Source organism: Macaca mulatta, chromosome 10 (assembly GCF_049350105.2).
Source record: "Macaca mulatta isolate MMU2019108-1 chromosome 10, T2T-MMU8v2.0, whole genome shotgun sequence".
Classification (NCBI taxonomy): domain Eukaryota; kingdom Metazoa; phylum Chordata; class Mammalia; order Primates; family Cercopithecidae; genus Macaca; species Macaca mulatta.
This window is the reverse complement of record NC_133415.1, coordinates 674,361-814,634: the sequence shown is the minus strand read 5'-3', so window position 1 is coordinate 814,634 and position 140,274 is coordinate 674,361. Positions and strand designations below refer to the sequence as shown.

The 140,274-nt window shown below is 51.9% G+C and overlaps 3 protein-coding genes and 1 non-coding gene across 27 annotated transcripts in view; 2 read left to right on the top strand and 2 right to left on the bottom strand.

Moving 5' to 3' along the window:
- The first annotated feature begins 41,887 nt into the window (after positions 1-41,887).
- Positions 41,888-100,041, top strand: SHANK3 (SH3 and multiple ankyrin repeat domains 3). Of its 6 annotated transcripts, XR_013398857.1 has the most exons (24): positions 43,532-43,843; positions 44,188-44,391; positions 46,426-46,497; positions 48,360-48,468; positions 48,541-48,692; positions 48,775-48,942; positions 49,068-49,184; positions 49,517-49,594; positions 50,593-50,659; positions 60,047-60,320; positions 63,089-63,282; positions 64,249-64,362; positions 69,717-69,792; positions 70,046-70,128; positions 70,618-70,742; positions 70,845-70,977; positions 71,947-72,027; positions 78,654-78,677; positions 81,917-82,047; positions 82,637-82,721; positions 87,126-89,379; positions 97,192-97,392; positions 97,555-97,636; positions 97,781-97,836. XR_013398857.1 is itself a non-coding variant. In XM_077949135.1 (23 exons), the coding sequence occupies exons 2-23, from the start codon at positions 43,556-43,558 to the stop codon at positions 98,144-98,146; spliced, it is 5,421 nt and encodes a 1,806-aa protein (XP_077805261.1). In that variant the 5' UTR covers positions 41,888-41,972; positions 43,196-43,555; the 3' UTR covers positions 98,147-100,041. The 6 variants fall into 6 exon arrangements, 5 of the variants coding, with proteins under 5 accessions (XP_077805261.1, XP_077805263.1, XP_077805265.1 ...); XM_077949135.1 differs by lacking the exon at positions 97,192-97,392 and adding an exon at positions 41,888-41,972 and having other exon boundaries at positions 43,196-43,843; positions 97,555-100,041; XM_077949137.1 differs by lacking the exon at positions 97,192-97,392 and having other exon boundaries at positions 97,781-100,041.
- On the bottom strand, positions 56,543-56,646 carry LOC114670736 (U6 spliceosomal RNA). The gene has a single exon (XR_003720425.1). It is a non-coding gene; the product is annotated as a U6 spliceosomal RNA (small nuclear RNA).
- Positions 100,042-105,312: 5,271 nt separating the features above from the next.
- Positions 105,313-114,744, top strand: ACR (acrosin). Its single transcript, XM_001113191.5, has 5 exons — positions 105,313-105,421; positions 106,446-106,649; positions 106,869-107,152; positions 113,469-113,614; positions 114,060-114,744. Exons 1-5 carry the CDS (start codon positions 105,345-105,347, stop codon positions 114,606-114,608), a joined length of 1,260 nt encoding a protein of 419 aa, XP_001113191.4. The 5' UTR covers positions 105,313-105,344; the 3' UTR covers positions 114,609-114,744.
- Positions 114,745-131,656: 16,912 nt separating this feature from the next.
- The window catches only part of RABL2B (RAB, member of RAS oncogene family like 2B), a 14,262-nt gene continuing 5,644 nt past the window's right edge, over positions 131,657-140,274 (bottom strand). For 7 of the 19 annotated variants that reach the window (XM_015150635.3, XM_077948873.1, XM_028827401.2 and 4 more), the window contains 6 exons: positions 139,342-139,421; positions 138,409-138,488; positions 133,160-133,271; positions 132,717-132,814; positions 132,259-132,342; positions 131,657-132,092 (listed from right to left, as the gene is read on the bottom strand). In XM_015150635.3, the coding sequence (XP_015006121.3) occupies positions 131,994-132,092; positions 132,259-132,342; positions 132,717-132,814; positions 133,160-133,271; positions 138,409-138,488; positions 139,342-139,421 (553 nt within the window). In that variant the 3' untranslated portion in view covers positions 131,657-131,993. The remainder of the gene's footprint in view (positions 132,093-132,258; positions 132,343-132,716; positions 132,815-133,159; positions 133,272-138,408; positions 138,489-139,341; positions 139,422-140,274) is intronic. The other 12 variants (XM_077948876.1, XM_077948877.1, XM_077948879.1 and 9 more) reach the window with 4 other exon arrangements.

The window sequence follows — 140,274 nt, the reverse complement described above, 5'->3', positions numbered from 1 at the left end:
TCGATCTCCTGACCTTGTGATCTGCCCGTCTCAGCCTCCCAAAGTGCTGGGATTACAGGCTTGAGCCACTGCGCCCGGCTTTGGCATCCATTTTAAATCTTCCTTTAACATACTAAATCAAAGCTTGAATTTTCTCCCTGTGGAATTGTTTGAACCAAGGAGGCAGAGTTGCAGTGAGTTAAGATTGTGCCACTGCACTCCAACCTGGGTGACAGAGCAAGACTCTGTCTCGGAAAAAATAAGTAAATAAAAATAATTTTTTTTTTTCTCTGTGCTTCAAGATGTAAATTTGGGCCGGGCGCGGTGGCTCAAGCCTGTAATCCCAGCACTTTGGGAGGCCGAGGCGGGCGGATCACAAGGTCAGGAGATCGAGACCACAGTGAAACCCCGTCTCTACTAAAAATACAAAAAATTAGCCGGGCGCGGTGGCGGGCGCCTGTAGTCCCAGCTACTCAGGAGGCTGAGGCAGGAGAATGGCGGGAACCCGGGAGGCGGAGCTTGCAGTGAGCCGAGATTGCACCACTGCACTCCAGCCTGGGCGACAGAGTGAGACTCCATCTCAAAAAAAAAAAAAATTGTTGCTAAAATTAGAATATCTTCAAAGTCGTCAGTCTTAAATATAATTGAGGCATCTTTGCCTGGGCCAATTGGTCAGACAGGTTTAGACAGGTTTAGACAGTCTCTGTTAGATGCTCTAAGGTCATAAAATTTGCTTCTGTCGTATTTTTGATACTTGCTTAATTTGTCTGTGAACTTATGTCTTTGGCTTTGAGCCTTTACATTCTGGGGTCAAGACAAGTGGACATGATGTGGCCTGGAGACATCTGTGTGTCTGCAGTGCCTGAGCCCCGTCCTCCCTGGCCCAGCTGTGCCCCCCGGCCATGCTGGGAGGGGTTGAGTCCTCCAGGCATTGTCTTTGTATTAGCCCATTCTCACACTGCTAATAAAGACATACTGAGACTGGGTAATTTGTAAAGGAAAGAGGTTTAATTGACTCACAGTTCAGCGTGGCTGAGAAGCCTTAGGAAACTTACAATCATGGTGGAAGAGGAGGCAAACACATTCTTCACATGCGGTCAGGAAAGAGACGTGCAGAACGAAGAGGGGAAAAGGCCCTCATGACACCATCAGACCTCGTGAGAACTCACTATCACAGGAACAACATGGGGGAACTGCCTCCATCATCTAATCACCTCCCACGGGGTCCCTCCCACAACACCTGGGGATTATGGGAACCACAATTCAAGATGAGATTTGGGTGGGGACACAGCCAAACCATATCGGTCTTTAAAGCTCTGTCCTTTGTCCTGGGCTCTGCATCTTTAATAACAATTAACATTGCTTACCTCCTATGTTTTTCACTGAAAATTAGGCTTCCTAAGAGTTAACATTGTAATTAATGTATGTGTTTAAAACTACTACATATAAGAGAAACACTTCTATATGCAAAGTTTATAAGGAAAGTAGGATGTGTTTTTGGTAAGGAAGGTTATAAAGAAGACATGAGAATGAGGCTTTTGTTAAAGGAAAAGTAATTTTTGTCTAGTTTTGATGTTTTTAAAGGTTGTTTTAAATTGAAGGAATAAAAAGAATGATAGATAAAACTGAATATATATAGAAAGTTTGAGAAACGAAGAATGGAACAAATTTTAAGAGGTTATTAAAGGTTTATGGAAATCTTATATGGTCAAAGCTGATTGAGATTGAATGGATCTGTTTATAAGTTTTTATTCAAATTAGCTTTAGTATTAATATGCTAATGTAAAGATAGAATTTGTTTTTCATTTTTGAATAAGATTTTCATATAGTATTAATAAGAGATAGTAAAAGATTTTGTTTACCTTTTGAGTAAACTGCAAAAAAAGGAGGAGTAGGTTGGGTGCGGTGGTTCATGCCTGTAATCCCAGCAATTTGGGAGGCCGAGGTGGGTGGATCACCTGAGATCAGGAGTTTGAGACTAGCCTGGCCAACATGGTGAAACCCCATCTCTACTAAAAATGCAAAACATTAGCCGGGCACGGTGATGGGCACCTGTAATTCCAGCTACTCAGGAGGCTGAGGCAGGAGAATCACTTGAACCCAGGAGGCGGAGGTTGCAGTGAGCTGAGATCACGCCACTGCACTCTAGCCTGGGGAACAGAGTGAGACTCCATCTCACGCAAAAAAAGGGAGGAGTGGAGAGTTTGCCTCATGCTGTCTTTATTTATTTATTTATTTATTATTTTGGAGACAGGATCTTGCTGTGTCACCCAGGCTGGTCTCGAACTCCTGAGCTCAAGCAGTCCTCCTGCCTTGGTCTCCCAAAGTGCAGAGATTACAGGTGTAAGCCACCGCACCTGGCCCAAACTTATAATTATTATGTTAAATTGTTGTATGTCACACAAAAACAAATCTCCTTGTGAATTGCGTCTTTAACCATCATTAGTCTAAGTCATCTGTCACCCACAGTCAATTATTGTTTTACTTTGATTCTTTTAAAAAAGCAGCTTAGAATTAGCTACAGTTCAAGACTTGCTTCTTCCTCAAGGAAACTCATGTAAAGTACCCTGACAAGTACTTTTGAATACAGGTTTCTGATAACTTTGGAGATCATACCATTGGACTAGGTAAAAAACTTTCCTGGACTCTAATAATAATAATAAAAAAACCACAAACACTGATGGGTTCATAAAGATTGATAACTGAACATCAAGAGGAACAAGAGTTAATTACATGGACAGAACTGGCAGAGCACTGAAATAATTTTTTTATGACTTTGTTGGGGTTTTTTTTGTTTTGTTTTTTTGTTTTTTTTTTGAGACGGAGTCTCGCTCTGTTGCGCAGGCTGGAGTGCAGTGGCCGGATCTCAGCTCACTGCAAGCTCCGCCTCCCGGGTTTATGCCATTCTCCTGCCTCAGCCTCCCGAGTAGCTGGGACCACAGGCGCCCGCCACCTCGCCCGGCTAGTTTTTTTGTACTTTTTAGTAGAGATGGGGTTTCACCGTGTTCGCCAGAATGGTCTCGATCTCCTGACCTCGTGATCCGCCCGTCTCGGCCTCCCAAAGTGCTGGGATTACAGGCTTGAGCCACCGCGCCCGGCCTTTGTTGGTTTTTTTTGTGTGTGTGTGTATGTGTTTTTTTTTTTTTGAGACGGAGTCTCACTCTGTTACCCAGGCTGGAGTGCAGTGGCGTGATCTTGGCTCACTGCAACCTGCACTTCCCAGGTTCAAGCAATTCTCCTGTCTCAGTCTCCCAAGTAGCTGGGACTACAGGTGCCCACCACCACGCCCGGCTAATTTTTGTATTTTTAGTAGAGACAGGGGTTCACTATGTTGGTCAGGCTGATCTCGAACTCCTGACCTCATGATCCGCCCACCTGGGCCTCCCGAAGTGCTGGGATTACAGGCGTGAGCCACCGTGCCTGGCCTGTTGATTCTATTTATGTTTTGCTTTCCAGATTCAAGAAAACATTTTTTTCTCTTAAGCTGTTACAGCAATTGGGTAAAGTGTACTTTTGTGAGCAAAACGGAAATATTTACCTTTCTCTTTTTTTTTTTTTTTTTTTTTTTTTTTTTTTTTTTTTGAGACGGAGTCTCGCTGTGTCGCCCAGGCTGGAGTGCAGTGGCCGGATCTCAGCTCACTGCAAGCTCTGCCTCCCGGGTTTTTACGCCATTCTCCTGCCTCAGCCTCCCGAGTAGCCAGGACTACAGGCGCCCACCACCTCGCCCAGCTAGTTTTTTGTATTTTTTAGTAGAGACGGGGTTTCACCGTGTTAGCCAGGATGGTCTCGAACTCCTGACCTCGTGATCCGCCCGTCTCGGCCTCCCAAAGTGCTGGGATTACAGGCTTGAGCCACCGCGCCCGGCCCTTTCTCTTTACCTGATTTCTCTAAATTCAGGAACTATTTGTGAGTTTTTCTATTTTGTGGCAATATAGTTATTTTCATAAGTTCAAAAAGAATCTGTTTTCTGGCTGGATGTGGGGGTTCATGCCTGTAATACTAGCACTTTGGGAGGCTGAGGTGGGAGTATTGCTTGAGCATGGGAGTTCAAGACCAGCCTGGGCAACATAGTGAGACCACATCTATATATATATATATATATATATATATTTTTTTTTTTTTTTTTTTTTTTTTTGAGACGGAGTCTCGCTCTGTCGCCCAGCCCAGGCTGGAGTGCAGTGGCGCGATCTCGGCTCACTGCAAGCTCCGCCTCCCGGGTTCACGCCATTCTCCTGCCTCAGCCTCCCGAGTAGCTGGGACTACAGGCGCCCACAACCGCGCCCGGCTAATTTTTGTAATTTTTAGTAGAGACGGGGTTTCACCGTGGTCTCGATCTCCTGACCTTGTGATCCGCCCGCCTCAGCCTCCCCAAGTGCTGGGATTACAGGCGTGAGCCACCGCGCCCGGCCCACATCTATATTTTTTAAAATTAAAAAAAAAATCCATGTTCTTCTTTAACAGGACACAATTGGAGACACTGGTTATTTTACAAATGCTTTGACTGGATATAATTAGACTGCTTTGAAGAACTGAGGTTGATTTATAGAGCCAATAAAAAGCCCCTTGGAAAGATTGGCCTGGTATCTTGTATACACGGTTCCCTTACAAGGTTCCTGCCCTTGCAGTAAGTAAAAAAATGTCACTTTATGATAGGCCCAGGAACCACAAGATATGCTGGAACCTGAAAGAGGAATTCACCCAGTTTGTACTGGTATTACAGGGATAGTCTGATGGCAAATATTTGGGTTGCCTTCCTAGACTCAAGATGCTTTTTTTTTTTGAGATGGGGTCTTGCTCTGTCGCCCAGGCTGAAATGTAGGGGCACGATCTCAGCTCTCTGCAAGCTCTGTCTCCCGGGTTCGCACCTTTCTCCTGCCTCAGCCTCCTGAGTAGCTGGAACTACAGGCGCCTGCCACCACACCTTGCTAATTTTTTTTGTATTTTTAATAGAGACGGGGTTTCACCATGTTAGCCAGGATGGTCTTGATCTCCTGACCTCATGATCCTCCCGCCTCGGCCTCCCAAAGTGCTGGGATTACAGGTATGAGCCACCGCGCCCGGCCTCAAGATGCTTTTAAAAGTCTAATCTGAGGCCGGGCGCGGTGGCTCAAGCCTGTAATCCCAGCACTTTGGGAGGCCGAGGCGGGCGGATCACAAGGTCAGGAGATCGAGACCACAGTGAAACCCCGTCTCTACTAAAAATACAAAAAATTAGCCGGGCGCGGTGGCGGGCGCCTGTAGTCCCAGCTACTCAGGAGGCTGAGGCAGGAGAATGGCGGGAACCCGGGAGGCGGAGCTTGCAGTGAGCGGAGATCGCGCCACTGCACTCCAGCCTGGGCAACAGCGTGAGACTCCGTCTCAAAAAAAAAAAAAAAAAAAAAAAAAAAAAAAAGTCTAATCTGAGATGCCTTATGAAAAAGTTCTGGCAAAGCCAACTTTAAAAGAGCTTGAATGGCCAGTCACTATTATTACTGTACTTTATGCAAATAATCAGGCCAATTCTAATAAGACTAAAACTTATTTTGCAAATCCGTTGTTCTTACTGTGATTTGTCTTTTGTAGAAAAGGGGGCTGGAGAGAGAAAAAATGTGTTTTAGAAGAAACTATAGTACCCTTGTTGTTAGATTCCGGACTGACTGTTGCTTTTGAGTTGTTACCATTTGCCTATAGTTTAAACTGAACCCTGCATTCTTTCCTTTCTCCAAGTCTCTAAACTAATGCTTTCAAGTTTTTTCCCCATTTTTCTGATTTAAAATCACTGGAAATTAAAATGGCTTTTCTTGAAGCCCTGCAATTGAAGCTAAATGACTTATAAACTTCAGGGGAAATCATCACAGCAACTTATATATAAACAGCCTCTGTGCCTGTCGATATATGATATATGGAGTACTCAGAGAGTTCACCTGAACACTCAGAACTACAATCCACAAAAACCTGTCAAATTGCCATTGTGATCTGAAGATGCTCCAGACGCTTCAGATTGAGGAGAGCTAGAAAAGCTAGTCTATGGATGACGCCAGACGTTCACCTTTTTTTTCTTCTGTTTCCATAGAATTGTTTCTTGTTAAAGATCTGTTTGTGCGAATTATGTACGAGGTCCCAGCCCATCTGCAATGCCACTTCTTGGAATAGGATACAGCTGTTTAGCTGAACTGATCTAGTCGCAGGACTAAGAGACTGAGTCAAGAAAATATGACGTGATACATATATATTTTTTAGAGACAGGGTCTTACTCAGTCACCCAGAAAGTGGTGCGATCACAGCCCTCTGCAGCCTTGACTTCCCAGGCTGAGGTCATCCTGCTGCATCAGCCTCCCAGGCACAAACTACCCTGCCTAATTTTTTATTTTTTGTAGCAGTGGGGTCTCCCTGTGTTGCCCAGGCTGGTCTGAACACCTGGGCTCAAGTGATCCTCCTGCCTCAGCTTCCCAAAGTGCTGAGATTACAGCCATGAGCCACTGTGCCCTGCTGGGATGACATTTAAATTTGTCCTTTTCTGCTTATCCCAATTTCTTTTTCCCTGCCTTTGCCTATCTCTTATCTAACAACCTCTAACTCAAATCTCTTCAAAGCTATCAATTTTCTTTTTATATGGGCAACTTTCTGAAAGTGTCAAAGTGGGGACAGAAGGAAACCAAAATATTTCGCCCCAAAATGTATTTCCATGGCTGGGCATGGTGGCTCACACCTGTAATCCCAGCACTTCATGAGGCCAAGGTGGGCGGATCACCTGAGGTCAGGAGTTTGAGACCAGCCTGGCCAACATGGCAAGACCCCATCTCTACTAAAAATACAAAATTTAGCTGGGCATGGTGGTGCATGCCTGTAATCCCAGCCACTTGGGAGGCTGAGGCAGGAGAATCGCTTGAACCCAGGAGGCGGAGGTTGCAGTGAGCTGAGATTGTGCCACTGCACTCCAGCCTGGGTGACAGAGTGAGACTCTGCCTCAAAACAAACAAACAAACAACAACAAAAATATTTCCTAGGGCCGGGCGCGGTGGTGGCTCACGCCTGTAATCCCAACACTTTGGGAGGCCGAGGTGGGTGGATCACAAGGTCAGGAGATCGAGACCATCCTGGCTAACACGGTGAAACCCCGTCTCTACTAAAAAAAAAAAATATATATATATATATATATATATATATATATATATTTCCTTGACATGGTTCAAGACAGTTACAGAAGAATAGCCGAAAAGCTGTCTTTTGTGGGGGAGATTTGCATTTGTGGAGAGAATCTACATTGATGCGGCCAGGCCTTCTCTGAGGCCCTCCCTTGCCTGATCTGGGAAGAGTAACAGAGTCTGACGCCTTTAAAGGGAACATTCACCATCTGTTCTCTCAGGGCTGCTACCTGTGAGGTTTATCTGTAGCACAAGGCCTCCTCTCCTCTCCCTCCCATAACCGGTCTTGCCACTGTCACCTGATTTTCCACCATAAACTGTTTATGGCCATGCTTTGAGCCCCTGTTCTTTCTGTACCCTCAGGATGGTATGTAAGCTTCCGAACCCCATTGGGAGGTAGGGGTCATCACCCTGGTTCTCCCTGTGTGCGTGAATAAATCTGTATGCCTTTTCTCTTACTAACCTGGCTTTCGTCAGTTGATTTTCTGGGAATCTCCAGAGGGCAGAGGGCAAGTTTTCCCTTGGCCTCTACAGTCTCCAGTTTGTTTAATGGTCAAATGGAAATGACAAACGCGTATCTGAATGTTGACCTAGAAGAAAGAAGCTGAGGCAAAATTAACATAAGCAGAGGGTTTATTTGGGCCAAGCTTGAGGATTGCAACCTGGGAGCAGAGATTCAAGTTGCCCTGAATATACACCCTGATTGGCAACAGTTACAGTTGTTTTTCAAAGGAAAAGAGGTGGCTGGGTGTGGTGGCTCATGCCTGTAATCCCAGCACTTTGGGAGGCCAAATCAGACTTGAGGTCAGGAGTTTGAGACCAGCTGGGCCAACATGGCGAAACCCTGTCTCTACTAAAAATACAAAAATTAGCCAGGCGAGGTGGCGGGTGCCTGTAATCTCAGCTACTTGGGAGGTTGAGGCAGGAGAATTGCTTGAATCTGGGAAGTGGAGGTTGCAGTGAGCCGAGAGTGTACCACTGCACTCCAGCCTGGGTACCAGAGCGAGACTGTCTCAAAAACAAAAACAAAAACAAAACAAAACAGATAACACTGGCTATACATTGTTCTTTCCTTTTGAGACATAGTCTCGCTCTGTTGCCCAGGCTGGCGTGCTCACTGTACCCTCTGCCTCCTGGGCTCAAGTGATTCCTGTGCCTCAGCCTCCTGAGTAGCTGGGATTTACAGGTGTGAGCCATCACACCCGGCCTACATTGTTCTGTGTGTCACAAATTCCAAGAACATGAAGATAATGGTGAGGCAGCTGGTCTGGAACAAAGCGTCCTGAAACAATTGTCCCCAGCCGTTTTTGCGGAAGTGCGGGATGACTGAGGCCCCACACTCATATCTCTTGGCCACACACCCCGCCTAGTTCAGACTCTGCTCTGATCTACCTCTTTTCTCATCAGTGTACGAGAGAGCTGCACAGGGGGCTTCGGTGGGGATTTCATTCTGTGTGGCTGAGGGCCCCGAGGTTGTGGTAGTAATTGGGCCCTGCCAGGGTGTACCTACCTCTCCATAGCCCCTGCCCTGCACAGTTTCCACTGCAGGTCTCCCCGGGACAGCCCCTCAGGGTGGCTCCTCCTAGGGTGGTTCCCGGGGGCAGCGCCTTGACGCTGGGTTCCCCCACAAGCTCAGATTGCCCCTCGGGACACCTGACCTCAGGAGGAGCAGGACCTGGTCTCCTGATGGGGAGCGCTTTCCCTGGTCACTGCCCCTGCAGCCAGTGGGAAGGTGGACAGAGCTCTGCAAGAGCCTCTGGGGACCAGGGTGAGGGTTCGGGACTCGACTTCCGCGGAGGCCCAGCCGTGTGTGGGGAGCTGGCATTTTCCCGAGGAAACGTGAAAGCTCCAAGACAAGAGGCCACGTGGGAGCAAAGTTGGAAGGGACTCCCGGAGACGGGGTGGGAAGGGGCTGGGCTTGAGGCTGCTGCTGACCTTGTGGGGTGCAGGCGGGGCCGGTCTCTGCCAGCGAGCCCCTTGATGTTCCTTTTCCAGTGCGGTTTCTGCGCCTGTGCGTGGCGGGGCTGGGGGCGGGGGTGCGCTGCCGGCGCGTCCATCTGGAGCCAGAACAGAAAGCTGCTCGGTGGCCCAGAAATCTTTGAACCTGTAATTGGAGCTATCACAGCTGGTCGGCGCTGTGAATTGGAGTTTAAAAGGAAACCATCAAAGGCCCTTTCTTCTCTTTCAACTGGAAGCTGGGAACTACCCCAGGACGGCTGCTTAGGGTTGTAGTGTTACGCAAAAGGTGGCACCTTCCCCCCGGGCTCTGGAGGCCGCTCAGGTGTGTGCCCACGTGACAGCTGCCTCGGCCCAGCCCTGACCTCCCGGCCTGGAGGAGGGGATGCGTGTGCTGCCAGCTATGTTTGTTCAAAGCCAAGCTCTGCAGGCCATCCTGCCTTTTGGAGATGTGAGCTCTTTTCCTGCATTGACAGAGCCCCAATTGGAGGCAGCCTGCTGGGGTTCGGGAAGTGGCTCTGGACGCCTGGGGCATTGCTAATTTGGGACTAACGCCCACAGTCAGGAGAGGGCCTTGAAATGAGGGGCGTGGGTCTTGTCGTTCTGCACCTTGGACAAGGGATGGAAGAAGCCTCGGCGTGGAGTGTAGGGAGTCGCGCTGCCTCAGCGGGAACACGAGGCCCAAGTGGAGGGATTCTGCAGCAGTTCATGAGACGTGGGGTCCACCTTAGGCCCCCTGGGTAGTCTTCTCCTTCCCCACTCTCGTGGGCCTGCTCCATCCTCATCCCTTCAGTAACCACCTTGAGGCCCTGTGGTTGGTCCCACCTCTGAAAGGGCTCTGCTGGTCCCAGCTGGGCAGATACATGACCTGGCCAAGGGGGCGGCAGGCACCGACTGGGAGGTTCTTGTGGAACCCACTGGAGGGAGAGGAAGGCAGGAGGTTCCCAGAAAGGGGGGCGCAGGCTTTTTTTTTTTTTTTTTTTTTTTTTTTGAGACGGAGTCTCACTCTGTTGCCCAGACTGGAGTGCAGGGCCCAATCTTGGCTCACGACAAGCTCCAGGTTCACTCCTCAGCCTCCTGAGTAGCTGGGACTACAGGCGCCCGCCACCACGCCCAGCTAATTTTTTTGTTTGTATTTTAGTAGAGACAGGGTTTCACCGTGTTAGCTAGGATGGTCTCGATCTCCTGACCTCGTGATCCGCCCGCCTGGGCCTCCCAAAGTGCTGGGATTACAGGCGTGAGCTACCGCACCCGGCTTGGGGGCACAGTCTTAAGCGGATGAGAGAGGCATCCATTGCCCACAAGAACCATGGCAGGTGTGAGGTGGCTGCTGTGTGGCACTGAAAGCTCCTGTGCTTGGGCAGACGGCAGCTCCTGAACCTTCTCCGAAGCCCATCTGTGCACTTCCTTGTAAAATCCAGTTTTAGCAAGGACCTGCCACCCTCAATACCTGATCACTCTTTATGTAACCACCCAGTGGGTTCACTTTGCCCACTGCCTGCACAGAGCCGATTTATCAAGACAGGGGAACTGCAATAGAGAAAGAGTAATTCACGCAGAGCCGGCCTTATGAGAGACCAGAGTTTTATTATTACTCAAATCAGTCTCCCTGAGCGTTCGGGGAGCAGAGTTTTGGAGGATACTTTGGTGAGTGGCGGAAGGCCAGTGAGTTGAGAATGCCGATTGGTTGGGTCGGAGATGAAATCATGGGAAGTTGAAGTTGTCTTCTTGTGCTGAGTCAGTTCCTGGGTGGGGGCCACAAATGAGATGAGCCAGTTTATGGACCTGGGTGGGGCTGGCTGATCTATTAAGTGCAGGGTCTGCAAAATCTCTCAAGCACTGATCTTAGGAGCAGTTTAGGGAGGGTCAGAATCTTGTAGCCTCCAGCTGCTTGACTCCTAAACCGTAATCTCTCTCCTGGCTAATTTGTTAGTCCTGTAAAGGCAGACTAGTCCCCAGGGAAGAAGGAGGTTTGTTTGGGGAAAAGGGCCGTTATCCTCTTTGTTTTAAACTGTAAACTAAGCTCCTCCCAAAGTTAGTTCAGCCTATGCCCAGGGAGGAACAAGGACGGCTTAAAGGTTAGAAGCAAGATGGAGTTGGTTAGGTTAGATCTCCTTCACTGCTTCAGTCATAGTTTTGCAAAGGCGGTTTCAGTCGTATCTGGTCAGGTTTCTCACCCTCCACCGCCTGGCAGGTGATGTTGGTCACCCTGGCCTGTCCTCAGCACGAATCTTGTTAGGTTGGTTTAGCCAGAATCCTCTTCACGCCTGATGTTTTCCCTTAGTACATTAACATCCCTGCCCCCACCCTGCTGACCCAGGCTGTATTTGGGGTTCAGTCCAGTCTCTCTCCCCGGCTGCTAAATCCCCTTCCAGTGGTCTCTATACCTCTGGCGATGGTCCTGAATGACGTGTGCCTGATGGTGCTTTAACAAGTGTCATTGGGCCACTTTTCTGTCTGATGTGCTGCCCTTAAGCTCTCTGCCCAGGCTGGCTGCAGGCATCCTCCAGCCTCTGGCCACTGAGCTTGCTGTTTCCCCAATCTGGAATCCTGTTCCCTGGACTCCTTCAGGCCCACCACTGTGGCACTCTCTCAGGAGGCCAGCCTGGCCCCCAAGCTCTCTCTCCCACTCCTCTGCCCAGGCATGAGCTTGTGAAAGGAAAATAAATCTTAGGGCCCCCAAATCACTAAGCTAAAAGGAAGAGTCAGCTGGGAACTGCTGAGGGCAAACCTGCCTCCCATTGTACCCAAAGTCACCTGTCTGCTCACTGAGATAGATGCATAGATGCGTATCTGATCTACTTATGACCTGGGAGTCCCCTCCCTGCTTCCAGTTGTCCTGCCTTTCTGAACCAAAGCAATGTTCATCTTATGTATGTTCATTGATGTCTTGTGTCTCCCTAAAATGTATAAAACGAAACTGTGCTCTGACCACCTTGGGGACATGTTGTCAGGACCCCCTGAGGCCGTGTCACGAACATGCGTCCTCAACCTTTGCAAAACAAACTTTCTAAATTAACTGAGACCGTCTCAAATATTCGGGGTTCACATTTTGGTAACCACGCAGGATTCTGAGTGGAGTGCCCCTGATTTGGACAAACCTCCTATCAGTGCTTGGTACCAGCGTGAGCTAACTTTACGGCTCAAACCCATAGGACAATTTGTTGAGGTCTGGGAGCATCCTCTCCAGAGAATCCCTGATCTTCCAAAATTTGGTTAAGATCTAAAGTTTATTTGCTGTACAACTCCCTTCTTTTTGGAGTTTTTCTTGCTTCCAACAAGGAAGGCAAGATTTCCTGCTTCCATGATGATGTAAGGGAGGTCACTGCTTTATGCAGTTTGACCTCGATCCCAGCAGGGAAGGCGAGCTCAAGTTTTTTCCTGCCTCTAGGATGGTAGAGAACCATCTTCAGCCTGAGACCCATCCCTAGGTAAGCAGCCAAACTGGGGTTTGTCTTGGCTCACGTTTAACCATCAGCTGGTCTTAATTTCCCCATTAGACCCTTCTGCGATCATATTGTTGGGTTTTTTGTTGTTGTTTGTTCTGGTCTTTCTCCCATCAGATTTGACCGACTGTACCTGACGTAGTCAAATCTCAGTGAGAATTCCAAATTATGGATAACAAAGCCTGTCTAATTTGGCTAAAATTCTGTGCAGCTGCAGAAGAGGAAAAAACAACAAAACAAAGAACACCAGAAAACCGCACACTTGGTCTCTGTGTTTGCTTCCTGTGTTTTTAAAAAAAGTTCTTTCATTTATTTTACTTCGCCCTGTACCTCCTTCCCCCATTTGCCATCTGTAGTGCCAGAGAATCTACAGAAGGATTCTAATGACTTGAACCCCTTTAAATAATTCAGAACAGGCTGGGCACCGTGTCTCATGCCTGTCATCCCAGCACTTTGGGAGGCCGAGGCGGGCGGATCACCTGAGGTCAGGACTTCGAGACCAGCCTGACCAACATGGGGAAACCCCGTCTCTACTAAAAACGTAAAAAAATCAGCCGGGCGCGGTGGTGGCGCCTGTAGTCCCAGCTACTCGGGAGGCTGAGGCAGGAGAATGGCGTGAACCCGGGAGGTGGAGGTTGCCGTGAGCCGAGACTGTGCCATTGCACTCCAGCCTGGGCAATAAGAGTCAGACTCTGTCTTAAAAAAAAAAAAAAAATTCAGAACAAAGGCATCACTCGCTCCTTTTGGGGTGCCCTGTTTTCTTTGTGGAGTTTCAAGTCATAGCCAGATTCTTCTTCAGTCTAAAGCTCTGTTTTCGTGTATTACATGACCTGACCTTTTTGGCTTTAGGGGTACCAGAGATGACCTTGTACTGTGAGAGGATTTGACCTTGGCATGTGTAATTGTGGACAACAGCTACAAAGTTAGGGGTGGCTGAGCACAGTTTACAGGAAGTAGCCTTGGCTGTTTTTTTGTTTTTTTTTCTCTCATAGAAAGTTGTTGTTTAATGATCCTAATTCTAGTTTAGAGATGCATTCTTTTTTTTTTTTTTTTTTTTTTTTTTGAGACAGAGTCTCACAATCTTGCCCAGGCTGGAGTGCAGTGGCGCGATCTCGGCTCACTGCAAGCTTCGCCTCCCAGGTTCACGCCATTCTCCTGCCTCAGCCTCCCGAGTAGCTGGGACCACAGACGCCCACCACCACACCCGGCTAATTTTTTGTATTTTTTTATAGAGACGGGGTTTCACCGTGATAGCCAGGATGGTCTCAATCTCCTGACCTCGTGATCCACCCGCCTTGGCCTCCCACAGTGCTGGGATTCCAGGCGTGAGCCACCGCGCCCGGCCAGAGATGCGTTCTAAAGGGCCTTCTCTATTGCTTTTTCTCCCAAAATTAATCCTGATTTTGCTCGTCTATGTGTATTTGAGGAACTGAACTGTTGTTTTCATAGGTAAATGAGAGACTAAGGTTTCTCAGCTCTGAAGAGAAAGGGCATTTTGCTCCTCCCAGCCGAAAGGCGCCCCTGGGTGACTGGTGGGGGCCTCATGGGAGTGTCTGGGAGGCTGATCCCCCACGATGTGCATCGGTCCTGCAGGGAATCTCCAAAAACAATTAACGTTAAAACAGGCTGGTCCAGGAAACACATATGAGGGCTGATGGCCCAGTGTTTTGAGCTCCCAGAGGTCATTGGCCTCTGGAGAGAGAAACTGAGACATGTAAGAGGGTAGAAATGACTCGGGGGTGACACACTGTGGAGTCCTGCCCGCAAGCAGCACGCTTTGATCCACCACACAAAAACCCTGGTCCACAGCTCAGTTCCTCCTTTTCAGAAAAATAATGGGGGCCAGGTGCAGTGGCTAACACCTATAATCCCAGCACGTCAGGAGGCTAAGGCTGCTGGAACACTTGAGGTCAGGAGTTTGAGGCCAGCCTGGACAACATGGTGAAACCCCATCTCTAAAACAAAACAAAACAAAACAAAACAAAACAAAACAAAACAACACAACCCCAAAAATTAGCTGGGTGTGGTGGCAGGCACCTGTAGTCCCAGCTACTCGGGAGGCCAAGGCAGGAGAATCACTTGAACCTGGGAGGCAGAGTCACATTGACCTGAGATCATGCCACTGCACTGCATTCTAGCCTGGGTGGCAGAGTAAGGCTCTGTCTCAAAAACAAAATAATAATTAATTAATTAATTTTTTAAAAAGTGGGAAACAGATAATCTAAGAATGAGAGAAGAAGAAAAATCCCCTTTTGAGCACTCCGTAGGTTTTAAAGCTCCTTTGCTTTGCAGAGTTTATGTAAAAATGGAAGAAATATGGTCTTTGTACACATTTACATTAAGGAAAAAGAGCTCTAAGGTCAACCTGCAAACTACAGAGTTCCTAAGTCGTCTTTTTCTCTATTTTCTTTTCTGCCTGTTTTAAATCTGCTGTTATTTATTTATTTATTTAATTTTGGAGACACAGTCTCACTCTGTCGCCCAGGCTGGAGTGTAGTGGTGCAATCTCGCCTCACTGCAAACTCTGCCTCGTAGGTCCAAGTGATTCTCCTGCCTCAACCGCCCAAATAGCTGGGATTACAAGCACCCACCATCATGCCTGGCTAATTTTTGTATTTCTAGTAGAGATGGGGTTTCATCATGTTGGCAAGCCTGGTCTTGAACTCCTGACCTCAGGTGATCCCCTGCCTTGGCCTCCCAAAGTGCTGGCATTGCAGGTGTGAGCCACCACACCCAGTCAATGTTTTTATTAAGATAAAAACCACTGTTTCTAACGAACAGATTTTTTTTTTTTTGCATGCAGATGAATTTGTGTTTATGTCATGGTTAAAGTTCTGAGGTAAAAGCTGTAAGATCTGTGTGTGTGTGTGTATGTGTGTGTATATATTTAAAAGACCTTTATAATTTCTAGAATTTTATGTTTAATTGGTAATTAAAATCCATTTTAATTTCCCTCTAGCACACCAGACTTTTTCTCTCTGTACTTTATGATGTAAATTTTGCTATTTGATTTTCACCTGAGTTGTTGCCTTTAATATGCAAATTTAAGGCTATTTAGCTGACAACTGCCTAGGGTAGTGAAACAGGTTATTAAGAATTTGAAAGTCAGCCGGGCACGGTGGCTGAAGCCTGTAATCCCAGCACTTTGGGGGGCTGAGGCGGGCAGATCACAAGGTCAGGAGATCGAGACCATCTTGGCTAACACGGTGAAACCCCGTCTCTACTAAAAATACAAAAAAAATTAGCCGGGCATGGTGGCATGCGCCTGTAGTCCCAGCTACTCGGGAGGCTGAGGCAGGAGAATGGCGTAAACCCGGGAGGCGGTAGTCCCAGCTACTCGGGAGGCTGAGGCAGGAGAATGGCATGAACCTAGGAGGCGGAACTTGCAGTGAGCCAAGATCACACCACTGAACTCCAGTCTGGACGACAGAGCGAGACTCCGTCTCAAAAAAAAAAAAAAAAGAATTTGAAAGTCTAAGATACGTAAGTAAAGATCTTTTTGAATCTATAAAATGTACTTCTACTGGCACGCCTAATACATCTGTGTATTTATGTGTTGTGTATACAATGTTTCACTACTGAATTTATTAAGAGCTCTAATTAATTGATTTAAGAAAATAGCCAGGTGCAGTGGCTCACGCCTGTAATCCCAGCACTTTGGGAGGCTGAGGTGGGCAGATCACGAGGTCAGGAGTTCGAGACCAGCCTGGTCAACACGGTGAAACCCCATCTCTATTAAAAATACAAAAAATTAACCACGTTTGCATCAAATACTTTATTAGGAAAAAAGAAAAGACGAGTCAAATGCTTTTTCAAGTTTACATAACTTATGTACAATCTTTAATAAATAAGCTAGCAAATTATTGGTAAAGTAATATTAGAAAATGTCTTAAGAATTGCCAGCATGCATTTTTGTTTGCATTTATTGGTCAAGCAATTTCATACTTATCCCTGCCAAATACTATAAGTTGTCAAAATTGGCATGGGGTTACATAGATTACCCTAACTCTAACCCTAACTATAAACCCAACCCTTGTGTAATTGTTCATGTAATTTTTAATAAATAAGACATTGATATTGGTTTAATGAAAATAGCTACATCTTGAATTTAGTAAGATTACCATAACTTGTAATCTTGTGGCTTTAGGTGATCTAGTCCACAGGCCATAAGGTTTGTTTTGGCAAAGGATTGTTACCGTCTTTGTTTCAAAGCTAAACTATGAACTAAGTTCCTCCTAAAGTTTGTTCAGCCTACACCCAAGAATGAACAAAGATAGCTTGGCGGTTAGAAGCAAGATGGAGTCAATTAGGTCAAATCTTTTCACTGTCTCAGTTATAATTTTGCAAATGGTGGTTCTATAACTTTAAATGATGTCTATTGCAGTTTTCATAAATTTTCATAAATAATCTAGGTAAATGATTAAAATAAAATAATTAGGTAAAGGTAATGGTACAAGTAATTGCAGACAAACTCATCATCATTTAGAATCTAAAGTTATATTATTATTTTTTTTTGAGACAGAGTCTTTCTCTGTCACCTAGGCTGGAGTGCAGTGGCACAATCTCGGCTCACTGCAACCTCCACCTCCCAGATTCAAGCAATTCTCCTGCCTCAGCCTCCCGAGTAGCTAGGATTACAGGCATGCACCACCACACCCATCTAATTTTTTGTATTTTTAGTAGAAATGAGGTTTTACCATGTTGGCCAGGCTGGTCTTGAACTCCTGACTTCAGGTTATCTGCCCTCCTTGGCCTCCCAAAGTGCTGGGATTACAGGCATGAGCTATTGCACCCAACCTAAAGTTATATTAAATTAAATAATGGATATTTCATTATTTGGGTATTTTCCAATAAAAATATGTTGTAGGAAAACATTCTTTCTAAAAAAGGTGTGTCCTTTTTAAAATGGTGAACAATTTTTGTCTAATTGAAAGTGCATTTAAAGGTTATATATAAAACAAGGGAAAAGGAACCAGGAAATAAGAGAGATGTAAAGAAAGCAAAAAATAAAGAGTTTTATTTTTTGTAAGAAAGCTTAAAAAGAAATAATGTAATATGAGAAAGAATCTTGTATGGTAAATTTAGTCTTATGTACAATGACTGGTTGTTTAAGAAAGAGGGATGTTCAAGACAAACCAGAAAGTCCAAGCATGTCATGAATGGTCTGTGTAAGTCACAACAAGAGGATTTGTTTAAAAAACCCAAAAATTAGGCCGGGTGCGGTGGCTCAAGCCTGTAATCCCAGCACTTTGGGAGGCCGAGACGGGCGGATCACGAGGTCAGGAGATCGAGACCATCCTGGCTAACACCGTGAAACCCCGTCTCTACTAAAAATACAAAAAACTAGCCGGGCGAGGTGGCGGGCGCCTGTAGTCCCAGCTACTCTGGAGGCTGAGGCAGGAGAATGGCGTAAACCCGGGAGGCGGAGCTTGCAGTGAGCTGAGATCCGGCCGCTGCACTCCAGCCCGGGCTACAGAGCAAGACTCCGTCTCAAAAAAAAAAAAAAAAAAAAAAAAAAACCCAAAAATTTTTATATGATCAAGTTGTCTATAATTAAAGGGAAATTACATGGTCTTTCTAGAGATTGGGCTTGATGTAAAAAAAAATATTTACACACTAAATAATTGGATAGAACAATGAAATGTTCTTAAAGGATTAATTGACTTAATAAATTATAAGATTTAATTTTTTTAATGCAACGTTCAACTTTTATTGCATCTTGCTGTTTTTGTTTTCTCTCCCCTTTTAAAGGATGCAAAATAGTAATGCTCTCCTTAAACTCATTTTCAGCTCATATAAGTTTTTTTCCTTGAGTTCTGTTTTTTGTGGCTTGATGCTAACAATGTTTTCTTAAAGGTCTAAAGGAAATGTTTTCTTCCAACATAATATTCTGTGCAGTGCAGAAGGTCTTTTCTTTTACCTTCTGGTAAATGGCCTAACACATTTTATGGTTTATCAAAACAATTCCTATGCCATTATTATTAAGTTGTGATTTGCTTAGGAAGAAACTGAGATTTTTAAAAAATGTTTTAAATTAAGGATATTACATCTGTGTATCCTTCTGTATATAGTTTTAAAATCCTTATGGCATTGAGTTATAGGACTTTGACTCCCGGGCCTAAAAAGGACACCAAGTCCTGCTAAATCTTAAACACTGACAGCAATTCAAGCCTCATTTTCGGGCCTGGTAGAAGGTGCCAATCAAAATAAACTGCATTCCTGAGACACAGAAACTGAAGCTATTCAACTCCTGAAGGCCCAAGGATGAGTGTGGAAGAGGTGAACATGTGAGGGTGTAAGGGCCGATTTGAGAGATAAATAAGTTCAGTTTCTCTGTAAATTAATCATTACTGTCAAAGGCACACGGATGCAAGACCGGAATATGAGCCCTGTGTGAAATTAACAGGTTCTCTTGAAGCTTTAACTGACTCCTTAATAAAGGTTATAAAAGGCTTGTGGAAGTTGTATGTTATGGTCAAGATTAAAATTTTACAGATTGTTTATAAAATTTTGAAAAACAAATTTTTTTTTTTTTTTTTTTTTTTTGAGAAGGAGTCTGGCTCTGTGGCCCAGGCTGGAGTGCAGTGGCCGGATCTCAGCTCACTGCAAGCTCCGCCTCCTGGGTTCACGCCATTCTCCTGCCTCAGCCCCCCAAGTAGCTGGGACTACAGGCGCCCACCACCTCGCCCGGCTAGTTTTTTGTATTTTTTTAGTAGAGACGGGGTTTCACCGAGTTAGCCAGGATGGTCTCGATCTCCTGACCTCGTGATCCGCCCGTCTCGGCCTCCCAAAGTGCTGGGATTACAGGCTTGAGCCACCGCGCCCGGGCTGAAAAACAAATTTAACTGGCTTCATGCTGTTTTTTTATTAGGGTTTATTGTTTGGAAAATTAAGTCTTCTCTCTCAAAGAATGAAAGCTTTTGCCTTTTTTTTTTTTTAATCCTTGAGCTTGATTTACTTGAATTACTTGATTTGCTTGAATCCTTGAATTACTTATTTTGCAATGCCCTGTGATATCAAGTGTTTTAAACCTTTGATATTTGACAAACTTTCCAAAATCAAAGTATAAATTATGTCTTTTTCTGACCAAATTAATCCTTTAAGATATTAGTTTTCCTAAAGTCAAAAGAATGACATAGTTTGGCTTATTTGGTATAAAAATTATATAGAAAGTGTGCTTTCCTTTAAGGAATCAAACTTGACTTATGGAGCCAATAAAAGCCCTGAGGGAAAACTGACCTTAGACCTTTTCCACAGTCCCTGTACAGCATAAAGTAAAGAATGTAAAGTCGAGTCCCTGTGGTAATTAGATCTTGTCCACAGTCCCTGTACACGGTAAAGTAAAGAATGTAAAGTCGAGTCCCTGTGGTAATTAGACCTTGTCCACAGTCCCTGTACAGGGTAAAGTAAAGAAAATGTAAAGTCAAGTCCCTGTGGTAAGTAAAGAATGTCGCTTTCTGGCTGGGTGTGGTCGCTCACGCCTGTAATCCCAGCACTTTGGGAGGCTGAGGCGGGCGGATCACAAGATCAGAAGATTGAGACCACCCTGGCTAACATGGTGAAACCCTGTCTCTACTAAAAAATGAAATTAAAAAAAAAATTAGCTAGGCGTGGTGGTGGGTGCCTGTAGTTCCAGCTACTCAGGAGGCTGAGGCAGGAGAACGGCGTGAACCCAGGAGGCGGAGCTTGCAGTGAGCCAAGATTGCGCCACTGCATTCCAGCCTGGGAGACAGAGCAAGACTCCATCTCAAAAAAAAAAAAAAAAGAATGTCACTTTCTGACAGGCCCAGGGACACTAAGATTATCTTGGGACTTCAAGAAGAGAGGAATTCACCCAACTCATAGGTATTTGATGATACCAATCCATGGCTGGGCTTGACTTTTAAAAAGTCTTATCTGAGATTCCATCTATGGAACAAAATTCCATCAAAGCCAATTTAAAAGCCTATGTAAAAAAAAAAAAAATTATTCTTGCCACACTGTATACAAAGAATCAGGCCAAGTATAATAGAACAAATCAATCTCACCTGGAGAGAGAAAAATTGTGTTTCAAAACCTATAGTACACCTGTTGTTAGATTCTAGTCTTGCCTAATGTTTTTCAATTTTTATTATTTTCTACAGTTTGGACAGAATTCTAATTTTTCTTGGCTACAAATCTTCAAAATAATGTTTTCAATTTTTTTCTTCTGGTTTCCTCCATTTTTCTTTATCTTTTTCTTTTTTTTAGATGGAGTCTCACTCTGTCACCAGGCTGGTGTGCAGTGGCACGATCTTGGCTTGCTGAAACCTCACTTCCCAGGTTCAATGATTCTCCTGCCTCAGCCTCCCAAGTAGCTGGGACTACAGGTGTGTGCCACCATGCCTGGCTAATTTTTTTTTCTCATTGAGACGGAGTCTTGCTCTGTCGCCCAGGCTGGAGTACAGTGGCACGATCTTGGCTCACTGCAAGCTCTGCCTCCCAGGTTCATGCCATTCTCCTGCCTCAGCCTCCCAAATAGCTGGGACCACAGGTGCCCACCACCACACCCAGCTAATTTTTTTTGTATTTTTAGTAGAGATGGGGTTTCACTGTGTTAACCAGGATGGTCTTGATCTCCTGACCTTGTGATCCACCCGCCTTGGCCTCCCAAAGTGCTTGGATTACAGGCATGAGCCCCCGTGCCTGGCAATTTTTTTTGTATTTTTAGTAGAGACGGGGTTTCACCATGTTGGCCAGGATGGTCTTGATCTCTTGACCTCGTGATCTGCTCACCTTGGCCTCCCAAAGTGCTGGGATTACAGGCGTGAGCCACCGCGCCCAGCCAAGCTATGCTTTCTTAAAGCCCTGGGAACTGAAGATAGACAGCTTAAACTTCAGAAGAAAATAACAGCAACCTATTTACATACATAAGCCACTTTCATGCCTGCCTACTGATGTATGGACTTCAGAGTAATGTGGCCTATATTGATTTTCCAGGATTGTTCTCTTGTGTGTTATTGTTTTTCTCCCTTCCTTCCCCTATTTTCTCTTCACAGGACATGAGACTTCACAACTTGTTAAAAATGAGCTTTCATAATAACTCGAGACCTACCTATCCAGGAATAAGCCATCCTGGCCACGAGAGATCAGACAAAACCTGTGACCAGAGACTCATTTTCTTATGAAACACTTTCTCCAGAAGATTTTAAAAAAGAAAAAGAGGAAATGTGAAAGGAAAATAAATCTTGGGGCTCCCAAATCACTAAACTAAAGGGAAAAGTCAAGCTGGGAACTGCTTAGGGCAAACCGGCATTCCATTGTATCCAAAGTCACCCCTCTGCTCGGTGAGATCAATGCATATCTGATTGTCTCCTTGGGAGAGGCTAGTCAGAAGCTCAAAAGAGCACAACCATCTGTCTCTTCTCTACCTACAATGTGGAAGCCCCTCCCCGCTTCCAGTTGTCCTGCCCTTGCTTTAAGTCGTCCCGCCTTTCTGGACCGAACCAATGTTCATCTTACGTATGTTGACTGATGTCTCATGTCTCCCTAAAATGTATAAAACGAAACTGTGGGCTGGGCGCGGTGGCTCAAGCCTGTAATCCCAGCACTTTGGGAGGCCGAGACGGGCGGATCACGAGGTCAGGAGATCGAGACCATCCTGGCTAACACGGTGAAACCCTGTCTCCACTAAAAAATACAAAAAACTAGCCGGGCGCGGTGGCGGGCGCCTGTAGTCCCAGCTACTTGGGAGGCTGAGACAGGAGAATGGCGTAAACCCGGGAGGCGGAGCTTGCAGTGAGCTGAGATGCGGCCACAGCACTCCAGCCTGGGCGACAGAGTGAGACTCCGTCTCAAAAAAAAAGAAACACAGAAAACAAAAAAAAATAACGAAACTGTGCTCTGACCACCTTGGGCACAAGTCATCAGGACCTCCTGAGGTCATGTCACAAGCACGTGTCAACTTTGGCAAATAAACTTTCTAAATTAACTGAGATCTGTCTCAGATATTCAGGGTTCACAAGCTGCTGCTCCCCAGCTCCTGGATGGCCTGAGTTAGGCAAGTTCCCATGGATGCTTTCTCACCAGCAAGCGTATTACAATAGTACTGTTATCGGAAAGGGGTCCTGATCCAGACCCCAAGAGACAGTTCTTGGATTTTGTGCAAGAAAGAATTTGAGGCGAATCCCTAGTGTAAAGTCAAAGCAAGTTTATGAAGAAAGTAAGGGAGTGAAAGAATGGCTACTCCATAGACAGCCACGCTGAGGGCTGCTGGCTGCCCATGTTTATGGTTATTTCTTGATGATGTGCTAAACAAAGGGTGGATTGTTCATGCCTCCCTTTTTAGACCATATAGCCTAACTTCCAGACATTGCCATGGCATCTGTAAACTGTCGTGGTGCTGGTGGGAGTGCAGCAGTGAGGATGGCCAGAGGCCACTCTCATCGCCATCTTGGTTTTGGTGGATTTTGTCCGGCTTCTTTGTGGCAACCTGTTTTATCAGCGAGGTCTTTCTTTCTTTCTTTCTTTCTTTTTTGAGACGGAGTCGTGCTCTGTCGCCCAGGCTGGAGTGCAGTGACGCGATCTCGGCTCACTGCAAGCTCTGCCTCCTGGGTTCCCGCCATTCTCCTGCCTCAGCCTCCTGAGTAGCTGGGACTACACGTGCCCGCCACCACGCCCGGCTAATTTTTTGTATTTTTAGTAGAGACGAGGTGTCACCTTGTTAGCCAGGATGGTCTCGATCTCCTGACCTCGTGATCCGCCCGTCTTGGCCTCCCAGAGCGCTGGGATTACAGGCGTGAGCCACCGCCCCGGCCAGCGAGGTCTTTCTTAACTGTATTCTTGTGTCATCTCCTATCTCCTCCTGTGACTTAGAATGCCTTATCATCTGGAAATGCAGCCCAGTAGGTCTCAGCCTTATTTTACACAGCCCCTATTCACGATGGAGTTGATCTGGTTCAGATGGCTCTGACAGTACCTACTTCGTTGTGTTGGTGGGAGGAGTAAATGCATCGACATGAGCCAGATGCTTAGCGAGGGCTGCATGTGGCACACCGGTGTTGTTATCATGGTTACTGTCATCATGCAGTGATGGGTGGTACTGGGTCAGGCCATGAGAACCTCCAGACAGGGGGGTCTGCCAGAGAAGGGGGCATTCAGCTGAGACCTGAGGCCTGATAGGGATTATTTGGGTGAGGAGACTATAAGACTGCTGAAGACAACTTTTCAGGTGAGTTACGACCAAGGGTCAGGCTTTGTTACAGTCTCATGTGCAAGGTGAAGGCCCTGATGGACCCCTTTGAAGATTCACTCAGGGAAGGAACAAGAACCACCATCAGCCTCGACACAGAAACACCCTGTGGCTACAGGTCACTTGGCCTGTGAGTGACAGTCATCCGCTGGGTGGGTGCTCAAAAGCAAGCCCAACAGTTCACAAGATTACCATTTTATCAGGAATGCTACTTTCTCTCTCTCTCTCTCCCTTTCTTTCTAAATTTTATTTTGGCTGGATACGGTGGCTCACGCGTGGAATCCCAATACTTTGGGAGCCCAAGATGGGCGGATCACTTGAAGTTGGGAGTTCGAGACCAGCCTGACCAACATGGAGAAACCCCGTCTCTACTAAAAATACAAAATTAGCCGGGAGTGGTGACGGGCGCCTGTAATCCCAGCTACTCTGGAGGCTGAGGCAGGAGAGTCAAGTGAAACTCCGTCTCAAAACAAAAAAAGAATATTTTATTTTTTTGAGAAAGAGTCTCAGTCACTCAGGCTGGAGTACAGTGGTGCGATCACAGCTCACTGCAACCTCTGCCTCCTGGGTTCAAGCGATTCTCCTGCCTCAGCTGCCTGAGTAACAGGGACTACAGGTGCGTGCCACCACGCCCTGCTAATTTTTATACTTTTAGTAGAGACGGCGTCTGACCATGTTGGCCAGGCTGGTCGCAAACTCCTGTCCTCAAGTAATCCGCCTGCCTCGACCTCCCAAAGTGCTGGAATTACAGGTGTGAGCCATTGCACCCAGCTTTCCTTTTTTTGAGATAGGGTCTTGCTGTGTCGCCCAGGCTGGAGTGCAATGGCACAATCTCAGCTCACTGCAGCCTCGACTTCCTGGGCTCAGGCGATCCTCCAACGTCAGCCTCCCAGATAGCTGGGACTGCACAGGTGCCCGCCACCAAGCCTGGTTACTTTTTTGTATTTTTAGTAGAGATGGGGTTTCACTGTGCTGCCCAGGGTGATCTTGAACTCCTGGGTTCAAGCCACCTGCCTGCCTCGGCCTCCCAAGGTGCTGGGACTACAGGTTTCAGCCACCTTGCCCAGCCCAGACATGCCAGTTTCTTCTCAGAAGGAAGTTCTGCACTGATCACGTTCTTTTCCAGTGGTTTATTTTTATTTTTTATTTTTGAGATGGAGTCTCACTCTGTTGCCCAGGCTGGAGGGCAGTGGCACGATCTTGGCTCAACACAACCTCTTCCTCCTGGGTTCAAGCGATTCTCCTGCCTCAGCCTCCCGAGCAGCTGGGATTACAGGCACGTGCCACCACGCCCGGCTAATTTTTGTATATTTAGTGGAGATGGGGTTTCACCACGTTGGTCAGGCTGGTCTCATACTCCTGACCTCGTGATCTGCCCACCTCGGCCTCTCAAAGTGCTGGGATTACAGTTGTGAGCCACTGCGCTCGGCTTTTCCAGTGCTTTCGAGGAACTAGGTAGAGCCCAGAAGGAAGCTCTTCTGAAGCACATCTATGCCCTGAAGTGGCTGCAGAGAGCAGCCTCCAGAACCGGTGTCTGTGGCAGCCAAAACCTCCCCAGTGCAAAGCCCATGGCAGATCTGGCCACGATGGGAGGAGAGGCATCCATCATTGCACAGGTCCAAGAGCTCAAGGAACTCAAGGTCTGTGGGGTGAACCCATGAGTAGGTCAAAGTCCAGTCTTTCAGGGCAGAGCAGGGGTAACGTTAACCCGGCAAGAGACAACAGACACCAAACTCATTGCACCATTTTGCAAATCTCATTCAGCCAAGTCCAGAGGAATGGATATTGGAGGAAAATGATCCTAAATCAGGTGGAACGGAGGCAATCATCACGGGTCCTGGATTGGAAGGGCTGGTGGGTTCTCTGGGAGGGGATTGCTTGTGCTGTGGTTCTTAAAACCAAGGCCCATGCAGCCCAGGGGAATGAAGGTAACATACTAGAAACTCCTTGGTTTACAGGGGAAAAGGCATCCAAAGCCTGAAGGAGACAAGAATGGATCGTGCTTCACCCGCTCTGCCATCCCCTAACTGTCCCGTGAGATGGCCTGCAGGACACCCCTCACCAAGACGTTAAGGGGCATACTGTGAAGCGGGGAGGAGAGTGACGGCACCCTGAGCAAACTCTCGGGAGGCTGCTGGGGACGAACGGGACAATGCTGCCAGGAAACAGGTGAGGAGACCCTGGGTGGGCTGAGGTCACATGGTCGGCCGGGCAGGCGAGGTCGCCGTGCTGGGCAGGCAGAGTGGTGGCCTCACAGACCTTGGACTCATTTGCCAAGGAGTTGCCCTCCAGGACAAAAGCAGAGGGCAGCACAGGGGTGAAGGGGCAGCAGTGGTGGAAAAACCCTGGGTCTCAGGCCTGGGCTTGCTCGCAGGGCAGGGGGTTTGAAGTTCCTCTTGCAATTCCTGGATGTGAGTCATTCCCAGACCCTCGGCTAGAGGGACACATCGACGGAAACACCCAAGGCTGTGGATGGCTTCCCCCAGGCTCCCCTGAAGGGAGGCGAAGCCCTTGGCAGGATGGCTGTGTCCTGGAGGAAGGGAAGCCCAGGCTCTCAGGGATTACTGGGCACTGGGTCTGAGCTGACGCCTCTTCCCAGACACTATGATGTCTCCACAGTCCTTGGTCAGAGGAGGGCTTTGGGGTCAAGTGACACATGCTTCTGGGTCACAGTCCATCGCACAATGGACACCGTGGGGGTGTGTGAATCCATCTTGTGTTAATTTCCCCAGTTGTCTTTTTTCTTTCCTTTCTGAGACAGAGTCTCGCTCTGTCACCCAGACTGGAATGCAGTGACACAGACACGACTCACTGCAGCCTCGACCTTGACCTCAAGCGATCCTCCCACCTCAGCCTCCGGAGTAGCTGGGACTACAGGCACGAACCACACCTAGCTAATTTTAAAATTTTTTATAGAGCCTGTGTTGCTCAGGCTTGTCTCATACTCTTGAGCTCAAGCAATCTGCCCACCTCAGCCTCCCAAAGTGCTGGGATTACAGGTGGGAGCCACTGTGCCCGGCCATCTCCCCAGTTCTCAAATATGTTATTTGAGTAGAAATTCTGAGCAGCTGGCCAGTGTGCACATGCTCTGCTGACTCAGAGAAGGGCTGTCAAGGTGGGAAGCCCAAGGCAGGCTCCTGGAGCTCCCCTCCTTTATCAGCTGAGGAAACACCAACTACTCTGTCATGTAAAACTGAAAATCTCAGTGGCTTAATATAAAGATGTTTCTCTCCCTCCCTCCCTCCCTCCCTCCCTCCCTCCCTCCCTCCCTGCCTGCCTGCCTGCTTTCTTTTTCTTTCTTTCTCTTTCTTTCTTTCTTTCTTTCTTTCTTTCTTTCTTTCTTTCTTTCTTTCTTTCTTTCTTTCTTTCTTTCTTTCTTTCCTTTCTTTCTTTCCTTCCTTCCTTCCTTCCTTCTTTCTTTCTTTTCTTTCTTTTCTTTCTTTTCTTTCTTTTCTTTCTTTTCTTTCTCTCTTTCTCTCTTTCTCTCTTTCTCTCTCTCTCTCTCTCTTTCTTTCTTTCTTTCTTTCTTTGAGATAGGGTCTCACTCTATCACCCAGGCTGGAGTGTAGGGTCAAAATCACAGTTCACCGCACCCTCTACCTCCCAGGCTCAAGCGTTCCTCCCACTTCAGCCTCCCGAGTAGCTGGGACTACAGGCACTCACCGCCATGCCTGGCTACTTTTTGTATTTCTGGTAGAGACGGGAGTCTCTTTGTTGTCCAGGCTGGTCTTGAACTCCTGGCCTCAAGCAATCCTCCTGGGCCTTGCAGAGTTCTGGGATCATAGGCTTGAACGACCATGGCTGAGCTGAACCACTGCCATTTTCGATGTGGATTTAAGGGCCTTGTGGAAGTCTACAGCCAGCAGGAGGTGCAGAGACAGCGTGCAGGTTTGGGCAGGGCGTTTGTATGCACCAGGCTTGGGAGTGGTACACATATCATTTCTACCCAAACAAATTCCAGGACTCAATGACACGACCTAGTTGCGAAAGGGACTGGGAAACAGAGGCCTTGGCTGAGAAGTGTGTTCTATCTTGAGCCACTAGTTAGGACATCAGCTTTCTGACTCCTCAGTTTGTCAACTATGGCAGAGCCACCCTCCAGGGGCACCCGTCGTAAGGTGTTATTTCTGGGAGATGTATTTCTAGAAGCTTGTACTAGACACTTCCCAGTGATTCTGTAGGCACCAACTCCCTGTATTAAATCCCTTTCCACTCAGAGTGGCCACACATGGGTCTGTAATCTATACCGGAACTGTGGCTGTCAGTCAGTGAGACATTGAGGACCTGTAAGCCACCGTGTGAGGGGTCACTTGGAGCAGTGTGGATGCTGTCAGCCCTGGGGGTGAGCAGGCAACCCGTGACCTAGATGCCAGAGTCCTCAGTGAATAATAGGATGTGCTTGGCCAAGACTGCTCTACCCCCAGTGCCTCAACTTTGGGGTGTGTGCATGTGACATAAACGTTCCTTCTGTTCATGTGTGTATTCATTGATTATCCATCCAGTGTGCAATCATTTAGCATTTATGTGTGCTCAGTTCTGTGGCTGAATAAGAAAAGCAGATTTCCAACAATATAAGCTAAAACCCATCTATTGCAATACCTGCTGATTAAAATATAATAATATAATGAGCATTCTTTTGTTGCCTTTTTTTTTTTTTTTTGAGACCGAGTCTCGCACGTCGCCCGAGCTGGAGTGCACTGGTGCGATCTCGGCTCATTACAACCTCCGCCTCCTGGGTTCAAGTGATTCTCCTGCCTCAGCTTCCCGAGTAGCTGGAATCACAGGTGCCTGCCACCATGCCCTGCTATTTTTTTTTGTATTTTTAGTAGAGATGGGGTTTCCCTGTGTTGGCCAGGCTGATCTTGAACTCCTGACCTTGTGATCTGCCCGCCTCGGCCTCCCAAAGTGCTGGGATTACAGGCGTGAGCCACTGCGCCCAGCCCAGCATTCTTTTATATACATAGCTGAGCTTGAAAATAAAACAAAGACCATCCCAGGAGACACAAAATGAAGAGGAAAGTGAAACCAGCAGGTAAATGAGTGTGAAATCTGGGGCTTCTCAATACTACGAACTTAAAGCCTTGGGTTTTAAGGCTACGTAGGAGGCAAAAGACAGAGACTCGGGCCTGTGCAATATAAGAAGATGCTCACATAAAATCAGGACGTTTGAAGACCCACAGTCTCAGTAAGAGGCTAGAAAAACTAGGAAAGAAATCTGCTTTTCAGGAAAGAGAAATTTTTTTTTTTTTTTTTTGAGATGGAGTCTCGCTCTGTTGCCCAGGCTGGAGTGCGATGGCACAATCTCAGCTCACTGCAACCTCCACCTCCCAGGTTCAAGCAATTCTTCTGCCTCAGCCTCCCGAGTAGCTAGGATTACAGGCACCTGCCACCATGCCTGGCTAATTTTTTCTAGTTTTAGTAGAGACGGGATTTCTCCATGTTGGTCAGGCTGGTCTTGAACTCCCGACCTCAGGTGATCCACCTGCCTCAGCCTCCCAAAGTGCTGGGATTACAGGCGTGAGCCACTGTGACCAGCTGAATTTTTTTTTTTTTTTTTTTTAAGACAGAGTCTCCCTCTATTGCCCAGACTGGAGGGCAGTGGTAGGATCTTGCCTTGCTGCAACCTCTGCCTCCTGAGTAGCTGGGACTAAGGCATGCACCACCCTGCCTGGCTAATTTTTGTTATTTTTAGTAGAGATAGGGTTTCACCATGCTGGCCAGGCTAGTCTTGAACTCTTGGCCTTAAACTATCTGGCTGCCTTAGCTTCCCAAAGTGCTGGGATTACAGGCATGAGCCACCACACCCAGCTGAGAAATGAAATATTTTGTAATGACCTCACCACTAGATAGAAATCAGTGACAATTTATGTCCAGGCGCGGTGGCTCATGCCTGTAATCCCAGCACTTTGGGAGGCTGAGGCAGGCGGATCATGAGGTCAGGAGTTTGAGACCAGCCTGGCCAAAATAGTGAAACCCCGTCTCTACTAAAATTAGCCAGGTGTGCTGGTGGGCGCCTGTAATCCCAGCTACTCAGGAGGCTGAGGCAGGAGAATCGCTTGAACCCGGGAGGTGGAGGTTGCAGTGAGCTGAGATCATGCCACTGCACTCCAGCCTGGGTGACAGTGTGAAACTCCATCTCAAAAAAAAAAAAAAAAAAAAAAAAAGTAGCTAGAACTAAGCAATTTAACAAGTTCACAGGCTACAAAGTTTATATGCAAAAGATGGTTGTGTGATAGGTTGAGGTGGGTGGATCCCTTGAGTTCAGGAGTTTGAGACCAGCCTGGGCAACATGGTGAAAACCTGTGTATTTTGTGTTTCTCTACTAAAAATACAAACATTAGCTGGGCATGGTGGTGTATGCCTGTAGTCCCAGTTACTCAGGAGGCTGAGGTGGGAGGACAGCTTGAGCCTGGGAAGTTAAGGCTGCAGTGAGCCGAGATCATGCCACTGCACTCCATCCTGGGCAACAAAGTGAGACCCTGTCTCAAAAAGAAAAAAAAAAAAAAAGGTGATTTTGTATATTATCAACAATTAGAAAATGAGGCTGGCACAGTGGCTCATGCCTGTAATCCCAGCATTTTGGGAGGCCAAGGCAGGTGGATCACCTGTCAAGAGTTCACGACCAGCCTGGCCAACATGTTGAAACCCTGTCTCTACTAAAAATAAAAAAATTAGCTGGCATGGTGGTGGGTGCCTGTAATCACAGCTACTTGGGAGGCTGAGGCAGGAGAATCACTTGAACCCAGGAGGCAGAGGCTGCAGTGAGCCAAGATCATGTCATTGTACTCCAGCCTGGGCAACAAGAGTGAAACTCTGCCTCCAAAAAAAAAAAAAAAAAAAAAAAGAAAATGAAATTAAAATTATATTAAAAGTTTTATTTGTAATACATGAAATAACACAAAATTTTTAGGAATGAATTTAGCAAAAATGTGTAAGAACACTACACTGAAAACTACTAAACATTGCTGAGATAAATTAAAGAGGACCAAAATATGTGGGAGGCTAAGGCAGGAGGATTGTTTGAAGTCAAGAGTTTGAGACCAGCCTTGGCAATAAAGCAAGACCCTGTCCCTATAAAATAAATAAGTAAATAAATGAGGGAATATACTATGTTCATATAATAGAAAATTCAATGTTAGTAAGATGTCTATTCTCTCAGTATATTTATAGATTCAATGCGATACCAGTCAAATTCCCAGCAGGCTTTCCTGGGGAGTTAGAAATTGACAAGTTGATCCTAAAATTTATATAGAAATAAAAATGACCTAGAATAGCCAACAAATTAAAAAAGAACAAAGTTACAGGACTTATCTGCTTTCAAGACTTACTATAAAGTTACAGAAATTAAACAGTATGGAATTGAAGAAAGTTATATAGATCAAAGGAAAAGAATAGAGACAGTCCAGAAATAGACCCACACATATGTGGTCAACTGGTTTTCAACAAAAGTGCAAAGGGAATTCAGTGGGAAAAGGAAGTCTTTAAAAATGTTGCCGAGAGGTCCCTAGAATAGTCAAACACATTGAGAAAGAAAGCAGAACCATGGTTCTAAGAGCTGGGTGGAAAGGAGACTGGAGGAATTACTGTTCAATGAGTAGAGCTTAACATGGGGTGATGAAAATGTTCTGGAGATGGTGGTGAGTTCACTTAATGACACAAAATTGTACACTTAAAAATTGTTAAAATGGTAAATTTTGTTATACATATTTTACCACAATAAAAACTAAATTTAAAAATCTTAAAAATGATTCTGAAACAACTGGACATGCTGCTCCCAAACAAAATATGAACAGCTACCTTTTCTTGACACCAAAACCAAAAATTAACTTGAAATTGATTACAGACCTAAATGTAAATGTAAAACTACAGCCTGGGCAACATGATGAGACCCCCGTCTCTTTTTTTTTCTTTTTTTTTTTTGAGACAAATTCTCGCTCTGTCGCCCAGGCTGGAGTGCAGGGGCGTGATCTTGGCTCACTTCAACCTCTGCCTCCCGGTTCAAGTGATCCTCCTGCCTCAGCCTCCTGCGTAGCTGGTAACACAGGTGTGCGCCAACATGCCCAGCTGATTTTTGTATTTTTAGTGGAGATGGGGTTTTGCCATGTTAGCCAGGCTGGTCTCGAACTCCTGACCTCAGGTGATTCACGCACCATGGCCTCCCAAAGTGCTGGAATTATAGGTATGAGTCACCGGGACTGGCCCCTCATCTCTTAAAAAAAATGAAATAATACAAAAAATTAGCCGGGCGAGGTGGCGGGTGCCTGTAGTCCCAGTTACTAAGGAGGCTGAGGCAGGAGAATGGCATGAACCCGGGAGGTGGAGCTTGCAATGAGCTGAGATCATACCACTGCACTACAGCCTGGGTGACAAAGCAAGACTCCGTCTCAAAAAAAAAAAAAAAAAAAAAAAAAAAAAGAAATAAAATAAAACTATAAAACACAGGAAAAATTTTTTGTGATCTTGTAGTAGCCAAAGATTTTTTAGAGTGAACCCAAAGAATATGAGAACAATTAAACAAAAAAGATAAATTGAATTCTATAATAATGGAAGACTTTTGTTCTTTGAAAGAGGCTATTACGAAAATGACACGGCAAGCCAAGAAATTTGAGAACTTTTGCAATACATATATCTTATAGAAACTTGTATCCAGGGCCGAGCGCAGTGGCTCACACCTGTAATCCCAGCACTTTGGGAGGCCGAGGTGGATGATCACGAGGTCAGGAGATCAAGACCATCCTGGCTAACAGGGTGTAACCCCATCTCTATTAAAAATATAAAAGATTAGCTGGGCATGGTGGCAGGCACCTGTAGTCCCAGCTACTCGGCAGGCTGAGGCAGGAGAATGGTGTGAACCCGGAAGGCGGAGCTTGCAGTGAGCTGAGATTGCGCCATTTGCACTCCAGCCTGGGGGACAGAGAGAGACTCCGTCTCAAAACAACAACAACAAAAAAACACAACAAAACACTTGTATCCAGATTATATAAGGAGCTCCTAAATTTTAATAACTCAAATCACTTAGTTTTTAAAAATGGCAATAGACTAGAACAGACACATCAGGAAAGAAGCTATGTGAACAGCCAATGAGCCACTCCCCAGCAGCCCTAACTCCCTTTGTGTGGTGTGGCCGACTCTCTGGTTTTTGTTGGCTTCTTCATCTCCGATCCCATCTGTGTCATTCCAATCATAACCCATTTGATGGTTCTAACACTAGGATGGATTTATTATTTAAAAATATACATAGTTCTAGGGCCAGGTGCGGTGACTCAGGCCTGTAATCCCAGCAATTTGGGAGGCCGAGGTGGGTGGATCACTTGAGGCCAGGAGTTCGAGACCAGCCTGGCCAACATGGTGAAACCCGGTCTCTATTAAAAATACAAAAATTAGCCTGTAGTCCCAGCTACTTGGGAGGCTGAGGCACGATAATTGCTTGAACCTGGGAGGCAGAGGCTGCAGTGAGCTGAGATTGTGCCACTGCACCCCAGCCTGGGTGACAGAATGAGACTCCGTATCAAAAAAAAATAAAAATAAAAAAATATATATAATTTTAAAAATTTTAATCTTTAACTTTATAAGACTAGTCAAGCACAGCACTGATAAGGGGAAAACAGCAGAACAAGGAATTCATTCTTTTTGTCTCTCCTGTGCTGTACCCTTAAACATGGTTACGATGGTAAACTGCATGTTATGTGCTTTTTACTACAATAAAAATAGGTACATAGATCTTACATTATCAGTGGCTTTTGAGAGAGTGGAGAGGTAAACACAGGCAAAACACATAATCTTGAATGAAAAGATAATCAGAATCCTAAATGTGAAATTAACTAGACAAATATTTCTCACTGGCCGGGCGCGGTGGCTCAAGCCTGTAATCCCAGCACTTTGGGAGGCCGAGGCGGGCGGATCACAAGGTCAGGAGATCGAGACCACAGTGAAACCCCGTCTCTACTAAAAATACAAAAAATTAGCCGGGCGCGGTGGCGGGCGCCTGTAGTCCCAGCTACTCAGGAGGCTGAGGCAGGAGAATGGCGTGAACCCGGGAGGCGGAGCTTGCAGTGAGCCAAGATCGCGCCACTGCACTCCAGCCTGGGCAACAGCATGAGACTCCGTCTCAAAAAAAAAAAAAAAAAAAAAAAAAAATTTCTCACTTTTAATTTCACATTATTTTTTTCTTTGAGACGGGGTCTCACTCTGTCTCCCAGGCTGGAGTGCAGTGGTGTGATCATAGCTCACTGCAGCCTTGACCTCCCAGGTTCAGGTGATCCTCCTGCCTCAGCTTCCCAAGTAGCTGGGAACACAGGCACGTGCCACCACGTCCAGCAAATTTTTGTAATTTTGTAGAGATGGGTCTCACTTTGTTGCCCAGGTTGTTCTTAAACTTCTGAGCTCAAGTGATCTGCTCACCTTGGCTTCCCAAAGTGCTGGGATTACAGGTGTGAACCACCTTGGCCAACTAATTCCACATTTCAATGTTAAAACGGTATTTTAAATTTAACACTCTTTCTAAGAATATACAACAAAGATCAGCCATTCCTTTACACTGCTGTTTTGCGGCTAGATATGGAGAACACACGCATTAGAATACACTCCAAAATTTGAACTAGTTTTTGATGATGATAAAATTTAGACTGTTTTTTTTTTTTTTTTTTTTTTTTTTTGAGACGGAGTCTTGCTCTGTTGCCCAGCTGGAGTGCAGTGGCCGGATCTCAGCTCACTGCAAGCTCCGCCTCCTGGGTTTATGCCATTCTCCTGCCTCAGCCTCCCGAGTAGCTGGGACTACAGGCGCCCGTCACCACGCCCGGCTAGTTTTTTTTTTTGTATTTTTTAGTAGACGCGCCCAGCTAGCTTTTTTTTTTTGTATTTTTTAGTAGAGACGGGGTTTCACCGTATTAGCCAGGATGGTCTCGATCTCCTGACCTCGTGATCCGCCCTTCTCGGCCTCCCAAAGTGCTGGGATTACAGGCTTGAGCCACCGCGCCCGGCCAAAGTTTAGACTGTTGACCAGATGCAGGCATGGGCTAAGCATTTTACACACACTCACCTCATCTGGCCTACACAATGGCCCAGGAGGCTGAGAACTGACCTGTGAGCCTCTGAAGGCAGATACCTCCCTCTCAACCAGGTCTGCCATCTGGCCACAATGAATGAGGAAATGGAACAGTTTGTACTATCGTCCCCAGCTTAGCTGAGCACACATGGAGACATAGGAAGGCTAGGAAGCTTTCCCAGGCCACCTGGGTATTTGGTGCCTGAGCTGGGCATTTGCTCCAAAGTCCAGCTCTTGAACTTCTCTGGGAAATGTATTGTTCCTTGAAACCAAACTGCAGAAGTGCTATCAGATTTCAGGGACTAAAATTAGAAATTCGAACCCCTTCAGAACCTTCCCTGTCTCCCAATCTGTATTTCTTCCAGTGTGGCTTTCTTCTCGAGCCTGCTTAGCTTTGGATGTAAGGTGTGTTCAGGGTGGTAGGGCCCCAGACGCCGGCTGTAGTGTGAGCGTGGCTTTCTTCTCAAGGCTGCGACTCGGTCACCAGCAGCTCCTGAGTTCACAGCTGTCCTATAGATCGCAAGAGTGGAACCAGTCTCCTCATTTTAAGAGACGTACAATCTTAGAACAGGATTCACACTGGCCCCACTTGGGCAACATGGCCACTGGCTTCTCTACTGACTAGCCATAGTGGCGCTGGACAAGCTACCTGTTTGTTAAATGAGGACAGTAACAGTGGCTCCCTGAGTGACTTCGTGATGACTGAATGAGAGCTAGTATGTGTAATACACTTAGAAGGGCATGTATGTGCTCAAAAACCTTAGTGAACAATCCATTTTCATAATTCTCACTGCACATTTCTTTTCCATTTAAACATTTCCCATAAATCTTTGTGGTGGTTCCAAGCAAAAAAGGTTTTTCTGTGAAACTGTCACTATTGCCAGCTTTGGAGTTTGAATTATGTGACCCTTTGTGGTCCTGGCCACAAGGCCAAGGCACTGACATAAAAGAAGTGCTGGGCTAGTGGTACAAGAGACACATCCGGGTTATTCAGGTACTTACATAGATCCAGGCCCAACACGAGCTCATAACTCCTGGTCATAAAACTCTCACAGAAACAATCCACCGAGTGTAAGAATCAGTCCACACCACAAAAAGCAGAATCAGACCATCAAAAAGTTCACATAATGAAACTATTGGCCAGAAATTTTAAAATAAATATTTTTGAAATAATTAAAAATAAAGAAGAGGCTGGGCACAGTGCCTCATGCCTGTAATCCCAGCACTTTGGGAGGCCGAAGCAGGTGGACTGCTTGAGTGTCAGGAGTTTGAGACCAGTCTGGGCAACATGGGGAAACCCTGTCTTTACAAAAAACTTTAAAAATTAGCTGGGCATGGTGTTGCACGCCTGTAATCCCAGGTACTTGGAAGGCTGAGGCAGGAGAATCACTTAAACCCAGGAAGCAAAGGTTGTAATGAGCCAAGATCACAACATTGCACTCTAGCCTGGGCGACAGAGTGAAATCCTGTCTCAATAATTAATAAAAAAATATATACAGTCTAAAGGATGTACTCTCAGGAAAAAGAAAATTGAACCTAGAAGGAAAGAATGAGAGGCAAGAAGGCCAGGCGCTGTGGCTCACGCCTGCAATACCAGCACTTTGGGAGGCTGAGGCGGGCGGGTCACCTGGGGTCAGGAGTTCGAGACCAGCCCAGCCAACATGGTGAAACCCCGTCTGTACTAAAAATACAAAAATTAGCAGGGCGTGGTGGCAAGTGCCTGTAATCTCAGCTACTTGGGAGGCTGAGGAAGGAGAACTGCTTGAACCCAGGAGGCGGAGGTTGCAGTGAGCTGAGACCCAGCCATTGCACTTCAGCCTGGGCGACAAGAGTGAAACTCTGTCCCAAAAACAAAACAAAACAAAACTCAATAACATGTAACTAAATCTAAATAAGCATTTATTTTTCGACAGTGAAAGTAAGAGACGACTAATTTGGAGATAAAAACAACAGGGACAGAACCCTACAGGATGAGAGGAGTGACTGGAGGTTAAGTGTTCTATAGGATGAGAGGAGCGATTGGAGGTTAACTATTCTAAAGTCTTTTTATTACACAGAAGGAAGATAGAGATACTAATTAACTTTAGACTTTGTTAATTATGCATGTGCAAAGTTTAAGTGTATTTATAAAAATGACAGAAAGAGAATGCATAACTTCCAAACCAATGGGAGTTGGAGGAAAGGAGAAAAAAGAAAACTTGATCAATCCAATAGAGGCAGAAAGAGAAAAAAGAAGCAGAGAAAAAAACTGCAAATGGCATGAAATAAGATGGTAAAAATCAGTTAAAGTATATCATTAATCACAATACGCATACTTTTAAAGATTAAAAATTGTCAGACTGGGTTTAAAAAAATCTAACTGTACATGCTATTTAGGAGGCACACTGAAGATAAAGACAGAAAAGATAAAAGGAAAATGATGGAAAGATATATGAGGCCATGAAGAAGTGTGCTGTAGCTATATTAACTGTTGGAAGAAATAAAATTAAGACAAAAAGCTTAATTAGAGATAAAGAATGGTCTCACATAATGATAAAAGGATGAATTTATCAGGAAGCTGTAATAATTTTAAACTTGTTAGCATTTAATGACAAAGCCATAAAGTATATAAAACCAAAACTGGCAAAATTTCAAGAAGAGACTGACAAAGCCACTGCCAGAGCAGAGATACAAACACATTCCTCTCAGTAATTTATAAATCAAACAGACAAAATATTACAAAGTACACAGAACATGTGAATAAAATAAACAAGCTTGATCTAATGGTGTTATATGTGAATATAATGAATATATATGAATTAATATGTATCATAGATATGAATTATTGTTTCATATATATGAATCAGTATATGATATAGATATCAATATATATAAGAATAGATATACCTGTACCCAACAATTCCTACTGAATAAATAGGAAACATTTACAAAAATGGACCATGTAGAAGGATACAAAGAAAGTCTTCATAGAACCTCAAAATATCAGTATTATCCAGATACCTCCTCTGACCATATATAATAAATTATCAGTATCCAGGGGTTAGTCTTCCCCCAACAAAAAACAATATGCATTTGAAAATATAAATAAGCATACTTTTCAGCAATTCCCAAGCCAAAATAGATAATTGGTATTAGAAAATCAGAACAAAACGGCCAGGGGCAGTGGCTCATGCCTGTAATCCCAGCAGTTTGGGAGGCTGAGGTGGGTAGATTACCTTAGGTCAGGAGTTCAGGACCAGCCTGGCCAACACGGTGAAACCATCTCTACTAAAAAATGCAACAATTAGCCAGGTGTGGTGGTGGGCACCTGTAATCCCAGCTATTTGGGAGGCTGAGACAGGGGAATTGTTTGAACTCAGGAGGCGGAGGTTGCAGTGAGCCAAGGTCACGCCACTGCACACTCCAGCCTGGGCAACAGAGCGAGGCTCCATCTCAAAAAAAAAAAAAAAAAAAAAAAAAGAAATTCAGAACAAAACTAAATGAAAATACTACTTATCAAGAATTAAGGGAACAGGTGTGTGACTGTAGTCTCAACTACTCGGGAGGCTGAGGCGGGAGGATGGCCTGAGCCCAGGAGCGGGAGAGTGGGAGGCTGCAGTGAGCTATGATCCCACCAGTCTAGGCAACAGAGTGATACTCTGTCAAAAAAAAAAAAAAAAAAAAAAAAAAAAAAACCACAGGCTGGTCTGAGTGCACTCAGTGGCGTTTACAGCTAACTGATCACAACCAGCCACAGTTACTTGTTCCTTCTTCACTCTCACTGTTTCACTTGACTAGCTTTAAAAAGTAAATTTTTTTTTAAAGGAAAGCTTAACGGACATAACGAAAAGTGGTACTTCAAAATTTATAGGTTTATGAAGAAACAGAAAAAAAGACAAAAGAGAAACACTGAAAATTAATAAGCATTAACCTCCATTTAGAAAAAGAATCAGGCTGGGTGCGGTGGCTCACGCCTGTAGTCCCAGCACTTTGGGAGGCCGAGGTGTGCGGATCACCGGAGGTCGGGGGTTCAAGACCAGCCTGGCGAACATGGTGAAACCCCTGTCTCTACTAAAAATACAAAAATTAGCTGGGCGTGGTGGCTCACACCTGTAATCCCAGCATTTTGGGAGGCCAGGATGGGCAGATCATGAGGTCAAGAGTTTGAGACCAGCCTGACCAACATAGTGAAACCCCATCTCTACTGAAATACAAAAATTAGCTGGGTGTGGTGTGGGTGCCTGTAATCCCAGCTATTCAGGAGGCTGAGGCAGGGGAATCGTTTGAACCCAGGAGGCGGAGGTTGCAGTGAGCCGAGATCATGCCACAGCACTCCAGCCTAGGCAACAGAGCGAGACTCCATCTCAAAAAAAAAAAAAAAAAAAAAAAAAAGAAAAATAATCATAAAAACTCAAAAAAGTGGCCGGGCGCAGTGGCTCAAGCCTGTAATCCCAGCACTTTGGGAGGCCGAGGCGGGTGGATCATGAGGTCAGGAGATCGAGACCATCCTGGCTAACATGGTGAAACCCTGTCTCTACTAAAAATACAAAAAACTAGCCGGGCGCGGTGGCGGGCGCCTGTAGTCCCAGCTACTCGGAGGCTGAGGCGGGAGAATGGCGTGAACCCGGGAGGCGGAGCTTGCAGTGAGCCGAGATCGCGCCACTGCACTCTAGCCTGGGTGACAGAGTGAGACTCCGTCTCAAAAAAAAAAAAAAAAAACTCAAAAAAGTAAAGAAATAAACATAAGAACAGAATAAAATAGAAAGCAGAGATGATCAAAAAATGAAAAGCTAATTCTTTAGAAATAGATTTGCATTCCTAGAAAAATAAAACTTAAATAAGATTCAAGATAGAATGGAACCTAAATATACCTATAGATAGATATTCAATAACTAGATGCCATAAAAACTTTACTCCCTGCAAATACTGTGTATTCAAGGATGCCTGCCTTACACAAGCTGGTCTGGAGTCTGGGAGAGGGACTGATCTGGAGAGGGGAAGCTGGGTGTGGACTTGCAGATGGAGGCTGCTGTGCTGACCTGGCACACAGTGGGAGCACTGCCATGCATCAGGGCTGTGCCAGGGGCTTGGACACTTCAGTGAACCAAACCGGCAAAGGTCTCTCTCCACTGGGTGCCTACATTTTGGCAGGGAAAGAAAGACAGTAAAGCACAAATAAGTGAGTCAGAGTATGCTAGAAGGGGCCTCAGAAGGAAGGCAGGGACCAGAGTGAGGCAGCAGAGCAGTGTGGGTCCAGGCAGGCCCACTTGGGAGAGGAAGGTGGAGGAAATGGCCTGGGAGCAGAGGGTCGTCTCCCCTGACTGAGGTGTGGAAGCCAAGGGAGGTGAAGGTTCCGGGGAAGTTAGATGGGACAGGACAGAAACGTGCCTGTGGGGTTAGCAGCAAAGGGTGCTGGTGTTGCCTTCGGTGATCTTTCCAGGGAAGTGGTCGCCCATGGTTTGTGGGCAGAGCGAGACGGAGGGTAGGGAGTGAGTGAGAGGGGCCGGGGGAGCCATACTGAGGGGTGGGGAGGGGACAGCTCTGAGTGCAGCTGAAGTGAGGCCAACAGCTCTGATAAGGGAGAAGGCAGCGGGGGGCAAACCCAGGCCCACCCGAGGTCCTGAGGGTGGGAGGGGGTGTGAGCCCCCTTGCTGGAGAGTGTATTAAGACAGAAGGGCTGAGGTTTGGGAGGTGTCACAGTAAGTGCTGAGGCAGGGAGGGCCCTTGCAGTGGCCTCAGCCTGGGGGTGGCAGCGAGGCAGTGGGCTGGGGTCCATCCAGGGCTTGGTTTGCCCCCCACCCGTGTCCAGCACTATTCTGGGTGCTTTGCCCACATGAGCTCTCCCAGGCCTTGTGAGGCCTATTTGTGTCTAAATGTGTGTGGGGGCAGGTGGGGAAGAAGTGGGGATGGTGAGAAGGACAGATCTTTCCAGAATTTTGGCCGTTGGAAGGAAGGGAAAGCCTAGGGGCCATGGTGTCCTGTAAATCCCCACCTTGCAGGTCAGAGACAGGAGATAAGAGGGGGTAGGCCTGGGCCCAGGGTGGCCCTGCCTGGCAGGTGGGGTCTGGTGGGCCTGAGGGAGGGTCCTCAGGAAGCTTGGGGAGGCCGTGGGGAACGTTGGGATTATTCTCAACAAAATAAGGGGCAAAGACACCCCGTGTCCCTTGGCTTCCTCTCCAGGAACCCACCCGGAGGACGTCATGTGTGTGAGTGCTTGTGGGTATTGTTATTTTTGCTGTTTGCCGGGGTGGCGGTGGAGCTGGGGAGTGACTCAGGCTTGGACTCTGTTCACGATGTGAGCATCACGCGTGCCAGGCACTGTGCGGAACCCAGGCTGAGGGAGGCACGGGCAGGGGCTTCAGTGTTGCCCTGGACAGTGGGTCTTTGACCCAGCTGAGTCTGGGGACCATCTGTGGTCTAGCATCTATCTGTGGGCTGCCGGTTGGTGAAGATGTGAGATTTTCTCTTGAAAGGCTCAGTGGCCACAGCCCCAGTGCTGGCCTGGGTGGCTGGATTCACCTGGGCTGGTGGGTTGGCAGGAGGCGGCTGGTGGGGCCCAGAGGTCCAGTCTAAGGGTTGGGGGTTGTAAGGTCTCTGGGTCCATCCAGCCAAGGGCAGGCTTGCAGGGAGAGCCCAAGGGAGAGGGAGGAGGCCCAGGGCTGTGGAAGACCTGGTTGTGGAGAGTCCATCACTGGTGGACTCAGAGGCCCCATCCACCACCTTCTGCTGGCCACAGTGGGATGAAGGGCCGGCACCTGGGAGCAAAGGCAGGCAGAGGTGGTGGTGTGAGGGATGGCAAGGAGGGTTAGGGTTAGGGCTGAAGGAGGGGTTGGGAGGGAGTTGGGGGCCTGGGTGACCGGGGTGGGAGAGACACGGGCAGGAAGACGGTGGAGACACGAGGTGGGCCAGGAAGCACTAGTTTCCTCTCTCCAGGGCTGGGCCACAGGAAATCCAGCCCTCGTGCCTTCCAAGGTGCTTCCTGCAGATAAGGGAGCCTCCAGGGCCCCTTCCTGCTCCCTGCTCCCGGGACCCCCACCCCTCCCATCCTGCCCCTTCCCCTGGGAGACCCTCAGCTGCACCACTCAGGCCAGGCCAGTGGCCTTGGGAGGGGCCTGGACAGGGGGTGGAAGGTCTGTGATGCTGGGACCACAGTTCCCGGGCAGGGAGCAACCGTCCAGGAGTGGGGAGAACGCAGGAGTGACCCACACACCGCACTGGAGGCTCCGCTCTGCTGGGTCAGTGGTGTCCTGGGTAGGCGGGAGGAGCAAGCCAGGCTGGTCCCAGGGAAGAGCGGTCCTGCTCTGGGGTTGACCAGAGGCTGTTTTGAGGGGAGAGGGCTCATCAGAAACACTCTATATGGGGTCAGGGGTGCTCTGGGGTGAGCAGGCGGTGGAGGTGGATCTGTGGGGCGGGGGGGCTGTTCTTGGAGGGGGTGTCACGCTCTGTTCGGTGTGGGTCAGGGTGTTTAGGATGGTCCAGGTTGTGGCGGGTGCGGGAGGGTAGGGAGGTTTTTCTACGTGTATAGGGGCCGGAGCAGTTCAAGGTTATTCCTGGGAGGCTCAGGCAAAATCCGTTTTGTGGGTGATCTGGAGCTGCTGTTGGGGAGGCTGGGGGTTAGAGGCTGTTTTCCTCCTTAGGCAGAAGGGTTCCCCCGGCCAGGCTCTTCTGTGAACGTTCTCAAGCTCTGCCCTCAGGGGGCCAGCGGCTTCTCTACGAGGATCTGGGGCTGCTCGGGGGCGGGAGTGGGGGGTGGGGAACGCCAGGCAAAGCGGGTTGGGAGAGTTCTGTAGGAGTTGGAGCTATTTCGACTTAGGGGCTGCTCTTGGGGGCACAGGGGCTCGCAGTGCTGGACAGCTCCGAGAGGCCGCTCAGGGCTGGGGGGCCTGGTGCGCCCCGATGGGGCGGCGGTGCTGAGCTAGTTTCTTTACTGAGCTCCCCCCTCCTCCGCCCACTCATCACCCCCCCCGCGTTGCCACGACAACGCGTAAAACTAAAATTCACTTCCCAGTCGCAGGTGGAGACTAGTAGCGCCCCCTCCCCTAGGCCCTTCCCCGTAGGTCGCGCCCCCATCCCGTCGTCGCTAAGGTGACGGGGAGGGGGCGACAGGCGTTGGATCCGGACCGGCCAGGGGGCCTTCGGGGGAAGTCCGGAGCAAACTCCCCAAACTAGGCTGGGGTGGGGGAGCCGCGCTGAACACGGCAGGGCGTGGTCGAAAGGGTTAATTCGGAGGGCCTCTCGCCAAGGCGGTGGGAAGGCCCTGGACCCTCCCCGGTCTGGAGGTCCCCGTCGTCCAACCCCCAGGCCTGGGGCAGGGGTGGTCCCCGCCATCTCCTCCGGGCCTGGAGCTGGGGGTCGGTGGAGTGGGGGGGAGAAGTCGCCACCTCCGGAAATTAATTGTTTTTCTTTCCCCTTCTCGCCCTACCTTGGTCTTCGTGCCCCAACGCGGCCCCCACCCCAGCTCCGGGACCCCTTCCTCCGCCGCACCATCCCCGGTGGTCCGCGGATGCCCGCCCGCTGCGGAAGGGCGGCGCGGCTCTTGCTGCTCAGCCACTCCCCCCCCACCGAGGCCTAGGACTCCCCCCCACCCCGGCACAGCCCCCCAGGCCCCCCGCCCTGTGGCTTGGCCCCCGCCCTCCGCAGACACCTCCCACCCCCACCTGGGACCCCGCAAGTAACCCCCCCACACTGGCCCTGAGCCCTCCCGGCCCCCGCCTCCGGCGCAGCCCCCTCGCCACCCCCGCTTCCCTCCCGTCTCAGGCCCCCTCCCCCCGCCGCCCCCGCCCCCGGGGAAGGCAGGCGCCGAGCTGAGCCGGGGCCGATGCAGCTGAGCCGCGCCGCCGCCGCCGCCGCCGCCGCCCCTGCGGAGCCCCCGGAGCCGCTGTCCCCCGCGCCGGCCCCGGCCCCGGCCCCCCCCGGCCCCCTCCCGCGCAGCGCGGCCGACGGGGCTCCGGCGGGGGGGAAGGGGGGGCCGGGGCGCCGCGCGGAGTCCCCGGGCGCTCCGTTCCCCGGCGCGAGCGGCCCCGGCCCGGGCCCCGGCGCGGGGATGGACGGCCCCGGGGCCAGCGCTGTGGTCGTGCGCGTCGGCATCCCGGACCTGCAGCAGACGGTGAGCCCCGCCGCCCTGGGCCCGGCCGTGCCCCTGCGCTCCCCGCCCGGGATTCCCCCACCCCCGCCGGGCGCGCCCGGCGCCTGGGACCCCCGGCCCACGGCTACTCACCCCTCCCCCGCCGCCTCCGCCGGGACCCTCCCCATCGCCAGGGCGGGGCCCCGGGAAAGCCCGGCCCCTGGGGCGGGGCTTCGACCGCGGTTCGCGGAGGCGCGGGGTCCCGGGCGCCGGCTCCCGAGCCCCGGACTCCTTCGGCGGGGGCCCGGGGCTCGGCACCCCGCGTGGGGCCAGCGGGGCGGGTCCTCGCTCCCCGGGCCTGAGCTCACAAGCCCGCTCCGCTGCAGAAGTGCCTGCGCCTGGACCCGGCCGCGCCCGTGTGGGCCGCCAAGCAACGCGTGCTCTGCGCCCTCAACCACAGCCTCCAGGACGCGCTCAACTATGGGCTTTTCCAGCCGCCCTCCCGGGGCCGCGCCGGCAAGTTCCTGGATGAGGAGCGGCTCCTGCAGGATTACCCGCCCAACCTGGACACGCCCCTGCCCTACCTGGAGGTAAGTGGCCGGCGGGGGGTGAGCTGAAGCGCGCGCCGGGTGGACCACCAAGCTCCGTGGCGGGACCAGTGAAGGGCACGGCAGTGGGGAACACAAGTGGGAGGAGTGAGGGTGGAGGCAGTGTGTGTGTGTGTGTGTGTGGGGGGGGTGCTGTGTGCAGAGTGCAGTGAGTGTGTACACTGTGCAGCGAGCAGGCACAGTGTGTGCAATGAGTAGGCACAGTGTGTGCAGCGAGTGGGCACAGTGCATTTAGCGGGCACAGTGTGTGCAGTGAGTGGGCACAGTGTGTGCAGTCTGCAGGCTGTGTGCCTAGTAAGGATGTACAGTATGGGCAGTGTGCAGTGTGTGCAGTGAGCGGGCAAGGTGTGCACAGTATGTACAGTGTAGCAGGCACAGTGTGTGCAAGTGGGCACAGTGTATGCAGTGAGCTGGCAGTGTGAGCAGTGTGCAGTGAGCAGGCACAGTGTGCAGCGAGTGGGCACAGTGTGCAGTGAGCAGGCAGTGTGCCCAGTAAGGATGTACAGTATGGGCAGTGTGCGGTGTGTGCAGCAAGCAGGCAAGGCATTCATAGTATGTACAGTGTGAGCAGTGTGCAGTGTGTGCAGTGAGCAGGCACAGTGTGTGCAGCGAGTGGGCACAGTGTGCAGTGAGCAGGCAGTGTGCCCAGTAAGGATGTACAGTATAGGCAGTGTGCAGTGTGTGCGGTGAGCAGGCAAGGCATTCATAGTATGTACAGTGTGAGCAGTGTGCCCAGTAAGGATGTACAGTATAGGCAGTGTGCAGTGTGTGCAGTGAGCAGGCAAGGTGCGCACAGTATGTACAGTGTGAGCAGTGTGCAGTGTGTGCAGTGAGCGTATGTAGTGAGCAGGCAGTGTGTGCAGTTAGCAGGCACAGTGTGTGCAGTGGGTTGGGCAGTGTGCACAGCATGTACAGTGTGAGTGGTGTGTGCTGTGTGCCGTGAGCCTGTGAAGTGAGTGGGCACAGCGCAGTGAGTGTGCACAAAGTATGCAATGAGCATGTACAGTGTGTGCAGTGAGCACATGCAGTGTGTGCAGCGAGTGGTGTGCAGTGCGCAGTGCGCAGTGTGTGCAGTGAGTGTGTACACGGCATGCAATGAGCAGTGCGTACAGCATTGCAGTGTAGGGCAGTGAGTATAGAGTGAGTGGGGTTGTGATTGTGGTAAGCAGGATGTGCAGTATACAGTGAGCAGTGTGCACAGTGTGTGCAGTGTGGGCTGTGTGCAGCACATACAGAGTGTGTGGTGTGTGTAGTTTTGAACAGTATATGCATTGAGCAGCATGGGTGGTGTGGATGCTGAGCAATGTTCTCCAGGGAGGAGTGTGAGCAGGAGTGAGTGCCAGAGGGGTGTGTGGTGTGAGCAAGGCTATCTGTGTGCACATACGTTCTTTTCTCCAGTTGTGAAGTCTTGTGAAGGCCAACCTAAGTCCCCTCCTTTGCTCACCCATGCATGGTGTGAAGATGTATGGAGTGCCCTGCTAGGCATGGGGACACAAACTGGGTCAGTCCCGTGGAAGGTCTTGAAGTTTGGCAGGGTGGAGGGGGGTGCCCAGCTGCAATGGGCATTGAATAAGGATCTTGTGAGCTGAGCTCAGAATTGGGCGGGCCTCCGTGGTGGCACAGGAAAGTGGGGTCACTTCTTCCTGGAGAGTGTAGGGGGACGTCTACGAAGGTAAGCCTGGAATCAGGCCTTCAGAGAGGAGTGGGATTTTGCAGAGAATCCTGGGGTTGGGAAGGAGACAGGACAGTGCAGGCTGCGGGCAGCTAGGCGTGTGCCTTCCATTGCGCTGCATCATGCCTGAGTGTGGTGGGTGCATGGCAGCTGTTAGCTCTGTCCACCGTGGTAGTATGTGCACCTGGATTTGTGTGGCATTGGGTTGTGCTGCACTGATGGTGTGTACAGGAGGGCAGTAAGGGGTGCGGTGTGGCCAGCATGAGCGGGACGGGGTTTGTGCATGGACTCCCTTGCTCAGCCGGGGTGGGGCCATTTTCTTTACCTTTTCTTTATCTGAGCAGTTTCGATACAAGCGGCGAGTTTATGCCCAGAACCTCATTGATGATAAGCAGTTTGCAAAGCTTCACACAAAGGTAAAGGATCATGGGGAGGGGGCTCCTGAGGTTCCCTCTTGCCTCCCTGTGCCTGCTGTCCCCCACCCCAGCTTGGGGCTGACCACAGTCCCCCAGTTTCAGCTCAGTCTATGTCCCTATCATCAGGGGCCCAGAGCCGGTACTGGGTGTGGCTGGAGGGCTGGGCACAGATTCCCGGCCCCATCGCTGGGGGACAGGTGGTACAGCGATGTGTTCCGGGTAGATCAGACTCTTGCTGACCCCCCTGGCTTAGGGGCTGGAGTGTCCTGTGAGAAGCTGGGTGGGAGAGGGAATGGACAAGCATCTGATATGATGGCTGTTGGGACAGGGCACCCAGCATTGAGTGGTCAGCCAGTGCTGGGCATTTGTAATTAGACCTCTCGTTAATCCTCTTCCAGAGGGACTATCATAACCCTATTTCACAGATGGGGACACAGAGTGCCCAACTGTGTAGACAGTGAAGCTGGGGCTGAGCCCAGATCTGTCTGATTCCAGGCCCTGTGCCCAGCATACCTGTGAGGGTCTTTACTGCTGGGGGGTGCCACCCCTAACTGGGCCTGACCCCAAATGCTCTTGAGGGGGGCACCTTACTATTTCTCTTTACCTTACTATTTATCTCTGAATGTCAGAGGGGCAGGGTGGGTGCCACAGTCCCTCCCCAGGGGTTCCCGTCCCCGCTCACAGGCCAGCAGGCACTTGCTTGCTGGATACTTTATGGGCAGTCTCTGGAGCCCAGGAGAGGGGTCAGAACTGTCTCCCCTGTGCCCTAATGGTCCCGTCAGTGACTTTGGAACTTCAGGCTTCTGTGCCAGACTTTGCTGCTGCCCCAGGGCAGGCGGTGGTCAATGGCTTTAGCACTACGGCTGGGCAGAGTCCACTGTGGAAGGGTCCCCCTATCCCGCCACTGGCCCTTACTTGACCTTGTCAACCTGGGTTCCTCCCCCATGGCCACCTCTCCCTCTAGATCTCTCTTCAGTGACCAACAAGACATGAGTGACTGACTCTGCAGTAGGTCTCGTTAGTTTTTAGAATGAGCCTAAACTTCTTACATAGCCCCGTGTTTCTGCCTGCCTGAGCTCCAGCGGCATTTCCCTCACCCTGGTAGTGAGCACTTCCTCCTCTTTCACTGCCTGGCCCTCCTGAGGAGGTTGCCTCCCAAGGCAGGGGTCCCTCTGGCACCCTCCCCTATTTCTGATGTACATTGGGGGTTTATGGAAAGGCCCAGGCCTTTGGCCAGGGCACTTTGCCTTGTGTGTGTGGCGTCCGTAGTGCCGGCTGGGGAAGTCAGGTCTTGTGGAGCGAGTGAATAAACGGGGTGAATGAGTACAAGGCCATCAGTCATGTCACAGGAGGGGTCCCTGGGGTGGGGGTCTGCTGTGGGGTGAGCTGGAGAGGAAGATGCACCGGAGAAGGAGCAGATCATCTCAGGGTGCTGAGGATCCAGGGCTGCTGTGGGGCTGGTTCCTGCCTGGGTGGACCTCGGCTCTTCTAGGCTAGGCAGGTTGGGGCGGCAGAGCCAGGGCAGTGACTGAGCCTGGAGTAGGGGACTTGCTTGGGGCTCGACCAGGGTGACCTGGCCTTGGTGAGGGGCTACTTGGGTGCAAGCTGACAGTCGTGACCGGTTTGGCTATCAGGATGCAAGGAAGGGTTTTGAGCTGTGCGTGGGCCCACCCAAGTGGGGATTGGGGCCGTGGTGGGAGTGCAGGGCTGTGGGTGACAATTGCAAAGTCAGGTGACAGGTCAGATTGGTAGGGATGTGGCAGGGGACGCCTGAAGGTGGCCTGAGGCTTGCAGGAGGAAGGCGGGTAATGTTCAGATGATAGAGACCTTGGTGCCAGGCTGACTGATGGCCGGTGTTCCAGGCGAACCTGAAGAAGTTCATGGACTATGTCCAGCTGCATAGCACGGACAAGGTGGCCCGCCTGCTGGACAAGGGGCTGGACCCCAACTTCCATGACCCTGACTCAGGAGGTGAGCAGAGCAGGGGAGGGGCATGGCCTTTGATCGGCTGGGAGCCTGACCCTTATCTGTCTCTGAACCCAGAGTGCCCCCTGAGCCTCGCAGCCCAGCTGGACAACGCCACGGACCTGCTGAAGGTGCTGAAGAATGGCGGTGCCCACCTGGACTTCCGCACTCGCGATGGGCTCACTGCCGTGCACTGTGCCACGCGCCAGCGGAATGCGGCAGCACTGACGGTCAGTGAGGGCTGGGCCTGGCCTGGTGATGGGGCTGGGGGCCGCTGTGCCTGGTGTGGATACTGAGGCTACTCACCCTCAGACCCTGCTGGACCTGGGGGCTTCGCCTGACTACAAGGACAGCCGCGGCTTGACACCCCTCTACCACAGCGCCCTGGGGGGTGGGGACGCCCTCTGCTGTGAGCTGCTTCTCCACGACCACGCTCAGCTGGGGACCACCGACGAGAATGGCTGGCAGGAGATCCATCAGGTGTGCAGGGAGCTGAGGTGGGGTCCCGGCCTGTGTGTGCTGGGTGTGGGGTCCTGACTCTGTCTGTAGGGGTGGGGGCCCTAGCCTCTGCCCAGGGACCCTACAGCACCTTGCTCCCCGCACAGGCCTGCCGCTTTGGGCACGTGCAGCACCTGGAGCACCTGCTGTTCTACGGGGCCAACATGGGGGCCCAGAATGCCTCGGGGAACACAGCCCTGCACATCTGTGCCCTCTACAACCAGGTGCGACTGTGTGTGCTGCACATGCCTGCACCAGCAAGTGTGGATATACTCGCCTGTTCTGGGGCATAGGCTTCACATGTGTGCACGTGTGTTCTGAATGACCAGGTATGAATTGGGTACATCTAGGCCCTGTGGGCCAGGTGAGACCTGAGCGTGTATACCTACCTGCTTGTCCCTGTGCCACTCAGTATACGTGGAACAAATAGGTGTGAGTCCGTGTGTGTGAGCCCGTGCCCTGCGCACGCCATGTGTGCATTCCTGCGTGCACATGTGCTGTCGTGCTCCGATGGTCTCTCCAGCCACCAGCTGTGATCCCCTCTTCTCCCCAACAGGAGAGCTGTGCTCGTGTCCTGCTTTTCCGTGGGGCCAACAGGGATGTCCGCAACTACAACAGCCAGACAGCCTTCCAGGTACACTGGTGGTTTACGGGAGTGTCTCTGTGTCCGTGTGACCTGACTTCTCTGAACCTTGGTTCTTCCCTGGAAGGCCCTAAGGGAGCACCTCCCCCAGGACTGCCCACGAGGAGGTGTGGGGGGACGAGCCCAGCACGTGAGGAGGTGTTTGGTGTTTGGTGCTGATGTTCCCTTCATCCCCCTGCCAGGGAAAGAGGAGGGTCAGAAGGGCTCTGGGGCGGGGGACAGGGAGGATGAGAAGACTGGGGTGACAGGTGTGGGTCTGACCCCCCCCGAGACCAGCAGGGGTGCAGAAGCCAAACTGGAGAAGGGGTGTGGTCCCAGCCGCTGATGTAATTCCGGGTCGGTTGGCACTGATGACCAGGTGGACGTGGTCTCTGTGACTTGGAGTTTGTTGGGGAGTCAGGGGAATATCGTGGGGGTTTGCAGACCAGGAATGGAGACAGAACTCTATTTTTAGTAGGAGTGAGGTGTGGGAAGAGTGGTCAGGCTGCTGAGTTGTGTGGTCACAGAAGGTGGAGGCAGCAGTGGGCTGCCAGAGGGGTTTGGGCACATCGGGAAGCAGATACGCCAGGGCCTGTTGGATGACTGGGTGCAGGGTCACAGGAAGGGGAGGATGAGCTTAGCAGCTTGGGCAGCGATGGGGCCTTGGCTGAGATGGGAAACCTGGCTGCATGTTGGGACAGACCAGTGTGCCCGTTTGCTTGGGACTGCTGGTTTTAGCTCTGAAGTTCTCCTGTCCAGGTAGCCCCTCAGTCCCAGGCAAACAGATGGCGGGTCACTCCAGTTACGAGGCACGCCTGTGGCGTTCCGGTTATAGAGAGGAGTGTGTGTCAGTAGAGAAGAGGAATGGGCCGGGGTCTCTGGGGCCCCCAACCAAGGAAGACTCCACACAGGAGCTCGAGAAGGAGCAGCTGGGGCTGGCTGGGGAGGCAAAGCTGGTGCTGCTCAGCCCCCTCCCTGCTCCTCCACGCCTTGACCCCCCTTTCCCTCAGGTGGCCATCGTCGCAGGGAACTTCGAGCTTGCAGAGGTCATCAAGACCCACAAAGACTCGGATGTTGGTGAGTTCTACCCACCTGGGCGGCCCTGTTGAATGTAGATTCGTGTGGTTTTCTGAGGCCTAGCAGACGTGGGGGTCAGTGGTGACATAACAAAGGGGCCCCTTACCCCACATCTGCACTGTGTGGCCAGTGGTCTCTGAGTGGCCACTGCGGGCACGAGGAATGGGCCACGGGGCCTGTGTTGAGTGAACGTTGTTTTTGGTCTGGGAGAAGAGCATGGTGAGGTTTGGGCTGTGAGCCGGGGCTAGCATTCAGCTTAGGGGACAGCGCAGGTTGAGAGTGGGGTTGAAGTTAGGGTCAGAGTCCCTGCTTCCCGTTAAATCCTAGGAAGGGCCAGCAGAAGACATGGGGGTGGTGGACCTCGCTTCACCCTGGAGCAAGTGTGAGTCTAGGTGGTCCGTAGCAAGCTCTCAACATGAAAAGATCACATGAACGACACATAAGGAAAACAAAACAGTGATCGGAAAGCAGAATGGGGCTGGGAATAGTGCCAGAGTCGTCCTCAGGGCAAGGAGCTCTGAGCCCCCTGCTGGTGTGTGCCTCGTGTGTGCGTGACTCGCGGTCCTGGAAGGAAAACCAGGACACACACGTGGCCTCAGCCAGGACACGCGAGCCTCTGGGAGGTCTCTGGTGGGTGTGGCTGCTGGAGAGGCTGGGCTCCCCTGTGGGAGAGCTGCTGCTGGCCAGGCTGGGACCCTCCTGTTGAGGACCTTCCAGCCTCCTGGCTGCACAGGAGCTCCCTTGCTGATCCCGCCGTGTCCTGCGTGGTCCAGGCTTTTCTGCCTGTGCCTCTCTCTGGAACATGGACTCCCAGGACCCCCTTCCTGCCATGAGTGTTTACTTGTGGGTATCCCCATTTTTTGTTTTTGTTTTAATTTGAAGTGACAGTGGGCAGCAAACATTTGGAGCAGCTGTTAGGGTTGGAATCTCACTTGGTTCTAGTGTGAGGTTATGGTCAGGGCTGGAGTTGAATTTTGGACTGGGGTTAAGATTAAGGTCAGTTTCATGTTTAAGAGCCCTTCTTCTGTAGCGTTCCCCCTGAACATCCCCCTGTAAGGCTTGGTTATGAGCCCCTCCACCCCAGGCTGTGTTAGTTGAACCATCTGAGGCTCTGGCAGACCCTCAGTGAGGGCCAGAGCTGCTCTCAAGGCCACTGCAGGGAAGTGTGTGTTGAGTAAGTAACTGGGCCAGTGGAATGGGTAGGGTCGGAGTCCAGGGTCAGGTCGGGGGAGAACTGTGGTAAGGTTTGGGGTTTGCGTAAGGGGCAACAGATACTTCTGGTTTGGGCTGGTGCTTTGGATGTGGCCCTTAGTGTTGGAGGGCCCTGGTTTGTGCATGTGTGGGGCCTCCTCTTCTACCTGTAATTGTCTTAACCGTGGGAAAGCTGTCTAGGAGCTCTGCGCCTCAGTTTCTCTTAAGTGAAACATGGTCTCTTACAGTCATTTGCATCCCCTTCCCCCTGTGGCCTCCTGTGGCATTTGATCCTGGGTGGGGCTGGACTCTGGCCGGTGGCCTTGGTCTAGTTGCTTGGAGGGAGGGTGGGAAGGCCCCCTCTGCCCCTCGTCTGTGTGCTGTGGACAGATACCCCAGGGCTCTTGGGGTCACCATGGTTGTGAGTTATTGGCCATCCAACCCAAGTGTGCTTGCTCGGTTGGGGTTAGACACACGTCCCTGAGTGGTAAGGAGCGGGCGTCTGTGTCAGTTCATCCTGATGTGGTCATCAGCTCTGTGGGCCAACACCACCCTGACCCGCTCAGGTGTCACACACAGACACTAGGGCACCACCCTGACCCGCTCAGGTGTCACACAGACACTAGGGCACCACCCTGACCCGCTCAGGTGTCGCACAGACACTAGGACACCACCCTGACCCGCTCAGGTGTCACACAGACACTAGGGCACCACCCTGACCCGCTCAGGTGTCACACACAGACACTAGGGCACCACCCTGACCCGCTCAGGTGTCACACACAGACACTAGGGCACCACCCTGACCCGCTCAGGTGTCACACACAGACACTAGGGCACCACCCTGACCCGCTCAGGTGTCACAGACACTAGGGCACCACCCTGACCCGCTCAGGTGTCACAGACACTAGGGCACCACCCTGACCCGCTCAGGTGTCACACAGACACTAGGGCACCACCCTGACCCGCTCAGGTGTCACACACAGACACTAGGGCACCACCCTGACCCGCTCAGGTGTCACAGACACTAGGGCACCACCCTGACCCGCTCAGGTGTCACACACAGACACTAGGGCACCACCCTGACCCGCTCAGTTGTCACACAGACGCTAGGGCACCACCCTGACCCGCTCAGGTGTCACACAGACACTAGGGCACCACCCTGACCCGCTCAGGTGTCACACAGACGCTAGGGCACCACCCTGACCCGCTCAGGTGTCACACACAGACGCTAGGGCACCACCCTGACCCGCTCAGTTGTCACACAGACGCTAGGGCACCACCCTGACCCGCTCAGGTGTCACACAGACACTAGGGCACCACCCTGACCCGCTCAGGTGTCACACAGACGCTAGGGCACCACCCTGACCCGCTCAGGTGTCGCACAGACACAGGGTGACGCCGCCAGGTTGCCCTGAGCACAGGCAGCATATTTGTCAGGATTTAATACAAGCCCCTTATCTCAATTTGCCCTCTCAACAATCTCCCAAGAAGTGATTATTAGACTGTTTTACAGAGAAGGAAACTGAGGCACAGAGGAAACTGGGTTACTTCAGACGTGATTGATTCAGGGTCTGCCCTTGTCACTCTCATGCCCTCTGTACACATTTGCTCCAAGGACATGACAGTCATGACTTGCGACATCCTGTCCCCACTGGGGTCCCAGAGTGGGGCCTGTACACGTAAGAGGAACTGGAAGGAGGTGCCACCTTCTCTGGTGGGAAGGTGCCACCCGGTGGGATCTGGTAGACCGGGACCTGTGTCACCCTTCAGGGGACAGGATAACTTGCTGCCTCTTGACAGCCCTGCTTGCCCCGCCTAGACTGACAGGCCTGGGGGGCGGAGTTGGATCCCACAGTGCTTTTGATGAGTACTTGGGGAACTGCTTCTCCAGGGTGGTGTCATGCCCATGAGAGCACACCTGTGCCTGGGAGTGTGTGCCTGAGAGAGGGTAAGAGACAGACAGTGTGGACCCAAAGAGTGGCCTGATGTGACAGAGGCAAGGAAGCAGAGGTGACCACTTCTAGGCCAGAATGATTCAGTAGCATTTTGTATATTCACAGTGTTGTGCAGCCAATTCTGTTGAATTCCAAAACATTTTCATCACCACAGAATAAGACTTTGGACACATTAAGCAATAATTCTGCATTAATTACCCTCTCCCTCCAACTCTGTCAGCCATTAACGCACTTTCGTCTCTGTGAACTATAGATTTACCTATTCTTGATATTTCATGTCAATGGAATCATATAATATGTGACACAGTGTCTGGCTGCTTTTACTCAGCATGTTTTTGAGCTTCACCTTGTAGGATATATCACTACTTCATTCCTTCTTATGGCTGAATAATATTTCACTGTTGGTATAAATGACATTTTGTTTATGCATTCATCTGTCAATGGAGATGTGGGTTGTGTCTACCTTTTGACTATTTTGAATATGGCTGCTATCAACATGTGTGTACATGTACTTGTTTGAATACCTATTTTCAATCTCTTAGGTATATACCTAGGAATGGAATTTTGGAATCATATGATAATTCTATGTTTAACTTCTTGAGGAATTGCCAAACTGTTTTCCACCATTTTGCATTCCCACCAGTGATGTAAGAGGCTTCCAATTTGTTCACATCTTCAACAGTTGTTACTGTCCTTTTTTTTTTTTTGACTATAGCCATCCTAGTAAGTGTGAAATGGTATTTCATTGTGGTTTTGACTTGTATTTCCCTAGTGACTAATGATGTTCTGCATCTTTTCTTTTTTTTTTTTTGAAACGGAGTCTCGCTCTGTGGCCCAGGCTGGGGTGCAGTGGCCGGATCTCAGCTCACTGCAAGCTCCGCCTCCCGGGTTCACACCATTCTCCTGCCTCAGCCTCCCGAGTAGCTGGGACTACAGGCGCCCGCCACCTCGCCCGGCTAGTTTTTTGTATTTCTTAGTAGAGACGGGGTTTCACCGTGTTAGCCAGGATGGTCTCGATCTCCTGACCTCGTGATCCGCCCTTCTCGGCCTCCCAAAGTGCTGGGATTACAGGCTTGAGCCACCGCGCCCGGCCTCTGCATCTTTTCATGTGCTTATTGGGCATTTGTATATCTTCTTTGGAGAATAGTCAAGTCCTCTGTCCATTTTTAAATTGGGTCATTTATTTTTGTTGTTGTTGAGTTGTAAGGGTTCTTTATATATTCTGAATACTAAACTTGTATGGAATATGTGATTTGTAAATATTTTCTCTGTAGAATAGGAGATCCTTGTCACTTTTTTGTTAATGTCCTTTGATATTCAATAATTTTTAATTTTGATAAAGTTCAAGGTATTTATTTTTTTCTTTTGTTGTTCATGCTTTTGGTGTCATAGGTCACGAGGTTTATCCTCTAGGTTTTCTTCTAAGAATTTTATGGTTTTCACTCCTATATTTAGGTTACTGATCCATTTTAAGTTAACTTTTGTTTATGGTGTGAGGTAGGGAGCCATCTTCATTCTTTTGCATATGAATATCCAATTGTCCAGGACCATTTGTTGAAGAGACTATTCTATTCCCATTGAGTGGTCTTGGCACCCTTGTTGAAAATGAATTGATCCTAGATATGTGGGTTTATTTGGACTCTCAATTCTATCCCAGTGGTCTACATGTATATTCTTATGCCAGTACCACATGGTTTTGATTATTGCAGCTTTGTAGTAACTTTTTATTTTTATTTTTTTGGAGATGGAGTATTGCTCTTGTACCCAGGCTGGAATGCAATGGCGCAATCTCAGCTCACTGCAACCTCCACCTCCCAGGTTCAAGCAATTCTCCTGCCTCAGCCTCCAAAGTAGCTGGGATTACAGGTGTGTGCCACCATGCCCAGCTAATTTTTGTATTATTGGTAGAGATGGGGTTTGACCATATTGGCCGGGCTGGTCTTGAACTCTTGACCTCAGGTGATCCACCTCCGTCTCCCAAAGCGTTGGGATTACAGGCATGAGCCACTGCACCCATCATGTAGTAACTTTTGAAATCAGAAGGTTTGAGTGCTTCAACTTTGTTCTTCTTATTTGTTATTGTTTTGGCTAATCATGGCCCCTTGCAATACCATATAAATTTGAACATTGCTTTTCTATTTGTGCAAAAAGGGACATTGGAATTTTGCATTGAATCTGTCAATCACTCTAGGTGACATTAACATTTTAACACCATTATCTTCCAATTAATGAACATGGGATGTCCTTTTATTTATTTAGGTCATCTCTAAGCAGTGTTTTGTCATTTTCAGTATATAGATTTTTTTACTTCCTTAGTTAAATTTATTCTTGAGTATTTTCTTCTTTTGGATGCTATTATAAATGGAATTATCTTCTTAATTTCCTTTTTGGATTGTTCATTGCTGGTGTATAAAAACAAGTGATTTTTTTGTGCTGATCTTGTGGCCTACAACTTTGCTGAATTTATTTATTAGCTCTAGTAGCTCTTTTGGTGTATTCTTTGGGATTTTCTATATATAGGATCACGCCATCTGCAAATAGAGATAGTTTTACTTCTTCTTTCCCAATTTGGGTACCTTTTTTTTTTTTTTTTTCCTGTCTAGAACTTTCAGTACAGTGTTAAATACCAGTAGTGAAAGCAGGCATCTTTGCCTTGTTCCTGATCTTAGGGGGAAAGCATTCAGTCTTTCACCATTGCGTATGATGCTATCTATGTGTGTGCTTGTTTGTTTGTTTTTAAAATATGGAATGCTTCACAAATTTGCATGTCATCCTTGTGCAGAGGACATGCGAATCTTTGTATCATTCCAATTTTAGTATATGTGCTGCTGAAGCAAGCACTTCGGATTTTTAATAAATTTCCTTTATTATGTTGAGGAAGTTACTAGCCTCTATTACTAGTTTCCTGAGTGTTTTTATAATGAAAGAGTGTCGGATCATGGCAGATGCTTTTTATGCATCAATTGAAATGATCATGGTTTTTCCCCCCCTTTTCTCTATTAATGTGATGTATTATATTGATTACATTAGTGTGTAGATTTCTTTTCCTGTAATGCCCTTATCTGGCTTTGGTATCAGGGTAATACTGGCCTCATTAACCTCTTCTGCTTTTTGGAAGAGTTTGAGAATTTGTGTCAATTCTTTAAATTTCTAGTAGAGTGCACCAGTGATGCCATCTGGTGGTGGACTTTTCTTCGTTGGGAGGCTTGTGGTTAAGGATTCAATCTCTTTGCTTGTTATAGGTCTGTTTAAATTTTCTATTTCTTCTTGAGTCAGTTTTGGTAATTTGTGTTTTTCTAGAAATTTGTCTACCTCATCTAGCTTTCCTATTTGTTGGCATATAATTGTTCATAGTATTATATTCCTTTTTAACTTCTGTAATACTGGTAGTAAGTCCCCAAATTTCATTTGTGATTTTAGTTATTTCTGTCCATCTTCTCTCCTTACTAGTCAATCTAGCTAAAGGTTTGTCAATTATGTTGATATTGTCAAAGAAACAACCTTTTATTTCCTTGATTCTCCACTGTTTTTCTCTTTTCTTTATCTCTGCTCTAATCTTACTGTTTCCTTCCTTCTGCTTGCTTTTCTTTCTTTTGCTCGTTTGGTTTGCTCTTTCTCTTGTTTGCTTGTTTGTTTGTTTCTTTTTGGTCATCTTTCTCTAGTCCGTCCGTCCCTCCCTTGCTTCCTTCCTCTTTCTTTTGTTTGCTCTTCTTTCTCTAGTTTCTTCTTTTCTTCTCTCTCTGTTTTTTTTTTTTTTTTTTTTTTCTTGGAGATAGAGTTTCTCTCTTGTTGCCTAGGCTGGAGTGCAATGGTGCGATCTCAGCTCACCGCAACCTCGGCCAACTGGGTTCAAGCAATTCTCCTGCCGCAGCCTCCTGAGTAGCTGGGATTATAGGCACCCGCCACCACGCCCAGCTAATTTTGTATTTTTCAGAGACAGAGTTTCTCTGTGTTGGTCAGGCTGGTCTCGAACTCCCGACCTCAGGTGATCTGCCCACCTCAGCCTCCCAAGTGCTGGGATTACAGGCATGAGCCACCGTGCCCAGTCTCTTTTCTTTTATTTGTTCATTCATACAGACAAGGTCTCACTATGCTGCTAGGCTGGTCTTGAACTCCTGGGCTCAAGTGATCCTCCCGCTTTGGCCTCCCAGAGTGCTGGGATAACAGGCATGAGCCACTGAGCCTGGCCTTCTCTTGTTTCTTTTTTATTTCTTCTTTTTTTTCTTGAGATGGAGTTTCACTCTTGTTGCCCAGGCTGGAGTGCAATGGTGCAATCTTGGCTCACTGCCACCTCCACCTCCCGGGTTCAAGCAATTCTCATGCCTCAGCCTCCTGAGTAGCTGGGATTACAGGCACGCACCACCACACCTGGCTAATTTTTGTATTATTAGTAGAGACGGGGTTTCTCCATGTTGGTCAGGCTGGTCTCGAACTCCCGACCTCAGGTTATCTGCCTGCCTCGGCCTCCCAGAGTGCTAGGATTACAGGCGTGAGCCACCGTACCTGGCCTTCTCTTGTTTCTTAAGATGTATAATTAGGTTATTGATTTGAAATTGTTCTCCTTTTTAAAAGTAAGTGTTTACAGCGTTAAATTTCCCTTTAAGCACTGCTTTTGCTCCATATGTTGTATTTTTGTTCTTGTTTGTCTTAAAGTGTTTTCTAATTTTCCTTATCATTTCTTTATTTCTTTTTTTTTCTTTTTTCTTTTTTTTTTTTTTTAGAGATGGGATCTTACTCTGTGGCCCAGGCTGGAGTGCCCTGGCTTGATCATAGCTCACTGCAGCCTCAACCTCCTGGTCTCAAGCCATCCTGCCACCTCAGCTTCCTGAGTAGCTGGAACTACAGGGTGCAGCACCACACCTGGCTATCGTTTTCTATTTTTTATAGAGATGGGGGTGTCACTATGTTGTCTAGGCTGGTCTCAAACTCCTGGCTTCAAGTGATCCTCCTGCCTTGACCTCCCAAAGTGCTGGGATTACAGGCTTAAGCCACCATGCTCAGCCTGATTTCTTTTTTGACACTGGTTGTTTAGGAGTATGGTGTTTAATTTCCACATATTTGTGAATTTTTCAGTTTTCTTTCACTTCTCGATTTCCAGCTTTGTTTTGTTGTGATTGAAAAATATACTTTGTATGATTTCAGTCTTTTAAAACTTTATTGAGACTTGTTTTGCAGTCATACAGTCTGTCTGGAAGAATGTTCCATGTGTACTTGAGAAGAATTCTTGAATATATTCTGCCCTTGTTGGGTGGCATGTTCTGTATGTATCGTTAAGTCTAATTGGTTTAAGTCTTCTATGTCCTCATTGATCTCTCCAGATGTTCTACCCATTATTGAAAGTAAGATATTGAAGTCTCACTATTATTGTGGAACTGTCTATTTCTCTCTTAAATTGTGTTGTTTGTATCATATTTTGATGTTCTGTTGTTCGGTTTGTATATGTTAATAATTGTTAATCAACATACAATGTCCTTCTCTGTCTCTTGTTACAGTTTTTATCTTAAAGTTTATTTTGTATGATATTAATATAACCACCCAGCTCTCTTTTGGTTACTATTTACATTACATTGCTTTTTTTATCCTTTCACTTTGAACCTATTTGTGTCTTTGGATTTAAAGTGATTATTTTGTAAGTAGCATATAGCTTGTTCATACTTTTTAATCACTATCTGCTTTTTAAGTAAAATTCTATTGGAACACAAACACACCTATTTGCTTATGTGCTGTTTGTGGTGGTTTTCATACTGCGGTGGCAGAGTTGAGTCATTGCAACACAGACTATATAGCTTGCAAAGCCTTAAGTAGTTACTGTCCAATTCTTTCCAGAAAAGGTTTGCTGATCCCTGGTCTAGAATGTCTTTTATAGTTTCCCTGGTTATAGTTAACTACAAATGGTCCTGTTCAGCAGTAGTCTGGTGAGATTTGTCACATGTAGCCTGTTTTGTCTCTCCTGAAGCTTGTGAAATGCAGTTCTTAGAGCATATCTGAGCATCCTCAAGGCCTCATTCGGCTGAGTGGAGAAGCAGGCTTCTACCTCTGAAGCTAGGGTGAGAGGCAGTTTGACTGGGATGTGGCCCTTTAATGGTAGCTTCATTTGTAGGGTGGCCAACTCCTTTGGTTTGCCTGGAAGCAAGGCAGTTCCTGGAACATAGGATTTAGTTTTAACATCTGGAAAGCCTGGGCAAACTGCAGAATTACCCAGCTGGCTTTTCAGAGTCTTACCTATGCCCCCTTACCCCAGTACCATTCAGGGAAACCCCCAGCTATGCAAAGCGGCGGCGACTGGCTGGCCCCAGTGGCTTGGCATCCCCTCGGCCTCTGCAGCGCTCAGCCAGCGATATCAACCTGAAGGGGGAGGCACAGCCAGCAGCTTCTCCTGGACCCTCGCTGAGAAGCCTCCCCCACCAGCTGCTGCTCCAGCGGCTGCAAGAGGAGAAAGATCGTGACCGGGATGCCGACCAGGAGAGCAACATCAGTGGCCCCTTAGCAGGCAGGGGCAGCCAGAGCAAGATCAGGTAGGAGGGGGCTGGGAGGCCCTGGAGGTGTGAGGAGGGTGGGGTGCTGGGACCTGAGCCAGGAGGAGCCAGCACTGGGAGGCAGAGAATGGCCTGGTGGTGCCTAGCACCTGTGTAGTGATGGGCTAGGGCTTCCTGGTTGGGGAAGGGAAGAAGGTATCTCTGGAGGTGGGGACAGGCACATTCACGCTGGTTTGCGGTTGGAGCTGGGCTTGCCATGAGGACAGTGGGCAGTTGAAGGAGTGTTAGGTGGAGAGGGTATGTTCTCACCTCTGATTTAGAAAACACACTGTAGTGTCAAACATGGCTGGGAAGAGTCAGGGCTGGTGGCCTGTGGTAGGGGGGTCAGGGATGGAGTTGCTATTCCTGGAGGGCTCAAAATCTACAGGTAAGCCCCACCTTGCCCCCAGGGTATAGTCATGGTTTCTCCCAGCCCTGGTGCACCTACAGGACTCTGTGGCTTCTATTCTTTACCGTCACCCTGAGGCCTGGGTCCCTGAGGCAGGGATGCCTGGACTGGAGCCCACTGGCCTCTATGGGCTGTGCATTGGGTGCTGAGGTGGGCACTGGCTCTCAGATAGCCACTTTGTGCCTGGGCTTCTCATCAGTAAGTGGGAATAATCCTACCCAAGTCATTGTCTTTGGGAAGCCTTCCAGAATGCCCTGGGCAGGTGAGGGATCACCTGGCAGAGCCTAGCAACTACCGGTGAAAGCACCTGCCCTCCCTGTGCTTTGAAGGCAGACACTGTCTTTCTCGTTTCCTAGTTTCATCAGAGCCAGGCACTGAGGAGGGTGTTTGGCAGACATTGTTGAGTGAAAGAGTTACATAAACAGTATGTTGTTGTCAGGATGGCCGCCGGCCTTTACAGTTCTGTCAGTCCATGCCCGCTGTTGGGCTGAATGGCATGTGTATACCAGCTTGCTTAACCTTGACGACGTACATGTTCATGCTCTATTATTACCACGTTACAGATGAGTGTCCTGGTACCCAGGTGGGGCCTGTGATGGGTCCAGGGTCAGAGAGCTAGGGATCGGCTTCACTGGGCCCCAGGTAGACCCAATCCCCAACTTTCTAAGCCTAAGTGTTCAGCAGAGGGCTCAGGGTGCAGCAGGGCCTATGGAAGGCACCCCTTCCCGTGCTGCTGCCTCTGTTCTGCAGCCTGTTCTCAGCTACGTCTCCGTGTCTGTCTCTCTGCGCCGACTTGTTGGACTTGCAAGGCTGGCTGTACTGCCCCAAATCTCAATTCTCCCCTGAAGCTTTTTTATAGACCCGCGGGTTTTCTAAGGGCTGTGCGGCCCAGTGGCTAAAGGAACACATTCTGCATTCCGGATGTTTCCATCCCGCAGAAAGGCAGCTCCTAAGTTGGAGGCACGTGTTGCCACAGGCTCCTCCTTGCATTCATTTTTTGTGTGTGTTCATTCATCCTTTCAGCAGACACAAAACTAAGACCTGCTGTGTGAGGGGCTGCAGCTCACCTGCTCCATGGGGACGGCAGAATTCCTTCCTCGCAAACAGCTATTAGGTGCCTGGCGCGTCAGAGGTGTGGGTCTCAGGAGGTTGACAGCTGAGGCCCGGGCTTAGCAGCAGTTAGATGGGCAGTGGTCCCCATATGGGGCTGCCCTGGTGAGTGGACGAGGTCTGCAGCCCTCGGGAGGGGCTGAGGAAGTTCGGTGCCCCTTGGAGGGTGGGCACCTCTCCGGGAGGCGAGGCTGGGCCCTGCGCTGCGCGGGTCTCAGGTGGCGGCGGCTCCGCAGCGCCCTCTGTCGGCTGAGCCGGAGCCGTGCCCAGACCCCCAGCAGCCGCCCCAGTATCACACCGGGCAGGGCGGGGCGAGTTTGGGCTGAGAGCCCGTCACTTAGCAGCTGGCCCAGGGGTCAGGATTTTAGAGTAGTCAGGTGTTGGCAACAGCGTGATGGACAGCCCACAGGAGGGGAAGGAAAGGCGCCCCTGTGTGACTAGAGCGTAGCAAATGCCCAAGCCCCAGGGAGCCTGGCTCTTGGAAGAGCTTGTGGCTCTGGCCTGCCTGGGTACTAGGGAGCCAGTGCAGGCTTCTGAGCAGAGCCACAGTGGAGAAGCGAGAGCTCAGACTCTGCCCCAGTCGGGGAGTGGTCTGGGGAAAGTGGGCATCACGCAGTGGGCGTGGGCAGGGGCCGGTGTCCAGGACGAGGGGACACAGGCCTAGAGGGGGACTGGGCGCCCAGCGATCCGGGCCCCGGACCCGGGGGGGTGGCGGGGGTGCCGCTCCCTCCCGTTCACCGGCTCCAGGCGGCTTTGCTGGTGCCCGAAGCCCCCGTTCCATCCCCCGCTCCCACTAGGCTGCCCTGACCACCGTCCCGCGTCCGCGTCTGAACTCCCCCTGCCGGGGGTCGGCGGCGAGGGGAGGGCGGGAGGGCGGGCGCGAGGGCCGCCCCCGCCGCCCGCAGAGGGAGGAGCCCGGCCACGGAGGAGGCGGGGCGCGGGGCGGCCGCGGCATGGAGCGAGCCTGGCGCGCCCAGGAGCGCAGCCCCGCGGCCCCGGAGCCCTGAGCGGGCGCGGCTCTTGCGCTGGCGGGAGCGGGCCGGGCGCGGCGGCGCGGCCCATGGAGCGGCCCCGGGCCGGGCCCCCGGCGGGCAGGCGGGCGGCGGGCGGCGGGCGGCGGGCGCTGCGGCGGCGGCTGCGGTGAGGCCGGCGGCGGGGCCGGGCCGCGCGCCATGGAGGCCCCGGGCGCCGGCTTCGCGTGCCCGCTGCCCCCCGGCATCGCGTCCGTCACCTACGTGTTCGTTTACAGCCCGAGCGGGCCCGGCGGCCCCGGCCCCGCGCCCGGCCCCGGCCCCGCGCCCCCCGCGCCCCCCGCACCGCCGCCCCGGGGCCCGAAGCGGAAACTTTACAGCGCCGTCCCCGGCCGCAAGTTCATCGCCGTGAAGGCGCACAGCCCGCAGGGTGAAGGCGAGATCCCGCTGCACCGCGGCGAGGCCGTGAAGGGTGAGGGGCGCGCGGGGGGGCGGGCCCGGCGCGGGGAGGGGGCGGCGCCGCGCGCGGTGCGGGCCGGGCCGGGGCGATGGCTCTGGGGTCTCCTCCGCCGTGGCGGCCCTGGGCCCTGGTGGGATCCCTGGTGTCACAGTGAAGGGCTCTGCCTGGGAAAGGTTCCTGCCGTGCGGGTCCCTCCGGTGCTCTGTCGTTCCGGGCTCCCTGTGTCACCACGGAGGCTCCTCTCTCGCCATAGGCGTTGCTGTGTCCCCCGGGGTCTCTGCCTGAAGGACCCTGTCCCATTACAGAGCTTCCTTGCATTGCGGGGTTCCCGTGGCACTTCTGCAGCTTCTCCATTGGAGGCCCCTGCGATGTGGGGGACCCTTGCCGTCGTGGGGTGTCTGTGACCGTCATGTGGGTGTTTGTGTTATGCAGGCTTCTGTCACTGGGGCTTCCTGTGTTCTGGGGGAATTGCGTGCCATGACAAACCCCTCTCATTATGGGGGTCTCGGGGTCACCGCTGGGGTCCTAGCCTCAGGGCCGGCTGAGGTGGAAACAGCCCAGCTGGTGCATCACGTGGCCTCACCCACTGGCCACAGCACGATGACCCCGAGCTCTTGGCAGTGACCCCTGGGTGGGTGACAGAACCAGGATGGGGGTCGGTTGAAGGGGCTGGGGGAGCGTGGTCAGCTGGGGATGGGGCCAGCAGCAGGAGTGTGGCCCCTGCCCCTGCCTGCACCCCTCCCCGAGTGTGTCCATCTGTGTGTCTCTCTGTCCCCCACGTGCCCACCCTGTGCCGAGCCCATCTGTTCCTTTCTCTCTTCTGTGTGGATCCTAAAATCTTCCCAGGGAAAAAGCCGGGAGAAAGTGGGAAGGGAAGGAGGGAAAGGGCAGGGGGTGAGTGGGCAGAACCTGCTCCCGAGGTGGGGTGGGTGCCCAGCTCTGCTCCCCACTGATGGCCTGTCTGGCTTCTTCCTCCAGTGCTCAGCATTGGGGAGGGCGGTTTCTGGGAGGGAACCGTGAAAGGCCGCACAGGCTGGTTCCCGGCCGACTGCGTGGAGGAGGTGCAGATGAGGCAGCATGACCCACGGCCTGGTGAGTGACCCCACGGCCCCCTGGGCAGCTCCCAAGGGGACCACCCCTTCCAGTTTCCCTTCGGTCTCTCTTGGTGCTAAATCCACATGGATATTCACAGAGAAAAGACTAGAGGTAAACTGAAACAAACACTCAAAGTAGACGCAAACTTGTGTACGTGACACAGACACGTGTGCACACACTCTGCATATATTTGGGAACGTGCGTGTATGTAAGCTGACACTTCACGTGCAGTGGAGACACATAGGACATGCATGACGGGGCCTCTGTCTGTGTGATCCCACACTGACTCCCGGTGACTCGCACCCCATCGGCACAGTCCTTCAGAAACACCAGGTGTGTGGAACGCATGATTCCTGCGTAGCTGGCAGACATGTAAGGAGGTCAGTGTGAGAAAAGAGGCGTTTTTCCAAAGTGGACAGATTGTCCAAGTGGGCAGAGCAGGGAGGCCCGGAGCAGCCAAGAGGAAATGAGGCCAGTTGGGCCTGGAGGTGCCCTGGTGAGTGCCCTGGAGCAGGGATGGTCTGAGGGCAGCGGGTGAGGGTGGGCTGGTCCTCAGCCTGCAGGGAGGATGTAAAGGTGAAGGCTACAGCTCCTGGGGTTGGTGAGTGGCCGCTGTCCAGCCCTGCTGACCATCTGGTCCTTTGGCGGCCCCCGGGCTGGAGCTGGGTGCATGTCTTGGGGGTGCCCTTGTGAGGAATCCTCAGGGGTCCCAGGAGGCCTCCAGATCCATGCATGTGCTTCTGTCCTAGGGAGTTGGTGGGCCAAGCAAACCTCTCCTGAGTGACGGTCACTGGGGGTCATCGGTGGTGTGTCTGGATCAAGGGTGCATGCACCCTCCCTCTGCATGTGAAGGGCTCAGGCCTGGGGTTACTATGTCCCCATCTTTGGGATGAGAGTTTCCCAGCGACTCCACCCCTGTATGGCCTGGACCCTGCCCTGTGCTGAGCCCAGGAGAGGCCCAGGGAGGCAGGAGCTTGGCCACTGACCCCTTCCTGAGCAGGTGCCCTTTCCTCCTTCCTTGGCCTTGTCCTGCCTTGCTCTGACGGCTCTCCTGGTGGCTTAGAGTGTGGAAGGGACTTGGCCCCCTGTTCTCAGCCCATGGAGGGTGGATAGGACAGGGTCCAGATGGGAAATGCTTTCAGAGATTTGGGCCCTGGTTCAGACAGTATGGGAGAGGGGAGGGGAAGGAGGAGGGGGGGAATCCACACCTGTGGCGGAGCGGGTCTTGAGCTCCCCCACGTGGTGATGAGGAAGGTTCTGGTTTGAGGACTGTGTGGAATGAGGGGCATTTGGACCTAAGTCTGAAGCTGACGGAGAGGGAGGGAGGTTTAGGCTGGAGTCAGAATTGGAGAGCAGCAAATGTTTTTTAGGTGTTTGTCATGTGCTGGGCCCTGTGCTGGGAGCCGGGATCACGGAGGCTCAGCTGGAAGCCTTGTGGGAGCAGTGGCTGTGACGAGAGCCGTGTGAGCCTGGGAGCTCCCTGGGTTGACCTGAAGGAGTCAGAGAGGGCCTCAAAGCAGAGGCACTGTCTGAGCTGAGTCCTCTAGGTGGTCAGTGGATGGGGCTGAGGGGACAGCCGTGTGTGCAGGGCCTGTGTGTGTTCTACAGCTGTATGTGTCAGCAAGGTCTGCTCTGAGTGCCTGGCACAGCTTTAGCACTTCTACATGTAGAAGTCGTTGACTCATCCCAGCAGTCCCGAGAGGTGGGGCCACTTGTTATTATTCCATTTCTCGGGGGTCTTATAGCCCTGAGGAGCAAAGTCTTGTTTGCAACATAGGCAGCAAGTTCTACGTGAGTGGAACAGCTGCATGAGTGAAGGGCAAGGCTGGCGTGGGGACCACGAGGGTGGTCACGTGGCCATGGAGTCAAGGGACAGCGTGGCATCATGGCGGAGGGAACCCAGCAGCAGCGTCTGATTGTGCAGGTTGTGTAGGATCAAAGCCCGGGGTGGGCAGAGCAGAGCTGTGGAGAGGAGTGGGCCAGTGTGGGCTCGCAGAGCAGCCAATGTGGGGTTTGGGTGTGGGCTCCGGGTGGCAGCTGTGGTGTGTGTGACCCAGGGAGTGAGTGTCAGAGGTCCCGGGGTAGATGGGAGTATTTCATGAGTGGGCGGCAGAAGAGGAACCTGCAGAGGCTGCCTGTGAAGGGTAGGGAGTGGGAGCAGTGACAGTCCCCTCTGACCTCGGCTGCAGGCCCCGCTGACCACGCTGCGCAGAGCCTCTGCTCTGGGATCCCGGGGCCGAGTTCTGCCAGAGGCCAGAGTGCAGCCCAGGAACGGGAACCTGCTTCCAGCAGGCCCAGATTCACTCCCCCCACCCCCCAAAAAAATCCATTTCTGGGACTGGAGCGGGGACAGAAAAGGACTTAAAGGTCAGGGAGGGGACACGGTCCCTGTGCACGCAGGGGCTGGTGCCCAGGGCCTGTGCCGCTGTGGGATCGGGAGACGAGTCCTGGTCACTTACCGAGCAGAGAGCGGTCTCCCACGGCACCTCCTGGCAGGCAGAGGGTGGAGCTGTGAGGGAGGGAATGGAGAGGCAAGGTCAGGTGTGTTCGGGAGGCCCAGCATGAGCAGGGCCCTGTGCCTTCCCTCCCCTCCCTCCTTCCCTTTCGTGGCAGTAAGGTCAGCACTTGGGTGGGTAGTGGAGGATGGCTGTGTTGGGCATTTTCTCTGCAGCTGGCTTTTATGTGTCTTATTAACAAAGCTGGAAAAATGAATTTGTGTTATGTAATACATACAATTTGTTTGGTTGACAACATCCGAAAACAGGAGGCTGGTCAAGTGCAAGTTTGGGGGGTTCTTCAGCAGGCAGCACCATGACACTATGTGGTTCTGTTGACATAGAGAAGGGTGTGATGGAGGAAAGGAGGGGTCTGATGCCCCACCTGAGCGGTGATGAGGCTTGGCCTGAGCTGGCCTTAGGTTCGGCAGGATGAGGGGTGCAGGTGTGGTTGGGGAATGCCAGGATAAGATAATAAGTCGTTAGAACCAAGGGGCTCCTCCAAGTTGGAATTTTTGTATTCTATATGGGCAGGCTTAGAGGGGACTGTTGACTTACTGAGAGTCACACAAGTTAGTAGCTGGGACCTGGAATCCAGCCCAATACTATTTTGATATCTGTGTCTTCTGATAGGAATAGGTGCCCTTTCCTCTTTCCATCCGGCCACTGCTCCACCTATGTTTACAGCCGTCTGTCCTTTGACTCACCCACCCATCCCACCATCATCTTCTTATCCGTTGACTCACTAGCCAACCCAATCCACCACCCCTCCCTTCCTCCATCCATCCATTCATCCATCCACCTCTCCACCTACCTGTCTACCCACCCAGTCCATCCATCCATCTACCCATGTATCTGTCTGCTCTTTGACCTATCCACCCATTGCCCTCTCCTTCCCACCCTCCATCCACTGGTCCAGTGCCTTTCGATCCACCCTTCTGTCCATCTATCTCATGTGCACCTGTCCACCCATTACTCTCCTAGTCAGCGTGCAGAATGCCTGTGACACACCAGGTGCTGTGCCGGGCGCTAGGATCACAGAGATAAAGAACATGTGGTCCTTACCCTCAAGGAGCTCACAATTAGTGGGGGAAACAGGTCATCGAAAGCTGCAGGTTCTCTTTCTGATCTCATTTCCTGCCACTCTCTCTAGCTCCGTGTGCTCCAGCTGCACAGGCTCTGAACTTCCTCAAATGCTGCAGGCTGATGCCTGCCGTGGGCTCCCCCCGACCACCCCCGCTCCTGGGAAGCCCTTTGCCCACATATCCACAGGCTGCTCCCCGTCCTCGGCCTCTACTCAGCCCTCCCATGGGGGTGAGGCCTTTGCGTGCCTTTCTCTGCCCTCCCTGATCTGCTCACTGGTCTCCTGAGCACTTGCCAGCATTCGCATGCTATGTCTTTATCCTCTGTTTATCCTGTCTCCCTGAACAGATTATAAACCCCACGAGTGCAGAGACTTTGTTCTCTTCTCTGCTGTATTTGCAGAGCTGGTACACAGTAGGAGCTCAATATATACTTTTTTTCTTTTTTTTTGAGACGGAGTCTCGCTCTGTCGCCCAGGCTGGAGTGCAGTGGCCGGATCTCAGCTCACTGCAAGCTCCGCCTCCCGGGTTCACGCCGTTCTCCTGCCTCAGCCTCCCGAGTAGCTGGGACTACAGGCGTCCACCACCTCGCCCGGCTAGTTTTTTGTATTTTTAGTAGAGACGGGGTTTCACCGTGTCAGCCAGGATGGTCTCGATCTCCTGACCTCGTGATCCGCCCGTCTCAGTCTCCCAAAGTGCTGGGATTACAGGCTTGAGCCACCGCGCCCGGCCAGGAGCTCGATATATACTTGCTGAAGGAAAACATGGATCTTGAGACACGCTACCAAGAGAGGAAACGAGGAAGGTGCTGAGGGATGAAAGCGAGGCAGTGGTGCTGCTGCCCGCAGGGCCTTTGTGGTCCTGGAGAGTGGAGCTGCGGGGCTGGGAAGGCTGGCGGGTAGGGCTTACAGGCAGCTGGAGGAGCTCGTGGGAGCAGAGAGGTCATGGCTGGAGGTGTGGCTGGAACCTTCTGGTCAGTGAGGGTGGAGTGGTGGTCAGACAGCTGGCTAGCTTGGCCATGTGGGACTTTGAGATCAAGAGGACAGCTGGGGACCAAGCTCTGTGGGATGCATTGAGGTCAGGGCAGGGGACCCAGCCCCCACACCTGGATCCCCTGCCCCACTCAGAGACAGTCTGAAGCAAGGGACCCCATGAGGTTGAGCATCAAGGAGCTGTTGTGAAGAAGTTGGTGAAGACAGAATGCTGGAAGGATGCTGCTTCCATGCCAGCGCATGTAGGCATATAGCGCGGCGTTTGTACATGAGTGTGGGTCATGCAGATACAGATGTACACACATTCATGAACACACCTCACACACGTGCCTGTGATGGCAGGTCACACAGACACATGAGCACAGCACTTGCACACAGTGAGCTCATACAGAGACACGTGCATGAGCACAGCATCCACACATGACCACGGGGCACACACACGTATGTGCACACCGCCCTCTGCTCGCAGCCTTGGGGCTCACCGATGCTCTGTGGATGGCTCTGGCCTTGTCTGGACTCCTGGGTTCAGCAGCTGCTTAGGAAAGAGATGAGCTGCTGCCCCCTCTTGAACCCTGACCCACAGAGGTCAGAATTCCCTATATCATCCCCTCAGCCTTCTCACCTCTGGACCCAGGACTCCAGGGGCCCCCTACTTCCATCTGGACACAACCAGGCCAAGCGGGTGTGTGTGGGCAGAGACTGGTGACCAGCATGGGTGAGGGCAGTTTAGGCAGGCCAGCTGGAGGCCACAACTGTCCATCAGCTCTTGATACTCCCTTCAGAGACGCGAGAGGACCGGACGAAGCGGCTTTTTCGCCACTACACAGTGGGCTCCTACGACAGCCTCACGTCACACAGGTACGCGCAGGGACACTGGCTGGCGGGAGCATGCGTATGGGACGTGGGGCAGGACCTGCAGTAGAGAGGGAGGCCAGGAGCTGGTCCAGGAGGCCAGGTGTGAAGAGCTCAGAGGAGGGTGAGGGAAGGGGCCCGGCCGACCTCTCTTCTGCTCCGTGGCCCGTCAGTCCCGGGGTGACTGCGAGGTGGACTGTGGCCGGCCGGCCAGCCTCCAGGCAGGACTTACCTCACTCCTCCTGCTTTCCTTCTTCAGCGATTATGTCATTGATGACAAAGTGGCTGTCCTGCAGAAACGGGACCATGAGGGCTTTGGTTTTGTGCTCCGGGGAGCCAAAGGTAATGGGGAGTGGGTGCCGGGGCGTCAGGCAGGCGGGGGCTGTACACTGCTCGGGGTGCCTTCAGCTTCTTGCTTCTGCCCCCCACTCTGCTCTACCCCACACTCCCTCCCTGCCTTGCCCCTGCGCCTCCCTACTTTTGGCCCCGGCTTTCCTTGCTCCTCTGCTGCGGTCGGACTGTCATGGTTTGCAATGTCCCGGCCCAGGCGGCAATTCCTTCCCTTCGTCGTTTTCCACTGTCTTTGCTCTAGAGTCCAACTGAGTGGGGGCCTTTCTGGCGTCGGCGAAGGGGGTTTCGCAGAGGGTCATGTCTAGGATCCCTGGACCGGCTAGTCCCTGTGCTGTGGCTCCCCGTGGCCCTCCCCCTGCCCCGGGTCACTGCCCCCTGCAGTCATCTCTTCCCTGTGCTGAGCCACTCGGAGGTTGCTGTGTGGCAGCCGCCCCCACCTGAACCTCACTGGTGAAGCGCCTTCCTAATTGCCCCCCGCAGCAGAGACCCCCATCGAGGAGTTCACGCCCACGCCAGCCTTCCCGGCACTGCAGTACCTTGAGTCGGTGGACGTGGAGGGCGTGGCCTGGAGGGCCGGGCTTCGTACGGGAGACTTCCTCATCGAGGTGAGGCCGTCCCGGCTGGCACTGCCCAGTGGGATGCTGACCCCTGAACCCTGTGGCGGACGTGCCCGGGGGCCTCCCCACCCAGCTGCCTGTCTGTCCCAGGTGAACGGGGTGAACGTGGTGAAGGTCGGACACAAGCAGGTGGTGGCTCTGATTCGCCAGGGTGGCAACCGCCTCGTCATGAAGGTTGTGTCTGTGACAAGGAAGCCAGAAGAAGACGGGGCTCGGCGCAGAGGTGAGGGGTCACGCTTTAGGCCTCTGTGCCCAAACTTTCCCCTGACCTTAGACCTTTGACTTTAGGCCCACATTCCTCTTCCCATCCCTGACCCCCAACTGCTGACATCAGATTCCTGAACCTTGATGAACCACGCACATGCGTGGGCTGGGGCCCCTCCCGATCCCTGGTGTTAGACTGCCAGTCCTGTCCCTTGGCCTGAGGCCTTTGACCCCTGACCCCTGACCTCAGGCTGCGCCTCCTCAGATCCCTGCCCCCTCCTTCCCGGCGTTCCCCCAGCCCCTGGCGTGGCAGAGCCCTCCTTCCCTACACCGCCAGCAGCTGCCTGGAGGCCGGGGTTGCCATAGCAACTGTGAGGTTGACGCTGCCGCGCTGCTTATTGTCGGAGGGAAGGGGGAGGCGGCACCTGAGGGAAGAGGAAAAGCGTCTTCTCCCCGCGACGACGCGGCACAGCCTGGGCCCAGGAGGCTTTGCCGGCCAGGCCCAGCCCAGGCCTGCGGCTTGGCTGACCACACCCTGGCCCCACAAGGGGCAGCGGCCACCCGGGCCTGGGGGGAGCCCTGGAGCAGCAGGAGCCCCGCCCGCAAGGAGACCCTCCCAGCCCCCACCTCATGGCTCTGGTGCCCCCTCGCGTAGCCCTCGGAGCCTGCAGGGTGGGTGCCCAGGCCAGAGCCAGCTGGCACCGTGCCCCCCACCAGCACCCTTGATTGTCTCCTGAGGCCCTGGCTCTGGGGGTTCCCAGGGCCCCTGAGGCCCTGATCGCCCGGGCCCCCCCCACTCCCTGAGCTCCTTGCGCCATGAAGAAGTTTGCGTCCAGCCGTAGCCTGAACAAGATCCTGGCACAGTGCGACTCATCCTCGCGGGAGTACGAGGAGATCCAGGCAGTGGAGCGCAAGTGGCACCTGCACCTGGCCACGCCGCGCCGCCTGCTGCTGGACAGGAGGTCCAAGGCCTCCCTCTTCTTTGCAGCCCCACCGCCCCCCAAGAGGGCCCCCAGCACCACACTGACCCTGCGCTCCAAGTCCATGACAGCTGAGCTTGAGGAACTCGGTGAGTGGCGGGGGTGGCCGGGGAGGTGGATGCAGGTGGACAGTCCATGATGGGCAGACAGGGCCAGGAGGCACAGGTAGTATGGGAGGCCAGGGGGTCAAGCCAGAGGGGAGGAAGGACAGGTGGATGTAGGAGCAGGTCAGAGGTGAATGGGTGGGTGCTGGCGTGATGGGGACATTTGGCGCTTGTAGGGTGAGGAGTGGGATGGCATGTGGAAGGGGTGAGATGTGAGGGGCTGGGGATGGACAGTGGGGTGTCCAGGACAGATGACGGGGAGCAGGGCCTGGCCCACCAGTACGTTTGCATGTGTGTGCATGTTTGTGTGTGTGTGCTGCCTCTGGTTTTCCACATCTCCACTTTGACTTTACTCCTGCATTTCATCCAAGTGAAGAAAGAGCAGTAGTCAGGTGACCGGGGTCCACTCTGGCTCTGCCAGGCACTGGCTGTGTCAGCTTTGTGTTTATTTTACCCTCTTGGTGCCCGTGCCCTCATTGGCCAGGTGGTCCTGCTGACCCCACAGGCCACAGGCACACTGTTGGACGATGGGGCAGAACCTCGAGTGTGGCAGGAGGGGAGCAGGAGTGTGCTGGGCTTCGATGGGGCACGTTTTGGGCACAAGCCGTGGTTGACCATCAGCAGCTTCTTCATGGGCAGGTCTTACATTATGTGTCCATTAACAACCTTGTCATGGGCATGTCCAGATATATTTGATCATATCCTGACATGTGACCGTCAGTAGCCTCTTCACGGGCATGTCCCAGCACGTGTGACCGTTGTCCTCATTGTGGGTATGTGCTATACGTGTGGCCGTCAACAGCCTTGTCATGGGCATGTCCGAGTACACGTGACAGTTGACACGCTCGCTCTTTCTTTCTTTTTTTTTTTTTGTTTGAGACAGAGTTTCACTCTTGTTGCCCAGGCTGGAGTGCAATGGCACATTCTCAGCTCACTGCAACCTCCACCTCCTGGGTTCAAGTGATTCTCCTGCCTCAGCCTCCCGAGTAGCTGGGATTACAGGTGCCTGCCACCACGCCCGGCTAATTTTTTTTTTTTTTTTTTTTTTTGTATTTTTGGTAGAAACAGGGTTCACCATGTTGGCCAGGCTGGTCTCGAACTCCTGACCTCAGGTGATCCGCCCGCCTTGGCCTCCCAAAGTGCTGGGATTACAGGCGTGAGGCTCTTTTCTTCCTGTGGTCTAAGCCCAGTTCTGTCCCCAGACTTTACTCTGCCTCTGGTCATAGAAGGAACCCCAACTCTGGTCCTAAATCGAACCCTGGAGTCCGGGCCACAGGAAGGGACCTCATTCTGGTTCTAGGCTGAGCCCCATCCCTGGCTTCAGTGTTGGTTCCACCCCAGCCATAGAAGGATCCCTTTTGCTGGCCCCCAGAATAATCCCTGACCTTACTCATGAGCTGAGCCCTGACCCTATCCTGGCCACAGGCTGAGCAGATGGTCTTAACTGCAATTTAGTTCAGTGTGGAGAACAGCTACCAACATGCATTGGACTGACATGGTCAGAATTTTCACCATAGCTATTGCAAATAAAATAAAACCAAAAGAAAAAAACAAAAAACCTCATATAGATAATTCAAAATGAAAAGGAGAGAAACCAAAGCCAGGGGTTTCTGTAGCTCATTATCTAGTACCCAAGGGCAAGGAGTTGGGATCCTGAGGCCCTCACAAGGCTGGGAGACGTGGCTGGACCTGTGAGAAGCGGGAAGGTTAAAAGGCCAAGCTCAACAACTGGAATTAGCATCGAAAGAACTAGAAATCAGAGAAGAATATGAAAAACATTAAAATGAAGTAAATTGTCACAAAGATTAAAAGAACTAACTGAACTAATGAGAGAACAGGACAGAACAAATAAGCAAAAAAAGAATAAGCACATTTTAGAATAGAGTGATTTTTTTTTTTGAAACTGAGTCTCGTTCTGTTGCGCAGGTTGGAATGCAGTGGTGCGATCTCGGCTTACTGCAACCTCTGCCTCCTGGGTTCAAGTGATTCTCTTGCCTCAGCCTCCCGAGTAGCTGGGATTAGAAGCAGCCACCACCACACCCAGCTAATTTTTTGTATTTTTAGTAGAGATGGGGTTTCACCATATTGACCAGGCTGGTCTTGAACTCCTGACCTTGTGATTCACCCACCTCAGCCTCCCAAAGTGCTGGGATTACAGGCGTGAGCCACTGTGCCTGGCCAGAAGGATCCTTAAAGAACTGTTACTGAAACAAAAAGTATAGTCACAGATAAAAAAGAAAGCCATGGCTGGGATAAACAGTACACTAGACCCAGGTGAAGAAAGAAACAGCAGGTTAGATGATAAATCTGAGGTTACCCAGAATATAGCATGGAAATATAAGGAGATACAAAATATCAAAGAGCAGTTAGGAGACACTTATCACATAGATAATTCAGTGGGACTATTGGGAAAATCCCAGCATCTACCTAATGCAAGGCCTGAAGGCAATATTTGGAGATGAGATGGCTTAAGAATTTCCCAAAGTTGAACAAAGACATGAGTCTTCAGTTTAAAGAAATATAAGTCTCAGCAAGGAAATAAAAACAAATCTGTATCCACGTCTTTCATAGTAAAACTGTAGAACGCAGTGAACAAGCAGAAATCTTTAAAACAATGAGAGAGGCTGGGTGTGGTGGCTCATGCCTGTACTCCCAGCACTTTAGGAGGCCAAGACAAGTGGATCACTTGAGTCCAGGAGTTTGAGACCAGCCTGGGCAACATGGCGAAACCCTATCTCTACAAAAAATACAAAAATTATCTTGGCATGGTGGTGTGTTCCTGTGGTCCCAGCTACTCAGGAGGCTGAGGTGGGCGGATTGCTTAAGTCTGGGAGGTAGATGTTGTAGTGAGCCAAGATCGTGCCAGTGCACTCCAGCCTGGGTGACAGAGCGAGACCCTGTCTCAAAACAAAACAAAAAATGATGAGAGAGAGAGAGACTGGCCGCTGGATGTCGTAGACGGGAGCAGTGGTTCAACTGACAACAGACTTCTCATCAGCAATAGCAGATGACAGTAGATGATGGAAGAAGAGCTTCAAAGTGTGGAGGCAAAATTATTTTCCACCTAGAATTCTATACCCTGCTAATCCTCCTCATTCAGGAGTGAGGCAGAGAGGCTGGCAGACTTCTGGCCCTAGGGTCATAAGGGTCCAAGGTCAGTCACGGGAGCTGACCTGTCAATTGAAGATCCAAACTGATCAATAAGCACTGGTAGGCAGCTGGGTCCCAGGATTCTCCTGCCAGAGGCTGTCACGTAGCCGCGATCAACTGCATGTCCAGAAGGAACTCTTCTATTCGGCAGCACAAGGCTTTTGGGCAGCCTGAGATCCGTAATCCTGGGACCCAGGGACTCTGCCCTGTGAAAATGAGAGAACTGCGCTTTGCCCTCTCCTCTGGGCTGGGTGTTCCCTCTTCTGCAACAAGCCTCAGGACAGGTTGCTGGAGTCACTCGACAGACCCTGGTCTTCCAGAGGAGTTGCTCACAGCTTCAGGCCACCATAATTTTCCAGGCTTTTTCCCGAGCAGTCTGGGGGAGGATGAAGGGACAGCTTAGCACGGAGCCTCTACCCACACTTCTGGAGCTCCGGAAGCCACCTGTCCCCAGAAGACGCTGTCCTGGGAAGCCAGCAGGGCTTCTAGAAGTCCCCTCTGGAAACGCCTGATTTGAGGAAGCCGTGCCAGCCTCAGGGTTTCCCCAGGTACCAAAGGGACCATCCCACAACCCAGTGGTTTTGCTTTCAGAAGATAGAAATGAGGCCTGTTGGTCATTGCTGGCAAGAACACATCAGAACTGCCTCACACTGTCAAGCGCTATTAGAGCCCTTTAGGATTCAGTCTATCGAGAAGGTGTCAGAGAAAGCAGGTGCAAGGCGGAGGCTCCTGTCCAGGTGGCTGTTTGCTGCTCAGAGGATGTGGGAGAGGCATGGCCCTGTTGGGGGAAGGGGAGGGAGGGGGTGTTCTCTGGGGGAATGGGGTGAGCAAAGGCTGGTGCCTGGAAAATGAAGGGTTGCAGAGATGGGAGTGAGAGGAAGGGGCTGGGTGGGGACCCTCCTGAGACAGGTGGTGAGAGAGAGAAGAGGGCAGAGCACCCCTCCTCCCCCTCAGCACTGGGGACTCCTCACAGCCACCACATGCATGTCCACACAGCTTGTACCAGGAATGTGCTGGGGCCACAGGTCAGTGGAGACCCAGGCCAGGGAAGGCCCTGGCAGGTCCAAGCCCTTCCTGTGTGTTCATGTTCCCAGGAGAAATCTGGACTCCCTGTAATTTCTGGGCCCCTTTTTTTCTTTTGTGATGAGAACATCAGGGTAGGTGCCACACCCAGCATCTGTGTGAGTGGCCTTGTCCTGGAAAAGGTTTCTTTGCCAAACACATTTGCCCTGCCTTTTGTTTTAAGACCGACTTTGAACAGAACACACAGGTGACCACCTTGGTTTTCTGCGACACCTGAACTTGTTTTCTATGGGGTTTTGCCTTTTTTCTGAACAAACCTTTGACTGAGCCAAGCATGATGGAGTTGTGCATATCTCCCTGTGTTTGCGTGTCTGTGCGTGGGTGAGTGGACATACGCTGTGTGCACTTGCATGGGTGTGGCACACATGTCTGTGCGTGGATGAGTGGACACATGCTGTGTGCACCTGCATGCCTGTGTGTGGGTGAGCGGATATGCCCTGTGTGCACCTGCATGTGTGTGGCACACATGTCTGTGCGTGGGTGAGCGGACACATGCTATGTGCACCTGCATGCATGTGGCACACATCTGTGCGTGGGTGAGTGGACATATACTGTGTGCACCTGCATGCGTGTGGCACACATGTCTGCGTGGGTGTGCGGACACGCGCTGTGTGCACCTGCATGCGTGTGGCACACATGTCTGTGCGTGGGTGTGCGGACATGCGCTGTGTGCACCTGCATGCGTGTGGCACACATGTCTGTGCGTGGGTGAACAGATACACCCTTTGTGCACCTGCATGCGTGTGGCACACATCTGTGCACGGGTGAGCGGATATGCCCTGTGTGCATCTGCATGCGTGTGGCACACGTGTCTGTGCGTGGGTGTGCGGACATGTGCTGTGTGCACCTGCATGCATGTGGCACACATGTCTGTGCGTGGGTGAGCAGATACACCCTGTGTGCACCTGCACGCGTGTGGCACACGTCTGTGCATGGGTGAGCAGACACGCGCTGTGTGCATCTGCATGTGTGTGGCACACATGTCTGTGCGTGGGTGTGCGGACATGTGTGCACCTGCACGTGTGTGGCACACGTCTGTGCACGGGTGAGCAGATACGCCCTGTGTGCACCTGCATGCATGTGGCACACGTCTGTGCGTGGGTGTGCGGACATGTGCTGTGTGCACCTGCATGCATGTGGCACACGTCTGTGCGTGGGTGAGTGGACACGTGCACCTGCATGCGTGTGGCACACGTCTGTGCATGGGTGAGTGGACACGTGCTGTGTGCACCTGCGTGAGTGTGGCACACATGTCTGTGCGTGGGTGAGCGGACATGCGCTATGTACACCTGCATGCATGTGGCACACATGTCTGTGCGTGGGTGTGCGGACACGCGCTGTGTGCACCTGCATGCGTGTGGCACACATGTCTGTGCAGGGGTGAGTGGACACGTGCTGTGTGCACCTGCATGCATGTGCGTGGGTGAACGGACACGCGCTGTGTACATCTGCATGCATGTGACATATGTCTGTGTGTGAGTGTGTGGACATGTGTGCACCTGCATGCGTGTGGTACACATGTCTGTGCGTGGGTGAGCGGATACACCCTGTGTGCACCTGCATGCATGTGGCACACGTCTGTGCGTGGGTGTGCGGACATGTGCTGTGTACACCTGCATGCGTGTGGCACACGTCTGTGCGTGGGTGTGCAGACATGTGCTGTGTGCACCTGCATGCGTGTGGTACACATCTGCGTGAGTGAGCGGATACGCCCTGTGTGCACCTGCATGCGTGTGGTACACATGTCTGTGCGTGGGTGAGTGGACGTGCTGTGTGCACCTGCATGTGTGTGGTACACGTCTGTGCGTGGGTGAGTGGACGTGCTGTGTGCACCTGCATGTGTGTGGTACACATCTGTGCGTGAGTGAGCGGATACACCCTGTGTGCACCTGCATGTGTGTGGCACACGTCTTTGTGTGGGTGAGCAGACACGCGCTGTGTACACCTGCATGCATGTGGTACATGTCTGTGCGTGGGTGTGTGGACATGTGCTGTGTGCACCTGCACACGTGTGGCACACATCTGTGCGTGGGTGAGCAGACATAACCTGTGTGCATTTGCATGCGTGTGGCACACATCTGTGTGTGGGTGAGCAGACACGCGCTGTGTGCACCTGCATGCATGTGGCACACACACAAGCCCCTGCTTGTGGTTGTTTCCTCCTTGGATTTCAAGGCATGTACCAACTGATTCTGCATTTGGGCAGATTTGCTCTTCATGGTCTGATAAAGAGGTGTAGGCTGGGGGCAGATCTGGGAGGTCATGGTTGTTGGGGGAGGTGGCGGTGAGAGGGATGGGGTGGGGAAATGAGCGTGGATAATGGGGCCTGGGTGCCCAGCCTGCCTCTTACTCCCTTTACTCTGTTTCTTGATTCCAAGCCTCCATTCGGAGAAGAAAAGGGGGTGAGTCATCTGCCTGTGTCCCCAGGGCCTTGGCTTTGCCTGACCCCTGTCTGGGGGAGTGCTGGTGTGTGAGGAGGTTCCAGCGCAAGTCAGGGTGGCCCAGAAGCCTGGGCTGCAGCCTCCTGTTGGCCTTCTCCCTGGGGATTTGGTAGGGGCCTGAGAGAAGGACCTGCAAGGATGGATGGGGAGTTCCCAGGGGTGTGACCCTCTGGGACTGTGATGGCCTTGGGGGCTCAGGTGAGCCTGGGGCCTGTGAGCTGTGCAGATGGCCTGATGGAGGCAGCCCGTGGGGAGGAGCTGGGAGAGCTCCATGGAGGCCACTGCATGCGCCATGGCCCAGAGAGCAGGAAGGAAAGGGCTCCGAGGGTCCCAGAGGGGGAGCTCTAGGGAGCAGGGAGACTGGGCCGTGTTGGTGTGTGCGGCCCCAGTCTACATTGCTTCTTTCTGCTGGTCCTCTCGGGGCCTGTGCCTGGGTTGTGGGACGTGTTCCCGTGCTGGTTGGTTGTAGGGCCAACCCCAGAGCTGATGGCCCCTTCAGAGCAGGGGTCTGAGTTCCACAGCACTGGGGAAGGAGCTTGGAACTCCCCTGGCCAACAGCCCCCCAGGCTGTTGACTGCCCTCCCGAACCCCCGTTCAGGCCTCCCTCTACCCTTTGGGGCTGCTCCCTGTATGTCCTGTATGTTCAGCCTGGCTGCAGGGAGGAGAGCATTCAGGTGGGAACAGTCACCTGGGCCTGGGTACTGAGGTCCACTGTCCGGTGAGGTCCTGGGACCCAGCTTCTGGCAGCCTCGTCTGCCTCTCGGGTGGATGGGAGTCAGGGCCCAGAGGCTTGAGGTGGCATTCTCCACCCCGGCCTGTATATTTGCTCCATATGTTTGTACCTGATGCCGTCCCTCCCTCTCTCTGGACCCACTGGGCTTTCCCTGGGTGAGGACACATCTGCCAGGCCCTTGGTCCAGCCCTCTTGAGGCCCCCTTGCTGCCTCCTGCCCCAGCCCGGGTGAAGGGCTTCCCCAGTGTCTTCTCAGGTATTAAAAACAGGTGACAAGGTCTCCTCCAGTGACCTTCTCTGCACGCCTTTGGGGCAGACACACAAGCTATTTCTGGAATCTTCTGGCTCTGCCCTCCAGCTCGTTAGTGGGACTCCCAGGGTGCCGTGTTGCAGCCCAGGTGCTGCTCCAGTCGTGGAAGAAGTGATGGCTGATTGATCATCCTGCAGGCTGGGGCCCTACTGATCAAACAGCTGCAAACCCAGCTGTGCCCTGCCATGCGCCCAGAGGGCCCTGGGAGTGAGCGGGTCCACTTGGTTCCTGATGGGCTTCATTTCCCTTAATTACTTAAGATAATTTATTTAAGAATATATTCTCTAATATTGGGGGGAGAGTTATGTCAACCTCATCAGTTTGTAATTTGCAGAATTCTTGATTAATTTTTTCCCTTTTGAAAACACTTCTCACCTGGCGCCAGCACCATCGCCCGATGACCAGAAGCAGCTGCCTCACTAAACGTTACGTGCATCCCACTGCAGGTCTCTGGGATGGGTCTTTCGGACCTAGAGAGACAGCCTCTCCTAGCCCGTGGCTCAGGTGGCAGCGTGTCACCCGTGATGCTGAGCCGTGTGTGCCTCACGCAGTTTTCTCTCCATTCATGTCTTTACTTCTGCAGTTTCTGGGGAGTATGGTGCTTAAGTCTCATCTCTTACTTCCTAGTCAGTGATCTGGGGCAGTTTCTCTCTCTGAGCTTCAGTTTGCTCCTGGGTTGGATAAAGGTGATGATAAAATCCTCGTGTAGCTGTGGGATGAGAGGAGTGGTTTGCATGAAGTCCCGCATACTCCAGAAATCACCAAGAACTTAACAAATGGTGGTGATGGTGACTTCAGCTCCCAAAAATAAATCATTCACTTCATGACAAAAGTAAATGAGAAGTCCCCTCAAACCAGCATCCCCTGGTCTGTACCTGGGCCTCCGTCACCTGGTGGCACCGGGAGCCGTGCACAGGCCCAGATATCTGCAGTTGGAGCCTGTTTTGCCTGTAAACTCTTGCATTGTTCAGGGCACAGGCTGGGCACTGATGGAACACAGAGAACAGTATTTGCTCCCTTCTGCAGACCCACAAGCTGTCTGGGGAGATGAGGCACCCAGACATGAATTGTGCGGAATTGTGCCCAGTGCCAGCACAGTTGTAAGCCTTTCTTCTGTGCTAATTCTCTCTAGAGACACATGAAGCTAGCGCTGTTTTTATGCCTGTTTTACCAGACGAAGACACAGAGGTCACAAAGAGCTTAACTCAGGACACAGTCAGTGTACAGGGTGGGTCTGGTCTGGTTTGGGTACAGGACAGTCTTGGGGAGTTACTTCCTTTTTCCAGCAATGCTAAGCAGATTGCAGAGGTAGAACCAGCAGGCACTGTGAACAGCTGCAGATTGGAGTTGGAAGGAGTAGGAGGTGTCCAGGCTGACCACTGAAATTCTCCAACAAGGGGCCAAGACAAGAGTGGCCAGACAGGGTCCCTGTAGGGTTGGCACAGCCCCAAAGAGTGGAGAAGGGCCTGGGGTTGGGTGGAGCCTGAGTGATGGGTGGGGTGCAGTGGGGCTGCTGAATGACGGCTGGTGCAGCAGCCAGGTGGACATGGGTGCTGCCCCAGCCCTTGCTGCATACCCCATGCACTGGTCCTCAGTGGACCCACAGGGGGCGAGAGCTACTGATGTCCTGGGGGAGCCATCCAACCAGAGCTCTGATGGTCCTTAGGTATATGTATTAGTTTAACACAGTTTCCAAGTCACTGTGATCATTTGTGGAAACCTGCTTGAACATCAGGGTCTGCCCTAGGGCTGTGACCCACTGTAAACAGCTTCCCTTCCAGTGCGGTGCAGAGAGCCAAGAGTGGCCTGTACGTGCTGAGAACGGTGACAGGACAAAGGGAAATGGAGGGAAATCCAGGGAGACTGTGGTATCTGAGTTGTTTGTCACCTGCCCTGGTCTTCTCCCTCATGGGCAGAGTGGCCTTTCCTTAAGTGGGGTCCACGGGGTCACCTGGAGTCTCCTTGAGGATAGAGAGGCTGCCTGGGGTGGGGTCTCAGTTCTGGGGTGAGGGCCTTGTCTTGGGGGCCTGGGGTGGGAGCTTAAGGAGGGAGGGGAGTAGTGGCCTCTGTCAGCATCACGGGTGGCCAGGCTGGGGAGGACGTGGCAGTGGGGCAGGAGGTGGCCCAGGACCTGAGATGGAGCCTCCTTGCTGTGCAGAGAAGCTGGACGAGATGCTGGCAGCCGCCGCAGAGCCAACGCTGAGGCCAGACATCGCAGACGCAGACTCCAGAGCTGCCACCGTCAAACAGAGGCCCACCAGTCGGAGGATCACACCTGCCGAGATCAGTGTAAGGGCCACGGGCGGCTGGGAGCACTGGGATGGGCAGGCATGGGGGTCAGTCTGTCCTGGGCCACCCCCTCCAGAGGGGTGTGTGCACCCTATAGCCTCTCTCAGAGACTCTTGGGGCTGTCTCTGCCCCCTAAATGACCACAGCTCAGCACCTGCTGGTTTCGCTTTTGTGGCTTTTGGTGCTTCTGCCTTCAGGCAGTCCCTGTCTCACGCCTGAGACCACCAAGGTACCCCAGCTCTGCTGAGAACACGGCGAAGCATGCCTCTGTTTCCTGCCCACTTGCCGACCCGGCGGCTTCTGGGCTCCTCCCCCACCTCACCCAGGGTCAGCCAGGGTCTGCACCCACCCTGCCCAACACCGTCTACACTGTACCACCATCTGCACTGCCCACACAGCCCAGGCTCCAATGGGCTACATCCCCTGCTCCCTGAGGGCAGAGCCTAGCCATGATTCCTGGGTCCAGGCACCCACAGGCACTGGTGCCATTGGAGTGACAGCAGTGGGGTATCTCACTTCCGGCTTAGGAGGAGGACTGGGGCCCCCCAGTGCCCTGGAACCTCCATATTCCCCTCCCTGACCCCCACAGTCATTGTTTGAACGCCAGGGCCTCCCAGGCCCAGAGAAGCTGCCGGGCTCCTTGCGGAAGGGGATTCCACGGACCAAGTCTGTAGGTACGGCTGGGCTGTGGGGCTGCATGGGGTTGGGAGGAACGGGGCTGGAGCTGGCAGGGTGGATTTGGGTTGGAAGGACCCTGTCTCTCCCTGCTGGTAACTGGGGTTTTCAGTTTCCCTCTGAGTCCTGCCGCTTCCTGGCCCCAGCTGAAGGATCTCATATGTTGATGGACCTGTGAGGATTAGGCCTTCCCCAACCCAGAGATTCCCCCCGGCAGCTGACACTCCCTGTCCAGTGGGCATCCCCCGATCGCTTCATCCCTCCCATGGGCAGCCTCACCCCTGTCCCCAGCTGCCACTCCCTGTCCACTGGGCACCCCCACCTCCCCATCGCCTCTCATCCTTCCCATGGGCAGCCTCACCCCTCCCCAGCTCAGCGGCCTCCATCGCCGTTGCTTCTCTGCAGCCCAAGTGCATGTGAAGTTTCTGACCCTAAAACTCCCCTCCCCTGAACTTGCCTCTCCCCTACTCCTCCATGTATCGCTCTCTCCCCCCTTCACAGCCAGTTTCCCCAAAAAGTCACCTCCACTTGCCATCTATCTCCCATCCCCCACCTGCTCCTCAGCCTGCAGCAGACTTGCTCTCTCCATACCCAAATTGAAACTGCTCCCCCCAGGGTCACCGGTGGCCTGCAGGGCCTTCCTCCCGTGGACACGGCCAGCACTCCTGCTGACCTCAGCTGGCATGCGGTTTCTCTGCTCCTCCTTCCATGAAACGCTCCTCCCCAGAGTCTGAGGACAGCACTTCCTGGTTTTCCCCTCCTTTCTCACGTGGCACCTGTTTTGACCCTGCCGCTCCAGCCTCCCAAATATGGGACCTTTTCAAGGCTGTGTCTTCAGCCTCCTTCCCCTCTGTGCCTCACCACTCCCCGGCCACCATCACACCCCACACTCACTGTCTCCTGACCCAGATGACAAGCCCTGGCCACTGTGCATTCCTCTAGGCATCCATTCTCCTGGCCCCTGCCCACCTGTGCATCTGTCCACCCACACACCTGCCCACTTGACTGTCTGTTGTCCATACAAACCCCAGCACACCCCCGCATCTGTTACACATAGGAGTAAACCTCTCAGCACTTACTACGGGCTGGACACTGAGTGTTTAATACTTAGAATAACCATATTGAGGTTGAGGCCACTAGTACCTCCATTTTACAGATGAGAAAACTGAAGCAAGGAAGGTATATGATCTGCCAAGATCACACAGCCGCCCAAACTCTTGATTCCTCACCTGCCCCAGCACCCCGCCAATTTGTGTTCACACAAGGCCGATCCTGGGCCAAGTCTGGGGCTTAGTTGGGGAATGTGACGTGTGCAGAGAGCTCAGCGGGCACATGGTGGGCATCAGGGCTCACGGACCAATGGAGCCCACTGGGGAGCTCCAGGCACACCTGGGTGTCACAGAAGGCTGCGTGTGTCGGGGTGGGGGTACTTTTGAGCTAAGATGTGCAAGATAAATGGGAGTTTCTGGGGGATACTGGGGCGAACTGACAGAGCAGTGTGGAAAAGGCATATGGGTGTGTGGACTGGTCCCTCAGACTGCCGAGAGTTATTTCTGTAGGTGGGATTGTGGGGAAGAAGGCTGGTGAGGCTGCAGCTACCTTGGAGCTGAGAAGCTCTCTCCTCTGCTCTCCCCGGCCTGAGCCCTGAGTGTCTCCCATGGTTTCTCTCTTACCTTCTGCCTCACCTGACCTGTCGGGGTGGGTGGCCTCACAGCCCTGCCCCACACAGCTCTCATCGCCTTGCAGCTGGGCCATGGCTTTGTTCTCATGACTGCCTGCCCTGGCTCTGCCCTCTAGTCCATCCCTCTGGCCAAACGAGGCTTTTCCCAGAGCTGCTATCACTCCGTATCTGTCCAGCGTGATCCTCTGTGTGCTCCTCATTGCCTCGGGCCCCGGAGGTCGGCCCCAGTGCTCTCTTGCTTCATCTGGAAACAGTTGTCTCTGCCTCCCTTGACCTGGGTCTTCTGACTCTTGCTTCCTGGGCCTGACCCTGCAGGTCTAGGTCCATGCACCTGCCCTGCAGGCCTTAAGCCACTCTCCTAGGACTGCCAGTTCTGCCCTGGTCCCTCAGGCACCCTCTTGCGCTCGGTTGATGAATGGGTTGACAGGGGCTCCTTTTTGGCTCCCCTTGGCCTGCTGGGCCTCAGCTGCCAACATGCACGTTGGTTGGGTTGTCAGACTCCCCAGGCCCCTGCGCCATGCCCTGGCTCTGTTGCCCTGGGCACACAATGCAACCCTTGAAACATCAGGATTTGGATCCATAAACACGGAGACCACGGATTCCACCTCCAAGGACCACTCTGAGGTTCGCCCGGTAGGCAGCACTCACAGGCTAGGACTGCGTGGCATGCTGGGAGTGCTCAGCAGCCGCCAGTGTTAGTAGACATAGATGCTGCCTCTCGAGGTTGGCACACAGTAGGTGCTCTCTGGCACACAGTAGAAATGCTCTCTGCTATTATCTAGGCAGACAAAGAGGGTCTGCCTTTGTCCCCAAGGGGTCCCACCCCCGCCCCAGATGGTATCAGAACAGATTCCCTACTCCATGCTGAGGCAAGTGACTTTTCTTTACCCTAAGTCAGAACTTGGCATGCTATTAGCATTAAATTTCCCCTTATTTCATCTTTGCACGTCACTCCCGCCTTCTACATCCTCAAGGTGTGCTCGTTCTGCGTCGCTCCATCTAACACATAGGCTTGTGGGTGTTCACTGCGCGTTCATACACAGTGCAGGGAATGCAGCAGGAGACCCAGGACGAACTGGGCACAATTTCTGTGTCCAGCGGTTGGGGGTGAGGGGAAGGCAGACCTACAAACAACGATGATGATGACCTGGGCCCCTTCCCGGGATACTGCTGCGGTTCCGCCCTGTACTGTAAAGGTCAAGTCGCCCCACAGTAGGTGCAGGCTTTCTTCCTGGCATGAGGAAACTGAAGTTCCTAGAGGTTAAGGCGTGTCAGTACCTAGCAGATCTAAAATTTAAGCCTAGTTCTGTACACAAAAGCCCACCCTTGGTACCTTGGCTACAAAGAGAGATCATGCCCAGTAAGAAGCAGTGTAGTGTTGCAGTATTAGCACTGCGGTGGCTGGACGAGGATGCAGTCAGGAACGGGCAGCCTGTATTGTAGCAAGTTCATAAAAATGTTGACCAATCTCAGAGTGAGGCTGGGAACAGGAGCACCAGGAGACCTGGGTGCGTGGGTGTGGGGCCATCCGCCCCCTGCAGCCTCACTGAGCACACCTGTAGCACATGTGTCCACATCATGACGTCCACAGCGGTGCTCAGAAGGTTGTGTCAGGTTCTGGCTGGACAGCAGGATCATGAGGGCCCTGAGCACTCCAGCCCTTGCACAGGATCCTAACAATGACGTCTGAGCAAGGCATGCGGGGGGGTTCATTTTAAGCCTGTTTTGACCATAGAAGAACTGAAGTTCAAAGGGGCTCAGGGATTGGCCTGGGGTCACGCTGCCAGTAGGGGTTAAAATGAAACATGCTGGGTGCTCAGTCTGCAGTTCCCATTTTAATTCATCCATCCATTCTTCCCTTCACCCAGTCACCCAACCTTACTGAATTCCAGCCACTGTGGTTGCATCACCCACCCATGTGGGTCTCTGGGAGGAGCCTCTGAAGGCTTTTTCCACAGGGCACCTCCTTACCTGGGTATTAGCTCTTTCCCTGCCTGAGGCCTGGCTCCAGTGGCCACAGCCCTGCTGCCCCTCGTCCTGCCAGTGTGTCACGCCTGCTCATTTCCGACCATCTTCCTCTCACCTCTGGTTGCCTCCAGGGCTGCTACTTCTGCCTCGGCCTTGTTCATTCAGGGGTGAGGAGCCCTGTACTGGCCCCTCCAAGCCCCTCAGCAGTTTTGTCTGCATGTCTTGTGGGGCTGTCCCTGCCTTCCTGGGATGTCTTCCTAGGGCCTGCTTGATCAAGTCCCTGGGTTTGGGCAGGTCTTGGCCCCAGCCCAGGTCATCAGAGTTTGTGTCCTTTCTCCGGGGCCTTCCTCCATCTTGTAACTGAACGCACACCTCTCTCCTGTCCTCTTCACAAGAGCCCTCCCCGTGCAGCCCTGGGCCTGGGGCACAGAGCTTGGACGTCCAGGGACCAGCGCAGACTGGGGTCTTGCTCGGAGCCGGTGCTCTGGGCTCCCTGTTTCCCCTGCTCTCCATTCCCCGCCCACCACGGGCCCCAACCCCATCTTCCCGAGCATTCTAGCGCCTCGTGCCCCGCTGGGTTCTGCCGTGGGCGTCCGTTGTGTCCGGGACGGTGGCTGCCCCGGGGTGGAGTCGGGGCAAGGCTGGCCTCTGTGGGAGGGGGTGCCGGGGTCCCCAGGAGCTTCTCGGAAGGCAGCACCCGCCCCCGCCCCCGCGCCCGCGCCCTGGCTGGTCTCACCGGCCCTTCCCTCCGCAGGGGAGGACGAGAAGCTGGCGTCCCTGCTGGAAGGGCGCTTCCCGCGGAGCACCTCGATGCAAGACCCGGTGCGCGAGGGTCGCGGCATCCCGCCCCCGCCGCAGACCGCGCCGCCTCCCCCGCCCGCGCCCTACTACTTCGACTCGGGGCCGCCCCCGGCCTTCTCGCCGCCGCCCCCGCCGGGCAGAGCCTATGACACGGTGCGCTCCAGCTTCAAGCCCGGCCTGGAGGCGCGCCTGGGCGCGGGGGCTGCCGGCCTGTACGAGCCGGGTGCGGCCCTCGGCCCGCTGCCCTATCCCGAGCGGCAGAAGCGCGCGCGCTCCATGATCATCCTGCAGGACTCGGCGCCCGAGGTGGGCGACGCCCCTCGGCCCCCGCCCGCGGCCACCCCGCCCGAGAGACCCAAGCGCCGGCCGCGGCCGCCCGGCCCCGACAGCCCCTACGCCAACCTGGGCGCCTTCAGCGCCAGCCTCTTCGCGCCGTCCAAGCCGCAGCGCCGCAAGAGCCCCCTGGTGAAGCAGCTGCAGGTGGAGGACGCGCAGGAGCGCGCGGCCCTGGCCGTGGGCAGCCCCGGTCCCGTCGGCGGCAGCTTCGCCCGCGAGCCCTCCCCGACCCACCGCGGTCCCCGCCCGGGCGGCCTCGACTACGGCGCGGGCGATGGCCCAGGGCTCGCGTTCGGCGGCCCGGGCCCGGCCAAGGACCGGCGGCTGGAGGAGCGGCGCCGCTCCACTGTGTTCCTGTCCGTGGGCGCCATCGAGGGCAGCGCCCCCAGCGCGGACCTGCCATCCCTGCAGCCCTCCCGCTCCATCGACGAGCGCCTCCTGGGGACCGGCCCCACCGCCGGCCGCGACCTGCTGTTGCCCTCCCCGGTGTCTGCTCTGAAGCCATTGGTCAGCGGCCCGAGCCTCGGGCCCTCGGGCTCCACCTTCATCCACCCACTCACCGGCAAACCCCTGGACCCCAGCTCACCCCTGGCCCTTGCCCTGGCTGCCCGAGAGCGGGCTCTGGCCTCCCAGGCGCCCTCCCGGTCCCCGACACCCGTGCACAGCCCCGACGCCGACCGCCCCGGACCCCTGTTTGTGGATGTACAGGCCCGGGACCCAGAGCGAGGGTCCCTGGCTTCCCCGGCCTTCTCCCCACGGAGCCCGGCCTGGATTCCTGTGCCTGCTCGCAGGGAGGCAGAGAAGGCGCCCCGGGAGGAGCGGAAGTCACCCGAGGACAAGAAGTCCATGATCCTCAGCGTCCTGGACACATCCCTGCAGCGGCCAGCTGGCCTCATTGTTGTGCACGCCACCAGCAACGGGCAGGAGCCCAGCAGGCTGGCGGGGGCCGAAGAGGAGCGCCCGGGCACCCCGGAGTTGGCCCCGGCCCCCATGCAGTCAGCAGCTGTGGCAGAGCCCCTGCCCAGCCCCCGGGCCCAGCCCCCTGGCGGCACCCCAGCAGACCCCGGGCCAGGCCAGGGCAGCTCAGAGGAAGAGCCAGAGCTGGTGTTCGCTGTGAACCTGCCACCCGCCCAGCTGTCGTCCAGCGACGAGGAGACCCGGGAGGAGCTGGCTCGAATTGGGTTGGTGCCACCCCCTGAAGAGTTTGCCAACGGGGTCCTGCTGGCCACCCCACTCGCTGGCCCGGGCCCCTCACCCACCACGGTGCCCAGCCCGGCCTCAGGGAAGCCCAGCAGTGAGCCACCCCCTGCCCCTGAGTCTGCAGCTGACTCTGGGGTGGAGGAGGCTGACACACGCAGCTCTAGTGACCCCCACCTGGAGACCACAAGCACCATCTCCACGGTGTCCAGCATGTCCACCTTGAGCTCGGAGAGCGGGGAACTCACCGACACCCACACCTCCTTCGCTGACGGACACACTTTTCTACTCGAGAAGCCACCAGTGCCTCCCAAGCCTAAGCTCAAGTCCCCGCTGGGGAAGGGGCCGGTGACCTTCAGGGACCCGCTGCTGAAGCAGTCCTCGGACAGCGAGCTCATGGCCCAGCAGCACCACGCCGCCTCTGCCGGGCTGGCCTCTGCCGCCGGGCCTGCCCGTCCTCGCTACCTCTTCCAGAGAAGGTCCAAGCTATGGGGGGACCCCGTGGAGAGCCGCGGGCTCCCTGGGCCTGAAGACGACAAACCGACTGTGATCAGTGAGCTCAGCTCCCGCCTGCAGCAGCTCAACAAAGACACGCGCTCCCTGGGGGAGGAGCCAGTCGGTGGCCTGGGCAGCCTGCTGGACCCCGCCAAGAAGTCGCCCATCGCAGCAGCTCGGTGAGCAGGGCGGTGTGGGGAGGGACCCGTGCCTTGTCCGTGGCCCCCTCTGTCCTTCCTCTTGTCTGTTCTCTGGCTCTCCTGTTCCTCCTTGTTCTGTTCCATTCCTTCTGTGGCAACCCCCGATCCACCCCCGCCATCCACCTGAATCCGGTCTTGCCTGGCCTGCCTGAGAGAGGAGGTTCTTCTGGGCGTCTGACACATCAGGGTTGGTGCTCACTGTGTCCCTGTTGGTGCCAGAAATGGGAGCTGGGCTTCCCTCAGAGACTCAGGTTGGGCATGAGTCTCCATGGCCCTCCTGGATGGCCCCAGGGATTCCTGTGGGTTCTCTCTCTGGCTCCTGACGCAGGCTGTCTTTACCATAAGGGTTGTTTTGTGTTTTACTTTGGAGGTGCGTCTCCTTCCTCCCATCCTCTGTGGCCATGTGGCTGCCCAGTGTGGCTGATACCTTCTGCCTTAGAGCTGCCTCCTGCCTTGCTTCCTTTGGCGGCTTGGAGCACACGGACTCCTTTTCTTTTGGGGGATCTGCCACTAACTTTCTGTTTCCCATCCTAGAAACATTTGTCTCTTGGCACCACCTTAGAATCCCTTAAACATGGATTCCCGTGTGTCATTTCTAAAGTGCAGTAAGAAGATAGATGGAAGTCACGCCATCTCCCTGCACTCCATCTGCCCTCTTGCCTTCTCCTCATCACTTCCCTGTCTGTCCTGCCCCTGCCCAGAAGGATCTGAGCAGGGCCTGGCTTGCTGCTGAGGCTGTCACAGCTGCCAGAGCCCTGGGCTGATCCCATAGGTCTTTCCTCGAGGACCCGACTCCCAAGGCTCCTTCTAAAGAGAAGCCTTCAGGCCCATGGGCTGCATGGATGCTGCTGGCAGAGCTGGTCATCCCCCACCCACCCCCTTGTCTGCCTTTTTTAAGCTGCTTTTGCCTTCTGTGCCCCTAGGTCTCCCCTCCCCTCTTTGGGTCTGGGGGTGGGGTATGTGGATGCCACCTCTTGACTCCTCCTTCTTGCCTCCCGGAAGACCAACCTAGTGGGCCCTGTACTGTCAGCCTTGGAGGACAGAGTTCACAGCATAGCAACGTGTTCAGAACTTAAGGACTTTACAGGTCTTACAAAGGCCTGGCCATTCTGGTTCTTTAGTTCAGGATTCAAAAAAAAAGTGGGAGCTTGGGAAGCTCATGAGGCCTCTCCTAAGGTCCCGGGATGCTGCCTCCAGCTCCTGTCATCCTGGGGAATTGCTCTGGGGTCCTCTCTCCTTTTAGCCTCTTCTAACTCCCAGCCAGACTAGAAAGCCTTCTTCCCAGCATTGCAGTGTTGCAGGTGCCCGTAGAACGGGTGTTATAATCGGAGTGAGCAGCCTGGTCCTGGGCCTCTGTGCAGGACCAGACCCCTGAGGCTGGGGTCTCCTGACCCACACCTGACCAGCCCCCCGTCTTCCCTGTCTGCTTCTCCCTCCGCTCCTCTCTGCCTCTTGGTCTTGATGAAAATCAAAGCTATTTTAAAAAGTGCATAGCACAGTGCCTGGCCTGGTTCAGGCCTTCAATAAACATTTGTTAAATGGATGAAAGAACAAAGCAAAATGCAAATGCTGTCTTTTGTGATTTGAGATCTAGGGAGGTGGCTTAGGACGAGAACCCACAGAAGGACCGACTCAGCGTCAGACTCATCAGGTGTCGATCCCCCGTGGTTGGGCTCAGGTGGGCCCAGGTCTCGTCACTGGCCCCGTCCTCTCCTGTGAGGCAGCTACAGGGCAGGGTCAGGGGATTCCTCAGCCGGAACCTCGGGCACTTCCCCTTCTCTGAGTTCATCCTCCCACAGGGCTCTTTAGCGTTCTGTCTTGGTCGGGGCAAGGTTCTCTTATCCCTTGGCCCTGGCTTTCACCAGGACCCTGTTAGTTTTTCTTTCTCGGATGTGGGATGGGAAGGACACACCAGCAGCCCTGACCCTTACGTGATGTCTATTCTTTTACTCAGTAGTTCCTGCAAAATTCTGATCTCTGATTGAGTTCATGTGGGTCCTCTGCTTTTCCCTGACTGATCACTGGGGTCTGGGGACGTAGGGCTGTCATCGGCCGGGCTTGAGTCCTCTGTTCTCCCAGGAGCCAGGGGGATGGGTCCGCCCACCTAGCAAGCAGGTGCTGAGCGTGAGGGAGGGGGCTCTCCAGATGGACGTCCAGTGCTGTCCCTGGAGTAACCGGATGCTGGACAGCCTGTAACAACCAATGCTCCTGTGACCCGGCCCCCACCGGCGTCAGCAACTCACTTCCTTGCTGGTCATTGGCTTGGAGCCATCAGAGGGCCATGATGTCAGTGCTCAGCGGTCACAGCTTAGTGCTGTAGTCCTAGATCAGCCACTGAAGCTCTGTGAACGTCCATCTCTCCCCTGTGAAGTGTATTTACAGCGAGCCGACTGCACAGGCTGTCGTGAGGCTGCACACAGCATCACCTGGGAAGCACCCAGCAGGCCCAGGGCTGGGGCCTGTGGACCCTCGCTGGTGTGAGCTGCCCTTGTCTCTGCTGTCACTGACACCCAGGCACTCAGACACCTAGGCTAGGTCTTAGAGTCCTTTGTGGGAAAACAAGCCTATTGGATGCAGCATTGGAGACGGTCCTGCCGTATCAGTTTGTCTTCACACCATTCCATTAGACGGACCCTAACAGGATCTCCATGTTCCAGACAGTGAAACTGACGTACCACAGAGTTTCCTTGCAGACAGACGGTGGTCTGCCTGACCGTGAGCCCTGCTCTCTGGCTGCCGTAATCGAGGGCTGCTGTTGTTAAATCCCTTCCGATGACACACAATGGGCTTTCCCTCCACAGAAGTGGCAGGTGTGTTCATCAGACTCACCCCTCTGTTTACTGGTCATGTGTGTCATAAGCAGCACCCGGTGCCACCTCAGTGGCCCACCCAGGCCTGCTCTTCCTTCTCAGTTTGCCTGTGTTACCATCTGCTCCAGCTCACTCTTCCTTTCACCCTCTTGTGCTCCTTCTTGCCTTCAGACCTGGGCTCAACTGCAGCCATCTGGAGGGGGCCCCACTGCCCGTCCCGGGCCCTTAACTTCTGGTGCTTCCGGCTGCAGGCAGCAGGCCGGAGCCCAGGACACTTGGTGATGTCTGAGTCCAGTCCTGTTTCAGATCTGGTCCTTTGTCTGCCCACCACGGCTGTTGTCAGCTCTTGTCCTGCAGCCCGTAGTGGCCGGAGTCTGGTACTCACTCCTCACTTAGGGATAAAACTGCTGGTGGAACTGTCTGAAGTGTGGGAGGTTCTGACATCCAGGTATGACCGCTTCCTTCCCAGGGCCAGTCCCGGCAGAGGCGCTAGGTCACCCTCAGGGCCATATCCTGAGCCGTGTCTCCAGCCCCTTGTGTTTGTCTGCCAGGCCCATCCTTCTCCTCCCTGACCGACACCACGAGGAAGGGAATGCCTACCCACCTTCTCCACAGATGACTCATTCCTGATGTGCTTTAGCCACAAGCTGTTCTGTGGCCTGAGAGCTTTCTGGGCAAGTTAAGCTGTCCTGTATGTCATGGAACCAAAGCTCGGTAACCTGTGGAAAAATGATCATCATCATCTGGGGCCACCTTTGATTTTCAGGGGAAGCTGGAGAATGTGGCACTCTCATGCTGCCTCTGGAAGGTCCAGGACCTTTGGCCTTTTGAATCCTTGATCCCAGATTTTCCACCTGCTCTGTGCTCCCAGTTCCAAGTCTAGCCCTGCTGGACAGACCATTCACCTGCCCAGAGCCCCTCCTCAGTCTCTGGGCCCCACACCTGACTCTGAGGCTGCACTGGGGCATGGCTCAGACCTGACTGAGCCCCACAACTGGCCACAGGCGCCCCAGCTGTCTGAGGCTCACACTTGTCTCTGAGACCCTGGCTCCACACCTGGCTCTAAACTCCATTTGTCTTCCAGGCCCCATGCTCGGATCTGAATCCCATGTGGGGTCTGAGGTCCATATCGAGGTTCACTTTTGCCTTGGTACTTAGCTTTATGTGGGACTCTCACATCTCGTTTTGTAGGTAAAGTTCATGGCAAAATAGCTTTGGAAACACAAAAAGAGGTTATTTGCTGCAGTACTTCTGGTGCCTTTGACAAGCTCATGTGGAGGAGGGCACTGTGTGCTGTGGTCTCCAGACCTGCTAGAGTCAGTTCCTAGATCTCACAGAAGACCCGTGTTCCTCAAAATGGTCAAGAAACCCTGTCCTAATGGCCTGCTGCAGACTCTGCCTGCTAATGTATTTGTCAGGGATGTGAACAAAGCACTGTGTGCTTGGCGGATCACACTGGTAAGCAGGGCCAAGGCCAGCAGGGCCTGCTCTATTGAAACCCAGACTGAATGTGTCACGTGCCTGCCAGTGGGGACCCTGCAGGCCACATGCAGCTGGGGCAGGTGTGTTCCCAGGATCCCTGAAGCCTGTTCAGGGAGTAGGAGGGAGGTACAGAGGAGGGGTCATAGGACACTGGGGCCCATCAGAGCTGGAGCTGGAAACAGGCGGGATGTGAGGAGCAAGACGTTACTGCAGAGGATGCACCAGAAGCTTGAGAGCCCATGTCTGGTTTTGTGCTCCTCTGAGAATTAGTTCCCTTAATGAGGCCCCTAGTTTGCAAAAGGCCACAGGCCTAGACCTACCCCATGTGAGTGCAGTGGCAGAAGGCGTGAGGCAGTAACCAGGGCCGGAGTGTGGACATTTTCCCGCCTGTTGGTCCCAGTGGGCTGACCGAGTTGGGCACGCCTGGCAGGGACATGTCGTACTATTGTTGCATTTTGTTAGTGCATCTGGTATTTCTGGCTTTGCGCTGGGTACCAGGAGGCAAGGAGAACTGGTAAGAAGTGGAGTGAAGGGCCTGAGACCATGAACGGTCTGGATCCAGAAACGGCTAGGGGGAAAGAGGAGGTCTGGGTTGATATTAGGAGTTGGTCATTGGTTGTAGGGTAAAAAGAGGAGCTGATGGTGGCTCCCAGGCTCTGTGTGTGGCAATGACAGGGTGCCATTCACTGAGTTAGTGGATACCCCAGTAGAGGTGTTGAAGTCATCAGAGACTGTCTGGGTCTTACATGTAGCATTCCTGGGCACATCGGCCATAGCAAACGGTGTGAGTGGATAATGTTGCCCAGGAGAAATTGCAAACTAAGAAGAGGGGAGCTCCAAAAATCCATCTAGGAAGGAAGAGGCCTAGGAAAGAATGTCTCGAAGGGAAACAGACCAACAGGTCAGCAGCGGGGTCTTGCTGACGGCCTGGGCAACTGCGGGGCAGAGGTCGGAGTGGGGAGGGTGTGGCAAGGCCAGACCTCCCTCACTGGCTGAGAGTCGCTGGGAAACAGACAGTGCAGGATTCAAATGTAGGTGGAAAGACGTGGGGCCGTGGGGGCCTCAGCGTGGTCTGGACTCAGCCTCTTCAGGGCGGCCGCTGGAGGTGTCCGTGGGTGATGGTGCCTGGCGAGGTATCATGTGTTAGAAGGGAGGTGGCCCAGAAGCTCTTTGGGAGGCTGGCAGGTGCTGTGGTGTGGCTGTTCGGCGGCCGGAGCCTGGCCAGGGAGGTGGCGAGATGGCTGAGAGTGACGGTGTGCAGGGAGGCCATGGGAACATGGAAGTCAGACATGGACACTGCTCGGGTTTGTGCCCTGGAGATGGTGTGGGCAGTACCCTGTTCCCCAAGAGAAAGAGAAGCAGACACCCGGGCCATGGGTGACCCCAGGCCCCTCCCTCCTGTGCCCTGGGGCCTTTGAGGGCACAGCCTTCCTTGGGCGTTTCCTCTTGGCCTCCTGACATCTCCAGCATGCTCTGGGAGGCGGGAGCAATGTGACTGGCTCTCCTCACGTCTCTTGCCCTCTGGCTGCCTGGGTGCCTCTGGAGCCAGCCTGCCCTCTGCCCAGGTCTCCAGCTCAGCCCCTGCCAGTACTACCCAGACAGGCACAACTCTGCTCTGCCCAGCTTGGACCTCCTGGAGCCCAGACCCTGCTCTGGGCTCCAGCCGAGCCTCCCGGCTGTGCTGCCCATGCCTGCCCTGTGCCTCTGCCTTCACTTCTGTGGTCCTGCAACTCATCAGTGTGCTTCAGTCACACCTGAGACTCCAGGTACACTTGCCATCACAACTCCATTGAAAGCTAAGCCTTGGGGCAGGGGCAGGGCCAGGGTAGGTGTCCATCCTGTGATGCAGGTCCCCAGGCCAGGGCCACTGTGTCAGGTCTGGTGGGTAGAGACCAGGTGCATATTCCTGGTCCTGTTCCTCTCTGGGTGTCCCAAGTCAGGTCCCTCAGAGCGATTATCTTGGAGTATCCCCTGGCAAACCCCTCCAGCAGTCACCACCACCTGGGCACACACCCCCAGGGGACCCCCCTGACCTACCACCACCCGGCACCTCCCCTCGGGAATCCCCCGCAACCCTGGCTGCTTCCCCACTTTGCCCCACTGTGCAGATGGATCCATGGAGGCCAGATCCAGTGGGAGCAAAGACAGCTTATTCTGGTGGTTGGTGCCTGTGCTAAGGCCCACCTCAGGAGTTCTTGAAGCCCCTTTCTTTTGGGGGGCACAGTATGGCCTCTTCAGGAAGCTCTGCTCTGGATCTGAGCAGCTGGGAGGAGGCAGTAGGGACAGAGGCTGAGGAGAGGACAGAAATGAGGTCCCGTGGGAGAGACAGAGCTCAGATCTCCACAGAGGGCTGACCTCCCACAGGTGGGAGACAAAAGACGAAACCTGCTTTAAGGGGGGCTCCATGCCTGTGTGGGGCAGGCACTGGTGATGCTGTGTGGTGAGGACAGCACAGAGGTTGGGGTGGGGGGACTCAGCCTGGGCAGGGGCAGGGAGGGGGTGGGAGGGCCACTGGAGAGAGGCCCGGCCAAAGAGGATGTCAGGGCAGAGGGCAGGCTGGCCCCAGGCGCCAGGCACCTGCCGAGCACTGCAGCCACGCTTGTGGTTCACCTGCACTTGGAGACTTGCACAGGCGCCTCTCCTCCACCAGCAGCTCCAACTTTGTCCCTCCCACAGCAGCTGGGCCCTCTGCACCTGAGTGCCTCCCTCCACACCTGGCTGCCCGTTGTGTGGTTGCAGCTGTGGGTCGCGTGGGCCTGGCCGGCTAACTCTCTCTCTCATTGCTCTCTCCTGCCCATCTGCATGTGGCTGCTCTGTCGAGCTGCGCCGTGGTCCCGAGCGCCGGCTGTGTAAGTGAGCATGCTCATCCCATGCCTCTTGCCGTCCACACGCTGTGCCTGTCTGCTGGGTCTCTGCTCTGCGTGGCTGTGAGAGGCTCTGGTGCCACTGACAGCCCCTTGAGGCTTCCCCTGACCCAGTGGGGATAGGGATGGGAATGGGAGGACATGGGAGTGGGTTTTCTGTGGAGCTATCACCTCAGGTAGGCCTCCCACCGCGGCAGAGCCAAGGAGGGGCTAGAGCTCTAGGGTCCTGTCAGGTGAGGCTGGGAAGTGAGCTGCCATTAGTTCTTGCGTGTGTGCGTTCGTGCATGTGTGCGTGTTGCGTGTCTGCGTGTGTGTGCTGCTGCCACTGCGGCATGTCTGTAACGCGTGTGGGCACCGTGGCTGCTGTTGTGTGCTGTCTGTGCAGGAGGCTGCCTTTGTGTTGTGGGTGTGCACGGCCTCACACCTACCCTGCATGTGCTGCTGCTCCATCCGGGTGCGACCCCTGCCTGGTGTGTCTCCTGTGTCACGGACCTGTTCAACCTCGTGCCGCTGCCAGCCTTTATCACGACTCAGCTGTCCCTGGAACTAGCCCAGGGTCCCCTGGGTCTTCTCATGAGAGCAGAGCTGTGTGGGGGGTGGGCGGTGAAGGGTACTGCCCGTGTCTTACCGTCCAGGGCATCTGTGGATCCCGCCGTGCCCAGAGCCGGTGTCGGAGGCTGGCAGGAGGGAGAAGCCAGCCCTTTGCCATGAGAGGCTGTCTTTTCTTTGGTTGGGCTGCACTTGGAGCCTGGATGGAGTGGAGGGGGCCGCCAGTCATTCCTCATATTCCAGCCAGTCACTGGCTCTGGTCCCAGGGGCCAAACGAAAGGGCCAGGGTAACCATAGGATCCCACCCTTATTTCTTCCTCTGGCCGGGCTACTCCCGCCAGCCCCAGCCCCAGCCCCAGCCTTTCCTCCTGGACCCTGCCCGCTCCCTTCCGCCCGTCCCCGCTTGGCTGTGCGCCCCTCACCTGGCGCTGACCCCTCTCCCTCCGCAGGCTCTTCAGCAGCCTCGGTGAGCTGAGCTCCATTTCAGCGCAGCGCAGCCCCGGGGGCCCGGGCGGCGGGGCCTCCTACTCGGTGAGGCCCAGCGGCCGCTACCCCGTGGCGCGACGCGCCCCGAGCCCGGTGAAGCCCGCGTCGCTGGAGCGGGTGGAGGGGCTGGGGGCGGGCGCGGGGGGCGCAGGGCGGCCCTTCGGCCTCACGCCCCCCACCATCCTCAAGTCGTCCAGCCTCTCCATCCCGCACGAGCCCAAGGAGGTGCGCTTCGTGGTGCGCAGCGTGAGCGCGCGCAGCCGCTCCCCCTCGCCGTCGCCGCTGCCCTCGCCCGCGTCCGGCCCTGGCCCCGGCGCCCCCGGCCCACGCCGACCCTTCCAGCAGAAGCCGCTGCAGCTCTGGAGCAAGTTCGACGTGGGCGACTGGCTGGAGAGCATCCACCTGGGCGAGCACCGCGACCGCTTCGAGGACCATGAGATAGAAGGCGCGCACCTGCCCGCGCTTACCAAGGACGACTTCGTGGAGCTGGGCGTCACGCGCGTGGGCCACCGCATGAACATCGAGCGCGCGCTCAGGCAGCTGGACGGCAGCTGACGCCCCACCCCCACTCCCGCCCCGGCCGTGCCCTGCCGGCAGGGCCCCCCACCCCCACCCCGGGCCGCGGGCTCGGCCTGCCCCTAACGACGGCGCCCGGGCCAGGAATGTTGCATGAATCGTCCTGTTTGCTGTTGCTCGGAGACTCGCCCTGTACATTGCTTAGTGCTCTCACCGGCCGCCCAGCCCACCCAGCACACAGTCAGGAAGGGCGTGGACCAGGGAGGCTGGGGCGGGAGGGGCCGGGGGTGGGATGCTCTAGCCTGACCACCGCCTTCACAGCTCCTGGTGGCCATTCTCCCAGAGGGGGAACCTAGTCCAGCATGCGAGGTCAGGACCCGCCTTGGTGACTCGGGGGGAGGGGGGAGACATTGGGATTCTCGATGGGGGCCAAGGAGCCCCCCTGTTTTGCATATTTTAATCCACTCTATATTTGGAACGAGAAAAGGAACAAATATCTCTGTCCGTAATAGTTTCCTCTCCCCTCCCTTCTACTTCCACTGGTCCCACTGCAGCTGCCCAGTCTTCCATCTCCGGCCCCTCACTGCCACTGCCACCCCACAACGGGGCAGGGGACGCTCCAGCTGGTCTGGGGTTGGCCAGGGCCCTAGTGGTCCGCCCTGGGGCCCCAGCTCGGCCCCTCCCCTCGCTGAGCTCCAGTGTGCCCCACCGACCTTTCAGGTGCTGCCCGTGGGGGGAGGGGCGGCAGGCCGCGGGTCCTGCTGTGCACCCGCGGGACCAGCCGGCCTGGGAGACCATCGGCCGGGGGGGTGAGGGCAGGGCCCTGCCGCTCCACCGCAGCCATCTTCCTCACAGGGTCTCTCCCCAAGGAGGGGGCCAGTTTGGTCCCCATGCTCTTGGGCAACTACAGCAGAGAAGCCTCCCTGCCTTGGACCCCAAAGTCTCCTGTCCTGCCCTTTGTGTGTGTGGGTGAAACTGGGTGCGTCTGAGCACGTGGGAGCCACGTGTGTGCCTGATTACTGAGTGGCCCAGGGGCCGCTCTGGACTAGCGTGGGGCTGTGGAGGCGTGCACAGTGTGCATGCATGGGGTGTGCCTGTGAAAGCACCCTGTCTCCTCTTCCAAAGAAAGTCCGAGGCCATCCTTCACCCTGGGTCCTGCTGTTTGCCCAGCCTGTCCTTCCAGAGCCTCACCCAGCCTGAGCGGGGGTCCCTGGTGAATCCCTGCTGCTTGGGGAGGCCCCAAGGGCCCCTTGGAGGCAGCGCCCCCACCTTGGGCTTCTGAGGGGATCCTAGGGGGACCCCTAGAGTCAGGCCACCACTGGCCCTGGGGAGAGTCAAAGGCCCCCGAGGGTGCCCAGCCCCCCACACTGTGACTCCTCACACTCAGCAATGACCTGTGGGGTGGGGGCCCTGGGACGTTTTTAAACCTAGGGTTTGGAGTCTGGACTAAGCTCCATCCACGTCACTCACAAGTTTCTGTTTATATTTCTAGCTTTTTTTAATAAAATAAAAAAAAAGACAGAAAACAGAAGTTTTCACAACCCAGGGGCCTGGCACGCCGGTCTGTGCCTGCCCGCCCCGCCCTGGCCCACCGGCCCCACTCCCTGGGCGCAGAGTCACACCCACTCACCCTTCCGCCAACAGTCCAGGTCACACAGCAGCAGTCACTGTAACAGACTGCCACATACACACTCGGTCTCACACTCACCTGTGGGTTTTGGTTCCGTTCAATTTGGGTTTTTAACTTTACAGGGTCAGTTCCGCTTCACCTCCTTTTGTATGGAGTTTCATCCGGGGGGTTTCACCCCCTGCTCCAGTCCTGAGGCCTCCTGACCCTGACGTTGTGATACACCCCACAGAGATCTATGTTTCTTATATTATTATTGATAATAATTATTATAATATTATTATGTAATAAATTTATAAGAAATGAAGCCATGTCTCACTTGCCTGCTTGAGGGGATATTTGTCTCTGTCCCTCATACAGGCCACACAAACCTCCTCAGCCTGGACCACATGCACGGGTGACTCCCGGATCCCTATCTTTGAGCTCCATGCCTAAGCACCCGGCATCTTCCAGCATCTTCTCCGAGTCTGCTGGAACCCAGCCCATGCCTCCTGCACCAAAGGCTTTTCTCTGTTCACCAACCCACTGAGTAGCACCTCCTAAGGTGGAGGCCGCTTGTCCCCCATGACCTCTGCCAGGTTTTAAGGCTAGGGTTTAAGACTTGCTTCCTCCAGTGTCCAGTTGTTTTTAAATTCTGCTGCTCCTGTCTTGGAACCCCCTCACATCTCTCGCAACTGTCCTACCCCACGGCTGCAGACCAAATTTAGGCCTCACTCCTTCCCTGCTGATTCACTGGTTTTTCTGTTTCCATTTCTGCCCTCTGCTCACAAACACTAGCCTGTCTGTAAATGCAGCTGGTGGATGGACCCCATGAGCCAGTCCGGCCCAGCCAGTGCTGCTGTGATCCTGCCAGCATCCCCTGCTCCCTCTGAATGCACACATGCTGCTCGCCACTCTCCCCTCACCTCCTGCAGTCCCCGAGCCACCATGACGCTTCAGGGCTCTATGTCACACATGCCCTCCTCCTTCTGCCCGGATCACCCATCGTTCGCCTGCATCGAGCATACATAGCTTGGAGGCTGATCTCTGGATCCTGTCTTCCAGGACGTCTTCTCTGACCCGCCCTCCCTGGAGTCGGAGTTAGAGGTCAGGCTCTGCATCTGCACAGCCCTGGTGCTATCTCAAATTAGAGCAAGTTGGTGCTTTTCACCTTGGGTTGTCTGGCCAGTTGGATGTGAGGTTTACTTTTTGTTCCCACCCCGAGCCAGGCACCAGAGACAAGACATTATCCTTCAGGAGCGCACAGGCAGTCATGTAAGCAGGCGATAATGAGGTAAAAAAGACATGTCCTGGGGTGGCACCTGGTGGGGGTGGCCAGCCAACAGGAGGGACAGAGACCCCTGCTGAGTGGAAGGAGGTGGTGAGCTACGCCTTGAAGGGTAAACAGTAAGGCAAGTGGGCAAAGGCAATCAAGGGGAGCCGTGAGAAAGTAGAGGGCACAGGACCCAGCTCTGAGAGAGGGCCGGGGCTGCAGAGATGTGACCTCCCTGGAGGGCTGGGTTGCTTACAGGAGGGGCAGTGGTTTCAGAGCCTGTACACACTGGGTTGAGGTGGCACGTGAATATGATAGAATGACAATCGCATACCTTGGCTCTGAGGTTAACCCTAGCCAGGGGTGGGGCCAGTGGCACCGTGGAGAAGTGCCACTAGCCCCAGACTCCGAGTCCCCCTGTGGAGACCCAGGTTTCCATCTGCAGCCTGGGGAGACCCACCCTCCTGATGCCGCACACTCAGGCCTAGAGCGAGTCAGGGGCCCCCTGCTCCCACACTCAGACCCTTCCATGGCCCCCCTCCTTGACTTCCTGTGCAACCCTTTCCTTATGATGGCCTCAGTTTCTAATCCAAAAATGAGATGAAGATTAGGAAATGTTGAAAATTTGGAATTGTGTGGCCTCTGCTCTTCCTGTGGGCTGGCCGCCCCCAGCCACTCCCAAGACCTGTGGACAACTTTGGGGCCAGGCCAGGACATGGAGGCTGCTTTTGTTTTGTTTTAAGACAAGGTCTCACCCTGTCACCCAGGCTGGAATACAGTGGCAAGATCATGGCTCACTGTAGCCTCAACCTCCTGGAATCGAGCGATCCTCTTGCCTCCGCCTCCCAAGTAGCTGGGACCACAGCCGTGGGCGATCACACCTGGCTATTTTTTTTTTTTTTTTTTTGGTAGAGATGGGGGCCTCACTTTGCGGCCTAGGCTGGTCTAGAATTCCTGGCTTCAATCGATCCACCCTCCTCAGCCCTCCAAAGTGCTGAGATTACAGGCGTGAGCCACCTTGCCCAGCCTGAGGATGGTTTTCTTTTTTTTTTTTTTTTTTTTTGAGACGGAGTCTCGCTCTGCTGCCCAGGCTGGAGTGCAATGGCCGGATCTCAGCTCACTGCAAGCTCCGCCTCCCGGGTTCACGCCATTCTCCTGCCTCAGCCTCCCGAGTAGTTGGGACTACAGGCGCCCGCCACCTCGCCCGGCTAATTTTTTGTATTTTTAGTAGAGACGGGTTTTCACCCTGTTAGCCAGGATGGTCTTGATCTCCTGACCTCGTGATCCGCCCGTCTCGGCCTCCCAAAGTGCTGGGATTACAGAGGATGGTTTTCAAGCTGTCATCATCCATAGCCTCAAAGGGCCTTCGTGCTTCTCCGTGGCGCCATGCAGACCCTCATTTGCTCGCTTAAGCCACCCCTGAGGCACCTGCTTCCCCTGGGTGAAGACCCGAAACCCACCCCTTTTTGGCCCTCAAGGTTTCACTGCCTCAACCGTTCTGACTCCCTCTGGGATCTTCTTACCTTCCTGGCTGGCTGGACACTGAGGACGGATGGATAAGGTTTCTGCTCCTCACAGAGGGCGGTGGGGACAGGAACGGAAGAATAGGTGATTGGGGGCTGGAAAGGATTGGAGATCAGGGTGAGAAAAACTGGGGTGGGAGTTGGATTGCCCAGGTAAATAAGGAATGGGGACAGAAGTGGGTATGGCTGGCGAAGGCAATGGGTGGTTGGGGTGAGCAGGAGCAGCGAGAATGGCTGGGATGAGCTGGAGGGGTCCCTGGGGGTTGGGGTGGAAGCAGAGAACAGGGAGGAGTTTGAGGGGAAGCCCCCATCCTGCCCCCTGGGCTGGGCACTCTGCCTCAGCCTGAACCATGCCCTCGGATGGGACCCCACCTTCTGGCCCCAGACCTGTCACCCATCTCTCCTTTGCTCTTGGAACAGCATGAAGAAGGTCAAACAAAGTCACTCTGAGTTGAGATGTCTGTTGCTTCCATTAGATTAAATGAGAAAATTAAATGGGCTGGGCCAGGTACTTTTCCTGCAACCATCACTATAGCCAGGGGCAGGCACAATGACTGGCAGCCCCTTCTAGAATCAGAAGTGGGTAAGATTTGCAGAGTCAAACCATAATGGTCTTAGACATTGACATTGGGTCTTCAGACTTTGTTATTGATACCTCCTAAATATTTATAAAGAAATGGGTGCTATCCATTAAAAAACCTGAATAATATTTTCTTTAACAGTCAAAACTTTAATTTTTTTTTTTTAGACGGGGTGTCACCCCCATTGCCCAAGCTGGAGTGCAATGGTGCTATCTTGGCTCACTGCAACTTCTGTCTCCCAGGTTCAAATGATTCTCCTGCCTCAGCTTCCTGAGTAGCTGGGACACAGGCGCCACCGCACCTGGCTAATTTTTGTATTTTTTATAGAGACGGGGTTTTGCCATGTTGCCCAGGCTGGTCTGGGACTCAAGTGATCTTCCTGCCTCAGCCTCTGAAAGTGCTGGGATTACAGGCATGAACGTTGTTTGCACTTGGGCCCACTTCTTGAATTCTTCTTGCCATTTCTTGAATTGTATTTCCAAAGTCTTTTTCTGGTTATTTATCAGACACAATTTGATGCTCAGTTAAAATAAGTGAGGCCTCCTAACACTCAGTAGTGGAGCTGAAACCTATTCACATACAAGTCATCACATAGGACCTCCTGCCCTTCAGCTAGAGGCAGTGAGGCTACGGGACACAAAGGTAAAAAAAACTCCTGACACTCAGGTGGAGGAAATAAAGTGTCTTGACCAGATAGGGCATATAGGAGACAGGAGGTTTCATGACTCTCAGGTAAGGGAGATGAGACCTCCAGATAACCAGGAAGAGGTGAGAATACCTGCAGACCTCAAGAGGTTGAGACAAGAACTTTGGACACCCAGAATAGAGGAGATCTCATGATACTCTGGCAGAGGAGATGAAAGTTCCATGCCACTTAGACAGGGATATGAGACTATATTCAAGTAGAGGGTAGGACATGCCCTGGCACCCAGATGGGGGCAATGAGATCTCCCAGCACTCCAGTATGCCAGTAAAGACTTCAGAATATTCATAGAGGTATGAATATTCAGCTAGAAGATGTAAGACCTCTTGATTTTCAGGTAGAGAAAATGCGACGAGGTGACACTTGGGTGGTGTAGATGAGAATTCTTAACCTGTAGGTGGAGGCAATGCGGACCTCTGGCATTGAAGTGGAAAAACAGAGTTGTTGTTGCTTTCAAGGAAGGAGGTGATCACGCCCTGATGCTAGGTGATATATATGAGACCTACTGAACATTCATTTGAGGATGTCGTAAGTATGACATTCAGTTAGAGAAAATAGAAAAATCAAGATCATCTGATAATCTGAAAAAACACAGGAAGAGGAGATGAGACGTCCTGACACTCAGGTTGGAGACATGGGACCTTCTGACACCCACTTAGGTGACGTGGAACCTACTGACCCTCAGGCTGGTTGAGATCTTACATTCAGGTGGAAGAGGTAAAACTGCCTTCAGGCAGGTAGGAGTGTGACCTCCTGACACTTGCAGGAGATGGAAAAGGTTTTAACATTCAGGCATTTGCAATAAGCTTTTGTCACACTCTGGTAGGTGAGATGCTAGTTCCTGACAATCAGATGGGAAAAATGATGCTTCATGATATTCGGGTAGCTGTGACGAAAACTCTTGACATTCAAGGATAGGAGAAAACAAAACACCTTGCTCCACCTCAGTCACAGAAAGGCAATCTGGAGACACTCAGGATGATAGGAGACCTTATGATATTCAGCAATGGACAAGAAGGTGGGCTTTGCAGTTGTAAATTAGGGAAATTCAAAGTGGCTCTTGGAAAAGTGTGTTGATAGCACGCACTTGGAAGAGGAAAAGAAATTTTCCCCAACAGCAATTAAGGATCAATTAATCTGCTGACCCCAACTCCTCTGATCCACAAACATGTTGCACTGTCTCATCACTGAAGGTCTGAGCCGCTCCTCAGTCTGTGAGTCTGCAGTGGTTACAGCATACCTGAGAGGCAGACCCCGAACCTGCACAAAGCCAGAGCCTTGGGTGATGTGGGGACCTCGCAAGAGTAACTGGAAATGGAGACCCTGGCCTTGGGACAGAGGGAATGAGGCTGCACAGGAGTCCGCCATCATCCTGGTGCGGGGGGAGCCTATGCAGGAAGGAAGTCTCTTGGGCACAAACCAGTTAAGGCGAAGGGCTCTTACCTGGCTCAACGGCGGGGGGTGGGGTGGGAGGGCACCCCTGCTGATTGGCCAGGCAGCCACGGAGCTTTGTGAGGTCACTAGGCTCTCAGGTCAGGCAGCGCCGGGAGTATGGTTGAGATGCTACCAACTGCCATTCTGCTGGTCTTGGCAGTGTCCGTGGTTGCTAAAGATAACGCCACGTGTGAGTAAGTGTCAGGGCACCTTGGTGGGGGAAGGATCTTCTGAGGAACAGGTCCCACCCTGACTCCCTCTGTCCAGGGCTAGGGAAAAGGAGACTGGGCTTGGGCCTTAGCAGTCCCTGGGTCTCACAGCTCCTGTGACCCACGTCCCTAACCTGGACCCCCCTGCTCCCACAATCAGCAGCCTGGAGCCCCCAGACCCTCAGCTTTCATGGTTTCCTCCAGAGATGGACCCCTCAGCACCTCGGGCTCCTTGTACCTCTCCCACTCCCCCAGCGACTGACCCCACTGTCTTGAAGACACAAACTCCTGATTTTGGGAGCCCTTATCCCCCCACAGACGGCTGAGACGTCCCAACCCGTGGTTGCGCCCAACAGCCCCAGGATATCATCACTTCACACTACTTGTGCCCCTAACCCCCAGTAGACTCTCTCACTCCAAGGTACCCCAAAACACCAACACCTCCCAAGCTATAGGTGGCCTCCCACCTGTGACACAGTTCCCAGAGCCTCCACCTCGAGACCTCCACTGCTCTCAGTGTGCCCCCTACACCTGTGGGCCGCAGTATCTGCCCCTGGCTACTATCCCTCTTCCCATCACTGTCAACCCAGTTCTGCAGCCCCAGGACCTCCTTCGTCACCTGACTCTTCCCTGAGTCTCCGACCCAGGATTGGTTATAAAGACCTCAGGCCATTACACCCCTCTATCCCCAGGTCCCACATCCCCACCTCTACCCTCCTGTTCTGCCCAGGGATGGGCCATCCCTCAGGGCCCATACAGCCTGTCCTGGCTTCCTGCGGCCTCCTCTGTCTCCATCTGTGACTGCACCCACAAGACGGGAGAAGTCGTGGCCCCAGAACCATTTCCTAGAGCCTGCGGGTCCTACATAGCCCAGGCTGCCCCTGCTTTCCCAGAAGCCGGAAGCTCTTCCCGCTTTCCCAACCCCATGTACCTGCTTCCCCTCAGTTGTGGAGTTACAAGGACAGGCTGTACTCATGCTAGGTTTGACTGTGTCCCGGTCTCTCCCCAGTGGCCCCTGTGGGTTACGGTTCAGGCAGAACCCACAAGGTGGTGCCCGCATTGTCGGCGGGAAGGCTGCACAGCATGGGGCCTGGCCCTGGATGGTCAGCCTCCAGATCTTCACGTACGGCAGTCACAGGTACCACGCATGTGGAGGCAGCTTGCTGAATTCGCGATGGGTGCTCACGGCTGCTCACTGCTTCGTTGGCAAAAAGTACGTGTAGGGATGCACAGAGGGAGATCTTCAGAACGGCTCTTCTCAGAGAGGGGTGCTCCCCAGGGACGCTGTGCAGAGTCTCCCTGGGGCTCTGGGTCAAGTGGCTGCCAGACTCTGGGGGCTGGTCCAGACCTTTGCTAGGGGAAGGCCCTGAGGGTCACTGTCACCAGGCTTTTGTCCAACCAGTTGTGACCTGGCTTACCTTTGTGCCCACAGTAAAGTGTATGACTGGAGACTGGTTTTCGGAGCAAAGGAAATTACATACGGGAACAATAAACCAGTAAAGGCACCTCTGCAAGAGAGATATGTGGAGAAAATCATCATTCACGAAAAATACAACTCTGCAACAGAGGGAAACGACATTGCCCTTGTGAAGATCACCCCTCCCATTTCGTGTGGGCGTTTCGTTGGGCCGGGCTGCCTGCCCCACTTTAAGGCAGGCCTCCCCAGAGGCCCCCAGATCTGCTGGGTGGCTGGCTGGGGATATATAGAAGAGAAAGGTGAGTATGGGAGCACCTCCAAGGGGGGACGCTGCTGGCCATTCTCCTGGTGGTCTTTGAGGTGCGGTGGTCACTTGTTGACCCCCAGCCAAGCAGCTTTCATCCTCCTCACGGCGCTATATGTAGATACATCACTGTGGCCTTCCATAGTCCCCTGTGCCAGGTCACACGATGGGTGACTTGTCTTGCTTTCTACAGGAGGACTGATGGCAGGTGCAGGCAGAACTGCAGCATTGCTTAGAATGGGCTTGAGGCTGTGTCTGTATTTGGCACCCGGGGCCCAAGCTGCTGGACCCTGGAAACAAGGAGCAACCCTGAAACAGCCTTTGGAGAAGAGCTCCAGATAAGGTTATGTGGCTGTATGAGAGCGCCTTCCACTCTCTGGGCCTCAGTTTCCTCATCTGTAAATGGAAGGGCTGGATCAGATGTCTCCAAGTTGAACATTTCCTGACACCTGTGATTCCAGGGCCCAGCTTCCTGCTTCCAGGCTGTCTTTGTCACCATCAGCAGCCGCCTCTGGGGCAGTCATAGCACCAAATGTACCCTCTCCATCCGAGTTACTTGACGTTTGCTCTGTAGACTGGGAAGGGGACAGGTGGTCGGTGTGGCTTTCTGTGGGTCATAGGCATTCCTCTATTTCAGGCTTCCTGGAGTGTCCACCAGGTACCTCTCCATTCAAGATGGGTGTAGCTGCCGCTCTAGACCTCTGTCTGTAACCAATCTGTCTCTCTTTCCCCTGGCTCCCAGAAGATCTCTTGTCCATCCAACACTACCTAACACACTTGACACCAGATGAGTTCTAGGAGAGTAGGGGGAATTTCTTCCATACCAGACCAGGCTCATGGAGGGCCCCAGGTGTGACCTAGAACAAATTGTCATTACTGACTCCGTGGTCAGAGAAGTCCCAGACACCTCTCCCCACGTTCTCAGGCACACTAGAGATACTGTTTATCCCAGAAGCAACAGGTTACCCCATTAAATCGCAGCAGTGGGTGGCAAGGTTTTGCCAGCAGGACAAGACCCAGTGGGACTTGATCTCTGCATGTGACCTATGCTTCCAGTTTTCCATAAGTGGTGAGTCCTTATCCAGTCACAGTAGAGATGTGAAGATGTGACTGAAATTAACTTAGCTCTCCATCTCTTTTTTTCCGTGATAATGGATAATGAGGCTTCTTAATTCAAGGCAATTCAGTCGTTTGAGTTTAAAACGCAGCCTTTTTTGGGTAACAACAAAAAATCAATAATTTGAGGATTCTTTCTTTAACTCTTATTTCCTTCTCTGAGGAGGTGGTCTAAGTTTCTGACAGGTTTGTCACCTCTCCTGTCCCTCAGGGAAGGGAGTCTCATCCCAGCTGTCCTTGTTCTCACTGGCCTCGCTTGACACATGGCCATCCCCTCCGGCCTGGAGGGACAGCCTCTCTTCCAGCTGCCAATACCCATGGCTCTGCCCTGGCCTCTGTGCAGCCCCCTCGCCTGCCATGCTCTGTCCCTGTCTGTCGATGTCCACAGCTCTTGGGGGTCCCTGTGGCCCTGGGAGGCTGAACTCGGGGTCCCTGTGGCCCTGGGAGGCTGAACTCAGGGTCCCCACTGCCAGTCATTGCTGTCCTATTCTATTACTCAGAAGGATTGTAGTCTCCTAGCTACATCTTGGATGCCATGCAAAACCTTTTTTGTTCTGGAATTCCCATAAACCTAATAGGATAGCTCTGTTTCTGTTTTTTTGTTTGTTTGTTTGTTTTGTTTTTTTTTCATTTTTGCAAACACATTCTCTACCCATAAGCCCAAGTCTTAAAGAAACCCCCGGGCTCCAGCTCCTGTGATTCCTTCAGACCTTCCGAGTCTTACCACCTCCACCCCCGGGCTCCAGCTCCTGTGATTCCTTCAGACCTTCCGAGTCTTACCACCTCCACCCCCAGGCTCCATCCAGCTCCTGTGATTCCTTCAGACCTTCGGAGTCTTACCACCTCCACCCCCGGGCTTCATCTGGCTCCTGTGATTCCTTCAGACCTTCGGAGTCTTACCACCTCCACCCCCAGGCTCCATCCAGCTCCTGTGATTCCTTCAGACCTTCGGAGTCTTACCACCTCCACCCCCGGGCTTCATCTGGCTCCTGTGATTCCTTCAGACCTTCGGAGTCTTACCACCTCCACCCCCGGGCTTCATCTGGCTCCTGTGATTCCTTCAGACCTTCGGAGTCTTACCACCTCCACCCCCGGGCTCCAGCTCCTGTGATTCCTTCAGACCTTCCGAGTCTTACCACCTCCACCCCCGGGCTCCAGCTCCTGTGATTCCTTCAGACCTTCCGAGTCTTACCACCTCCACCCCCGGGCTCCAGCTCCTGTGATTCCTTCAGACCTTCCGAGTCTTACCACCTCCACCCCCAGGCTCCATCCAGCTCCTGTGATTCCTTCAGACCTTCGGAGTCTTACCACCTCCACCCCCAGGCTCCATCCAGCTCCTTTGATTCCTTCAGACCTTCCGAGTCTTACCACCTCCACCCCCGGGCTCCAGCTCCTGTGATTCCTTCAGACCTTCCGAGTCTTACCACCTCCACCCCCGGGCTCCATCCAGCTCCTGTGATTCCTTCAGACCTTCCAAGTCTTACCACCTCCACCCCCGGGCTCCAGCTCCTGTGATTCCTTCAGACCTTCCGAGTCTTACCACCTCCACCCCCAGGCTCCATCCAGCTCCTGTGATTCCTTCAGACCTTCGGAGTCTTACCACCTCCACCCCCGGGCTCCATCTGGCTCCTGTGATTCCTTCAGACCTTCGGAGTCTTACCACCTCCACCCCCGGGCTCCATCCAGCTCCTGTGATTCCTTCAGACCTTCCAAGTCTTACCACCTCCACCCCCGGGCTCCAGCTCCTGTGATTCCTTCAGACCTTCCGAGTCTTACCACCTCCACCCCCAGGCTCCATCCAGCTCCTTTGATTCCTTCAGACCTTCCGAGTCTTACCACCTCCACCCCCGGGCTCCAGCTCCTGTGATTCCTTCAGACCTTCGGAGTCTTACCACCTCCACCCCCGGGCTCCATCCAGCTCCTGTGATTCCTTCAGACCTTCGGAGTCTTACCACCTCCACCCCCGGGCTCCAGCTCCTGTGATTCCTTCAGACCTTCCGAGTCTTACCACCTCCACCCCCGGGCTCCAGCTCCTGTGATTCCTTCAGACCTTCCGAGTCTTACCACCTCCACCCCCGTGCTCCATCCAGCTCCTGTGATTCCTTCAGACCTTCCAAGTCTTACCACCTCCACCCCCGGGCTCCAGCTCCTGTGATTCCTTCAGACCTTCCGAGTCTTACCACCTCCACCCCCAGGCTCCATCCAGCTCCTGTGATTCCTTCAGACCTTCCGAGTCTTACCACCTCCACCCCCGGGCTCCAGCTCCTGTGATTCCTTCAGACCTTCCGAGTCTTACGACCTCCACCCCCGGGCTCCATCCAGCTCCTGTGATTCCTTCAGACCTTCGGAGTCTTACCACCTCCACCCCCAGGCTCCATCCAGCTCCTGTGATTCCTTCAGACCTTCGGAGTCTTACCACCTCCACCCCCGGGCTCCATCTGGCTCCTGTGATTCCTTCAGACCTTCCGAGTCTTACCACCTCCACCCCCGGGCTCCATCCGGCTCCTGTGATTCCTTCAGACCTTCCGAGTCTTACCACCTCCACCCCCGGGCTCCATCCAGCTCCTGTGATTCCTTCAGACCTTCCAAGTCTTACCACCTCCACCCCCGGGCTCCAGCTCCTGTGATTCCTTCAGACCTTCCGAGTCTTACCACCTCCACCCCCAGGCTCCATCCAGCTCCTTTGATTCCTTCAGACCTTCCGAGTCTTACCACCTCCACCCCCGGGCTCCAGCTCCTGTGATTCCTTCAGACCTTCGGAGTCTTACCACCTCCACCCCCGGGCTCCAGCTCCTGTGATTCCTTCAGACCTTCCGAGTCTTACCACCTCCTTCAACTCATCTGCTTTGGGGCTGGAAGAGCTATCCCCAGGTATTGCTTCTTTCCCATTGGGTTTTGAGTTCCAGCAGGCTTTTAAGCATTTGTTATTTAAAGCCCAGGTGTCGGCCGGGTGCAGTGGCTCATTCCCGTAATTTACCCAGCACTTTGGGAGGCCGAGGCGGGTGGATCACCTGCGGTCAGGAGTTCGAGACCAGCCTGGCCAACATGTTGAAACCCCATCTCTACTGAAAATACAAAACATTAGCAGGGTGTGGTGGGGGACGCCTGTCGTCCCAGCTACTCGGGAAGCTGAGGCAGGAGAATCACTTGAACCCAGGAGGTGAAGGTTGCGGTGAGCCAAGATTGTGCCACTGCGCTCCAACCTGGGTAACAAGAGTGAAACTTCATCTAAAAACAAACAAACAAACAAACAAACAAAAAACTTGCCAAGGTGTTGGGATTGAGAAAACCCTTTTCTATTTCAGGACACTTGGCTCTTCACAATGAAACCCATGGCTTTCAAGACTATAGGCTCTGCCATAGATTTAAAAAGTCATCTTGGCCAGGCGCGGTGGCTCATGCCTGTAATCCCAGAATTTTAGGAGGCTGAGGCGGGCGGATCACGAGGTCAGGAGATCGAGACCATCCTGGCTAACACGGTGAAACCCTGTCTCTACTAAAAATACAGAAAATTAGCCAGGTGTGGTGGCGGGCGCCTGTAGTCCCAGCTACTTGGGAGGCTGAGGCAGGAGAATGGCGTGAACCCGGGAGGTGGTGTTTGCGGTGACCCGAGATCGCCCCACTGCTCTCCAGCCTGGGCAACAGAGTGAGACTCCATCTCAAAAAAAAAAAAAAAAAGAAGTCTTGTTAATGGCTAATAAGCCCCAGGATTGTTATCATTGTTGTTTCAATGTCACCCTTACCCCAAGGGCAGTGCATGTACGAAACTCTCACTGCTGCTTGGATGGTAAGAAAAGGTAGGGGCTGAGGGGATTAAAAAACATAAAGCCCAGGGAACACTCGTTCAGCAGCCGCTTACCAGACACCTGCCCGTGCCTAGCCCTGTGCACGTCACTCTTGTGTTCCCTGTCTTCTGTCTTGGCCTGTGTAGCTATGTTCTGGGTCTGCCCCTACTTCAGTCTGCTCCCATCTGCTCTGCAGGTGACGTCCAGACCCACCCCCTGGGTTGTAGGTGCTGCTGTGGTGGGGGCCAGAGTGGCTGCTGCTGTTGGGGACCCTTCTGTCTGTGAGACCCCTTGAAAAGGAGCAACTCTGACTGTGTGCACCGTAGCATTGGGTCTTTCTAACCCAAAGGTCATGGTAGAGAGTCCAGGGCTTGCTTTTTTTTTTGAGATGGAGTCTCGCTCTGTCGCCCAGGCTGGAGTGCAGTGGTGCCATCTCGGCTCACTGCAAGCTCCACCTCCTGGGTTTATGCCATTCTCCTGCCTCAGCCTCCCGAGTAGCTGGGACTACAGGCGCTCGCCACCATGCCCAGCTAATTTTTTGTATTTTTTTTAGTAGAAACGGGGTTTCACCATGTTAGCCAGGATGGTCTTGATCTCCTGACCTTGTGATCCGCCCACCTCAGCCTCCCAAAGTGCTGGGATTACAGGCGTGAGCCACTGCACCCAGCCGAGTCCAGGGTTTTCAAGGAAGTTCCGCATTAGGGTCGTTTCAACCGCCTCTGCCCCTGCCAGGTCTGCCAGTGTGTGGAGGCGCTGCCCCGAGCTTCCCTTGCAGTCTCCTCGGAACAGATCTGTAGCATATGGGGAGGGGCTTATTGATCCAACTCCAGCAGACGCTGTCCACACCTGAGCCGAGGAGTCCTGATGAGGGACAAGAAGCAGGGAGGGTGGCCTACAGCCAGACTGTGGGAGTGGACAGTGTGTCTCAGACTGGAGTCTGGAGAGGAGCAGTCCTGAGGCCAGGCTGTAGCCCTACCACATCTCTACTGTGACCTGGGTGGGCGGTGCTCCAGCCTTCTGGTCCAAAATGGGAATAACCGGACCATGTGACTCAGTGAATGCTTAGTGCACACTAGGTGTTATTGGTAATACTGCAGCTAACCTCCATAATCCACCATTAATATGCACACCCACCCTCCACCGCCCATTCTCCATCTACCTGTCCATGGGCCTCCACCCTTCCTTCCTCTCTTCCTTGCTCCTCTGGACTTGATTTGGATAACATTTCCCCACCTCCTCCCACCACCTCTCGTCTGCTCTTTCTGGTGTATAAGGAGAGGTCGGGGCATTGACTGGATGGGTCTGAGGTTTAACTGGAGTGTCACAGAGGATGGGGTTCGGTGGGGCAAGGAGGCAGGGCTTTTTTCCGCATCTCCCATGATCACTGACCACTGAGTGGTCTGACTGTAGCCCCCAGGCCATCATCTATGCTGATGGAGGCGCGTGTGGATCTCATCGACCTGGACTTGTGTAACTCGACCCAGTGGTACAATGGGCGCATTCAGCCAACCAATGTGTGCGCGGGGTATCCTTTAGGCAAGATCGACACCTGCCAGGTAACCTTCCTTCTGGCTTCTGGGCCCCTGGGTCCCTCCGGGACTCTCCTGGCCCCTGAGAACATCCTCATTTTGGATCCCCAAGCTCCATTATCTCCACCCCTCTGCCTAGGGCCCTTGTCTAGTGACTGCTTCCCCGGTCCCTTTTCTAGCACCTACAGTCACGGTGGGGATGAGAGGTGGCAGCCACTGGCAGCCCCTGCCATGTGCCCCTATGGACACGTGCGCTTGCTCATCTCACTGCAAGGAAAGCCCTGACAATCCACACCCTCCTCACATCCCAAATGAAGCCCTTGACACCCCCTCAAACTTTGCCGCAACCACTTGTGTTTACGGCAGCAGGAAACCATATGGCTGTGGAAATTGTCCTCCCAGAGCCTCTGACCCCTCTTGGCAGGGAAAGAGTGGTTTAGGCAGATTGTGACCTCTGTGTCCTTCTGGGCAGGGGGACAGCGGCGGGCCTCTCATGTGCAAAGACAGCAAGAAAGGCGCCTACGTGGTCGTGGGAATCACAAGCTGGGGGGTAGGCTGTGCCCGTGCCAAGCGCCCCGGAATCTACACGGCCACCTGGCCCTATCTGAACTGGATTGCCTCCAAGATTGGTTCTAATGCTCTGCATATGATTCAACCGGCCACCCCTCCACCCCCCACCACTAGACCGCCCCCAATTCAACTCCCCTCCTCCCACCCTATCTCTGCTCACCTTCCTTGGTATTTCCAACCGCCCCCTCGACCACTTCCATCCCGACCACCTTCAGCTCGGCCTCGACCCCCACCTCCACCCCCGCCCCCACCCCCACCTCCACCCTCACCTTTACCCCCGCCCCCGCCCCCACCTCCACCCTCATCTACCACAAAACCTCCCCAAGGACTTTCTTTTGCCAAGCGCCTACAGCAGCTCATAGAGGCCTTGAAGGGGAAGACCTATTCCGACGGAAAGAACTATTATGACATGGAGACCACAGAGCTCCCAGAGCTGACCTCTACCTCCTGATCTGACCCGGTTCTCAACAGACCCAGTGAGCCCTTCAGTGCTGAGAAAAAGGAAAGATGAAATAAATAAATAAACATATATATATACACACACACACACACACACACATCTGTATGGAGACATGCACATACATAAAGACATGCTTTCTGGACTTCTTCCTATCTCCCCTCCCACCTCAGCCCAAATTTCCCCTAAAAAATCGACCCTCTCTCCTTCACCCTACAATAAGGTGGAATTGCTTGTACATTAGTGCCAATTGTGTTTTTTAAAATCTTGATTTTTAATGCTGGAATGAGGTGACCTGGGGCTGTAGACCAGGAATGGTCCTTATTTCTCACTTAGGGAAAACGACAAATGGTGAAAATAAAAGAGCCATCTCTGCATGTGCAAGTCAAAGGGGGTGGGCCTCCAAAACAGCAGCTGGGAGTGAGCTGACTGGGAAAGAAGGGGTGTGGGTCCAAGTCTTCTGTCAGGAGGCCGTGTTCTCCTGGGGGTGTCGACGCCCACAGAGAAGATTCTGCGTGAAGGTTGAACCCCGCAGAACACAAAGGCTAAGGAGGCCACCGGGCCACCAAAACAAGTGTCTACTACCAAACACAATTTTACTGTTCATTACTTGCCTGTAGTTAAATCTTAATAGTTCCTGGATTTGAGCAAATTTAAAAATGTATTCTTTGCTAGAGTTTTCCAGGAGCTGCAATGGGGAATACTTTTTGGATGCCCCTGAGTGAGCTTTGAATGGCTTCCTTAGGATTTGGGGTTATTTATTTTAAGACCTTCCACTGCAAGGAACAGAAACCAGTTAGAGCCATTTAAGTGATAAGGATGAAAAGATGTCACACAGAACCAATAGGAAAGGCCAGAAGCAGTTACCAAGAATGGTGAGGAACCCAGGCAAGGCATGACCCTGGTCTGCATAGAGTACCTGCCCCGCCCTGCCCCATGCTGGGGACAGCAGCATAGAGTACTTGGAACTGTTCACATCTATTTGCAAAATCCTGGGAAAGAAATCCTCCAGCCTGACCAATATGGTGAAACCCCATCTCTACTAAAAACACAGAAAAATTAGCCGGGTGTGGTGGCGGTGCCTGTAATCCCAGCTACTTGGGAGGCTGAGGCAGGAGAATTGCTTGAACCTGGGAGGCGGAGGTTGCAGTGAGCCACGATCGCACCACTGCATCACTGCACTCCAGCCTGGGTGACAGAGTGAGACTCCGTCTCAAAAAAAAAAAAAAAGGAAATCCTGATAGGTTCAGGCCAACTGCTTACTCTGATCAGGGAGTAAAAATGCAAAACTTGACTGCTGGTTTAACCCCTTGTGAGACTGAAGATGGCAGGTCTCAGAAAGAGGAAACCTTGGCTCTTGGATGCACAGTCATTGCAACAAGTTTTCACTCGTACGTGTGTCCACCTAGCGGCTTGTGTCAGTCAAGTGCAAGGTGGTCCTATGCCCCGGTTACCAAGACAGGTGGCAGAGAAGGTGCCATGGCAGGTGGGAGGAACCCTGACTGAGAAAGCTCAAAGGACCACGCCTAGGGTGTGCCCACCTGGACATCCGAGGGATGTGCCCACCTGGATGGAGCAGCTGTGAATCTTCATCTTTAAAATTTATTGGTCTACCTAGGTTCAAACAAATACCCTGCTCCACCCCTCATAAGCTCTGTGCTCTGGGGAAGATGTGCCAGAGGGCTGTGTGACCATGAAGTAAGGACAGATGCAGAGCGTCAAAGCAGGGCTTGACACACCGGCAACATGCATGGACGTGGCTGTCATTCATGGGCCAGCTGGTGGTGGCTGCTGGTGCATACTCTTATGCTTATCTGCAGGGGCACTTTGGTGCCTGCCATTTTCCTCTCATGACCCCTGAAATGCTTTGGCCACATAGGAGGGCTTGCATATTGAGTCGAATGGCCCATAGCGCCGTAGGATAGTAACAGCTGATCACACTTAAAACGTTCTCTCTGCCTTGGCTAAGAGCTGGTGCTTCTGAAGTTGGAGTTGGTAATTCATTTTGTTGACTTTTAGGCTCTCTCTCCTGAAGCCAGTTTCTTTTTTTTTTTTTTTTTTTTTTTTTGAGACGGAGTCTGGCTCTGTCGCCCAGGCTGCAGTGCAGTGGCCGGATCTCAGCTCACTGCAAGCTCCGCCTCCCGGGTTTACGCCATTCTCCGGCCTCAGCCTCCCGAGTAGCTGGGACTACAGGCGCCCGCCACCTCGCCCGGCTAGTTTTTTGTATTTCTTAGTAGAGACGGGGTTTCACCGTGTTAGCCAGCATGGTCTCGATCTCCTGACCTCGTGATCCACCCGTCTCGGCCTCCCAAAGTGCTGGGATTACAGGCTTGAGCCACCGCGCCCGGCCAAAGCCAGTTTCTTAATCTTCCTACTGGGTGTATGATCTTTGTACCCTGGTGCCAGACACTTGACATTCTCTAAATACCAAGCATACAAAATGCAAGGCCCTGTGCAGAAGCCGTAACAGCAGCAGCCTGGGATTCACCCTCAATGACCCTGAGCCAGACACAGAGCCAGGTGGGCTTTGCACATAGATGTGTGGGACAAGGTGTGCTGGCTGCGGTCACGAAGGGATTATGGACAAGTTGGGGTTGAGCTACAGCAGCAGCAGCCCCCAGAGACTTCACTGTTTCTCTTCTGAGCTTTCTGGGATCCAGAGTTGATTTTCTTGGTTCTGTCTCCCCATAAATGCTCCTTGTCCTTGGTTTCTTCTCTCCCCAGTGACGGAGAAAATCTCACCCTGGGTCTATCACCTATAGCTGACATCTGGATCTCCTTGGAGAGACAGGGCCTACTCTCAAGGAACACTCTATGGGAGACCATAGACTGGATGGAGAATTCAAGCCGTGATTCCTGGAAACTTCACACGCACATTAATATGGTGACATATCACATAATCTCCCGCTTTTTCACCGTTCGTGCTGCTCTATGACATGCTTTTCCATTTAGCAAATATAGAGATATTTCTATGTTAGTGTGTACAGGCCTATCTTATGTCTCTACATTGATCTTCCACAATAGGGACACTTATAAGACAAAGGGCCGCAGTTCTTTCCTAGGAAGGAATGTTTAGCCTTCTGTGATGCATGAGAGTGTCCATTTCCCTACATCTAAGTCAACACTGTTCTTGTCAAACATGTCTATCTTTACCAGTGTAATAGATGTTCCAATTTTCTTTTCTTTTCTTTTTTTTTGAGACGGAGTCTCGCTCTGTCGCCCAGGCTGGAGTGCAGTGGCCGGATCTCAGCTCACTGCAAGCTCCGCCTCCCGGGTTTAGGCCATTCTCCTGCCTCAGCCTCCTGAGTAGCTGGGACTACAGGCGCCCGCCACCGCGCCCGGCTAGTTTTTTGTATTTTTTAGTAGAGACGGGGTTTCACCGTGTTTGCCAGGATGGTCTCGATCTCCTGACCTCGTGATCCGCCCGTCTCGGCCTCCCAAAGTGCTGGGATTACAGGCTTGAGCCATCGTGCCTGGCCCCAATTTTCATTTTTAAAATTGACACTCTTTGATCTGCCTTCATGTTCCTATGGGTAGTTTTACCCTTAAACTTTCAGATCCTGAAGCAGGCGTCTCCTGTTCATAGTGACAGGAGAAACAGGGAAGAATGACCAGCTGTGTGACAAACTAAAACTAGACATCTGAGGGGTGTGCCCACCTGGACATCCAAGAGGTGTGCTCACTGTTTTCTCATGGGACACCTAAGCCAATGAAAAGTATTTATAAAAACCAAATTCATAATGAAGCTTATTGATAGCAACAATAAAAGAAAAGCAACAATAAAAGAAAATGGTTTGACAGTGGCTAAACTGTACAGGGCAAGACTCTGATGCCAGAACAGTGGGCATGGCTGGGATCATGCACAATACTGACACTTACAGAGGCAGAGGTCCTCGTTGTGTATCTCATCAATATATGAAATCTTACAATATTTGCAAGGGAAAACGTTCTGGTGAATCCAATCTTAGAAAATTTACAATGGAAATGTGAAAAAATGAAAATGGTTCATCTTTAATACGTAGAAAACTGACCAAGAAACAGAAGTTAACTTAATGGAGTTTACTCCAGAAACTCCATTCTTGGTAAAGAATCATCAATGATCTAGTTCTGAACACTATACATGGGTTTTTGCATGGACATGTGCTTTCATGTCTCTCGGGTAAATACCTAGGGGTGGAATGGCTGGATCATTTGATAGGTGTAAGTTTTGACATACGAATGCATCCCCGAAGCAATCACCACAACCCAGAGAGTGAACACGTCCATCACCCCCTCAAGTTTCCTTGTGGTACTTTACAATCCTTCCAGCTTGTCCCCTCTCCTGCCCCAGGCAATGTCTGATCTGCTTTGTCTCACTATCAATTTGCTTTTCTCATAATTTTATATAAATGAAACCCAATAGCAAGCCCTTTTAAAAATCTGTCTTCTTTCACTCAGCATAATCATTTTGAGATTCACTTTGTATATCAGTGATTTATTCTTTCCGTTGCCGAGTATTTCATCACATGGCTATACCACAGTTTGTTTTCCCGTCTACCCACTGACGGACATTGGGTTGTTTCCAGTCCGGGTTATTCCAAATGAAGCAGCTATGTGCACTCAAATACCAGCACTTGTGTGGGCATACACGCTCATATCTCTTCGCTAACCACGTATGTGAGGAATGGCTGGGCCATTGGGTAGGTATATGTTAAAAAGCACTTTTAAAAAAATTTCCAGAGTGCTTTTTCAAAGTGATTGCAACATTTCGCAGTCCCACCTGCAGCATATGAGAGTTCTGACTCTTCCACAGACTTGACAACACTTGGTATGGCCAGTCTTTTTAATTTTAGTCATTCTGGTAGGTGTGTGACAATATTTCATTGTGGTTTTAATTCGCATTTGCTTAATGGCTGGTGATGTCAAGCATATTATTTCATGTGCTCGTTGTCATCCATCCATCTTCTTTGGGGAAGTGTCTGTTCAAATCTTTTTTTTTTTTTTTTTTTTGAGACGGAGTCTCGCTCTGTCGCCCAAGCTGGAGTGCAGTGGCTGGATCTCAGCTCACTGCAAGCTCCGCCGCCCGAGTTTACACCATTCTCCTGCCTCAGCCTCCCGAGTAGCTGGGACTACAGGCGCCTGCCACCTTGCCCGGCTAGTTTTTTTGTATTTTTTAGTAGAGACGGGGTTTCACCGTGTTAGCCAGGATGGTCTTGATCTCCTGACCTCGTGATCCGCCCGTCTCGGCCTCCCAAAGTGCTGGGATTACAGGCTTGAGCCACCGCGCCCGGCCTCAAATCTTTTGCCTATTTAAAAACTTCGGTTGTCATCTTTTTATAGAGTTTTGAGAGTTCTTTTTATATGCTGAATGTAAGTTCTTTGTCAGTTGTATGCATTGTAAATATCTTCTCCAAGTCAAAAGCTTGCTTTTTAATTCTCTAAACAGTGTCTTTTGGAGCACAGCAGTTTTAAACTTTAAGGGAGTACAACTAATCAATTTATTGTTTATATCTATTGTATGTTATTCGGTATATCTATTCATTTATTTAGGACTTCTTCAATTCTCTCAGCAATGTTTTATAGTTTTGAGTGTGCAAGTTTTTCACATATTTTGTCAGAATTATTTATAAGTATTTCATATTCTGATACTCAATTGTTGATTGCTAGTATACAGAAAAACAATTGATTTTTGTGTGATTATCATGTATCTTGAAATCATGGATCATGCTTTTGGTGTATGATCTAAGAGATTTTTGCTTAACCTGACGTCACAGAAATGTTATTTTATGTTTTATTCTAGAAATGTTAGAATTTGGGCCGGGCGCAGTGGCTCAAGCCTGTAATCCCAGCACTTTGGGAGGCCGAGGCGGGCGGATCACGAGGTCAGGAGATCGAGACCATCCTGGCGAACACGGTGAAACCCCGTCTCTACTAAAAAATACAAAAAACTAGCCGGGCGAGGTGGCGGGCGTCTGTAGTCCCAGCTACTCGGGAGGCCGAGGCAGGAGAATGGCGTAGACCTGGGAGGCGGAGCTTGCAGTGAGCTGAGATCCGGCCACTGCACTCCAGCCTGGGCGACAGAGGGAGACTCCGTCTCAAAAAAAAAAAAATAAAATAAAAAATAAAAAAAGAAATGTTAGAATTTTAGGTTTTTCACTTAGGTTTATGATCCATTTTGAGTTAATTTTTGTATTTGGTATGAACGTGGATTGAAAAATTTTTTTTTTTTCCTGAGACAGAGCTTCACTCTTGTTGCCCAGGCTGGAGTGCAGTGGCACAATCTCAGTTTACTGCAACCTCCGCCTCAACCTCCCAAGTAGCTGTGGTTACAGGCATGCACCACCACGCCTGGCTATATATTTTTTTGTTTTTGTATTTTTAGTAGAGATAGGGTTTCACCATGTTGGCTAGGCTGGTCTTGAAATCCTGACCTCAGGTGATCTGCCTATCTCAGCCTCCCAGAGTGCTGGAGATTACAGGCATGAGCCACTATGCCCGGCTGAAAATTCTTTGGTACATGATGTCCAATGGCTCCAGCACTATATGTTCAAAGATTCTTTGTCCACTGAAATGCCATTGTACCTCTGAAGAAAATCAGTTCATATATGTCTGGCTCTGCTTTCGAGCTATTTTGTCCCTTTTATGTATTTGTTTATCTTGAAACCAATACCACACCGTCTTACTGCAAATGGGTTCACAGTAAGTCTGGAAGTCAGGTAGTCTACATCTTCCAACTTTTGTGCTTTCTTTTTCTTTTTTTTTTTTTTTTTTGAGACGGAGTCTCGCTCTGTCGCCCAGGCTGGAGTGCAGTGGCCGGATCTCAGCTCACTGCAAGCTCCGCCTCCCGGGTTCACGCCATTCTCCTGCCTCAGCCTCCCGAGTAGTTGGGACTACAGGCGCCCGCCACCTCGCCCGGCTAGTTTTTTGTATTTTTAGTAGAGACGGGGTTTCACCGTGTTAGCCAGGATGGTCTCGATCTCCTGACCTCGTGATCCACCCACCTCGGCCTCCCAAAGTGCTGGGATTACAGGCTTGAGTCACCGCACCCGGCCCTTTTGTGCTTTCTTAAAGCTGTTTCAGCAAGTTTAGGTCCTTTGCATTTCCATATGAATTTTAGCATTAGTCTGTTGATTTCTACAGTAAAAATTCTGGCCGGGCGCAGTGGTTCACACCTGTAATTCCAGCACTTTGGGAGGCCGAGGTGGGCGGATCATGAGGTCAGGATATCGAGACCATCCTGGCTAACAAGGTGAAACCCTGTCTCTACTAAAAATACAAAAATTAGCCAGGCTTGGTGGTGCATGCCTGTAATCACAGCTTCTCAGGAAGCTGAGGCAGGAGAATGGCGTGAACCCAGGAGGCGGAGCTTGCAGTGAGCCGAGATTGCACCACTGCACTCCAGCCTGGACAGCAGAGCGAGACTCCGTCTCAAAAAAGAAAAAAAAATTCTGCTGAGATTCAGCAGTTGCACTACTGCGTATACATCTAAAGGACTATAGATTTCAACATGAAATCAGTATGTTAAAGAAATATTTGCATTCCCATGTTCATTGCAGCACTGTTAATAGCCAAGATATGGAATCAACCTAAGCATACATCAACAAAATGAATGGATCAAGAAAATGTGATATATATACACAATGGAATACTATGTAGCCATCAAAAAGGAGATTTTACTATTTGTGACAATATGGATGAACTGGAGGACACTGAGTGAAATAAGCTGGACACAGAACGATACATACTGCATGATGGCGCTTATATGTGGAGTGTAGTAAAGTCTAAGTCATAGAAACAGAGTAAAAGGGTGGTTTCCAGAGGCTGGGGGGTGGGAAGATTGGGGAGACTTTGGTCAAAGGACACAAAATTTCAGTTATTCAGGAGTAGTAAGTTCAAGACGTGTATTACACATCATGTAATTACACATCATGGTGACTATAGTTAATAACAATATATTGTACACATAAAAATTGACAAAAGAGTGGGTTTTAAGTGTTCTAACTACAAAGAAAATGATAATTATGTGAGATAATGTTAAATAACTTGATTTAGCCATTCCACAATATATACATGTATCAAAACGTCATGTTGTATATCATAAATATATACAATTTTTGCTTGCCAGTTGAAAAGAATCTGCTAATGTTTTCATTGTGATTATGTTGAATTTGCAGATCAATTTGAGAAGACATGACACCCTAACAATACGGCGTCCTCTGAATTATGAACTCAGTATATCTATTCATTTCTTTAGGGCTGCTTCAATTTCTCTCAGCAATGTTTTGTAATTTTGAATGTGCAGGTTTTTCACATATTTTGTCAAAATTATTTCTAAATATTTCATATTCTGATACTCAATTGTTGATTGCCAGTATACAGAAATACAATTGATTTTTGTGTGGTTACCATGTATCTTGAAACCTTGCCAAGTTCATTTATTAATTCTGGTGCTCTCTTTGTAGCTGCCACTGGATTTCGACATAGACAATCAAGTCTTCTGTGAATAAAGACAGTGTTATTTATCTATTTATTTATTTTTGAGATGGAATCTCACTCTGTCTTCCAGGCTGGAGTGCAGTGGCACAATCTTGGCCCACTGCAGCCTCTGCCTCCCGGGTTCAAGTGATTCTCCTACCTCAGCCTCGTGAGTAGTTGGGACTACAGTCATGTGCCACTACTCCTGGCTAATTTCTGTATTTTTAGTAGAGACGGGGTTTCACCATGTTAGCCAGGCTGGTCTCAAACTCCTGACCTCAGGTGAACCACCCGCCTCGGCCTCCCAAAGTACTGGGATGACAGGTGTGAGCCACCGTGCCCAACCTTATTTATGTTTTTCTATCTGAAAGCCCTTATTTGTTTTTCTTGCCTTATTTCACTAGCCAGAACCTCCAGTACAATGCTGAATGAAAGTGGTGAGAGTGGATATTCTTATCTTGTTCCTGAGCTTAAGCATGAAAACTTCAGTCTGTTGCCATTAAGTGTGATGTTAACTGTGGGTTTTTCACAAAGACCATTTATTAGGCTGAGGATATTTTCTTCTTTAAGAAAAATATAAAGGTTTATATTTTCGCTAAGAGGTTTATATTTTTATTTTTTACACAGTAATGAGTGTTGAATTTTGCCAGCTTTTCGTACATTTATTGAGATGATCATGTAATTTTTCTGTTTTACTTTGTTAATCTGGTGTATTAAATAAACTATTTTAGAACAACTTTAGATTTATAGTTGTCACAGATTGTTACAATTTACTCCTCTCGTTTGAGACTATTTCTCAGTCTTTCTTTGCTCTTATATGACCTTGACAATTTTGAGGATAGTTAGTTATTTTGTAGAATGTCCCCCCATTTGCATTTGTATAATATTTTTCTCATGATTATATTGGGATTATGAGTTTTGGGAAAGAGTCTCAAAGAGACAGATTATCCTCATCACATCCTATCAGGAGTCTACAACATACATATGACAACAGTGATGACACTAACCTTGGTCCGTTGGTCAGGGCAGTGTTCTCCAGGTTTCACTGCTGCTCGCTTTCCATAAGCGCTTCTTCAGAAGTGGGCCACTCAGTCCAGCCCACTCTCTGTAGTGACGGTGGTTGGGGGTGTTGGCTCCACCCCCTGCAGATGGCAGGAGTTACACATAGTATTTTTAATTTTTTTGTATGAAAGATTTGTCTCTTATTATTCATCTATTCATTAGATTAGCCCTAATGTGTATTTATTTTATACAGTAGACTATAAATCAATATGACATTATATAATTTGTTGCTCACATTTTTCCAGCTTTGCCCATTGGGAGACCTTTCACATTGGCTCTTGAGTTCCTTTGACATGCCTCCATCATTTTTTAAATTAAAAAAATTATTACTAATTTATTTTTATTTTATAGAGATAGGTTCTTGCTATGTTACAGCCCACGCTGGTCTTGAACTCCTGGCCTGAAGCAATCCTCCTACCTCGGACTTCCAAAGTGCTGGGATTACAGGTGTGAGCCATTGCACCTGGCTTCATTTTGTTTTTTGAGCACATCCTTACTTTCTGATATAATAAGATGCTAGAGGCTCATTTTGCATTTCTCCTGCTTCAACCCTGGAATCCACCATTTCTCTAAAGTAACCTGGGTCTTTCATTGGAAAGTGTTTTTTTAGAGACTAAGATCTGGACACTGGGTGTGCTTGTCAATACTGAGATGTGTTACTTCTAAGCCCTCAAAGCTGGATGAGACAGTTAGGTAATATATGTTGTATACTAACCCATGTATATACCTGTATCTATTATTATTTTTGTATCTATCCATTTTATATATATATAAAGCTCAATGAGAGGTCACAATAATACTTTCACCTCTTATCCAGTACTGCAAGATTTAGTTTATCCTTTTCTTGCTTCCAATAATTTTTTTTTTTTTTTAGATGGAATCTTGCACTGTCGCTTAGGCTGGAGTGCAGTGGCGTGTGATCTCGGCTCACTGCAACCTCCCTGTTGTGGGTTCAAGTGATTCTCCTGTTTCAGCCTCCTGAGTAGCTGGGACTACAGGTATGTGCCACCATGCCTGGTTAATTTTTTGTATTTTTAGTAGAGATGGGGTTTCACCATGTTGGCCAGGCTGGTCTTGAACTCGTGACCTCGTGATCCGCCTGCCTTGACCTCCCAAAGTGCTGAGATTACAGGCGTGAGCCACCGAGCCCAGCCCCATTAAATAATTTTTAAATGTCTAACTGACACTGCACTCCTGGGATAAACTCCACTTTAGTCATGTGTATTATCCTTTTAATATGCTGCTGGATTTCTCTTATTTATTTATGTATTTATTTTATTTAGAGGCAGGGTCTCATTCTGTCATCCAGGCTGGAGTGAAGTGGTGCAATCATAGTTTACTGCAGCTTTGGACTTTTGGGCTCAAGCGATCCTTTCATCTCAGCCTACCGAGTAACTGGGACTACAGTCATGAGCCACTATACCCAGCTAATTTTTGGGCTTTTAGTAAATACGGGGTTTGGCCATGTCCGCCATGCTGGTCTTGAACTCCTGGCCTCAAGTGATCTGCCCACCTTGGCCTCCCAAAGTGCTGAGATTACAGGCGTGAGCCACTGCGCCCACTCACAATTAATTTTAAAGTATTCTCATTACTTGAAAAAGAAAATCTGAGGCCGGGCGCGGTGGCTCAAGCCTGTAATCCCAGCACTTTGGGAGGCCAAGGTGGGCGGATCACAAGGTCAGGAGATCGAGACCATCCTGGCTGACACGGTGAAACCCCATCTCTACTAAAAAATACAAAAAACTAGCCGGGCGAGGTGGCGGGCGCCTGTAATCCCAGCTACTCGGGAGGCTGAGGCAGGAGAATGGCGGGAACCCGGGAGGCGGAGCTTGCAGTGAGCTGAGATCCGGCCACTGCACTCCAGCCTGGGCGACAGAGCCAGACTCCGTCTCAAAAAAAAAAAAAAAAAAAAAAGAAAATCTGTACCTTTAGCTTCCTGGCCCCCACCAAATTCCTTCCCAATTTCACCCGCAACCCCTGACCCTAAACAACCACGAATCTATTATTTTTGTCTGTAATCTTTCTGTCTGTAGATTTGCCTATTCTGGACATTTCATATTAATGAAATCGCACAACCCGTGGTGCTTTATATGTGGCTTCTTTCATTCAGCATATTTTTTTTTTCAGTTTCATCCATGTTGTAGCATGTATTAGCACTTCGTTTGTTTGTATTTCTGAGTAATATTTCATTGTGTGGATATACCACATTTTATGGATATTTGGACTGTTTCCACCTTTTTAGTTATTATGGATAGTGCTGCTATGCCCACTCATACACAAGCTTTTCTGTGAGCACATCTTCTCATTTCTCTTGAGTGTATACCCTGGGAGTAGATTTGCAGGATCATATGGTTAACTTGATGTTTCACCGTTCCAGGACTGCCAAACTGTTTTCCAAAGTGCCTGCACCATTTTACTTCCTTCCCAGCAGTGTATAAGGTTCCCATTTCTCCATGGCCTCGTTAACACTTGCTATTATCTTTTTCATTATCAGCAAATGGCATCTCGTTCTGGTTTTGATTTGCATTTCCCTCATGACTAATGATGTTGAGCATCTTTTCATGTGCTTATCGGCCATTTGTATATTTTCTTTGGAGAAATGTGCATTTGCTTCATGTATTTTTAAAAACCATTTTATCGATATACATATTTAAGGTACACAACTTGATGAGTTTGAAATAAGTATATACCCATAAAAACGTCACCACAATCAATGCCATAAACATATTCATCACTTCAAAAAGTTTGCTCCCTCTCTCTTCATTTCTAATTCTTATGTTTTGTGATAAGGACACTTAACATAAGATCTATTTTCAGTAAATGTTTAAGTATATAATACAGTGTTGTTAACTATAGTCACTCTGCTGTGCAGGAGGTCTCTAGGACTTACCCTCCGGCATAACTGAAGCTTTGCACCCGATGAGCAATGCCTGCTTGTTTCTTCCTCCCCTTAGCCCTTGGCAACCACCATTCTACTCTCTGCTTCTCAGTTTGAATATTTTAGATGCCTTACATAAGTGAGATCATGTAGTATTTGTCCTACTGTGTCTGGCTTCTTTAACTTAGTATAGTTGCTGCAAATGGAAGGATTTCCTTTATTTATTTTATTTTATTTTATTTTATTTTATTTTATTTATTGAGACTGAGTCTCGCTCTGTCACCCAGGCTGGAGTGCAGTGGCACTGATCTGGGCTCACTGCAAGCTCCACCTCCCGGGTTCGCGCCATTCTCCTGCCTCAGCCTCCTGAGTAGCTGGGACTACAGGAGCCGCCACCATGCCTGGCTAATTTTTCTTTTCTATTTTTAGTAGAGATGGCGTTTCACTGTAGCCAGGATGGTCTCAATCTCCTGACCTCTTGATCCACCGGCCTCGGCCTCCCAAAGTGCTGGGATTACAGGCATGAGCCACCGCGCCTGGCCAGGATTTCCTTTTTTAAAAAGGCTGAATGATGTTCCATTGTATGTACATGCCACATTTTCTTTATGTATTCATCTGTGGTTGAAAAAAAATTTTTTTTAAGTATCTCTTTCAATCTTTGAAGATTGGATTTGTGCTGGGGCATTCCTTCAACACCTAACCAGGATATTAACAACTCTGTCTTAGCATTCACTTCTTGATAATCCTGGTCCTAGAGATCTTCGAAAGGAAAAAGCTTAGGGTCTTCTCAGATCTTTCCTGAATGCGTGGCCTGCCCTGGGTATGTGCATGACATTTGAAATGCCCAGTAGACACAAGTATTTTTTGAATGCCCTAATTTCCCACAGAAACTTTCCCAGATTTTCCTCCCAGGCTTTATGTAATCTGTTATATGTCTGAACCACAACTTTTTGTCCCAGGGAACTGTGGGTTTTTTGGTCAACTCAGAATGTTTTCAAGCAATGCCTGCCACTTTTCTACCTTGAGTGGATTCAGACTTGCGCAAAACAGACAAATGCCTCGTTTTAGTCTTTCAGATCGTTTCTGACCAGTTAGAATAGACAAACGCAGTCATTTGTGGATAAGGTCTGCCTTGCTCCCTCTGGAACCTGGGACCTGGGTCCTAAATTGGGAAAGTGGACTACTGTCTTCAAGATAACCATTAAGCTGACGAAGGGGTGAGGCAAGGGCAAGTGAAAATGCCACACAACGGTCCTGTCACTTTTCAGTTGCCCTTCCTCATTTCAGTGCTTTCCTGACTGATGTAAGTCTTTTACTATTTTCCAGAGTTCGGGCAAAGTTTCTGCTGCTTTTTCTCAATGTTTCTGTAGAGGGACAGGGGTTTGGAGCTGTCTACTCTGCCGTTTTCCTGATGTCACTCCACTTCTGAGCCTTTCCTGTCTTTGTGGAGAGTGGAGATGTCGATCTTGGAGATGATACCCTGTAAGGATGGGGTCCTTCATGATGTGATACACAACTTAACATTCATCATATGGTTTTACGTCCCCAACATGTCTAGTAACCAAGGGGTGGACATAGGAGCGCCCCGCTCACCAGCACTCCCAGTGACACACCTGGGGAATCTGTGCTTCCTGTCTACAGCTTTAGGCTCTGTGAGCTGAAGTCTTGGTCGCTGCGAGTGGTAGTGTGGGGAGCAGGGGAGGCATTTCCACCAAGTGATACAGTAAGAGCTTCACTAAACACAAAGCTATGGCTGCTTCCTAGACAGTCCATGCGCTTGTAAACTGGCAAGCAGAGTTAGCATTCTGGAAAGAGGTGATGGTCTCTAACCATCATTAGGAAGAAAGGATGTTGCCAGATAGTAACAGGAGGGAGTAATGTATTTGATACTCAGGTGGTTCATGCTATCTCTTGGAACTTGCATGTCTAGCTACAACTATGTAAGTGTAACAACCACTGCCTCATAAAGGCATAGTCAGCAGGGGCTCAGACCCTCTTAGACAAGAGCAGCAGGATTAACCCACCAGGCAAACAACCTAGACCAGCAAAAGTGCTAGCCAGAGGATGAGAGGTGACAAGTATCAGTCTCCGCATGGGGTCCAACTACAATAGCAGGGGCTCTGGTTTATCCTTTCCCATTGACCCTTCTCTTGTACATCCCCCAGGACTGGTGACCAGTTAGAACCATAGAGCAGCTCTACCTGGATGGAATGAACTTTAAGAAACAGGTGGATCTGGCTTGTGGATGTTGCTGGCACCCTGCCTAAACATTCATCCTCCAATTGCTTTAAGTGTTGACGAAGGAAGCACACAGTTGCCCTTTTCCCCAGAGAATTGACCTTACTGAAACAGAAGGCCCCCTTCCACCTCACATCCTTGGCTGAAGGGTACAAACGGCCCCCGGTCTTGAGGTAGGACTAACTCTGTAGGGCAATTTGCCCTGGGATGGGGTGGGGTGGGGTGGTGAAGCCGGCCTCCAGCTGAGACCACAACCTTGCTGAGCTTCCTGCCTCCTGCCCGCCTCACTCTTCTGAGAATGACCCTAACAAGTCATTTGAACAATGGCCTTCTCAGGGTCAGCTTCTAAGGAACCTGATACAAAATAGTCAGATAAAACCAATATGATGGTGAACTTTATAGTATGTAAATTCTATCTCAGCAAGGCTGTTGTATTTTTTTTTTTTTTTTTTTGAGACGGAGTCTCGCTCTGTCACCCAGGCTGGAGTGCAGTGGCCGGATCTCAGCTCACTGCAAGCTCCGCCTCCCGGGTTTACGGCATTCTCCTGCCTCAGCCTCCCGAGTAGCTGGGACTACAGGCTCCCACCACAGCGCCCGGCTAGTTTTTTTTTTTGTATTTTTTTTTAGTAGAGGCGGGGTTTCACCGTGTTAGCCAGGATGGTCTCGATCTCCTGACCTCGTGATCCGCCCGTCTCGGCCTCCCAAAGTGCTGGGATTACAGGCTTGAGCCACCGTGCCCGGCCTGTATTTTTTTTCTAAATACTTACTGGCCATTTACAGTAAGTAAATTTTTTTTTTTTTTTTTTTTTTTTTTTTGAGACGGAGTCTCGTCGCCCGGGCTGGAGTGCAGTGGCCGGATCTCAGCTCACTGCAAGCTCCGCCTCCCGGGTTCCCGCCATTCTCCTGCCTCAGCCTCCCGAGTAGCTGGGACTACAGGCGCCCGCCACCACGCCCGGCTAGTTTTTTTTGTATTTTTTTAGTAGAGACGGGGTTTCACCGTGTTAGCCAGGATGGTCTCGATCTCCTGACCTCGTGATCCGCCCGTCTCGGCCTCCCAAAGTGCTGGGATTACAGGCTTGAGCCACCGCGCCCGGCCTACAGTAAGTAAATTTTTTTAAGTTCCACCTCATCAGGGCATACATTCCTGGGAACCCCTGGTCAAGTCAAACATCTTACGTTGAACATCTAAGTATTGCTGATTTAAAGGGGAAATGTGCTTGTTCTTGAGCTCCCAAATTAACAGGTAATTCAGTTCTTTTGAAAACACTAAATTCCACTGAAATGGCCTCCATGATAGTGAATTGAGAGTAAACACGGGCTACCCTGCAACAGGTCAAGGCAGCCACCCCTCATTGATAAGGGTGATGATTTGCAGATTCTTTTGTCTTTTTGCTCAGTACACACTTCGGAGCCACAAAGCACATACATTTACTCAATGTTTATGTAATTCAGCCTTTACTGTAAAAACGGAAACAGTAAAAACAAAACCCTATTAATAAACACAATGCAAACAATGCCCGAGATTATAATAACAACATACTAGCAAGCCACAAGTACCAGAGAGGGGTGAGCAGGCGTATCTGCTAGTTCTCCTCTTGCAGTCCTCAGCCTCCCACAGGAGGCACGAGGTAAAAACTATTCCTCCAAAAAAAAAAAAAAAAAAAAAAAAAAGGACAGCCTCTTTATGCTGAAATAGGAACTTTAAAAGAAGCGCTTCTTATAGTTCAAATGGATGTACCTTGTGGTGTGGCTGTAAGGACTCTGGATTTTACCAACAAAGCTTGTGTATTCCTAACTATAGCTAAGCCTGTCACCTGCTTTTACTTAACTCTAATGTTCCTGTGATCTCAGCTTTACCTAGAAGAGCTCCTGAAACAGCGTGGGTACACAGAAATCTGGAATGAATAGCTATCTGCTCAAAAATATTTGTTTAAAAACAGATGACTGGGGTTGGGTGCAGTGGCTCACGCCTGTAATCCCAGCACTTTGGGAGGCCGAGGCGGGCAGATCACGCCAGGAGATCAAGACCATCCTGGGCAACATGGTGAAATCCCGTCTCTACTAAAAATACAAAAATTAGCTGGGTGTGGTGATGCCAAGCTACTCGGGAGGCTGAGGCAGGAGATTCATTTGAACCAGGGAGTCAGAGGTTGCAGTGAGCTGAGATTGCGCCACAGAACTCCAGCCTGGCGACTCTGAGCGAGACTCTGTCTCCAAAGGAACAAACCAACCAACCAACCAGATGATTGGGAGAATGAAGAGGAAAACAGATGGGAGACCACATAGGGAAAGAATGGGGTCTCACAGATTCAGCTGTGGGTGGGGGTTAATCATTACCTTGGCAGAAGCACAAGGAATTGTCCCTGAGGTGAGCTTTGGAAAGGAAAAAAACACAAACAAAAAAACGAAAAACACCTAAATTTCCTTTATTAAAGTGACACATAATCATGTTTTCTGATTCTCTTCACTGCCCGCCTGGGGGGAGGGGGTGGGGAAGGTGTTAATGATACTGATCCCTAATTCTGCTTCAAGGAGATCTGGTGAGGACCTTCTTCCACCAGTCCAGAGTTTGCTGGTGCTGACCTCATCCCTGCATTAAGGGCCTTGAATGTGGGAGGCTAATAGGATGGATGGGCTGCAGGAGGTAGAAGAGGGGATGGCCTAGAGAGTTCCTCCATTCAGAGCTGGAGAGCTGTTGAAGGGAAGGGTACTTTAAAAAGGCTCCACCCACCCCTAGCCCCAGCCCCTCAGCTGTGGGGAGAGGCCGCCTCCTCTGATGGGGTCTCGATGCTGCTGTTCTGCTCCTGGTCTGGCACATTCTCCTCTTCCTGTTCCAACTTGAAGTTCTGTGGACAAGGTTGCAGGTGAGGCCTGGCCCTACGTTTGCTCAGCCGCAGCTCTGAGACATTTAGTGGGGCAAAGTTAGGCGAGAGCCACTCCACTGCGTTGTAGTCCCTATCCCTGAAGAGAAGCCGTTTCTTCCATCCCACCCGAAATGTGGGCCTGACCTACCTCGAGCTCCTGAAAAATCTCATCCATGAAGTCCTGGGAGTTCTGTTTGTAAGACACAGCTAATCGAATTGCATCATTGAAGAGCTGCGGGTGAGGTAGAGACACAGCTAATCAAATTGCATCACTGAAGAGTTGGGGGTGAGGTAGAGATGGTGGATGGGAGTGCCTTGGACTCTGCCCAGTTCACCCCACTGGCCCCACTGTGAGACTACACAATACTCCATTCCTAAAATCAGCAACCTCACCTTTCCATTTGCCTCTCCCCATCACCCTGACCTATGTATGGTCAATGGACTTCCGCCTCATCAAGTCCAGGCCCATCAGCTTCTCCCCTCCCTGCCACCCATGCCCATGCACTGTTCCCATTCTCTCCATCACACCTGCAGTAAGCCCTTCTCTTCACAGCTTCCCTTTACCACCTAGCACCCTGGCCTTGCTACCTCTGCAGTCGACCATACCTTCACAACGTTGGTGCCATCAGCAGCGGAGACAAAATACAGGGGCAGGGAGAACTTCTTGGCAAAATTGAAGCTTTTTTGGGTCGCGTTTATGTCTGCTGTAGAGAGAAGGTAGGACATTGGTCTGTCTGTCAAGGGAAGGGAAGAGGGTTTGGAGGGTGGGCCACTGGAGGCCTTCATTCCAGAAAGTGGGATAGGCAGGGATGATTAGGAAACATGTCCTAGAGAGTTCAGTTAATAGGGATCTGTGTCTTGGGAAGAGGGCAGGCTGGCTTAGCTGGCTTCTTTATAAGGCGGGAAGAACGCAAGTAACCAAGGGTCATATCTTATCGTGGGAGGGAGGAACAATCACTGAAGGCTGCCTGCCCCAGGAATGGGGGAGGAAACGTGTGGTGGTGGGTCCCCAGTGAATTGCTAACACCCAGGTGCAGGGATGGCCCCACCATCAATTTTATTGGCCACCACGATGCATGGGATCTCTGGCCTGAACTCCCGAAGCTCCATGTACCAGGTGCTCAGGTTCTTATAGGTGACTTTCCTCTGTACATCAAACACCTGCAAAGGGCAGAGGAAGAAAGATAGCTCAGGTGTCAATGTTTCTGCACCGCATCTCCAGGTGACTCACTCACACACCTAAGCAGGTGAGCATGAGCACATGGCGTTGTCTGTGGGAATGCTCTGAATTGCAGCCTCTCTGACCACAGAGGCTGTCCTTTCTCGGGGAAGCCCCCTGGGGTCTCCAGATGCAAAAATGTTTTTAAAAATCTTATTATTGGCTCGTTGTGGTGGCTCACATCTGTAAACCCAGCGCTTTTGGAGGTTGAGGCGGGCTGATCACCTGAAGTCAGGAGTTCAAGACCAGCCTGGCTAACATGGTGAAACTCTGTCTCTACTAAAAATGCAAAAAGTTAGCTGGGCGCAGTGGCGCATGCCTGTAATCTCAGCTACTTGGGAGGCTGAGGCAGGAGAATTGCTTGAACTAGGGAGACGGAGGTTGCAGTGAGCCCAGATCATGCCATTGCACTCTGGCCTGGGCAACAAGAGCAAAACTCCATCTCAAAATAAATAAATACATAAATAAATAACAGATTCCTTTTTTGTTATCTTGTCATCTAATCTTATTCACCTATTTTAACAATCATAAATTGAATCAATTTGCCAATTGATACAGTCTGTTAGAAATTGTAAACTTCCGTGTTTTTTAGTCTACTCTTATATTTATTGCTTAAACTGTTTTAAACTTCCTCTGTAGTAACTGTAAATATTTCTAGAGTTTTACTTTAGTTACTATTGATTTACTTTTATTTTTTACTTTTTAGAGACAGGGTTTCCCTCTGTCACCCAGGCTAGAATGCAGTGGCTCAATCACAGCTCACCGCAACCTCAAAACTCCTCAGCTCAAGGGATCCTCCTACTTCAGCCTCCCAAGTAGCATGCACCCATTAATTCTTAAATTATTTTTTTTGTAGAGGCAGGCTCTCCCTATGTTGCCCAGGCTCATCTCAAACTCTTGGCCTCAAGGGATCCTCCTACCTGGGTCTCTAAAGGTGCTGGGGTTACAGGTGTTAGCCACAACAGGCCTTGATTTCTTTTCTTTTTTTAGATGGAGTCTCACTCTGTTATCCAGGCTGGAGTGTGGTGGCATAATCTCAGCTCACTGCAACCTTTGACTTCTGTGTTCAAGTGATTCTCTTGTCTCAGCCTCCTCAGTAGCTGGGACTACAGGCGTGCGCCACCATGTCTGGCTAATTTTTATGTTTTTAGTAGAGACAGGGTTTCGCCATGTTGGGCAGGCTGGTCTTGAACTCTTGACCTCAAGTGAGCTGCCTGCCTAGGCCTCCCAAAGTACTGGGATTACAGGCATGAGCTACTGCACCTGGCTGATTTACTTTTAATTTTAAGCTTCTGTTTACTTCTTTGTTCTTTCTGCTTTTTGTTTTTGTTTTTTGACAGGGTCTTACTCTGTCACCCAGGCTGGAGTGCAGTGGCACAATCTTGGCTTACTGCCCCCTAGACTCCCTGGGCTTGGGTGAGCCTCCTGAGTAGCTGGAACTACAGGCACATGCCACCATGCCTGGCTAATTTTGTATATTTTTTGTAGAGATGAGGTCTCATTATATTAACCAGGCTGGTCTTGAACTCCTGGGCTCAAGTGACCCTCCTGCTTCGGCCTCCCAAATTTCTGGGATTATAGGCATAAGCCACTGTGACTGGCCTCTTTAAACTTTTTAAAATTTTTATGTTTTATTATTTGTATTTCATAATTGTATTACGTTTTTATAATTTATTGTTTTTACCTATTTTTATTTATTTATTTATTTTGAGATGGAGTCTTGCTCTATTGCCCAGGCTGGAGTGCAGTGGTGCTGTCTTGGCTCACTGCAACCTCCACCTCCTGGGTTCAAGCGATTCTCCCGTCTCAGCCTCCTGAGTAGCTGGATTACAGGTGCGCACCACCACGCCCGGCTAATTTTTGTATTTTTAGTAGAGACGGGGTTTCACCATGCTGGCCAGGCTGGTCTCGAACTCCTGACTTCAGGTGATCTGCCCGCCTCAGCCTCCCAAAGTGCTGGGATTAAAGGCATGAGTCACCGTGCCCAGCCTGTTTTTACCTATTTTAAAATATCAGCAAGAAGGATGAGCACTGCAAACCAGCTCTAAGGGCAGAACTCTGAGCGACAACTGAGCTGCTGCTACAGTGAGCCTTTGTGCCCTTCACAGGAGCTCCTCCCAAGTGTCCAGCCCGAACTGCCCTAGTACCACAGTCAGTGGATTAAAGTTACAACCACCACCCTGTAACTGCTGGCACAGCTGACCTCACTTCTAAATCACCCAGCTATTTGTGCAAGGAACATGGTTCAAGCTCAGGGCTAGGGGCTCGCCCTGTGTGGTGGTGGGAGGGTCAGCAGCTGTCACACCTCAAGAGGTGGCAGGAAGTCTATGTGGATTCTCTTTCACAGGCCAATGTCAACGAATCCCCAGGTTGTCTTGAATTCCCGAGGAAGACTCCTTATAAAGGATGTCTGTAACGAAACTTCCGGAATCTGCCTCACACCAGGCTCAGATGCCTTTTGTCCAGGTCTGGTTTCCTGAGCACCCTTTCCTTGTTTGCAGAGCCGAGGAGGAGCTGGCTAGAATGAGCAGCATCCCCATCTCAAGGTTTCAAGGTGGAGGGTCGAGCCTTGGCTCCGTCTGACCCTCAGCTCCCCGTGTGGTCAGAAGGTGAGTGCTTTCTACCCGCCAGGGCCCATGCAGCAGACTGGGGCTGGTGGCAGGCGAGACACCCCAGGCCTTCAGAAGAGGGTCTGAGGGGAGCCCATGGAGATGCATCAGATGCAGAAAGCAGTCACTCCAAGAGAAAAAGAGAGGTGAGCTCAAAATACCAAATGCCAGAGTAGGCCCGAAACCAAACTGGCTAGGACCAAGCTCCTCTGTTCTTGAGGGTCAGACTTCTGCACTACACTGGCCCCATTTGCCTTACCCCATTATCCTCTTGTTTAGTACCTTAACAGTTATCAGAGTTAAAGCTTTTGGAATGTTTCAAGGGATTTTGTTCTTAAGGGGCAGTGGGGGAAATCAGGTGATGAGCTCCTTCCTTTACCATCTGCAAAGGGTCAGAAGGGAAGAATCCTCACTGTCTTCACCCCTGGAATCTGTACTGTGCCCACCAGTCAGTAAGTTCCTGGGGGCAGCATTGTGTCTTTCCGCCTTGGCGCTCCTGGCATCCTGCACATGTGCATCACAGACAGAATCCACGTTGTGGAAGTGATCAGTGGTGCACACAGGAAAGAACAATTCTAATGACAAACATCAGAAGAGGCTGCATGGAGGTGATGGCATTTAAGCAGGGCCTGAAAAATGAGCAGAGTTTCAAGTAAAGGGGTGTGAGCTGGGGAGAGGCTGAGGGAAGAGCATGAAGGAAGGTGTGCAGAGGAGCAGGTGACAATGAGCAGAACAGAGCAGCTCCTTCTGGATTCCCTCTGCTATTGCTTCTTACAGATGAGATGACACCTGCTCAGCCATGCACCCCTCTCAGTGCCAAGGTAAGGCCGTGCATACTTATAGGCAATCACTAGGTGGGAGGTAGGGCTAGAAAGGTGGGTGTCTAAATGCTATGGAGTGCCATGGCAGACTTTATTAATATATGCCAACAATGGTGGCAACCTGTCCATCCCATGTGTTCTTTTAATCATGTGACTCTGATTCCCCACTGAGAAATGCCATCTGTTTCTTCCCTCTGTGACTATGACCAGAGAGATGCCACATAACTTCCAGGGCTCTAAAAGGAAATACAGGTCCCACCAGGTTCTCTTTGGATGCTTGATCTTGGGATCTTGGCTGACACTCTGTGAGCAAGCCCAAATCGGCCCAACTGATAAACTGCGAAGAAACACGGGGAGCAGAACCTGCCGGGGGTCCAGCCAAGTACCAGCGTGTGCGTAGGGAGATGTCCCAGGCAGTTCCAGCCTGGAGCCCAGCCTTGGAGTCTTCTTAGCTGAGACTTCAGACATGACGGATCCCCGATCCATCAGAAAATGGTTGTTTTGTGCCACCAAGTTTTGGGGTTTTGTGTTAAAGCAAGACCTTGAATGCCATTCCAAGAAATTTTAGTGACTAAGGTTTTCACTTGGTGACAATTGCTAGGTTAATAATTCCGAAGACTAGTCTATTACTTCCTGCATTGTAGATGGCTGATGTTCACGAAAATGTGGGTTTTTTTTTTTTTGATGGAGTTTTGCTCTTGTTGCCCAGGCTGGAGTGCAATGGCGCGATCCGGCTCGCTGCAACCTCTGCCTCCCGGGTTCAAGTGATTCTCGTGCCTCAGCCTCCCAAGTAGCTGGGATTACAGGCGCCTGCCACCACGCCCAGCTAATTTTTTGTATTTTTAGTAGAGACGGGGTTTTACCATGTTGGCCAGGCTGGTCTCAAACTGCTGACCTCAGGTGATCCACCCACCTTGGCCTCCCAAAGTGCTGGGATTACAGGCATGAGCCACTGTGCCCAGCCATGAAAATGTTTTTTAAGTGGCTCAAAAGAAAAACATGCTCCTTTTCAGCATCTAAAAGTGGTGGCCTGAGAACCAAGCCAGGGAATTCATGGGTAGGAACTTCTATAGGACACAGGTTTACAGAGCTGCTTTTTCCTTTCTTAGCCCTTTCCTCGGCTGCATTTCAGGCACTTACCACGCCCTGGCCGCCGGGGTGGAACCGTAAGGACTGCGTCCTAGGCAACAAAATGGGAGGCTCGGAGGGAGGCAAGGGGCTGGCCTGAGAGAGAAGGTTCTCTGGGACCTGCAGCATCTACTCAGTCCCAGCACGTGCCCCCTAGGGAAAAGCAGCAGGCAACAGTAGAGGGAGGCCTTGGGAGCTTGTCTGACAGGGTGGGTCCATCAGAGGGACTGCGGCCCTGTCTCAGGCACACGTTTGCCTCTTGGATGCTACACCTGATGGTGAAGCCCTGAGCTTGCTGTTCCACCTTTTCTCCACCCATCCCCACCTCCAGAGAGCGCACCTGGCACCTCCTCACTAAGAAGCTCTGGGGAGCAGGTGTGGTTTGACACATCCCTGGGTGACCCTGAGCCCCGCCTCCCACAACACCCAGACTTGGTTAACAGGGCCCAGGGCTGCTAGGCCCCTCACCCCTCAGGCCAGACTTGCCCAGTGCCTTTGTCCACCTCCACCCCATCTCGTACCATGATGCAGGCGTGGGCCTTGTGGTAGTAGGAGGCATGCATGCTCTGGAACCGCTCCTGGCCTGCCGTGTCCCAAAAGTCTGCAACGTGAACACAGCTCTGACTGCCTGTTGGGGGCTGGAGATCACAGAGACCCACATGCCTGGTACATTTCTGTGCAAGTCACTAAAATACGACACACATGTGGCACAAAGCACAGCACGTGTGTGAGTACACGGGGAGCACAGGGAGAAACAGACCACAGAGCCCCACACGTGTGTCTTCGACACAGTGTACCTGAGCGATGAGAGAGGCGTGTGTTCACCTGTTTTATGGGAAGACCATGGGTTAGGGGCCAGGAGGAAGGACAACATACACTGGAAGCCCAAGGAGGGAGAAGATAGGTTCCCCGTTTCCCACATGATATGCAGGGTCCTCTAAGTTCTAAACTAGTCCAACTTCTCACGTGCGCTGACCACAGATGGTAGACAGAGTCAGGCAGGCTGTGTGGCCTGGCCAAGGAGAAGATTATGACCCGACGGAAGGTCAAAGCCCGATGTGGTAGATAATGTTCTGACCACATTTACTTTTTTAAACCGGCTGAATAAGAACCCCTGAAGCTAGGCAAGCTACTGCCTTGTCGAAGGCCTCTCATGTTCTTCTTCCCTGAGGTGGGTACAGCCCCCTGACTTCTCCTTTCCTGAACCCTGTCCTGCACAGGTGCCGCCCTGGACGCCAGGTCAGAGGGCTGGGACTTGGCCCCTGCGTGCCTCCTTCCACCCTCCACAGCTTCCTGGCTCCTGACTCTCTGGGTTCTCTCTACCACCCCTTATCCCTGCCTGGGGTCTCATTTTCTCCCTCTGGACTCTCTCCTTATGAACCTTCCCTCACCTCCCCTCGTCTCCCATTTCCTCTTTCCTGAGGGTCAGCGTGGCTTGGCCCTGTGCCACTTACCCACAAGGATGGTCTTGCCATCTACCGTGGTTGTGTGCTTGTAGAGGGTCAGGGCGTACGTGGACAGCTGCTGTGGCTGACTGCACTCAGGTTAAGGACCAAAATCAATAAAAGGGGAGGTAAGGAAGGAGTGGGGAGCAGGGGTGTTTGGTTTGATGAAATGGATCCTCTCCCTCCTCTTCTCTTTGGAGTTACTGAGATTTTAAATCAAACCAGTGTTGCAGACAGGATCAGCCTCGCATATCACTGGTACAAGCTCCACGGAAGAAGAGTGAGGGGTGGGAGGAGATGGGAGTGTGTTCTGGTCATCGAAGTCTGAGGTAAAGCGCAGAACAGGATTTTACAGACAAGCGTCATAAAGGGCATCATGCAGTTGGAAAATGCAAATGTGGAAACCCCAACTCAATCACTGATGGAGCTTTCGCAGGCTGGAAAGGCAACCCTGACCCTAGGTAGCAACATGACCATTCCAGGGACAAAAGCTCCCACAAGCCTTACAGCTGACAAGCCGTCTACCAATTTGGAGTCTGCCTATGTGTGAAACCCTGAGAAAAAGGGTTAAACTCTGGGGATAAACACCTTCTGAGGCTGCAAGAAGCGGGACAGTGTAAAAAGCAGAGCCAAATGTTGCAGGTGGGCTGGGTGTGCAGAAGCACTTGGTACGAGGTGGAGTAACACATACTCAGATCTTAAGGCAACTGAGCGTTGGGGTGCTGAGCATAGGACAGGGAGCAGCAGGCTCCAGGGGCTCGTCTCACCTGTGGTTTTCAGTGGATCCACTTGGGAAACTGTTTAAAAATCTCCCAGTTGCAGGGAGGAACTCACTCCAAACCTATACAATATAACAATTCATGGGGGGAAGGTGGGGCTGGCAGCTCCTATTTTACAAAGTTCATTCATATCAGAGATGTTTTTCAACAGTAGGGGGCCCAA

Coding starts and splice junctions, on each gene's coding strand:
- SHANK3 (XM_077949135.1), top strand. CDS start 43,556: ATGCAGCTGAGCCGCGCCGCCGCCGCCGCCGCCGCCGCCCCTGCGGAG. Junction 43,844..44,187: donor TCCCGGACCTGCAGCAGACG/GTGAGCCCCGCC, acceptor GCTCCGCTGCAG/AAGTGCCTGCGCCTGGACCC. Junction 64,363..69,716: donor GCAGCATGACCCACGGCCTG/GTGAGTGACCCC, acceptor TACTCCCTTCAG/AGACGCGAGAGGACCGGACG.
- ACR (XM_001113191.5), top strand. CDS start 105,345: ATGGTTGAGATGCTACCAACTGCCATTCTGCTGGTCTTGGCAGTGTCC. Junction 105,422..106,445: donor AAAGATAACGCCACGTGTGA/GTAAGTGTCAGG, acceptor GTCTCTCCCCAG/TGGCCCCTGTGGGTTACGGT. Junction 113,615..114,059: donor GCAAGATCGACACCTGCCAG/GTAACCTTCCTT, acceptor CCTTCTGGGCAG/GGGGACAGCGGCGGGCCTCT.